This window comes from Bubalus kerabau, chromosome 6, assembly GCF_029407905.1.
Source record: "Bubalus kerabau isolate K-KA32 ecotype Philippines breed swamp buffalo chromosome 6, PCC_UOA_SB_1v2, whole genome shotgun sequence".
NCBI lineage: Eukaryota > Metazoa > Chordata > Mammalia > Artiodactyla > Bovidae > Bubalus > Bubalus kerabau.
The window spans coordinates 19,842,922-19,987,100 of NC_073629.1; the positions used below are offsets into that span (position 1 = coordinate 19,842,922).

General features: G+C 43.4%; 4 protein-coding genes across 9 annotated transcripts; 1 reads left to right on the forward strand and 3 right to left on the reverse strand.

The window, feature by feature from the left end:
• Positions 1-4,315: 4,315 nt before the first annotated feature.
• Positions 4,316-11,657, reverse strand: RIIAD1 (regulatory subunit of type II PKA R-subunit domain containing 1). Of its 2 annotated transcripts, XM_055584285.1 has the most exons (5): positions 11,540-11,657; positions 10,964-11,040; positions 6,221-6,267; positions 5,004-5,130; positions 4,316-4,434 (listed from the first exon to the last, which is right to left on the reverse strand). In XM_055584285.1, the coding sequence occupies exons 1-4, from the start codon at positions 11,621-11,623 to the stop codon at positions 5,060-5,062; spliced, it is 279 nt and encodes a 92-aa protein (XP_055440260.1). In that variant the 5' UTR covers positions 11,624-11,657; the 3' UTR covers positions 4,316-4,434; positions 5,004-5,059. The 2 variants fall into 2 exon arrangements, 1 of the variants encoding a protein (XP_055440260.1); XR_008715580.1 differs by lacking the exons at positions 6,221-6,267; positions 10,964-11,040; positions 11,540-11,657 and adding an exon at positions 5,493-5,763 and having other exon boundaries at positions 4,365-4,434.
• Positions 11,658-18,886: 7,229 nt separating this feature from the next.
• Positions 18,887-32,470, forward strand: CELF3 (CUGBP Elav-like family member 3). 4 transcript variants are annotated; one of them, XM_055586843.1, is made up of 13 exons: positions 18,887-19,031; positions 20,240-20,322; positions 25,684-25,732; positions 26,069-26,197; positions 26,321-26,400; positions 27,485-27,628; positions 27,744-27,885; positions 28,227-28,376; positions 28,791-28,856; positions 29,135-29,263; positions 29,494-29,637; positions 30,567-30,704; positions 32,253-32,470. In XM_055586843.1, exons 1-12 carry the CDS (start codon positions 18,887-18,889, stop codon positions 30,692-30,694), a joined length of 1,389 nt encoding a protein of 462 aa, XP_055442818.1. In that variant the 3' UTR covers positions 30,695-30,704; positions 32,253-32,470. The 4 variants fall into 4 exon arrangements, with proteins under 4 accessions (XP_055442818.1, XP_055442820.1, XP_055442821.1 ...); XM_055586845.1 differs by lacking the exons at positions 18,887-19,031; positions 20,240-20,322 and adding exons at positions 23,392-23,454; positions 24,470-24,492; XM_055586846.1 differs by lacking the exons at positions 18,887-19,031; positions 20,240-20,322 and adding an exon at positions 23,408-23,454.
• Positions 32,471-38,579: 6,109 nt separating this feature from the next.
• Positions 38,580-119,428, reverse strand: SNX27 (sorting nexin 27). Of its 2 annotated transcripts, none has more exons than XM_055584287.1 (12): positions 118,938-119,428; positions 92,741-92,972; positions 70,085-70,277; positions 68,466-68,530; positions 66,545-66,649; positions 63,506-63,584; positions 59,538-59,701; positions 51,230-51,319; positions 44,734-44,883; positions 44,288-44,416; positions 43,873-43,932; positions 38,580-39,358 (listed from the first exon to the last, which is right to left on the reverse strand). In XM_055584287.1, exons 1-12 carry the CDS (start codon positions 119,246-119,248, stop codon positions 39,314-39,316), a joined length of 1,623 nt encoding a protein of 540 aa, XP_055440262.1. In that variant the 5' UTR covers positions 119,249-119,428; the 3' UTR covers positions 38,580-39,313. The 2 variants fall into 2 exon arrangements, with proteins under 2 accessions (XP_055440262.1, XP_055440261.1); XM_055584286.1 differs by having other exon boundaries at positions 38,580-42,485; positions 118,938-119,426.
• Positions 119,429-127,233: 7,805 nt separating this feature from the next.
• On the reverse strand, positions 127,234-127,909 carry LOC129656050 (40S ribosomal protein S27-like). The gene has a single exon (XM_055586847.1). The coding sequence runs from the start codon at positions 127,536-127,538 to the stop codon at positions 127,284-127,286; it is 255 nt and encodes an 84-aa protein (XP_055442822.1). The 5' UTR covers positions 127,539-127,909; the 3' UTR covers positions 127,234-127,283.
• Between the last annotated feature and the right edge of the window lie 16,270 nt (positions 127,910-144,179).

Below are 144,179 nucleotides of genomic sequence, written 5' to 3' on the forward strand. Positions count from 1 at the left end.
CGAGAGCCCAAGCTTTCCGGCCTAGCCCTGCCTTCCCACCCGGTAAAGAGAGCAAGCCCATGAGAGCTTCTGCTCCAATTATGAGGATGAGAAAACCGACACGGAGTTCGCTCTGGGTCACATGATGGCAAAGTCAGGCCTGCCCATTAGTCCCCATTACTTCTGGATGTCAGGGCCCATCTGACGTTTCCAAGATGCTCCAAACAATTTTTAGCCTAAAACACCTGCAGCAATGGACGACGTCAGATCCCTGGATGCTCAGCATCTCCCGTTATAAAAGCCCATCCTTGACGCTGCCTCTCCACCTACTGCGCTTCCTCCATTCTCCTGGCCATGTTCCTAGAAGGTCGTGTCCATAGGGAGCATGCATCCACTTCCACATCCTCAGCTCACAATCGCTACTACGTCCACTGCAGTCAAACTCCTGTCAACCCCACTGAAGCTAACCATCGGTATTACCCATGACCCAGTTACACATCGGTGGAAAACTTTTGGTCTTAATTCATCTCCTGGGGAGTTCCCTGGTGGTCTAACGGTTAGGATTCAGTACTTTCTCTGCCATGGCCCGGGTTCAATCCCTAGCGAGGGAACTGTGATCCCACAAGCCACGCAGCACAGCCAAAAAGAAATCCATCTCGCCATTTCCTTTGCCCCTTATACAGCCCTTCTGCATAAGTAAATGATCCTCTCACCCCTCTCCTTGTCCACACAAGAAACCTGGAAGTCAGTCTAGAATCTACCACACCCCACCCTTATAACTCCACCCCATTCAAATCACAAGCCCAGGCAATTCCTCCCCCTAAAGACAACTAGGATTCATTTCTCTTCATGCCACTGCCTCAATCAAGCCCTCATGGTACATAGTCAAGCTTCTAACCACCATCCACCCATCCAAGCAAGTGCCGTGGGTGCTGGCCCTGGAGTGACCAGCACGACAGACAAGGCCTGCTCCCCTGGGGCTCACGTTCCTCAGCCACAAACAGTAGCAAGAAAACGAGCTGACAAGATAGTATCAGACAGTGGTAGGTCCTGAAAAGAAAACAAACAGTGATGTGATACTTTCTTAATTAAAGACTTTTGCTATCAGAGCTGACATATAATTTTATTCCTTTTTATTTTTATTTTTTTAAATTTTTTTTAAATTTTGTTTTATTTTTAAACTTTACATAATTGTATTAGTTTTGCCAAATATCAAAATGAATCCGCAACAGGTATACATGCTCTAATAGCAAAAGAAACTTAGAATAAAATAAAAATGGTACATTAAAAAAATAATAAAAATAAAATAAAATTAAAAAAAAAAAAAAGACTTTTAAATGTCTGGGGGAGGCTACTTTAGTTGGATCCCCAGGAAAAGACTCTCTGAGGAAGTGACAAGAAGCTACTAAGGGCAGTGTTCACTAGCTAAACCCTGTTTCCCAGCCACCCTTCAAAAGGGAGACACGTACACAGTTCTGTCCAAGATGGCAATAAAAGGTGCGGGGCGGGAGCGGTGAAGGGGGTCCTGAGGAAGCTTCTGCTTTTCTGAAAAGACAGGCAAGTACCACCGGCAAGTCCCTTCCAGGTCCTCCTGCCTTTCCTGTGACCGTGGGGGGAGCCGCAGTGGGGCGGCCCCTGGACCAGCTCTGGCAGCTGCCCTCCGTGAGCAAAGCATGGCCTGCCTGTTTAGCAGACTCTTCCCTCCAGCACAAAGCACCCCAGCTTGCATCACTAGCTCTATGAGGTTCTGGGGAAGGGAAATCCAGGCAGAGGTCAAAGGCCTTACAGTGGGAACAACCTTGGTGTGTTCGAGGAGGAGAGGAACGATTGGTGTGGTGGGAGCCCAGTGCGGCGGGAGGAAGAGAGCAGAGTGGGAGACGTGTTAGAAGGTGGAGGGACTTGTGAAGCTTTGTAGTCCTGGGAAACGCAGCTGGATTTTAAGTGCATGGAAGACCACCAAAGGGTTTTAGGCAGGAAAGTAACACATTTAAGTTTCTTAAAAGATCATTCTAGCTGCAAAGTGTGGAGAATGAGTCAGGGAGGAAGGGGCCAGAAGACACTGCTTGGGGACTGAGCCAAAGCTGCTCCCCTGCCCTCCTCTTTTGCCCTCTTCTGCATTGGAAGCGAGGAAGAAAGGGGTGATGAGCATCAGCAGGCCACCAGCACCCTGCTGAGCAGAACAGAAGCACCGAGATACCCTGACTGCCCCAGGCCTCTTCCCTCACGTCTGCCTGGCAAACCCCTTCTTACCCATCACAGGCCAGCTTCCCTGAGGCTTCCCTCACTCCACAGGCAGACCGGGTGTTCTTTCTTCTGCCACCTCGGGCATGACGCCCCTACTACCATCATAGGTATACAACGGGATTGGTCACTCAACTATACAAGCATTCATGCTCTCCACAAACACACACTGAGCACTTGCTGTATTCAGACACAGTGACGGGAAGTCAGAAACTCGACAGTGACCAAGATCGCCTTTTAGGTGTGGTCCCTCTGCCCTGGTGGAGTTTTCGATCTAAAAGGTGAGGTAGGTAGACAGCTGAGGTTTAGGGAGTAAAGCGGCCAGTCTCCCAGACCCTGAGCTGTTTACAGGGAGGGCAATCGCTGCCCTACCCCCAGGACCTGGCACAGGTCTCACACTACGACCTGTGTTAAGTGCATTCTTCACTCTGCTGCTGCTGCTGTGTCGCTTCAGTCGTGTCCGACTCTGTGCGACCCCATAGACGGCAGCCCACCAGGCTTCCCTGTCCCTGGGATTCTCCAGGCAAGAACACTGGAGTGGGTTGCCATTTCCTTCTCCAATGCATGAAAGTGGAAAGTGAAAGTGAAGCCGCTCAGTCGTGTCCGACTCTAGCGACCCCATGGATTGCAGCCTACCAGGCTCCTCCGTCCATGGGATTTTCTAGGCAAAAGTACTGGAGTGGGGTGCCATTGCCTTCTCCGATTCTTCACTCAGAAAGGCTTTCAAATGTATTTTCAGTGGAATGCATTTCTTCTTCTTACCAGGAAACTCCCCAAGCATGGGCCGTTGTACTGCCACAGTATTAAATCATGCCTTCGAGCACCCTGAACAACACTCTGCTCTCTCTTCACATTGCTGCAGGTCTCTTCTCCCACAGAAGGCTCCAAGAATGTCTGATGGAACACTTCACATCAGGGGTCTTTCGTGGATGTGTGTTTGGCTGATGGCTTCGTTTGAATTTTCTAAACAGGGACAGCTCATTATCAGATCCGTGGCTGCTGAACTGCGATTCTGAAAGCACTTAAAATAACTCCTCAGGTTCCTATCACATAGCTTATTATCTGCAGTTTTAATAGCTCTGTGTTAAGTCAGTCAGTCGTGTCCAACTCTTTGTGACCCCATGGTCTGTATGTAGCCCAGGCTCCTCCACGGAATTCTCCACATAAGAATACTGGAGTGAGTAGCCATTCCCTTCTCCAGAGGATCTTCCCAACCAGGGATCAAATCCAGGTCTGTCGCCTTGCAGGCAGATTCTTTACCGTCTAAGCCACCAGGGAAGACCAACAGTTCTCTAACTGCCCCATTTGGTTGCCTTTTCCACTACTTCAGTAGCTGGGGACAGGACAGCAGAGACAAGGCAAATAAGAAATACAACCCCCTGCTTCAGTCTGTATTATTAGTATTTGGTGTTTCTGTAACCATTGTGAGGCTGACAAGTGACACCCAAGTGAGAGGTCCTTCCCACAGCGGAGCTAGTATGTTGTGGAGCCAGAGACGTAGACACATACGTGCAAAACTTTCCTGCCTCCTAGGCCTAGAAAGGACTCCACAGGACCAGCAGGCCCACTCTCCTGCCTCTAACGCTGAAAACGAAATGGCTGGGCAGCTTGTTCCTAAAAGTCCCCAAAACCAAAGTCCACCGCCTCTGAGTCCCTCACTCTTATGCATGAGCCTGAGTGGGTTTTCTATGTCTAATCTCATTCACCCTTGCTGTTCTTCCAACCCAATTCCTCTGATTATTGCTTCTATGGAAATGAAAGTTAATCATCACCTGTACTCTAGGTACAGTAACCCCGGAGGTGAGATAAAAAACAAAAGCCACCTCGGAAGCGTGGACTCTGCTTGTTTGAGTACCACCACGGCCAGCTGTGGTCCTCTCCAGATACTCGCCACTGCTCTTCTGTCCAGTCTTGGCCCTGGGAGGGAGAGTCTGGAGGGGCAGGGAGCATACGTGGGCAGCCAGCCCACTGGCTGAGCTGAGAGGCCTTTGCCATGGACACAGAGACAGGCCCTGCTACCTCCCGGGTCAGAGGAGGGGTAGAGCAGCCTCCCATGAAGGATGTCTTCCTCCTCCTGATTGAAATAAAGCAGAGAGCACAGGAAGGTCTGCTTTTAATGAGTATCTTTAAAAGCCTTTGCAACAGCAGGCGCAGCCCAGGGCAGCCTGGAAACCCACACTGAGGGCAACAAAGCTCTCTGGCTTTCAGATGACCCTGTAAAAAAAAAGAAATGGTGCTGCTAAATCAGGAGTGTGGCTTCTTCCCACCTCACATTTAAAAATCCCAACCTTCCACATCATTTCAGGAAGCCTGCCTGGAAAATGTGTGCTGGCCCTCACAGGGTAGCCTGGTTTGACGATGGGGGTGGGGGCATGCCCAATCCAAATGGGCCTCCACCCCTTCCAGAAACAGCGGGGAAGCCCTTCCACTCCCACCACCAAGGACACAAGGAAAAGGCCACTACAGGAGCTCGCAGGAAGCCTGTGGCAACAGATCCCGCCCCCGCTTCCCTGCTTCTCTCTTTCCTCCAGAACTACTCCAATTTCCACTCTCAACCACGTCACTAGATTAAGAAGACGGATGTCTCTGCCACAGATATGCCAGACAAACCCTGGGCCTCTCTTCACAGCCCCTAATTCCCCAAGGTAGTGTCAGGAAAACTCAACACTTGCAGAAACTTCTCTGCAGACTGTTTGGTTTCTTTCACACCCCAGGCCGAGCAGCCAGTGCTTATTTTCACAGGAGTGAAGAAGCCTCTGTCTGTAAGTGAGGTTAACACCCACCAGAGGCTGGATTCTTTCTGGTCTCTCTCAACAGCTGAGCATCGTGATTTTGCTAATTAAGCCGCTTTCTTCTCCTTAATTAGCTGCATGTGAATCTTGTTGGGAAGTCTTGGATCCGTGAAATAGTCTGGGATGAGAATCAAAAAGAAGAAATCACCTAAACCCAAGGGGAAGTAGACGAGGGGAGAGACAGCTCACTCTGCTAAAAAGTTAGGGACAGCTCTGTCTTGGCAGGACTGTTCCTGCGGTCCAGTTTTACGATGTAATATGAGATGTCACAGCAAATTCCAGGGTCACCATCTGCACTGCCCCGACCCCCAGCACTTCTGAGCCTCCAGCTCCAGCGTTCCCGGGAAAGGGGACACGGGGTGGCCCTGGTCCCCACCACACCACCCTGCCACTGGCTTATCAGCTTGCTGACGCACAGGAAGCCGTCAGAGGGTTCTCTGGCTTTCTGCTCCAGGCCCATCTTGGGGCCCAAATAAATACCAAGTGTTATTCTTGTCTCCACTCGGCCTGCAGGCTCCTGTCTGAGACATCACGCCCTCTCTGAGAATATCCTCTCCAAGGAGGGCCAGGCTCTCGCAGGATGACGACAAAGGAGGATTTTTATACACCCGGCATGATGTGAATCAGAGGCAGCATCTGCTGTGGCAGCAAAGACGCACTTAGATTCAGTCAGGAACCTTGTGAGGCTGTAACGGACTCCCAGGGCTAAAAGGACCTGAGAAATCAGCCGGCCTAGCCCCTTCCCTTTAAATACCATTGACCTCAAGCCCTCTCAGGGCAGCGGAGCCCATTAGAATCACCTGGGGAGCCTTTAAAACAGTGGATGCCAGGCCCTGCCCCAGACTAATTAAATAAAACCCTGGGGTGGGCCTGGGCATCGGTATTTTTTAAAAGCTCCCCAGGTGACTTTAATGCACAGCCTGGGCTGAGAATCCTGCTTTAAGATTCCCGGGAAAAGAGCTGCCTGTCTGTCCCTTTGGGAATCTCAACATTCTTAACCATCTTTACCACGAGGAAGTTCTGCCTCATTTCTTATCTGTCCTCATTCTGAGGAAATGATATGGAGGAAAGAGCGTTTTGAAGAAAGCTCCCCTGGGAGACATCAGGTGAAGTGGTAGCCCAGGTTCTGCCTTGTCCAAGTCGCAGTTCACAGGAACACTCCTGGTGCGCATTGATCACTCATCCCAAAGGGATGCTGCCTTACTCACCTGCGGCAAATTCTGGAATGTTGTCTGGTCTTTTCAAAAACATTTCTCTGGAAAACAACAAGGGGTACGGGGTGGAGGTAAAGCAGGTCCTGAGCTGTCTGTCGGCCGATGACCTGAGACACACCTGTCGTAGTGGGCAGAGAGCCAGAGGCCTCCTGCCAAGGACCCTTTCCGGTGTGATTCTCCTTTAAGTCAGGATCCGGGGCCAGAAGCAAGGAGCCTAGGGAATGATCACCTCATGAGACAGCGAGTGCTGTAGCCAAGTGAAGCTTGTCATTCACTCGACAATCATTTCACAAAACCAAGGCCAGGCCAGGGTTGAAGAGCTCGCTGCCCCGTCCCTGAGGGTCTCACGTGTGGGGGACAGGTGTGGCACCCACAACCTTCTGAGGAAGAGCAACCAGAAATTGCCACGGGTGGGGCGAGAGAGCACAGGAAACAAAGCTGAGCAGATAGACATGAGGCAGCTGTTGGCCCGGCAGGCCCGTGGACGCTGTGACGACACCCGCAGGGCCGGCCCACTGGGCAGCTGAGACTGCCTCACATCCCACGGAGTTTTATGGCTCATAAAGCAGGTCCACAAACATTACCTCACTCTCCAACCCCGTGAAACAGCAATGACTGTGCCCCGTTTTACACAGGAAGAAACCGAGCTTTCAAAAGGTTGACCATTTGCCCAAGTTCATGAAGTGAGTAAATAAAGGAGAGGAGCCCCAGGTCGTGTGGCTCCAAGGCCAGGGTTCTGCAACATAGCCTCGTGGCTACAGCTGCCCTGCCTGACCAGGAGGCCCCTGCCTTGCAAGTTTCGACAATTTTGCTTCCCTTCTTTTCCTTCAATTCAACTTGAGAACTGCTGAGCACAAATTAGGTGTAAGTCACTATATAAGATATGAGGGATTGATTTTAAAAAGATAAATACAGCCCCACCTCAAAAAAAGGACAGTCAAGCACAAGGAAACGGGTAAGTTCCCAAAATGCCAAGTAACCTCCAGGTAGTGCTACAGGAGGGTTCGGAATAGTGTGCTGAGAGATCAGAGGAGAGAGGGCAGCCTCTTCAAACAAGACCCCCCAAGTCATCACACAGCATCTGGCATTTGAGGACCCTTGAGGTACACATGGGACAAAGGCTGAGGGACAAGAGCCTTCCAGAACAAGGAAGCAGCAGGAGCAAAGGTCTGGAAAGTCAAGGGAACAGCTCACATTCTATTGAGAGTGCACTCCTCTAGGGTAGGAACTGGGTCATCACCACTTTTGTTTCCCCAGTGCCTAGAAGAGCACTCAGTGAAACAACCAGAGGGGTCCAGTCTGGCTAGAGTGGGGGCACGTGTAGGAAATAGAGGAAAGTGAAGGAAGGCCTGATATGGAGGGCCTTAAAGGCCAGGGAGAGACATTCCTACTCAGTTCAAGAGATGATGTTGTTAGTCACTCAGTCGTGTCCAACTCTTTATGACCCCGTGGACCATAGCCTGCCAGGCTCCTCTGCCCATGAGGATTCTCCAGGCAAGAATACTGGAGTGGGTTGCCATTTCCTTCTCCAGGGGATTTTCCTGACCCAGGGATTGAACCTGGGTCTCCTATTTTGCAGGCGGATTCTTTACCATCTGAGCCACCAGGGAAGCCCAAAAGAGGTGATAGGAATGGATAAATAAAGTGTGGTAAAGTGCCACCGTGGAATACTGCATAGCAAGGAGAATGGAGGGGCTACAAGATATTGCTGAGCAAAAGAACCAGGCACAAAAGAGCACATACTGTGGAATTCCATTTATATAAAGGACACAGAGGACTTCCCTCATATCTCAGTTGGTAAAGAATCCGCCTGCAATGCAGGAGACCCCAGTTCGATTCCTGGGTCAGGAAGATCCCCTGGAGAAGGGATAGGCTCCCCATTCCAGCACTCTTTTGCTTCCCTTGTGGCTCAGCTGGTAAGGAATCCACCTGCAATGTGGGAGACCTGGGTTCAATCCCTGGGTTGGAAAGACTCCCTAGAGAAGGGAAAGGCTACCCACTCCAGTATTCTGGCCTGGAGAATCCCTATATAGTCCATGGGGTCGCAAAGAGTCAGACACGACTGAGCGACTTTCATTTCACTTTCAAAGGACACAGAAAGGCAATATGAATCTGAGCAATTAGAAGTCAGGACACACACACACACAAAGAAGTCAGGATGCTGACTAACTTTTTGGAAGAAGTGACTGGAAGGGGCCACAAAGGGTCTGAGGTGCTGGTCAGATTCTAGTTCTTAATCTGGACACTAGCACCATGTGTATTCTCAGCTTGTGAAAGTTCATGCCACTTTTTTGGTATTTTATATTTCAATAGAATTTTTTAAGGCGATATTGTGGATCCACTGCAGATTTTTCCAGCCAAGGAATGCTATGATTGGCGCTACGGTTTGGGAAGATTCGTCCGCCCAGCGGTTTACAGAAGCACCTAGTAAAGCCTTCCTACAATGTCACGCTTTGTTTCCTATCTCCAGCCTAAAACCTGAGCTCTCTGGGTGCCTAAAAATAGGTTAGATCCCTACTCCTTCCATTTTTCAGCTTCCAAATTCAAGGTATGAAGAGTTCCGTACGCTGTATATGTAAGTACAGACCAGAAAGCTGTGGCTGAATGGCCATAAATCATCAGGATCTGGAAGAGCCAAGTGGAGAGCCAGTTTCCCAACAAAAACGCTGTGGGGCTTCTCATGGCTTACAGTGAGTCTACAGCAGAGACCTGAGGCCAGGTGAGGACAGGCATGCCGCCTGGGACTCTGTCCCCCCTTCTCCCTTCCTCTTTTCTCATAGGAGGGACCATCAGAAGCATCCAGGGCCGATGACAGGCTGATTCTGGTTCATTCTGGCACCATCCAAAGGAAATAACAATCACACACACACACATATGCCCTGAAAACAAACCCTCAAACACTTCTGCCTTCCTCCCACCTCCATCCCAGAAAGAGAAAGGCCTAAAGGGGGCCAGGAGGATTTCATGAGAGGAGCTTGAGGGACAGCAAAAGGAGAGGCCTCGTGGCCCACCTGGCCCAAGAAGGGGATGATAAGGAAGGAGAGGGAAAATTGCCTGGGGCTGTCCTTGCAGACGCCAGGCTACTCCTAGAAACTGTTCCTGGGCAGAGAAGCAGGGCCATTCCTGCCATGTGATTAAAATAGTGCCCTCTTCATTCACCACCCCCACTGCTTTTAATCCTTTTGTCTGTGAACATTGCAAATAGTGAGATATTTCAGGTTTTACCATCTATTCCCAATCTCCTTGCTGGAATCTTTCCTAACTTGCATTGTGAGCTCCCCAGATCAGGACAGATGTCTTCCTTTATCTCCCTTTAGAAGAAAAGGTACAGAAAGTGATGGCCCGATCTCCAGGGCTGACACTGCCAGAGGACCCCTAATCGATCTTTTGGCCAAGCCTTACCCCTAGCCCAAATAAAACCAAACTTCTCAGACAGGTTTCCATTTGCCCTTTCCCCTTCCCCTATCTGCCCTCTGAGACTCTACTGCCATTTGGAAAATGGCTAAAATATGAAGAACAATGAAGCATGAAGAAAAACACCCCTCTAGGCCTACTTTTAAAAAGACAGGGACTTCCCCGGTGGTCCAATGGTTACCACACTTCTGCAAAAGGGGGCTCAAGTTTGAGTTCGATCCCTAGTCAGGGAACTTAAGATCCTGCATGCACTCCGGTACGAGCAAAAAAATAAAAATCTTTAAAAGACAAAGGAGAGCACAACTTCTGGCTCCCAGCTCCTGTGTGCTTACAGTGAAATGCAGTGGAAAAACCAGGGGTTTGGATCCTGGTTCAGCACCTGGGTAAAGTACATCATGTGTAAAATGGAACTGATAATAAACTATTTTTGTAGAGCTGCTGGGAGAATCAGCACAAATGTACCAATTTGCCATACACTGTGTGGGCCCTGGGGACAAAACCATGGCTCCACTAGCTTAGAGCTTTGGTCCAGGGAGAGAGACAAAAGATGGACAATGCAATTACACTACAGTGTGATAACTGCTAATGGAGGAAACCAACACAGTGCCTGGATATGGAAGCCATTATTATTTAAATCTTGTCTATTTGTCACAATGCAGCCAAACAGTATTTCTGAGATAGCTCTATTGTTTCCATCTATTGATGCGCCATGATTTTTTCCCTCCTCAGTTCCTTGCTTTTCATCCCATTAGGAAAATTTTCCATTCAAGCAAATGCCATGCTGAAAAGCAGTGTGGGGGAAGGGAAAAGGTCTCCAAGATATGGTGGAAAATGGTTTTCTTTTCCCCAGGACTTATAGGGGAGTGGCTTCCAACCCTTGGAGTCTTTCTACTATGTTCTCTGGTATATCTGAAAGGCCAGACAGCTATAATTCTTTTTTTTTTAAGTTCTAATGATCTTGTTAAATACCACTGTGGAGAATAGTGTTCTACACCCAGTAGCTGTCTGCTGAGTTTCTCAATGCCAAATTCCTTGTTCCAAGTGTCAGAAGGTATATATTTATCTTCACAGCTAAAATGAATGCATATTAATATTTCTGAGATAACTGAAGGAAACCTCTAGAAATAACAAGAAAATCCTGGGTGTCACAGGCCCCAGCATTAGAAAACATTCCATCTTAGGATATTTTCTAATCTTCAGACCCTAAAGGAAGCAACAAGCTGTGTTTAAACAAAGAGGACGTGACTCACACTCATCTATCCCCAACGAGATTTGGTAAAAATTTACACTATTTACTCAAGGCCAGTCTGGAAAACCACCTACCTGAAGAAACCACTTATGAGCAACTCCACTTCTTTGTGGGTCCTAAGGTACTTTTCATTAGTAATCCGAGTTTGAATCTGGGGGTCAAGAACCAAAGGTCACCCTCCATGAAGAGAAAGATTTCAGGGTTCCAGGCGGAGGTGCAGAGGGCTTGGGGAAACAAGGGGCTCCCTTAACCCGGGTCTCTTCCCAGGATGTTTGAACAGTTAAACCATCTCTCTTCTTACAGATTATTAACATCTCCAATGCTGTCTCAGGCTCAGGCTTAGGCGCCTTAACTAAAGTCGGGTCTCTACCGTTGGGAAGTTCTTGTTTGTATCTAAGTTAAAGTATCCGGCTGTCAATTCGGTCCATTTTTCTGGTACATTCCTATTTTAGTTCTTTTTGCACTTTCAAGCGCCTGCGGGGATCTGTTCAAGGACCCAGAAGCCAGGGGTCCGCCGGAGGTGTCCCCATCCCCCAGCCTGCCGCCCCTTTATCTGGGCACAGGCTCCCGAGTCCCTTCTCTCTGGGGCCCGGCCCTCACCCGGGGAGGAGCTGCACTCCGATGGAGGCGGGAGTTGGGACCGCACCCACCTTGAAGCCGCGCAGCTTCTCCAGCTGCTCTGGGCTCAGTGTTTCGGGGTACAGCCCCTTAATCGTGCCCGTCAGGTTCGCCATCTTGTCGCGGTCGTCAAGGCGACGGGCGGCACAGCAGGTGAGGACCCGCCCCCAGCCTGGCCCCGCCCTCAAGCCCGGCCCTCTCCAGCAGGGGGCGGGGCTGAGAGAACCAATAACGGGGCCATTCTGAAGTCAGGGAGTGAGCTCCGGAGGGATTCTAAAGGACCCCCTTCCGCAGATTTGGAGACTGGATTTCCAGCTTGACTCTATGTGAAAATGAGTCCTTCTTCTTGACCCCACCCAACCTCAAATAGTTTTTTCTTTAACTTGAGAGCAAAACTGGAAAGACAACTGTGGAAAATTCTTAGAAATGGGAATACCAGACCACCTTACCTGCTTCCTGTGAAACTTGTATGCCGGTCAAGAAGCAACAGTTAGAACTGGACATGGAACAACGGATGGGTTCCAAACTGGGAAAGGAGTACCTCAAGGCTGTATATTGTCACCCTGCTTATATGCAGAGTACATCATGAGAAATGCTGGACTGGATGAAGCACAAGCTGGAATCAAGATATCAGGGAGAAATGTCAATAACCTCAGATATGCAGATGACACCACCCTTATGGCAGAAAGCAAAAAAGAACTAAAGACTCTTGATGAAGGTGAAAGAGAAGAGTGAAAAAGCTGGCTTAAAACTCAACATTCAAAAAACTAAGATCATGGCATCCGGTCCCAACACTTCATGGCAAATAGAGGGGGAAACAATGGAAACAGTGACAGGCTTTATTTCCTTGAGTTCCAAAATCACTGCAGATAGTGACTGCAGCCATGAAATTAAAAGACGCTTGCTCCTTGGAAGAAAAGCTATGACAAACCTTAAAAAGCAGAGATGTTACTTTGCTGACAAAGGTCCATCTAGTCAAAGCTATGGTTTTTCCAGTAGACATGTATGGATGTGAGAGTTGGACCATAAAGAAGGCTGAGCACCAAAGAATCGATGCTTTTGAACTGTGGTGTTGGAGAAGACTCTTGAGAGTCCCTTGGACTGCAAGGAGATCAAACCAGTCAATCGTAAAAGAAATTGGTCCTGAATATTCATTGGGAGGACTGAAGCTGAAGCTGAAGCTCTGATACTCTGGCCACCTAATTGGAAGAACTGACTCATTGGGAAAGACCCTAAGATTGAAATAGAGGAAGACAAGGGCATGACAGAGGATGAGATGGTTGGATGGCATCACCAACTCAATGGACATGAGTTTGAGCAGGCTCTGGGAGATGGTGAAGGTCAGGGAAGCCTGGCGTGCTGCCATCTATGGGGTCGCAAAGAGTTGGACACAAGTGAGTGAACAAAAAAAGAGTGAAACTGGAAAAGGGATTCCTTTAGGCAGAATCTCCCAGAATTTGGTTCCTGACCCTCTCACTTAAAGCCTTAGTAGTAGTAAAGGAGAATCTAGGCTTCTTCCCTTTCCACTGGCCCAGAAGCCAAACCCCTCCATCTGTCCTGTAGACACTTGACACTGAAATCTCGGGTTCTTAACAAAACATGAAAGCACCCTATAGCAAGAAATGAACCGAGTTCTACAAAGGAAGGAACATTCTCAGACTGAAAATGCTGGACAGGACCTGGAGACATCCTGCCAGAAGTTTCCCATCTTGGACTGACTTTCTTGTGTAGATTAACTGCTCCTTATAAATTCTAAATCATGTCTCCCACTCCCAATGATACACAGGAAGGGAAAGGCAGTTGGTCTTCAAGATGTGTTCTTCTACTAGCTAATTAAGAAGAGAAAGTGAGACAAAAAGTCAGAAAGCTGAAAATAGCACCAAGAAAGGGCAGGAGGCTGTCTGACAATACACACAAGTGCTGAGTTTCTACACCCGCAGAGATCATGCCCAGCAGACTGCCTGAGAGGCAGGGAAGAGCGTGCAAAAGGAGGCAGTCTTTTCAGATTTATGAACAACTGCATCACGTGGCACATACACCCAAGGAGCAAGGAAACAGCTTAACAAACTCAATATCAGGCCATGGCCTGGGAGGGGTCTCTCTGCCATCTGCTTCTCAGAAAAGACTGAGAGGGAATTCCCTGGTGGACCAGTGGTCAGGACTTGGTGCTTTTACTGCTGGGGCCAGGTTCAATCCCCGGTCAGGGAAGTAAGATATCACAAGCTGCAGTGTGGACAAAAAAAAAAAAAAAAAAGACTGAGGAAAAGAAGTGAAAATGTTGGCAGTTCTCAAGCCAGGAGAAAACCTCCAGAGGTAGATTAAATAGTAGCCTAAAAGCTTCTTCCCAGAAACCCCATCTGGGTTAGTAATCATTTGGGTTGTTTTTTAGGAGCGTGAATTATAGTGAGAGGTAGATAAGCTGCCATCTGTCGGAAGTGATTCTTTTAGGCCGAAGCAGAGGTTAATCAGAGGTGATGCTTCTCCCAGCCAAGATCTGTCTCTGCCCACCCCTCCACTCCCCAGAGAAGTTAGTAGTAAAACCTCTAGATTTGTACCGTCTGCTGTGGTCATCGCCAGACACCTGTGGCTGAAATTTGCTGCATCAGATGAGCTGTAAGTGCAAAGTACCTGGATTTTGAAGACTTTATTTTTTTAATCTTTTGTTTATTTATTCTTGGCTGCACTGAATTTTTATTGCTGTGCGTGGGCTTTCTTTAGTTGCTGAGGGTGGGGGCTACTCTCTATTTGCTTGTTCAGGCTTCTCATTGCAGTGGTTTCTCTTGTTGCAAAGTATGGGCTCTAGACTGCAAGGGCTTCCATAGTTGTGGCTTGAGGACTCAGTTGCCCTGCAGCGTGTGGAGTCTTCCTGGACCAGGAATTGAACCCGTGTCCCCTGTACTGGCAGGCAGACTCTCAACCACTGGACCACCAGGGAAGTCCGACTTTGTATTTTAAAAATGTACAATATCTCATTATTAATCCTTATGTTGATTACATGTTGAATATTTTGGATATGTCATATAAACTCATTGAATAATATTTTGAATATATCAGTTAAATAAAATATATTATGAAAAGATTTTTCATTTTTACTTTCTTTAATGTGGCTACTAGAAATTTTTAAATTATTTATATATATATATAGCTTGCATTATAGTAAATAGTGCTGGTCTGGACTGGAAAATCTACACACACACACACACACACACACACACACGGCATATACATGCAGAATTCCCTCCATGCCCCCCACCCTCGTGCATAAAATGATTAATGTCCTGCTTCTTCTAGGCTATGATCTTCTTGTGCTTTGAGAATCAATCAAGCCTTTCTTGACTGACCACATCCCATGACCTAAACCCCAAATACACATATGTGGAAATGAGAGAAGCTACTTTCATTTTTTCAAACAGCTTCCCAGGTGGCACAGTGGTACAGAATCCACCTGACAGTGCAGGAGACGCCTAAGACTTGGGTTCGATCCCTGGGTCAGGAGGATCTCCTGGAGCAGGAAATGGCAACCCACTCCAGTATTCTTGCCTGGAGAATTCCATGGACAGAGAAGCCATGGCGTCACAAGGAGTCAGATACGACTGAGCATGCACGCGAGTGAAGGGCCAGTTCTCACTATTGTAGATTGCGTTGGCCTGTCTTACCTCTCCACTCGAGGGAAGGAAGGTTATAGCATCAATTCTCTCTGTACATTCTTATAGATTCTGCTGCAGAAGTCTTTACTCTTGTTTTCAATTAGTGAGGCCAGCAAGTGTTTGGTGACCAGTCACTCTGCCCACACATGCCATCACTACATTTTGTCCTTTCTGAAAAGCATCCCAATTATTTAGCACTTCTCAGTTCCTAAGAATCTAAAACCAGGAACGTGCTCTCCCTTTATAAAGTCAATAATCTTTTAATGCAGGACATCTTAATGTTGAGCGCAAAAGCGCAAGAAAGAGGGTGAGCTTGTGGTGGTAGAAAGAGAAAGTACCTGGGAGGAACGAGGAGCTGGAAGCCTCATTTCCTCCAGGAGAGCAATTCCCCAGTATGGGCCTCTGGGTCATTTCCCCCCACACACCCCCCACCCCAGCATTTACCTCATAGGGATACCTCTCCCATGGCTGTAGAGAAAACAGAGATGTGCCCAAAGTCACCCAGCAGCAAGGGCCTAAAGAGAGCTCCCACCTCTTTCCCCCTAAACCCTGCCTCTCCTCTCAGACTGAAACCTTCCATCTGGGGACCACAAACTAAACGAAGGATTGAAGACATTTTGCTGCCTTGCAGCTGTCTCCTCAATTGCTGACTGGGAGGAGGAGTGAGGGGAGTTCATTATAATTTGCTTTTGTGAATGTTTAATATTTCAATTAATATGATTAGCCCCAAGCCTGAATGAGCAGCAGGGCGGCAGGTCTGCTGACAAGACACAGAGTAATGAGATCAACAGGGCCATGGGGTCTTCCTAGGCTCTGTCCTCAGAGGGCGAGATCTGTTTAGCATCTCCATAAATACCAAGATCAGATTAGGAGGCAAGGGAAGGAGCAGAGGGGGTGGGGAGGTGAGTGGAAAGTTACTTTTCAGATGTGTTTGCACTCTTGACTCCCTGGCACTGCCATCTCGTATTCTGGCCACTCTGGTCAGAATGGTGGTCAGGTGGTCCTCTACCATCTGCCACCACCCACCCATTTTAGAGGGCCCTACAGGGAGGACCTGGACATTCATACAGTGAAGTATAATCATGTCTGCACACACACACACACACACACACACTTTCTCTCTCTCTCAAACATACATACCTGGCAGAATGTGACTTCAGGCCACAGGAGGGAAGGGTGGAAGGGGGTTAATGAAGGATTGAGCAGTAGAAGAAAGGATATGTCTCACCCAGGGCTCAGATGAAGACACAAGAGGAAGAAAAGCCAGACTCAACCACTCCCTGCATTCCCACTAGGAGATGTGATAGGGGAGTTAAACCTGTGGATTTGGAACCAGACTGTCCAGCCTCCGCTCTCAGCTAGCTATATCTCTTTCTAATGCATGACCTTATGGAATTCATTTAATCTCTCTGTGCCTTGATTTCCTCATCTTTACTGGGAGATAATGATAAAGCCTACATCATAAGGTGGTGCTGAGGGTTAAACAAGTTAGTCAATATAAAGCACCTGAACAATGCCTAGGACATGAACCAACACCATAAGAGCCCTCTAAGCAGTGTTATTATTATTTCCCTTTACAGAATAAGAAGCTGGCCTGCCCAGAGAGCCTAGGAAAAGGGGTGCTTTTCCTAGGTGGGACAGATTTCAGATGTGGAGACATCAGCGTCATTCTGGAGTGACGAAAGGGTGACAGGAGGCAGGGTGTCCCACAAAAGCTGTGAGCCCTGGTAGGTGAGCACCAGATGGTGGGCAAGGGCTGCCCCGTCTAGGAGGTTTGAGGTCAGCAAATACTCTCTGCATTGAGGGGGAGCTGTGAGCAAGCCCAGTGCGTGGAGGGGTCAAGCTCCTTTGACATCATCGGGTAAACTGATTATCTACAGTAGGGCTGTCTAGGGGAGTACTGGCCCCCAAGTGTGCTTCTGTGCGACCTGACTCGGTCTCAGAGTCCCACTCAGGGAACCTACCTGGAGCAGGGGAAGGAGAAGGAAGGAGCGTTTGGGTCTCCTCTGCACTAAAGGGGAGCGTACGGTTGTGATTCTGCCCACTGAAGCAATCAGGAATCTACTCTCATCAGAGGTTCTTTGCTTTGACTATTTCTTCAAGAAATATTTGTTAAGCTCCTACTATGTGTGAATAAGACATTGTGCTAGACACTGTGAACAGTAAAATGCTGAATTAAATGGTGTCCTGGTCTTCAAGGAGCTTCCCAGTGAGAAGGCGGTCACCACCCGTGACGCTGTCACCACCGGCTGTCACCACCACCGCTGCCACGCTGCCCACGCACGTATTACACACAAACCCCCCAGAGGGCAAGGAGGGGGCGTCAGCAAATGCCAGCAAGATCGAGTTTTCCTTGCTTTCTCTTCTGGAAAACATACAATTCCCTCTCTGTACTCTTCTCACCCTGCTCTCTCTTCCACAACCCCGTTTCTATATTTCTCTCTGGGTCCCTTCTGCCCTTTCCCCCAGGCTCCGTGACCTGCTTCCCTCCCCAGCTACACCCTTCTCCTCACCCGCCCCTAACCTGCCCAACTGTCTCTATGCCCTCTTCTTTCCTCTGATTTCTTTCCTTGGCTCCCCACTCTCAGTCTCCCCAGACGCCGGCTCCCCTCTCTTCCTCCCCCTTGCTCCCCTCTCCTGGGTCTTCTCTTCCAGCACCGGGGACAGCTCCAGCCCCCGGAACAATGGACCCCACCTTAGGGCTCCTCTGTAAATTCTCCATCTTAGTACCTTGCCCAACTCGTGATTGGGGAGTAAGATGGGGGAAGGGTGATTATCAACAGGACCAGCTGCTCTTCTGGGGGTGGGAAGGGAGTCAGGGAGGAAGGAGATAGAAAGAGGGCGTGGCTCTTGTCTGGATTGTGCGTCCCTCTCCAGGGTAGAGAATTTGTATTCCACCCCTGAGACTGACATCACTGATGTCAGGGGAAAGGAGGTGGGAGTGGGGAGGGGGGTGTGGAGGGGGTAGGTTTTTGTTGAGGAGAGCGCGGCCGGAGAGCAGAGCTCCGGGACCCAGGTGACCGGGAAAGCAGGCAGCCCCAGCGGCGGGAGCAGCCAGCAGCAGCCCAGGCCCGGGGACCGGGGTGGGGGTGGGAGGGGGGCTGAGGGGAGGACCTGAAGGGGGGGCGGCAGGGCCAAAGGGACCCCCGGAGCCCTGCCGCCATCAGAGACCAAGCATCTGGCATCAGGGATCTTCGGACCCAGCAGAAGGACCAGCCACAGGGGAGGTGTCCTCCAGGAAAGCCAAGGAGAACTCCACCTGCCCCACATCAGGAGTGCCCCCCTCCCAGCGCTGCTGGCTACCATACCAGGACCCTCAGCCCTCAGCTCCCATCCCGTCACGCTCCTCAGACCCCCCTGCCCTCCACCTCCAGCTCTCATCTCAACCCCCAGTTCCCAGTGCTTCTGCTACCACCCTGACCCTCCAGGTCTTGGCCACACTGCCCCCCATCCTGGGATCTCTGCCAGCTCTCTGGGAGGGAGATCATTTGTTTGGGCTATGCCCCCTGGTGGCATGACAGTGTCTGCCTAGACCCCTGACCCCTAGCCTTCAACTCCCTGGGCCTCCTTTGTGTGAAGAGCTGCCCCTCTGCTAGCACTGTGGTTGGGGCCACAGGGAAAGCCAGCCCCGGCTGGGCCCCAGCCCCGGCCACTTGCCTCCTTGCTGGGCAGCTCCCCCTGGCCTTCGGGCCTCTCCCTGCTCCCCTCGGCCCCTTCTCCTGGGCCGCCCCGATGAAGGAACCGGATGCCATCAAGCTGTTTGTGGGGCAGATCCCGAGGCACCTGGAGGAAAAGGACCTGAAACCCATCTTCGAACAGTTTGGTCGGATCTTCGAGCTGACTGTCATCAAGGACAAGTACACCGGGCTGCACAAGGGTGAGGGGTCAGGCCAGGCTGGAGAGGCTTCAGGGAGTGGGCTGGGAGGCTGGGAGGAGGGGACAGGCCAGGCTGGAGGGATGGAGTGGCTGGAAAAGGCTGATCTGGAAGGAAAAGAGTTCCTGGGATGGGTAGTGTGGATGGAAGAGCTAGAAGAGAACTCAGCTTGGGTGACCAGGGGACTCCAGGTGGAGGACTCAGGAGAGCCTCTTTGGGGGAAGAGCTGTCGAGGGGCTGCAGAGGTGTGGCTCCCCGAGCTGAGGCGGATGATGTGGACGTGTACGCAAGGAAGGATGGAGGAACGAGAGAGCTGGTTTGAGGGACAGAAGGTGGGCAGGGGTGTGTGTGTGAGGGAGGTGTCGCGCACAAGAGGAGAGTCTTAGTAGCCTCAGATACTACTGGGACAGGGGTATGGACCCGGGGTCACGTGCTTAACCTGGAGAGAGTGGATGGATGTTCATGGACTGGGCAGGGCAGCTCCAGAAACTAGAGAGGGGCCTGGAGTGACTATAGAATGACAGGGGCTGGTGAAGATGTGGGAAGTGTAGGGACTGGGAAGTTAAGGGAGCTGGGGGTGAAGAGAGGCCTCAGGGCTGTGCAGCTAAGCAGGGTCAGGCCCAGGGTCAGTCAGGTCCGGGGTCAGGCTTTGGAGAGCCCCTGGTGGTGGGGCTCAAAGGGGCCACACTGCCTTCCTGTCCACCAGCCCAGGGACTCCTGTGCCCCGCTCTTCCCTTCCTTCTCTAGTCTGCTCTCCACGCTCGGAGTTGGAAAGAAAGGAAGAAATAGGGAAAATGGGAGAGGGGAGGGGTGATGACCAAGATGGAGGGAGGTGGAGGCGAAGGAGGAAGGGGAAATAAGACCAGCTAAGGAAGAGAGGAAACCACAGACACGTACTTGTCTGGAGATCACATGCCCCTTCTCCTCCCCCCACACAAAGCCCCAGCTTCCGACAGCCCAGGCTTCTCTCTCTTCCATCACCCCACTGTGGAAGACTCCCGGTCTAGGGGTCTCTGCCCCGTGCTCCTCAGCCCAGAGACTCCTGGGGAGAACATGCACCCCCTCTCAGGCACCTCCCCTCCCCAGCAGGCAGAAGGTAGCAAGAAGTGAGCAGCTCCCTGGTCCTCAGGCTCACAGGGAAGGAGAGCCTTTTAGGGAGGGGAGATGGGGACTCACCCCCACCCGGCCTCTCTGCCCCTGCCCCTCCTCAGGATGTGCCTTCCTGACATACTGTGCCCGCGATTCAGCCCTGAAGGCCCAGAGCGCCCTGCACGAACAGAAGACGCTTCCAGGGGTGAGTCCCACTCCAGGGCCAGAGGGCTGAGAAGGGCCGTAGAAGGGGCACCACCTTCCCAAGACACTGAACATATCTTCCACCTCCTCTGGTCACTAGGAGGTCACTTCCTCCTGGTGGCTCTCCTCCTCCTTGCTGAAGATGCATGCATTTCTTCCCACGGATATGGAAGGAAAACAGCGATGAGTGGAGTAGATACAACATTTGCCAGCAGCAGAGGCGGCCCGTTCCCCACCCGCCCACCCGCCCCTGGGGCCACATGTAGAGGGAGGACTCAGCTGGCTGGGTGGTGTGGGGAGAAGACTGTGGGCACCAAGTGCAGGGCAGAGGGGGGCAGGAGGCGCTCAGGCACTCTTTCTGGCTCTGGGGAGGAAATCTGACTGTGAGATGGGAGAAGCGTGCTTGCACCCTGAGATGAGCAGCTGGTGCCCGCTGGATAGGCATCTCTGAGCTACTTCTGAGGTCGAACACGCTCACCTCGTAGCTCCCAGGAGAAATCACAGGAACAGTGTCACAGGGCATCGGGGTGGATCAGGGCCTGGTGGGCCTGGGCTGGGAGTAAGCCCTGAGGAGGGGGGCAAGGGGCAACAGACAAGGGCAGGCAGCCATCAGCATGGAGGGTCCGGCCTGACCCCACCGAGCATGCCTAGGGAGGCAGGGTGGCCTCCAATGTGGCCTCCCTCCTGCAAGGTCAGAGCTCTTTGTCTTCCTCTCAGCCATCCTTGCAGCTTGTCCCAGGCCTAGGTCGGGGGAGGGTGAAGACAAGAATAAAGACTCTCAGACTGCCCCCCCTCAGTTATGCATCCTGGGGGGAAAGGATGTGCCATTTCGTTTCCGTATCTCTCGGCTTCTGTGGCCTCCCCTGGAAAGTACCTCTTGACAGCTAACTCCATCCTTCCCTCCAGCCAATATTTGCTGAACAGTCTGAGTGCTGGAGACACACCTGTCACATCCCCTTGTGTGGGAAATGGAGATGCAGCCTGTTTTTCCAGCTCTTCCAGGGAGGGAAATAGACAAAACAGATGGAAAGAGGGTGGGGGGAATCCAGGAAAACAGGACTGTCTCCATCACTCCCAACTTCACACCCTCCGTGGCTAAGTGACCCTCTGTGGCCCTCGACCCTCAGTGCCCCTAGGGCAGCAGACGCACTGCCAGGTCCCCGCCTGCACCCACCATCTTCCCGGCCACGGCCCATGAAGTGAAGGATCTGGGCATGTGTGAGCAGGCTCGGGTTCTAAGAAGCACGTGTGTGTGTGTGTGCACGCTCATTTGTGTGTATCTGTGTGTGTGTGTGTGTGTGTGTGTACTCATGTGTGTATTTGTGTCTGTGCTCGTGTGTGTGTATGTCTGTGTGTGTGCTCATGTGTATCTGCGTGTGCTCGTGTGTGTCTGTGTGTGTGTACTCATGTGTGTATGTGTCTGTGTGTGTGCTTGTGTGTATCTGCGTGTGCTCGTGTGTGTCTGTGTGTGTGCACTCATGTGTGTATGTGTTTGTGTGCGTGTGCTCGTGTGTATCTGCGTGTGCTCGTGTATGTCTGTGTGTGTGTGCTTGTGTGTGTGTGTGTCTGTGTTTGGGCACAAGCATCTCCAGGAAGCCTGGTTTCCATCGCATGACCTCATGACCCTCCTTTTTCTCTTCCTTCTGTGGAGGCCCCACACAGATCAACAGTTTTCATTTCCATTGCTGTTTCTCTTTCTCTGTTGTCGCCCATCTCAGAATTCCTGTGAAAAGAGGAGTGGGGAGGGCCAAGGGAGGAGGTAGAAAGCAGGGTTGGGGGTCATGGGTGAGAGAGATGGCAGGGATGGGCAGGAGCCCCGGGGCCATCTATGCCAGCAGGGGGCTTCCTCCCTGGCCCTGTCCCCCTCCAGCCGCCTGTGTGGCTCGGGCATGGCTCCATCCTGGGTATGGAAAGGTGCTGCCTCCTCTTCCTGAGGAAGTAAGGCCTGGGCTCAGAGGTGAGTGAGGAGGGCACCCCGGTTAATAATTGTCCAGCCCTGGCCGGAGCTCCCAGGTGACGCTGAGTTCTCACTCTGGCCCCTGCCCCAGATGATAGAATCCAGACGCACCTCACAGAGCTTTCAATAGGAAATGAGGGATTCTGTCCTCCAAGGGGGCCCATGTAGGGGGGCCCGTGTTGGGGTTTGGGGGAGCAGACCAGGGCAGCCTAGGGGAGCCAAGCTCGGCCTGACCCTGTGTGCCCCAGGTCTTTTCTCAGCCACCTGCCTTTCTGGCAGTGTTTTCCTTCAGATGAGTGTGTAAGTGTGTGTGTGTGAGTGTATGTGTGTGTCCAGTCTCCAGCTCTGGTGCAATTGTGTTGGGAAGTTCCCCCTACTGTCTAATCTCCATGCTTCCTTCTGCAGGTTCTTTCTTTAATGGGGGCGTTTACTCTCTCTCCTTTCCCCCATCTTTATCACCCCAGAATCTGGAAGGTACCGCCATATTTGGGTGATGTGTAATGCTGCAGAGAGAAAGAATGGGAGCTGGACCTATGGCCATGGAACCCCATTCCCTTCTCTCCTTCCTAAGAATTCCTGGGAAAGGCTCTGTCACAGGACCCTGAATTCTCTCTGAGCATTCTCCCTGTGGCCTCCTGGAGGTGGTGGCATGAAGGACTCCTTCTATCTGGCCTACCTTTCCTGCTCTACTTGGGCCAAAATCCCTTGGCAGGGACATGAATCCCCCCTTCACCTTGCCGTTGGGCAGGAGGATTATGGCTCCACGGAAGGGGCCTCTATGTGATCTGGGACACTGGGCTTGAGTCTGGAGCTGGGAGTGGCAGTGCACCAGGCCTCTGCCTTCAGAAAAATTAGATTTGTGGGCATGGGGAACTCTTCTTGGAAGTGGGGTCTTTGCTCTTGGTGAGAAGAACTTACTTACAAGTGACCATGTTGGTGGGGGCCTTATAGATACTTGGTTGGAGTATAAGTAGCCCTTTCTTCTTTGGGAGGCCCTGGGGAGGGCTTATCACCTGGCGGGTAGTAGCTAGGGAAGAGAGGCACCCGGCACCTGGTTGCCAGGTAAACAGGGCCCAGCTGGACTCAGGGGAGGGGGCAGGTGTGCCCGAGCTGAGCTAACAAAGACTGAGCTTCCCACAGGAAGTGCCAGGCCAAGAAGGAGAGGCTGGGAATGGGGTACTGGGGGCTACCAAGGGAGAAGGCTGTCTGCAGGGGGTGGGGAGAGCCTTCCGTCACTGTGGTCTATGCTGTGGTCTGTGCACTCGTGTGTTTTCGTGCAAATCTATATCAGCTGTGGATATTTATTGATATGCTATTTTTGTGCCTGGGAGCCTTGCAGGGCAGGAGCACCATTCTCTCTCTCTGGATCCCAGGTTCCCCATCCCCAACCAGAACAGCAAATCCCCAGGGGCCTGTTGGGAAGGGTTAGTGCCAAGCCTAAGAATTCCCCAAAGCTGTGACTCAGGTCCTACTAATCCTGTAGTAGGGTTGAGAGGTTGGCTGCTGAGATCCCCATGAGGGGACTTCCTGGTCGCTTAGACCAGAGAACAGGAGAGGAGGAGAGTGAAAGAACGAGAGGCCTGAGTGGCTGACCACTACCCCTCGCTGCATGCACACACATACACACACACACACACAAACACGCCCTTGAGGAGATTGAGCCTCCGATGGGATAATCCCAGATTGCTGAAGGATAAAGCTGGGGCAGATTGGCCAGAGGATTTGTGTGTCTGTTACCACCCACCCCTGCCAGCTGCTCTCAGATCCAGAGACTAGGGGGAGGGGTGGACAGGGAGAACGCATTGGTTGAGGTGGGGCCTAGATTGGATCTGGAGCTGAGAATACCTCATCTGCAGAGTCCAGCTGGACAGACTGGCATGATTGCCACCTGGGAACAAGGTGCATGTGAGAAGTGGGCAGGGACAACCACCATTCCTGCACTTCTCTGGGTGATGCGCTGACACATGAAGTCTCAAGGGCTGAGGGCAACCTGACTCTAGACGGCCAGATCCAGCCCATTTCACAGATGAGGAAGCTGAGGCCTAGAGGAGAGAAATGTCCAAGGTCACCCAGCTAGTGAGTGGCAGGGCCAGCCCTCGAAGTCTATCTAGTGCCTTTCCTGAGGGTTACTTTGGTCCCACCCTTGGAATGTGGATGAATGGTTACTTCTGTTTATTTTTTTGGCCACTAGAACAAGGGCAGCTCCACCAGCAGGTGAGTGGGGTGACCAGGTGTGGCCCCAACAGTCAAAGTCTTCAACAGCAAAATATATTCAGACCTGAAATACTGAGTCCTCTCCTGCCTCTCCAGTTCCTAAGATGCTCCCCACCCTGGTGAAGGAAATCAACCTGCAGGAGTCATTCCCAAGTCCTTTCACCAGACAGGAACACAGAGAAGGGAACTGTGGGCATTTCCACCGGAAGCTGAACAAAGGGAGATGCTGCAGGGGTAGGGAGAGGGTAGAGTTCAGGAGGACTTCTGGGTACCCGGAGAATCTCAAAGGAGCACGGGACAGCATTTCCCCCCCTAGAGCTGTCTTGATAGTGAGACACCAAGGATTTGATCTGGAAGAGGAAGACAGGAGCTTGGACAATATGGCTCCTGTAGAGCCTACTCAGCGCCTCCCTCCAGAATCAGGAAGCTCTCCTGGGCCCCTCCCCCACCTTTCTGCCCCCACCAAATCCTCCACCCCCAACATACCCTGTTCCCACCCACCTCCCCACTCCTCCGGGTGTGTGGAGCAGCAGAAGTGATGACGTCACCACGGTCGCCAGGGCGACGGGGACGGATAAATCAGGCTGAGTGGGCGGTTGCCATGGCGCGCATTCTCCCGTTGCCACGGAGACTGGGCATCTGCTCCCTTTGTGCTGCCCGAGTGCCTTCCCCCTGGGGTCAAGGGGTGTAGGGGGGCAGAAAAAGAGGCAGCCACACCTCCAGGGGTCAGACGGAAGTCGGAGCATCTGTGGGGTCTCCTTCAGTCCAGAGTCTTCCTGGGGGCTTGCTTGATGGGGTGGCCTCTGCTGCTCCTACTTTGTAGAACTGAGGCAGCCTTGCTGAATAGCCCTTGGTTGGGCTCTATCTCAGGACCCGGGTCCTGTGGGCAGCCCAAATCTCCCCCTAAGGAGAGCAGCACCTGTCCTTGGCCGGATCACCTGGGGCCCTACCTGAGCTTGGAGTCCTGCCCCAGGAGCACCCTCCTCTTCTTCCTCTCCTTCCTCTACCTCTAATCCCCTCGGGTCCTAATCCCAAACAAGACTGAACCCCATCCCTTCCTTCCCACCAACAGTTTAGAGGGCTGGGCCTGGGGCTTACTCCCTCTAGCCTCTCTGCAGGTCCTGGCCTGGGGAGGGCACCTGGGGTGGTCAGAAGTGGTCCCCAGCAGTTCCTTTCTCTTCTTTCCTTTAGATGAACAGGCCAATCCAGGTCAAGCCAGCCGACAGCGAGAGCCGAGGAGGTAGGTTCTGTACATTTGGAAAGGTGGGCATGAGTCAGGGTGGCCAGAGGGGATGTGATCCAGCCCACTGCTGAGATGGCAAAACTGAGGCCCACAGGGAGTGTAAGTCAGCCCTTCAGAACCGGGGTGTCCTCTCTGTGTAACTGTAGCCTATCCCCCAACCATCCCCATTTCACACTCTAGAGCCATTGGTCCCCAGGGTGAGGGGAGTCCCAGGGAAGAGCGGAGGTGAAGGGGAGAAGGGGAGGGGTCTCTGCCTGTCCCAGGCTGGAGCAGGGCAGGGAAAGTGCCCCCAAGGCCCTGCATCTGCCCCTCCTCCTATGCCCTCCCCGCCAGAAGACCGGAAGCTCTTTGTGGGGATGCTAGGGAAGCAGCAGACAGATGAGGACGTCCGGAAGATGTTCGAGCCTTTCGGGACCATAGACGAGTGCACTGTGCTGCGGGGCCCAGACGGCACCAGCAAAGGTAGCCCACCGACAGCCCTCCCCCACCGGGCCCTCCCCCACTGGTTCCATGGGCAATGGGGACTATGGGGGCACCCTCCAGGGTGGGCACTCACCCCTTCCTCTTCCCTCTTGAACTCTTCAGGCTGCGCCTTCGTGAAGTTCCAGACCCACGCGGAGGCTCAGGCGGCCATCAACACCCTTCACAGCAGCCGGACCCTGCCGGTGAGTCCCACCGCTGCCCCAGCCCTCAGGCCTCTTCCAGCCTCACTGGGCCCAAACCAGACCCTGGCTCAGAGTGGGCAGTCCGTTCTGGATAGGATCTTTGGATTTATTAAAAAAGAATTTTCTAGTAGAAGAATCAAACTTCTTAGGGACAGCTTCCCCTTGGAAAGACCATCTCTCTGCCCCTTGTCCCCATGCCCATCCCCCATCTTCAGTCCAAAAGCCCTTGCCCTCCTCTCCAGGCTCCTCCAGCCCTCAGCCCTCTTCACTTTTCACCTCTTCTCCTTCCTCCCCGCCACATCCCCTGCCCCCACTGGCTGGGCATCAGGACACTTGCTTAGTGGCCCCACGTGCCCTCTGCACCTTCATCCTGCTGCCCTACCCACTCCCCTCACATTGGCAGTGGATTAGCTAGCTGACTGCTCTCACAGAGGGCTCCCCAGCAGAGCAAACCCCTCAAAAGAAACTAGCTAGCTCCCAAGGAAGCTTGGAGTTTGGTTTCCCCAAACTCCATCAGGTTATCTAACAGAGGCTGGGCAAGCAGGCACTTAGCAGGGACCTGGGTGAGAGGATACAGCATCAGATAGAGAAATGCGTTCCAGAGCCCAGGATTCTACAAGGATCCTTGCAAATGTTCCAGGCTAGTTTTTATTTACTAATAGCTTAGGCTGGTGTTCAATGTCGAGCTGTGTCCCCTGAGCACACCATGAGGACTGGGACACGGGGGAGCAGCTACAAGGCAAGATGAGCTGGAGATTAAACATTTGCTATAGCTGATCCACCCTGGGGATGATTTCCGGCTCAGGATCTGCATGGAGAGGCCAGGAGTGCCCTTTGCATTCTGGGAGCATCTTCCGCTTTCCAGAACATGGCTTCATATTCCTCGACTTTTCCTGGTCTCTTGCACGACCTGTCACGGGGGGAGGGCAGGATGAAAGCCTCCCCATTTGACATCGGCGCTATGATGGCTGCCTTCCCAACGAGGCCAAGCCAGGAGTGGAGGAACTGAGGCCAGGTCCTAAAGGCTCTGGGGAGGAGACACGCTGACTCCATCCCTCTGACCACGTGTGGGGCTGGTGCTCAGGGTGCCTCATCCAGCCTGGTGGTGAAGTTTGCCGACACGGAGAAGGAGCGCGGTCTCCGCCGAATGCAGCAGGTGGCCACCCAGCTGGGCATGTTCAGCCCCATCGCTCTCCAGTTCGGCGCCTACAGCGCCTACACCCAGGCCGTGAGCATCTCCCTCCAGGGTCCTGCCCCCACCTCCCAGTGCCAAGGCCCAGGGTGGAGAGGGGAGCCGGACCAGGGTGCAGGGGCCCCACTCTCCTCTCTTCCTCTGTTCCCAGCTGATGCAGCAGCAGGCGGCCCTGGTAGCGGCTCACAGTGCCTACCTCAGCCCCATGGCCACCATGGCTGCCGTGCAGATGCAGCACATGGCCGCCATCAATGCCAACGGCCTCATCGCCACCCCCATCACCCCCTCCTCAGGTAAGGTCCAGGCAGGGCACGGCAGGGGGCGTGAAGGGGGCAGGTTGGGGGATCTTCCACATGGTGCAGGTGGGGAGGAGGACACAGGGACCCCCATCACCCCCTCCTCAGGTAAGGTCCAGGCAGGGCTGGGCTGGGCTGGGGTGCAGGAGGCAGCTCATGGGAGCTTCCACATGGTGGAGGTGGGGAGGGGGGCTCAGGGAAGCGTGGGGTTTGGGAGGGGTCAGGGGTCAGACAGTAGCCTGCCTCCTCCCCTCCGCCTCCAGACTTGCTGACCATTTCTCTGCATCTCCGTGTGTATCTGCTTCTCTGCCCTGTCTGTGCTGCTTTCTCCTCCCCAGGAACCAGCACGCCTCCTGCCATCGCTGCCACACCCGTCTCTGCCATCCCTGCTGCCCTGGGTGTCAACGGCTACAGCCCAGTGCCCACCCAGCCCACCGGGCAGCCTGCCCCTGACGCTCTATATCCCAACGGGGTTCACCCCTACCCAGGTGGGGTTTTCTGGCCTCCTGCCCACCGCTCTCCCCAGCAACCATCCCCCCACCACTCTCACTGTGGGCAGTCAGGACCCCCCTTTCCTCTCCAGACTCCGAGGTGACAAGGCGCTTTCTCCTGCTCTGTCACCCAGGGCAGGGATGTTCCTTCCCCGTCTCGGCCAGGGAAGCTGAGGCATACAGAGGCGAGGCAACTTGTCCAGGGTGGCACGGCCAGCCACGACTCAAGTCTTGCTGATGCCAGGCTCTCCCCTCTGCCCGCGACTCGGTGCCTGTCCACCCTCTCAGTTCACCCCCATGCCCTCCCATGAGGTTGTCCTCCCCGCCTGCCTGGCCTTGGCTCCCAGAAGCACAGGTGGGGCTCCCCGCTGCCTCTGAGCCCCCTCTCATGGTCAGCGCTGCTCTCCCCAGCCCAGAGCCCCGCGGCCCCTGTGGACCCGCTGCAGCAGGCCTACGCGGGGATGCAGCACTATACAGGTGAGGAGCCCCGGGCTCAGCCAGGGTGGAAGGGTTGGCGAGAGGAAAAGAGGCCTGGGCTTCCTGCTTTCTGCCAGTCACCCCCTCAGACTTACCTCAGGCCATACCTTCAAGGACACACCTTTATGGGCATGGTCTGAGGCAGCCCTCCTCTGACACCTCTCATCCCTGTCAGCTCCATTGGCCAGCCTATGGGCAGAGGGACAGGGTTGGTTAGGAGGGCCAGGGGCAGGGGCATCTCAGAACCCCATCAACTCTGTCCTCCACAAACCCCCCAGCAGCTTACCCAGCAGCCTACAGCCTGGTGGCACCTGCGTTCCCACAGCCTCCTGCTCTGGTGGCCCAGCAGCCCCCGCCACCCCCACAGCAGCAGCAGCAGCAGCAACAGCAGCAGCAGCAACGGGAAGGTGTGGTGTGGCCTCGGGTGGGGGGGTCCCAGCTAAGAGCTTTCAAGGGTGGGGTGCCCTTGTTGTGGGCTCCAAGGCCACCTCTGGCCCCGTGCACGGGGATGAGAGTGGGTAGGGGACAGACGCGGTGGCTGGCTCCCTGGCCTGCATGTTGGGGGCTGCCTTCCCCGGCCCCTTGCAGTCTGTCTCCCCATCACTGAGCACCTCCTTCTGTCTCTGCTGCCACCCAGGCCCTGACGGCTGCAACATCTTCATCTACCACCTGCCCCAGGAGTTCACGGACTCAGAGATCCTCCAGATGTTTGTCCCCTTTGGCCATGTCATCTCAGCCAAAGTCTTTGTTGACAGAGCCACCAATCAGAGCAAGTGTTTTGGTAAGAATACAATGATCCAAAAGAGAAAATAGGGCACATTTTGCCCAGACACCAGATGAGGACAAGGTCTGATGCACTTGAAGGCACTTTGGGTTGCAGTGGGTCTTCCCAGATGGCGCTAGTAGTAAAGAATGTGCCTGCCAATGCAGGAGACTGTGAGAGACATGGGTTCGATCCCTGGATGGGAAGATCCCCTGGAGGAGGGCATGGAAACCCACTCCAGTATTCTTGACTGAAGAATCCCATGAACAGAGGAGCCTGCCAGGCTACTGTCCGTAGGGTCGCACAGAGTGGGACACGACTGAGCGACTTAGCATGCACACATGCACATCTGGTTGCAACGGGCCCAGTATTTGAAATCCAGATCATCCAGGAGTCTGAAAGAACCGTTTTTTCCACTCCTGATATCCCATACCAGCTGCTGCCCAGGCCTATCCCTTCCTCCAGAAACCGCATCTTTCCTCCTTTAAAAGTTGGTCAAATCCATGCTCTGAGTGGACTGGAAGAGGCTCAGGAGCTAGGGTAGTTCAGTTTTCAAAAGGAAGGCTTAGGGAGCAGGGTTTAGTGGTCTTAGTTCTTTGAAAGGCTGCTTCGGGGGAGAGAGGGGACATACTTGTCCTCTGGGCTTCAGATGTCATTTAGGGTCTGGAGTGGAAGTTTCAAAAGGCAGGCTCTGAGCTATCCAGGCCAAGGAGGGGGCTTCCTCTCAAAGAATGCAGGAAGAAAGGTCCTGGGGTATGCAAGAGGGTGGACTGGACTCATCCACTCAACTACTACTTACTGAAAGCCTCCGGTGTGCTGGGCAGTTTCTGGGCATTTGGGAGACATGGAAAAAGCAGGGTGATTACAGGAAAGCAAAGGGTAGGCCTTGGCCTAAGCTCAGGGGAGTGAGGGGGGCTGGGCCAGGCCTTATGACCCTCTCATCTTAGGCTTTGTGAGTTTCGACAATCCAGCCAGCGCCCAGGCTGCCATCCAGGCCATGAATGGTTTCCAGATTGGCATGAAGCGCCTCAAAGTCCAGTTAAAGCGGCCTAAGGATGCCAATCGGCCCTACTGAGGACACCCAGGTGGGTCCCGCTCCCGTCCTGTCAGCTCTCTAGCCCCTCACTGCAGCCAGGGCCCCCCCTCCTTTTCCTAGCCCCCTCAGGGATGCTCACCCCTGGCTCTGGGCACTCAGCAACCTGGAGCAGCTTCCTCAGCTGTTTTCAATCACCCAGGTCTTTCTCTTTCACTTTCTCTTTCACACACACACACACCGTGACCCCAGAGAGAGCCAAGTCTGTATCTACCTGTGTCCACTCCCTAGAACTTCCCCAGTACCTGGTCTCGTTTGTCTGGTCAGTGTCCATGTGTCTATGTGTCTCTCTTTCTGGTTTTCCTTTGGGATGGAGTAGAATTAGGGGAGTAGGGTTTGGGGACTAGGGGGACTGGTTTAGGGTACTGGAGGGTCCTAAAATCACTGGCTCCTAGAATATCTGTTGTCCTGAGGAGTGGGGACATCAGGTCGTGGTGCCCTGGACCCCAAGTGGTAGCAGTAGACCCATGGCACAGGGGAGAGTGACAGAACAGACTGGGGGGAGTCTGAGTGTCAGGCCTCTGGGAAGTACCTTTGGTTCAGGTGAGGTGGCTGGAATGCTGGACTGCCTGTGAATTTTACATAACAGGCCCCCTCCTCCCCATTGCCCGCCACCACCCACAACCTCATGGCCACAGAGCTGTGAGCTTTGATTACTTTTGTGTTGTTTAATCTCTTTTGGACCAAACCCCTGAAAAAAACACAACCCAAGAACAATACCCACATTTTCTGTTTTTCCCCCTTTCCCCCCAATCCTGGCTGCTTAACTCCCCCCCAACCCTGGGGGTCCCCCAGCCCAGGGCCCGTGTCCATTGTCGGCCGAAGCCCCCATCCCCGGACCCCTGCTCCGGGCCCCTGTAAGTTGCATGGAACGAGCGTGTTGTCTTTGGAGCCGATTGTTTGTTATTTGGGGAGGGGGCCGCGGAGGGAAGCGCCCCCCAGCCCAGGGTCAGGGCCGGGGGCAGCTCGCGGGACGTGCTTGGTCAACAGTGGTTGGTGACTGTGGTCTGTGTTCCGTGCATTCTCTCTGGCTTTCTTTGTTCCTTTTCCAAAAGGAATGAGAGCACCCCCTAGGGGCTGGGGCGGGTCTCGCCCACGAGACTGCAGCCCCGGCTCCGCCCCGGCCTGCTCTGCCGCCCTTTTGCGGACGCCCCCTTGCTCTTCTCCAGGTGTCTGTCCCTGTACCTCACCCTCCTTCCTCTGAGTCCCCTCTGCCTGCCTGTGTGTCACCTTGTGTCTTTGCCTCTCCTCCTCTGGCCCCTGTCTCCACACCCTCCAGCCTTTCTTCTCAAGGGCTGTTTGAGTATTTCCTTCCTAACATCCTTTGGTTACCTGTATCATCCGCCCCACCCTCCCGTCTCCTCTCCTCCACCCTGGCCCCTTGTCGAATGGCTGGGGGTCCAGACGGTTCAGTTTGGACCGAGGCCTTCCTGATGACCTGCCTTCCTCAGCGCCCCCGGCTCCCTCTGACCCCAGGGCCTGTGACCTGCATCCGCTGCCGTCTTCCTCCAGGCCTCACCTGTGTTTCCTTCCTTCACAGGTCTGGAGACACCAGAGGAAGGGGCGCCTCACCCCTCTCCCCACAGCTGGCCCCGGCCCTCTCTGCACATCCGCCCTGGGCCTTGTCTGGGCTCTGGGGCAAACGCTGCTTCGTGGGCCTGGGGGCACAGGACACCGGCCCACTCCCATCACCCCGCCTCCCCCAGAGGGCCTTTTCCTGCCAGGTGCCCTTTTGGCCTTTTGTGAGGGAGCACGGACCAGGCTCGAAGGCTCGGGGCTATCTGCCTTCTGCTGAGGCTCCTGTGATGGGCCTCCTGTGCCCAGCTTTCGCGCCTCTCTCCTCCACCACTGGGCCTCGTCTACCTGTGTGGCCCAGGAGGGCAGCGGGGGCCTCCGACACGCTCCCCACCCACCTCACCCCAGCCTCTTCCCCACATTAGGGGTTTCTCAGAAGCTGGTTTTCACACTCCCTGCCACCCTCAGCTTGAGGTAGGATAACCCTTAACCCTGGGCTCCCAGCCCTAAAACACTGCCTCCCCTGAGGGCCCCCCTAAGGAGGGTGTGGGGGAGCCCTGAGGGCTGCCTCTCCGCCAGTCAGCCACAGAGACCCTCCTCCTTTCATGAGGAAAAGACCTCCCCCAAACCCCTAAAAATGTTTACAGTCTCTGCTGGTCCCCTCCGTGTAAATACCACTACCACCCGTGCGTTATCCAGCCCGGCCCAGCCCGGACGCTGCCATCTCTCTTTCTGGGAGTTTAGACAATATTTCCCTTGGATTTTTTCTCTCTCTTGATTTCTCCCTTTGCTTTGGGGGGTAACTGGGTATTTGGGAGGAGGGGTGCGGGGCGGGCTAAAAGGGTTTATTACCTGATCATTTTCTTTAGAAAGAGGTTTTAGGGAAAAGAAATGGGGTGGGGGTGGGGGTGGTAAGGGGAGAGTGGGGAGTCAGTTTCAGACACTTCTCTATGCTTAACTTATTTATTTATTGCATTTTACTTTTAAAGAGTTGGTCTTTTCTGTCTAAATAAAGAAAAAAGTTTAAAAGCTTCAAATAAGTGTCTTGGAAGGATGGAGGTAGGGGATCTGGTGCCCACAGCGGGTGGGGGGAGAAGGAGGTATGGAGGGTAAGGTTGGGGAGAGAAAACTCTATGAGGAAGGCCCAGACTTCCTCATAGGAAGTCCTTTGAGCACAGTCTAGGCCTTGATCATGCCTTCATGATCCTGTTCCTCTGCCCTTCTTTTGGGCTTAGTTCTGGAATGCTCTACAGAGCAGGCGCAGAAGGGAGAAAGCAGGTCAGCAGGCCTCTTTCCCATAGCCAGCCCTGTCCATCTGAAGGCTGAGGACACGCGGCCTCACACTTCAGACCTCCACTTGTCCCTCGTTCACATGGGGGAGCTATGGGATACTGGGAGCGGAGTGTCCACCGCCGTTTGTAATGCAAATCTCTGTACCTGCCTGATTCTCTTCTAGGCCCTTAATGTGCATTTCCTCATTTCAACAACCCTCTGTTCTTGCTGTTCAGTTCCTCAGCCATGTCCAACTCTTTGCTGCCCCATGGACTGCAGCATGCCAGGCTTTCCTGTCCTTCACTATCTCCTGGAGTTTGCTCAGCTCAAACTCAGGTCCACTGAGTTGATGACATGAGGCAGGATATAATTTTACAGACAGGGAAATGGAGGATGTGGAGGTGAGCTCACTTACCCAGCGTCACAGAGTGACGAAGGGATGGTGCAGGAATGGAACCCAGGCCCCAAAGCCCATGGCGCACTTGTCTCACAGTTTCACCTACCTGTCGGTGACCTGAGGCAAAGATCCCAAGAAGTATCTAGCAGGCCGGAGCAGTGACTCCTATCAAGCAGAAAGCGGATGCATTAGCCCTAGTCTCTCGGGTTTCTAGATTCCATTCTGTAAACTGCTTTCCTGCTGGGGTTCACACAGGTGTTGTCTTTAACTTCACAACATATGGGCCATTTGCTTCTAGGCAGCTACCTGCAACCTCACCCTCATGACATTCTACTTATAAACTTGCTCACTTTCCAGCCTAGAGCTGGCCTCAGGCCAGAGCTATTCCATGACAGGACAAGGATGAGTGAATCCCCACAACTCACCCCCAATCTACGCCCCATACTTCTGCCTTTTCTTAAAACTGCCCCAAACTAAGAAGAGAAAGAGAAGTAACATGCGTGGCACTGGAGGGACTATCTGTGGACATTGTTTCAAGAAAAAAACACGTCTCTTGGCTTGGTAAGACATCAGGGATGGGACTTGCTCAGGATTCTGAGCCAAGTCCTCAGCATATGAAATCTCCAACAGAGACATGGGTGTGTGTGTCTGTGTGTGTGTGTGTGTGTGTGTGGTCAGAGATGGGATGAGGTGTGCACGAGGAGGAAGGTCACCAGAGTTGGAATTAACATTGTGAATTTTCCCCTGAGCTGCTCACTGTGGCTTTGCAACAGTTTCTGGGTCAGGACAGAAAGATGGAAGGTTGGGTTTAAACCAAAAGGCACCTCCAGAGTGATTTACTGACAGCTGGGATCTCCTGAGATGTGGGGATTGGGGAGACCAGGAAGGCTTCCCCTTTCTGGCATCTTTCCCTTCACACAAACAGGGAAGGCAGCATTCATTGCTTGTCACTGCTTGCTGCTGTCCCGCATCCCTCAAGGCTGCAGCCAGTTTTTCTCCAGAGAAGCACTAGGCAAGTCAGGTTGAATGATGGGGATGAAGAAGACACAGCATTCTTCTGAGGAATCAGAACATCTGGGCAAAGATTCTCCAGGCCCTTTGATGGCAAAACAAAGGAGGCTACCTGAGACAGAAAAGGGGGCTCCTAACTTGCCTGGCAAATCCCATGGACGGAGAAGCCTGGTGGGCTGCAGTCCATGGGGACGCTAGGAGTCGGACATGACTGAGCGACTTCACTTTCACTTTTCACTTTTCTGCACTGGAGAAGGCAATGGCACCCCACTCCAGTCCTCTTGCCTGGAGAATCTCAGGGACAGTGGAGACTGGTGGGCTGCCATCTGTGGGGTCGCACAGAGTCGGACACGACTGAAGCGACTTAGCAGCAGCAGCAGCAGCAACTTGTATGAACACAGATTTTTCAGACATCATACTGCTTCAAACATAGCAAGAAAGGTATAAAGGAGAGGTAGTTCTGTTAGCTGATGAAGTTCACTAACCTTTCTTCTGAGCAGAAGAGGCCTCAGTAATAAAATGCAGAATAGGAAATGACGACAGCAGGATCACTTACCTTCAAGCCAAACAAGAGGAAACCACATTAGTTTCTTCTAAAATAATCAAGTTACTGTTCAAATGTTTATGGCAGCATGAAGAGAAGAGAGAAGGAAAATAAGGCAGAAGAGTGGAGTGGACAGGTAAATAGCAGGGATTGGAGGAAGCCTTCTAGTTTTAGAGATAAAAAGACATTTAGGAAAATATCCTCAGTTGCGAGGGGGCTGTGGTGATGAGAATGTGCTAAGTCCCACCATTCCTTCACTGCATTCCCATCCCATCTGTGTTTTCAGATCTTTAAAATACATGAATGTAATACAAGCTGTCTCACTTCTTTAGGGTTGAACTCTTCAGTAGCTTGAGGCCCTCTCTGATTTTCAGGCTCTCCATTGTCTTTTCATCCTCCTGCTAAAATTTCAAGGGCTTTCACAGCCTTGGCTGCTTGAGTTTGTGACTGAAGCAATTCCCACTCTTGGCCAAGCAAACCTCATTCCCTTTTCCAAATTTGAGAACTTGAGCAGCCCTGGCTCAAGCTCCCAGGTCTTAGGTTCTCCCCTCTCTGGCTCCTCTTTCAGTCTATCTTCCTGAGTAGTTGGCTTCCTCTTGCTCCTCATAAATGGGGTTGCATCTTCTCTTTACTCAAAGAAGATGACGGCCGGATACGTGTTTCTAACCTGCTGTTTCTCCTGAACTCCGTTTTGGTGGTGCCTCTCCTCCCTCCGTCCTCCTCACCAGTAGAGGCTCACTGTGAACTGGCCCGGCCCAAACTGCAGTCACACCGTTGCTCTCAGGTCTCAGATCCAACCCAACTGCAAAGCCCTACTGGCTCGCGCTCACTCACGTCTGTTTCTCCATCTCACCGCCATCCACGCTGTCCAGGTTCTCCTCACCCACTGGAGATCTAGTTTCCTCCCCACCCATCTCCACATCCCCCCTCCTGTTCTCCAGAGAAGTCATCCATCTTCTACAAATTCATTCACAGGTATCTACTCTGTCTTGCTCATCTGCCATGTCCCCACCATCCGAATCAGTGCCCAGAACATTAGGAGGTGCTCGGCAAATAAGAAATAGCTGCTGGACACCTGTATCCACATTTCTCACACAGGCTTAAACTGCAACAGGTCCAAAGCTATTTTCTTTCCCAAAGTTTCACATCTTAAATATATCCATTTGCCACTGAGCCATGAAACCTTGAGAATCTTCTACTACTCTCCAGTAAACTCAATGTTTAATGCTAAATCATAAATGATTTTACTTCCATAATTTTTTCATATTCATTTCCCTCATTTCAAGTTAGTACTGCATCCACTTACTAATCAAGACAGTGTCCTACTAACTGACCCCTGTGTATGTATTCTGCAACATCAAAGTTTCTCAAGTGCAGCTGATGAAAGATGAAACTTCTCTTTTTTATTTTTTGGCCATGTGCAGTTTCTGGGGTCTCAGTTCTCCAATCAGGGTCTGAACCTGGGTTCTCAGCAATGAGAGCGTGGAGTCCTAACCAGGGGGTCACTGGGGAAATTCTCTTTAAAAAAATGTAGAGACTTTACCTGGCATTCAAGGCTCTTCAGAGGCTTATCTTCCATTTTATTCCTATACACACCTTAGATTCTAATCAAATAGAACTGTTTGTTGTTGTCTAGACAAGTATTCTGATACCTCCAACCCATGTATTTTCATTCCCAATTACTAGTGTTGGCACGTAACAGCTCAGTGAGGTTCGCTGAATGCCTTCTTGTTGAAATCCTGCTCCTTCTAAACAGTTCACTTTAAACACCATTTTCTTCATCAAGATTTAACTGCTTTCATCCAAAGATCTTTCTCTCATCTTTTCTAGTCCTTTTGCCACTTAACCCTTCCACCGCTGGGGATCACGGCCATTCCTCCAAGAGCCTGAAAGTCAGTCGAGTTTCTTACTTTGCTTTTCTATCTATTGCAGTTATCTAACACAGCACTCTGCACAAAGTAGATAATCAATGTTTGACTTTACCTTCTGTTATTCTAACTCTGGAGTTCCACTTTCTACCCCTCTGTGGATTCTTTCCTCATTAAATAAAAAATTGTTTTTCCCAATTAACACAGTAGTATCTATTGTTGTTCAGTTGCCCAGTTGTGTCCGACTCTTTGCGACCCCATGGGCTGCAGCACGCCAGGCCTCCCTGTCCCTTAGCATTTTCAGAAGTTTGCCTAAGTTCATGTCCATTGCATTGGTGATGCCAGCCAGCCATCTTATCCTCTGACGCCCTCTTCTCCTTCTGCCCTCAATCTTTCCCAGTATCAAGGACTTTAATATTTACCAAATTTCAATTATTTAGTACTGGCAGCTGAGTGAGAGACCCACGCAATGTCTCTCCCCGAACTGCCAAACAAAATGTCAAACTACTCCTTGCTCTCATGGTCTCTAATCAAGAAGCAAAAGCATGTGGCTCAGGATTATAGAAATAAAATAGGAAGGTCTATAAAAATAATTTAAAACATCCAACCAAACAAAAACGCTGAACTTTTCAGAACAGATTCAGCCCAGAAACTAACACACAGAGTAGAATAAGGATTCTAAAGTACAGGTGCTCAGTCCACAGCAGCTGAGACTCTTCTGCAAGAGCAAAAACATGCAAGACCATGTGTGCAGAGGAAGGACTCCAATCACCTGAGTACACAGTACGGAGCTGGGACTTGTTAAAGGTGACATGTACCTTTCGGTTCAGATTCCAGAGGGAAGTTTCCTGTTACTTGAAAAGTGAAAAAGAAAATACATGTTGATGGGCCAGGGGGACAGTTCTAAAACCTGTCCCAAGGGCTCTGCCAGACTCTATCTACATCAGGCTGAGGGAGAGACGTCCTGCGAGTCAATGTGGAGCTTCAGTGAACTGGCACAACCAATCCTGAGAGCTGGAGAAGGAACTTGCTGGAAACTCAACTGTGGGCCAGGGGCCTCCCAGCTTCTCCTTTCTCCTTCTCCTTCTTCCACCTCTCCCCAACTCCTGCTCTCAAACATCCGCCTCACTAGTTGTGCAGGAGAGCCAGTTACATGTTTCTCCCCATCTTCAGATGGATCATTCAAACTCAAATCTCAAACATCCTTCTTCACCTCTTCCCACACAACCCAAAGGATTTGTAGTCAAGGAAACCAAAGAATAGTTTCATCAATAAATCAATTTATTTAAAAGAATATGTTACAATTAATTACACTAAGTGACATTACCAAACAATTTTAGAGTGGTTAGCTCTAGAACAAGGAATGAAAGAAACACTGTTAGCCATTATGTGTCTGTGTATTTTCTCTTCACATTTCCTAAATCACAAATAAAAAATACAAGATACTGCAGTGAAAATACAATTAGAGTTTCTCTCAAATAAATTAAAAGTGTGCATGGTTTGGGGAAAACTGAAGCCCAGCTCACTGGCTTACAAAGGGGGCGTGATATAAAACTGGTGTCCAAGTTTAGCAGTTAGCCAGTGCCTCCACCCACATCACTCCCCTCTTAGATTCTGTTCCTCCCCAGAACCCTAAGCTTCCCACACATCCTAGATTACTGCTGAGGAGTGAGCTGACGTCACTGCGTATGAGTGAGCCTTGGCATGACGTGCTCAGGTTTAGAGGAAGAGGAAGGCAGGAGGTGAAACCGGAAGGTGGGGGACTAACGACGCACACCCACCACCTCTCCTCTGAGTATTCAACCACATCACCCTCCCAAAGGGAAGCTAATGTGACACAGTGAATCTGGAAGGAACCTAGCAGGTGTGCTGGGGCCCAACAGACCAAATGGTTTCTACTGCTGAATCAATCCAGAGAACACCAAGGACAGAAGGGAGGGCACCGCTGTCCCTCTAGGTTTGGAGACCTCGGGTCACCCAGGATGCCATCCCCTTTAAGAAAACTGCCTTCCACAGCCAGGTCCCCGAGTTGGCAAATTCTGAAATGAGAGACAGAGGTATCACCTCCCATCAGAGCCCTATACTGCTGCTCCAAGCACTGGATTTAGAGGTACAAGAGAGAGTGACCCAAAGCTACTGGCCTGGGCAAAGGATGAAACCAGATGGGCCAGGTATGGGGATGCCGAACATTTACCTAATCCTCCCTGAGAGCTGTCCAGGCCTAGGAGCTGCCCTGAGCACACACCTGTGCTGAGCTTAGACCTAGAGCAAGGGGAGGGGAGAAAAATGGAGAGTAAAATTAAACTATAAAGAGCAGAAAACCCAAAGCACGGGCCAAGGGAAACTTTCTACAGAGATATGTTTCTCAGGGCCTGCATTTTCTCCTGACCCATAACAACTCTGAGCTTTTATCAAAGAGGATGGGAACTCTCTGTGGGGGTGAAAGAGGAGACCAGGGTGATCCTGCTGGCTTTGCTGCGGGCAAAGCAGGGTGCAGGGGGACCTCTCCATTTCCTGGAGACAAATTGCAAAAAAAAAAAGACTGAGGAGAAGCCTCCCTGAGCAGAACCCAGGACTAAGAAAGACAGTAGGGATTTGAGAAAGGAAGTGCAGAGTAAGAGCGAAAGGGTATCACACAAACACTGCTTCATGCAAAGAAGAGCTTGACCCTAGGAGCTGCACAGCCCCAGAGACCTCTGCCTCCATCACAGGACACCTGCTGTGAACAGAAGAGACGAGAAAGCCTTCCTCTGGGCCTTCCCTCCTTCCCCTTCTCCCTAAGCTGGGGCTTTGTTAATGGAACAGCCTCAAGTAGGGGCTGGCCCTCAACATATTCTCCCAACAGGCTAACCATCCAGTGGGCTCCACCCAATCTCCAAGTGCCAAGTGAGTGCCAGGTCAGGGCAGGAGGGAGGGAACAGCGTCTACACACGCTAAGAGCACCCCCGCTGCTCTCACATCTGGAGGGCAGCCTTTGGGCTTCCCATGGACTCCAGGATTTGTTCATTCCTCTCCCACTCTGACAGAATAGGAGCAAACTGCTATTTTTAAAGTGTGAACAGAGCTGGGGCCAAAAACCTCTTCAGCTCCTTGGAGTGGGCAATCAACATACCTTCTTCTCATGGTCCTCTGGCTCATTATTAAATTCACTTATGCCAGAAGAAGTTAATTCTGTGCCAAAGCCTCCAAGGCAGGGCTCACTCTCTGCGACTTTAAACACAGCCTCCTTACAGTTTCCACTCTGCGATCCTGCCTGGTTTGGAGAAGGCGAGGAAAGACAGGATGTCCTACATGATACCACACCCCCCAGGGCAAGTGCCTGCCAGGGTAACAGTGAGAGAAAAAGTCAAGTGCCTCACAACCATCTGCAGAAACAAGTTACAGAAACAGAAACTTCAACCACCCCAACACTGCTCAGTGACTACAGCCAAATATGGCTGCCTCCCAGTTAGACAAAGCAAAAGATGCCACTCTGTGAGGGCTTTTGTGCAGAAGGCAGAGAAGGAAAAAAGTAAAAGAGGCTCAAAGATGTGTTTCAGACACAGCAGAGCCTGATTATAAGCTCTCAACGCCATCTCTTTGGAGCCTGGGGGTTGAGAATGTTGCTCCTGCTGCTCTCATGCCATGAGGGCAGCCTTTCAGAGAGCGACATTCTCAACCCCCAGTCAGCCCTGGCCCCAGACCCAGGAATGCAGTTCTTAGGTCTCAAAAGGTCTAACTGCAAGGTCAGATGAGGAGCTCTTTTAAGGAACAAAAATATTTTCCTTCAATCTCCTTTTAATTAAAAGTTGAGATCCAACCCAAATCAACCATATTCCTACTGTTCCTTTCTGGGTCCTCAGCTGGCTTAGACGGGTTATGGTTTTGCTTGGCTCAAATCACTGACCCATTCCAAGTTTCCCCAAGGCCTTGGGGATATGGTCAGATCCTTCCCCAACATGGTTGTTTAAGGAAGTCACAGAGAACCTAATAGTTACGGTGTTACTGGTAGGAACGGAGTAGAAAGAAGCTTACGTACACAGCGCCTTTCTTCTTTCCTCCCCTACCTAAGTCCAATCTTTGTGCCTAAAGATGTCAGCTTTGACTCTGGTTCCGAGTACGATCCCTGCTTTATAAACAGCAGAGAAATGGGCAATCATTACCATGAAGTGTTTCAGCGGTCTGGGCATCAACCTCCTGAGCTCCCCTTCCCCTTCATCCTAGGCCTGCTGGAAAAGCACACAGGGGGCCCTTGGGAAGCAGGAAGACGTGGAATGTGGCTAAACGCCATGAGTGGAAGAGAGAGAAATGGACCAGGAACGTTGTCTTGGAATCAAGAGAGACCACACCAAGTCTTCAGACTCTTCCTGCAGATCTGCAGCCCCACTGCCCTTGAAAAACACACTTCTTTCTCCTCCCCAGCAGCCTTTTGAAGATAAAGAAACTATGCTCCTTGCTCCTCAGACTCTATGGCAACCCATGGTCCAAAATCTTCATTCAATACAAAAAAGGGGGGAAAACCCAAGCAGGTTGTAAACTTTTCGAGTCCTTCATGAGGAGAGGTATTTTTCCCTGTAAAATTTTTTTTTTCCTTTTTAAAGTTTGTTTCAAAATAAAGAGAGCAAGAGAGAAATCATGAGTTCTAGTGAAAGGTGTGTAAAAACACAAGCTAAAAAAGGTACTGCCATCAATATGAAATTTAAAAAGAAATATATATATGTATATACGTGCAGCTAATTTGCGTATATATAATTTTTACATACATACATATATATGTCTGAACAGTGCAAATGGATGGAGTTCATAGTTCCAGTTCTAAAAATATAGTACAAGGAGAGTCTGTTGGTATGAGGCCCAGAGGAAAGGACAAAGATCCCTTTGGCGAATTGGTTGGGCTTATTTCTTTTCCTGTCTTAACTCAGCTGACTCCTGGTGCTGACCCATCTATTGTTCTCTACCAGCTCAATTACAGAGATATGAAACTCAGAGGGATTATTAATGACATTTAGTTTAGGGCTTTTGAATATAATGACTTTTTTCCTTTTTCTCTTCTTTTGTGTTAATGGTTACTCTGTCTGACATGGGAGACGAAAGGGATAAGAGGATGAGGGTGAAGAGAAGGAACAGGGTAATGAGAGGCTAGGTGGCCACATCCCTCTGCTGTGACCTCGCCATCTGGAAAATGTTCTGAAAGGAAAAAAAGACAAGAGTTATTGGGAAGCCTTGGGTGTCTTCATCTCCTTCCATCCAGAGACAACCCCTCACACAGAAAATGTACGATGGGATGACTCGACATAATGGGCCTCATCACTGGACACAACTTTCCATCAAGAATCACAGCCTTTTAGAGCTGGAAGGAACCCAGGATATTACTTATCCAGCTCAGTCTTTCAATCTCACAGATAAGAAAAGATGAGAAAACTGAGATCCAGGGAGGCCGATTTGAACAGAATCACAGAGAGAAAAATGGCCAGGAGAGAATCCAGATCTGATCCCCAGAGCCCTGTGTTCTTCCTACAAAACCAAGAATATAAATGTTCGTATTTCTTACTTTATTTTCTGAACCTCAAAAACATCTTCTTGGAGAGTAAGCAGCTAATTATTCAGAATCTTTTAAATTCTGTTCCATCACTAGCATGTACAGACAGCAGGAAAGCAGCAGCAGAAACCACACACACACACACACACACACTCTTGGCTATCCTACACGCTCTTTAACATCTCATCTAGTCAGGACTAAAGCTAAGTACAACTGCCCTTCTGGACCAGGAACAACACGGAGGGCGACTGATAAAAAAATAGGTAGAGGAGGGTCCATGAAGTCACAGAGATGAACAGCCTGTGGCCAATAGCCACCCTCTTCACAAGGAAAACAGGGATTTTTTTTGCACAGTCTGGTTTAGCATCCAAGGCTAATGACCTCTCTGGAAAAGTATCCTGGTTAATGTGGGATGACTGGTCTCTAGAAAAGTGTCCTGGCTCATGTGGGATGACAAGTCTGTAACTAATATTCCTAGAAAGTGTCCTGGCTCATGTGGGATGACCGGTCTCTAACTAATACTCCTACAAGAGAATCCTGGCTCATGTGGGATGACTGGTCTCTAACTAATACTCCTAGAAGAGTGTCCTGGCTCACGTGGGATGACAAGGCTGTAACTAATATTCCTAGAAAGTGTCCTGCCTCATATGGGATAACAGGTCTCTAACTAATACTCCTAGAAGAGCATCCTGGCTCATATGGGATGACCGGTCTCTAACTAATCCTCCTGGAGGAGTGTCCTGGCTCGTGTGGGATGACTGGTCCCTAACTAATATTCCTAGAAGAGTATCCTGGCTCACGTGGAATGACTGATCTTTAACTAATACTCCTAGAAGAGTGCCCTGGCTCACGTGGGATGACCAGTCTCTAACTAATTCTCCTAGAAGAGCATCCTGGCTCATGTGGGATAACCAGTCTCTAACTAATATTCCTAGAAAGATGGAAGTGAGGGTCCCAGGTATTTGGATAAAGGAGTGTACATTTTAAACAAACAAACAAAGATGAAAAGGTCAATTCAAGATTGTTCAGAATTACCTCTTTTCTCCACTTGAGCTCGCAGAACACCCTCTCGAAGCATTCATGCATGTAATTAAACTGAAAAAAGACAAAGCAACATTCACTGCCTTCTCCAGACCAGGCATCACAAAACCATTCCTTTGAACTCCTACCCAGAGTCACCTTCCAAACTTGCTCAGCCTGAGAAAAACCTTAAGAGACTCCATAAAACCCAGGCCTGGCTCATCTGCTATTCTCTGGCTCCTTCTAGTGGTAACTGTGAGTCAAGAGGAAAGTGACACTGCTAATCTAAAGGAAAGACAGAAGAACCTGGGGGTTCAAACAGGTTCAGATCTCCACTGTTATCCCTACAGCTCCATTTATGCATTTAGCTTTCGGAGAACTTTAAACCCAATCTACTTTCCCCAAGCATGTTTCCCCAACCATCACTCACATATGGTGTGAAGATTTTAACCCATCGAGGCTTCTTCTCTCCTCGTGCATATTCAAAACAGAAGGCCATTCCTTCTTCATCCGTATCCCATCGCTGCATCTCATCCCATTCAAATGCTATTACCTGGTTCTGAACAATCGAGAGCATAAGTTTGAGAATGCTGGGGAGCTTAGGTAAGATGGGTTCTGAACCAGGCAGCAGAAAAGAAATGTAGAGGTGTCTATAGCATTTCATGGAAAAGACTGACAGAAGAATAAAAGTCAATGTAAACAGCCAGTGAAGGCGAGGAGCAGTGTGCACCCAGAGCCCAGGTATCCCAGTCAAAACAGTTTTGATTCCACTCTCCCCCACCCCAAGAAGGAACCAAACGTGGCGAGTGAGCACCAAGCACTCCCGGCGTTCCCGGCCCTGCCGCGGCCTCCTGGGCGTGCTCAGTGGGCTCTCACCTCCAGCTGTCCTTCTTCAGTGCAGGCGTGCAATTTAAAGTGCGCGATGCTGATGGCTGTGATGACATGCCCCTTCCTCCTGGAGTCGCAGGCACAGTGGGGGAAGATAATTTCATTGTAGCCCTCACAAGTCCTTAGCATGTTGAGGTACTAGGGAAAAAAAGGGAAAGAGAAACAGTGCTACTCTGGAACTATACCATCCTCAAGAGCTGCTGAGAAGGTACAAAAGAACCAAGAAAATCCTCGCAACCTATAGACCGTGTCTCTGGGCTCACATCCATTGTTAAGCTGGGACAGGACTCCTGGATGATCCTTCAGCCTCCTTCTAACTTTCACTTTCATACTTCAACCCTTGTCTCTTTCTCTACTTAAAAAAGGTAAATAAATGAAGCCAGAAGAGAGACTGCAACCAAGACTCCGAGGAGGGAACTCATAATGCCATTTAGTCCAGCCCTCTATTTTCACTGTACCTAAGGGACGAAATCAAATCTATCTGAGAACTAATGTTTCTCATGCCCTCTCCAATCCAAAGTTAGAGTGATCTCAGTGATGAGGAGTAAACCACCCAAATCTCATATTCATAAAAGGTTTAAGCTGAGGGAAACTTAAAACTTAGTCACTTTATAGAAACCCAGAATAATATGAGACTTGCTTAATGTTACACGTAATAATAAGTTGTACAACCAGGATTACAAATCAGGTTTAATTTCTAGGCCTCTGATCCTTTTTCTCTATTACCAACTAGTCCCCTTCAGCCCCGCTGTCCCCTGGGTCTCCAGCATATATGTCTCCTTAAAAAGCATCTGGACCCGAATCAAGTGACCTATGTGACCCTCACAGGTACAAGGCTCCCCAGAGAGGTCTCTGAACTCTTTTGACTCTTTTCCTCCACAGTTAAGGCTAGCCTCTCTCTTCCTTAACACTACTTTGAATTGAGGGGACAGAGTAAAAGAGAAGGAGCGGGAAAGAAAGTAGGAGAGAAACAGAGAAAAGATGATAAGAACAAAAGACGACGCATTGACTCTGACCTGGTTTCCTCATAGACTGCCTGGGAAACAAGCAAATGGTCTTGCATCTGTGTGACACCACCATCTGCATGTCACACAGGAACAACAGGCACAGTGGAAACGTGTGCAGAGAGAGAGTTAGAAAGAAGACAAAGGTGGAGCCCCTAGCTGATTTCAACTAGATGCGTGAGGAAGTTAGAATACACTGGAGAGCTGCCTTCTGCCTCACCAAGAGGAGAGACACAGGCACAAAAAGACCCTATGCTACCTATGCTCTGGTGCCAAGGGGCGGCGCCCAGCGCTGCTTTCTACTGCTGCCAGGGACTGTCTGGGGAGGCCTAAGGGCTGGGGTTGGGAAGGAGTCACACCACAGGTTCCCTTCCCTACTTTGTAGTTACTTCTGCTCAGGTAAAATAACCACCACTTTAAAGGTGAAAACTTACAAAAGGGGAGCAAGAACACAGGGTCAGTGTCAATTCAGAAGGGCCAAAATACTTGTTTGCATCATTTTTCTTCTGTCTCCTTCCTTCCATTACCCGACTGATCACCCTTTATCATCATCCTTTGAGTCAGTGATAAACTGCCTAGCCCTTCTACTGGCACTATGATCAAAAGAAATCTCTGGCTACTTCATTCTGGTAAATATGACAGGCAGTGGATGATACAGGAAAGAACTCTTCTGGGGCTATGACAAGACAGGAGACAGTGCACCGAAGAGTGATCCAGCTTCTGGGCCCACATGCCCTGGGCTTCAGTCCTGGCCCCATCACTTCCTAAATGCGTAATCTTGGGCAAGTTATTTGAACAAGCAAATTACTAAACCTAGGAGCCTTAGTTTCCTCTTCCAGAAAAACAGAAATAATAATATTAAATAGCATCTATACCATACAGCTATTTGTACCCTCTGAAAGTACTTAGTACATAAGCATAGTACTGAGTACATAATTAGGTATCCAATATATGACAGCTACAAAAAATTATTTTAAAGACTCCATTAAGGTACAGTGTCACTGGGGAAACTTAAGATTCTCCCAAAATTATCAGGTCAGGTAGTATTTCTCAGCTTTAAGAGGGCAATCTTTATATTCCAGGATTTGCAGAAAGTGCAGAGAAGAAATATTTAAAATTTTACATGTAAAAAAATTTCCAAAAGGGAAATTAACCTTTGTTTTCAAACATATTTACTTAAGGGTATAACTATGTATCTGTTTGTATTTCAAACAAAAATTACCCTGTCCATTCTCCTTTCATATTAAATTTTTAATAAATATGTATCCTAAATTAGCTTCTCTGATTTGCATACCACTTGGATGATGGCCCCACATTAGGCAAGAGAAGAGGACAGGTATGGCCTGGGACATTTTATAAACATTCACTGTTCAGCAAGATAGGTAAATACCAAAACAGGACAGTTATTAAGGCAGAGACAAAGTACTTAACAGAGCAAACACTTTCGGTGGGGGGATGGAAATCCATTCTGGAGAACTCTCTGTTCTCCCAAACTTCCTGCGGAGGGTCAAACCAGATCTAACATTGAAATCGAGGCCTGAGAGGAACCACGGGAACCAACTCTCCCAGATTTCAAGGGCAGCAATTCTCAAGCACCTTAAGTTTCAGACTCATTAGGGTGCTTCTGTAAAAATCTTTACAAAGATTTCCAGATCTTTCCCCTAGAGATTCTGGCTTAGTATATGTGAGGTGGTCCAGAAATATGCACTTGAAGCAGGCTTCACAAGTGATTCCTGTGTAACTGACCTGGGGACTACACTTTGAGAAACACTGACCTCCACATATACCACCTTGTGTGAAATCATTAAAAATTACGTTGACAAACACAAACCCAGAAACCTCTATTTGTCAGTTCAATAATCGCAAGACATGTTACACACATTCACTGTTTGACAGAGAGTAAAAGAAGACAGAGAGAGAAAAAAAAAAAAACAAGTCTTGTATACATTATATTTTCAACCATCCAAATTTGAGATTCAATCTAACTTTGTAAATAAGAAACAAAAACATTTTGATCATACTGGGTATTACAAACTATGGCAAAGGTATGAGCCATCCTCTGTATGTGGGGAGCAAAGGAACTTACACAAAGCTTATTTATCTGTTAAGAACTTTGTGATGTTTCATCAAGACTCTACTTGATAGCAAGCAATCCTAACATCCCCAATTTACAAAAAAGAAACTGAAAGTGAGAAGTTGGTGAATGGCTGAAAGTCTCACAGTTATCTGGCAAAATATCGTAGTGATCAGGCCTAATCTTAGGCCTATCAACATGCTAAGCTATTATACATAATGGTATCAAAGACCCACGGGCTCTGAGGGATCCATCTTGAGGTGCAAGTTTCAGTGTATTGACCATGACCACTGTCTAGGCTAATGTCTCTGAACACTAGCACTTGAATAAAATCCAAACTTTTTTCGGGGAGGGGGAGGAGAAGGCAATGGCAACCTACTCCAGTACTCTTGCCTGGAAAATCCAATGGACGGAGGAGCCTGCTAGGCTGCAGTCCATGGGGTCGCGAAGAGTCGGACACGACTGAGCCACCTCACTTTCACTTTTCACTTTCATGCACTGGAGAAGGAAATGGCAACCCACTCCCGTGTTCTTTCCTGGAGAATCCCAGGGACAGGGGAGCCTGGTGGGCTGCCATCTATGGGGCCGCACAGAGTCAGACACGACTGAAGCAACTTGGCAGCAGCAGCAACAGGAGGTCTTTAAAGTCAGGTTGCGATATTACGTGGCCAGTACAAAACTGTACACTGGCACCAGGCTTTCAGGAGAGCAGACCCCATGAACGCTTAAGCATGCTTTACATGCATACTCAAGACGACCCAAGGGAACATCGACGCACGAATTGCACTTGAGTTCTTTACCTTGTATGACAAGATACAGACTTGAGTCTAAGAAATAACTTCAAAATAGATTACTATGTTTGTTAAACTCAGACTTGCTATATTTTGCCACAGAACAAACAAACCTATTTATTTCTCTAGCACCTTGCATTGTGCCTGGCACACACTTGATGCTCAACAAATATTTTTTGTAAATGTATAAATGGAAGATAGTGCATTTAGAGTGCTTATCTACAAAGAAACAGTATGTATTCCACATTCAGAAGCTTTTATGAAATTACTTTGATTCTGTTGGTTTTGACAAAGCCAAAGAACTACTGTAGAGGTTAACTGCCCTTTTCACCAAAAGATGCAGACGTTTTGGTCAGAATTATGCATTAATATATAGAAGACAATACCATTAAAGAAGAGGTGGAAGCTGAGTTTTAAAATCTTGTCTCCCACACAGCAAAATTTCCTTAACCAAAATTCTGCCAAGACTTAATTCCATTTAAAAGATTTGGGGAATGTCTATTTCAGCCTGTTGGTATGCAGAACACTGGTAGATGGTTCCCTCTTTGTCATGTGAGTGATAAAATAAATATCCCACCTAGATATAAGACTAGGAGCTAAATAAGTTCAGTGGCTAACTTGTTTGTATTCTTATTCCAAACATTCCCTCCTAAAAACTGCTCAGAAAGTACAAAAGAAACTCAAGTGGCCTATTAGAATTATTACCAGTGCAATTACTGCCTTCTGTAAAAACTGTGCTCAACTGCTCAGTTTTATCTGACTCTTTGCAACTCCATGGACTGGAGCCCACCAGGCTCCTCTAACCATGGAATTTTCCAGGCAAGAATACTGGAGTGAACTGTGATTTCCTACTCCATTGTGTAAAAACTATATGAAAACTATTAGGAAAAACTATAATTGGAAAATTTTCAACTATATGAACTGGCCAGGAAAGAAGTTTTAAAATGATATGAGTAGAGTCTTTATAAACGTTCTTTACACATTTTATTTTTGACAAGTTTATCTCTCCATTTATGGCAGATATAAATTCAAAACTATTTTTGAAATATTCTAAGAATATCATAGTGGCCCTCTCCAACAGAACTTACTGTGGTGATGAAAATGTTCCGTATCTGAGCTGTCCAATACAGTAGCTACTAGCAACTCACTCAATACCTGAAATGTGCTAATGCATCTGAGGAATTGAATTTTAAAATTTAAGTTAAATAAATTTAAAATTAAATTTAAGTAGCCACATGAGGCTAGTAGCTATGGAATCAAACAGCACAGCTCTAGGATATCACACTAACCAACAGCACTACTGAGCATAAATGTTTGAGCAACTGCAGAGATGGGAGTTGTGAAAACAAATGACTTGGCCACTGCTAAACCACAACTAAAATAATTTCCAATGTTAAACACCTAAATATTCTCACAGAATTTTATTTTTTATCATATTAAATGTTTTGCACATCCTTTAGGCCTTTTTATTATAAAAAAGAATATTGTTTAGTAATCACTAATAATAAAGTTATATACCCATATATAAAACAATAAGCTCCTTGTGTGCTAAACAGAGGAACACAATAGACTTTATATCAAGCTCTATATCCCCCTCCTTTTTTGTTTCTTTGGCTGCACCATGTGGCACTCAGAATCTCAGTTCCCCGACCTGGGACTGAATCCATGCCGCTGCCTTGGGAGTACAGAGTCTTAACTATTGGACTACTGGGTAAGTACCCCACTCCTTTTTAAATCGGTTAAGTCACTGACCAGGTTGCAACATCTTTCAAAAATGATTAGAACAACATTTAAAAGACAAGAAGGGGAATTTTCAAAAAGCACATGAAAAGATGCTCAACATTTTTAATTAGATATGCAAATCAAAACTATAATGAGGTATCACCTCATACCAGTCAGAATGGCTATCATCAAAAAGTCTACAAATAACAAATGCTGGAAAGGGTGTGGGGAAAAGGTAACCTCCAACACTGTTGGTGGGAATGTAAGCCAATGCAGCCACTATGGAAAATAGTATGGCGATGCCTCATAACACTAAAAATAAAATTCCCATACGATCCAGCAATCCCATTCCTGGGCATATATCCAGACAAAACTATAATTCAAAAAGAGATTATCATACTAAGTGAAGTAAGTCAGAAGGAGAAAGACAAATACAATATGATATCATTTATATGTGGAATCTAAAAAAAGGCTACAAATGGATTTATCATAACTACTTACATGTGGAATCTAAAAAATAATACAAATGAATATATACAGAAAACAGAGACTCACAGACTTCAAAAACAAACTTATAATTTTTAAAGGGGAAAGGTGGGGGTGGGGAGGACAAATTAGGAGTTTGGGATTAATATATAGAAACTACTATATATATAATAGATAATCAACAAAGACCTACTGTATAGCACGGAGAACTGTACTCAATATTCTGTAATAAACCTATATGGGAAAACAATCTGAAAAAGAATGGATATATGTACAACTGAATCACTTTGCTCTATACCTGAAACTAACACAACATTATAAACCACCTGTTCTCCAATATAAAATTAAATTAAATTTAAAAAGGGATAAGGGGCATTTTATAAAGAGATTATGGAACATAAACCTACCATGACCATTTTCCTTTGTTCATACAGCTTCTGTAATTGGTAGGATTTTTCCTCTGCTTTGATGTAACCTTTTTTCACATCATCAACAGCCTGTCATCAAAACAAAGGCAAGGAAGAAAGAAATGTAAAAATTATCATCAAGTACATTCTTGATAAAAATAAAGGGATACAGATTCATTTTCACAGTAATTCCTATCCATCCGGACCATCATCATCATTGCCTGTGAACTGTGCAACTCTTATTCTAGGTCTGTCCTGTTAAGAGATTTAAATTCAGGTTAATTTATACATGTGAAATAATTACAGAACACTGAAAGATAGTACACAATACTGTATTAAAGATAACAATGAAGTAGCAAAAATGTGTGACATAAATAGTAAGTGATGCATGCAGCCAGAACAGGAAAGCTTATTGCTAACTGTAGTTATCAAGGAAGTCTTGGTTAGACCCCACAGGATAGGCTGAATAGGAGAAACTTCAGGCTAAAGTCAGGAAAACAGAAATGGGTTTGAATTTAAATATATTCAGGAGACAGACCTGCCTGATCAGAATAAAGGATACATGTTAGTGGACAATGAAAAATAATTCTGGATGCATAGATTTATAGAACATGAAGGATCCCAAAGAGGAGGCATAGGAATTTAGACTTAAGGACAGTAGAGAGCTAAAATAAAGAATAAAAAGTTGCTGTTTCAGAAAGACTGATCTCTACATGACTGCCAAATGACTTAAGCTAAGAAGAGAATGAAACAAGGAAGATGAATGATACTGTGGTACTTTAAGCATGAAGTGAAACAAGACCTTAGTCCAGCGGGGTAGCAACTGGAAGAGAGAAGTGATAAATCTGAGACCATAAACAGAAAAGCTTCCAGCAAGGATCTGACATAGAAATGAAGGTATCCAGATATAATATACTAAACTATTCCTGTTAAACATACATCCCCTTCCCAACCTTACTCCACCTCTCCTCCACTCTAAGAAAAACTTTAAAAATCCAATGGAAGGGAAAACTGATCTTTGGGAGGGAAAAAAAGAAAAAGAACAAACAGAACCATTTGTCCAGAGGGTTCAGGATCTACCCTCAGTGAGTTACTCCAAAGACAACCCTATGCAGACACCAGACAGGGAACCACCTGAATCTTCATCAGAAAACTGCCAATTTCCTTCAGGTAGAAATCATTCCCCATAGTCTTTTACAGGAAAACATTTGCCAATTAGAATGAATTCAGGATTGAAGTCAAGAGACAAGTTCAAATTCTAGCTGTCACCTACCCATTACATTTGAGTAAGTCACTTAAACCCTCTCAGTCTGCAAAACAAGAATAAAATCCATCTTGAAGGTAGAGAACAAAACAAGATAAAAGATGTTAATAGCTTTGTGAAATATATATACATAGTTTTTATTACTATCATTGATATTGGCATCATTTGCCTGTTCTAAGAACCACACAAGGATATATCCTCCATGCGATTGCCACTGGAAAGAGTATCCCAGTGTCTCCCTAGTCCTAGCCATACAAGCAAGGGTTCACTTAGGCAGACAGATTATATTCACAGAGGGGGTGCTCAATGAGAACTGCCACCAATGCCCTGCAGAACCTGAACACTATCACCAAAAGACTTGGTGTCCAGCTAGATCAAATTTAAATCAGTTAGACTGGAAAAGTTGGGAGAGAAGTAAAGAGGGAAAACAAACAAATATTGGTTTATCAATTCAGTATCTCTAATACCTAGAACTGTCCGACTAGTAATAGCACTTAAGTACTTATGACCACTTCCCCTGGGCAGAGGTGGGCCAGAGTGAACATCTACTCCCGCAACTCTAAGTGAACTATTTTCATGTGGGGCAGTAAAAATGTTCTCTCCTCACTGATTTCTAATCAAGATTATATTGCTTGACTAGCTGAGTGAAAAACATAAATATCAGGACACTAGATTCCTTTTTCCCTTAATTGAAAAAAATTTATGAAATACAAGAGATACATAGTTTTTAAAAATACGTATTACTAAGAGGCACCTAACCAAAACAAGTTTGATCACAGAGCCTCATTCCAGATATTGTTAAGCACTGTAAGCAGTTTTTTGTGATATTCCTTTCATAATTCTAAATGTCATGCTTATGCTAATTCCCTAACTTGTCAATTTTAGACAATGTTGAGTTGCTGCATTTAAAGTAATAACTTTTGGGCTTCCCTAGTGGCCCAGTGGTAAAGAATCCTCTTGCCAATGTAGAAGACATGGGTTCAACCCTTGATCCCAGAAGATCTCACATGCCTCGGAGCAACTAAGCCCGTGTGCCACAACTACTGAGCCTGTGCTCTAGAGCCCGGGAGCCGCAACTACTGAATCCACATGCCACAGCTACTGAAGCCTGCGCGCCCTAGAGGCCATGCTCCCCAAAAAAAGAAGTCACGCGCTGCAACCAGAGAGTAGCCTCCTGCTCACCTAACTAGAGAAAGTGCTTGCACAGCAACGAAGACCCAGCATAGCCATAAATAAATAAATTATTTAAAAAAATAAATAAAAAGAGTTTTAAAAAAAAGCTTTAGGGACTACCCTGGTGGTCCAGTGGTTGAGCATCCATGTTTCCACTGCAGAGGGCATGGGTTCAATCCCTGGTTGGGAAACTACGATCCCGCATACCATAATGTGCAGCCAAAAATCGTAATGTTTTAGCTTTCATATACCACTCCTGCACTCTCTCTTCTTCCTCCAACATCTCAATAAAAACTAAATCAGTAATCAGTATTGAATACTGTACTCAATACATTATTATAAGCATGTAAACATTATTCACAACTAAATCATGTGCTGTTACCAGGGCTTCTTTTCTTATACATTTTGTTCTCCTTTTAGGTTAACTGCCTTATGTTTGTAACTTTCCACGTGCTTCTTACCAATTCTTCTACAATAACCAAATACCAAAGTCCTGCTGACTCATTCAAACATTCGTTTTCTGAAAAGTGTTGACCATTCTCATCTATTGTGTCCCACCTATTCTCTTCACAGGTTTACGCCTCTTAAAATCCATTATGATTGTTCTAGTAAGCTTTCAAAAAGTAGTTTAAATGTATGTTTAATCTGGTAGGTTTAGCCAGAAATTAAATATATCCTACTATGGATTTTGACTTTATCAATTTTTTAAGGAAAAGGCACATTACTATCATTATTATCTAGTATTTCATCAATTCTAAGATGCGTAGTTTTCTCACATTTTATTATTCCTATAATTGGGATCTGTCTTATAATCAATGATATATTTTGTTTAATTGGTAGCTTTTTTCTCTTAGCAGTATATAAAATACTAGTGCATCTTACAACTGGCATCTTAGAATTGATGAGATGCATGAGACGGTCCCATCATCAAAATATGATACAAAAAAATCAACTAAAATTAAGTGAGGGAAAAATTTCAGTATTATTTTCCAAAAGGCACAATTGTTTACCTAGTCAATCATAAAATCATTTGAGCTGCTGTGTACTGCTGGGAATGTAAAACAGTACAGCTGCTATGGAAAATAGTGCGGCGGTTCCTCAAAAAATTAAAAACAGAATTTCCATATGATCCAGCCATTGATCATGATTCTGGGGATATTAAAAGCAGAATTTTGAAGAGACATTTACATAACCCTGTTCATAACAGCATTATTCATAATAGCCAAGAGGTAAAAGCAACCCAAATGTCCATCCACAGATGAATAAACAAAATGTGATATACACATACAATGGCATATAATTATTCAGCTTTAATAACATGAATAAGGCTTAAGGACATTATGCTAAATAAAATAAGCAAGTCCCAAAAGACAAATAATATATTATTGCACTTACATGAGATATCTAAAGTAGTCAAGTTGACAGAAAGTAGAATGAGAGTTGCCATAAGTAGGGGAGAGGAAAATGAGTTGTTTAATGGGTAGAATTTTAGTTTTGCAAGAGGAAAAAGTTCTGGAGATCTATCGCATAATGAAGTGAATTTAACACTACTGAACTGCACATTTTTAAACGGTTGAGTATAAAAAAAAAAAAAAAAAACTTACCAAATTATAAATTTTAAATATATACAGACTATTGTGTCAACTATACTTCAATAAAGCTGTTTAAAAAACTGAAGAAACAGGAGTTCAAAAAGTTTTGGGGTATGAGACACTGATACAAAAATAAAAGCTCTTCTATCTATCCACCTAAATGTTTTGGTCTGTTGTTGTTGTTTAGTTGCTAAGTTGTGTCCAACTCTTTGCAACCCCACGGACTACACAGCCACCAGGTTTCTCTGTCCATGGGATTGCCTAGCCAAGAATACTGGAGTGGGGCTTACCATTTCCTTCTCCAGGGGATTTTCCCGACCCAGGGATCAAACCTCTGTCTATATTGGCAGGTGGATTCTTTACCACTGAGCCACCAGGGAAGCCAGCCCTACTTTTGCTTTACAGTTTTATAATTCAAAAAGTAATTTCACAACCTCTGCTTTGTTTAAAGTTTGATACTGATTAAAAAAAAAAAGTGAAGTACTACTATTACCCTTTAACAGATCAGAAAACAGATCTTAACAAAGCTATGTTAAGTATTTACCCAATGGAGAGCTTGTACTTGAACCAGATAGTCTGACTTCTAGAAAATAACTTTTCTACTCCAACAACACAAAGAAAAAATATTCCATTCATAACTGTAATAAAAAAATAGAATACTTGGGAATTAATTTAAAGGGGCATATGTGATCTGATGGCTCAGATGGTAAAGAATCTGACTGAAAGGCAGAAGACTTGGGTTACACATACACGCGCGTGCATGCACACATGCACACACACACACACACACACACACACACACACACACACACACAGTGGAATATTACTGACCCATAAAAAAGAATGAAATAGTGACATTTTCAGCAACATAAACATACCTAGAGATTATGATACTAAGCAAAGTTAGTCAGAAAAAGACAAATACCATATGACATCACTTGTATGTAGAATCTAAAATATGACACAAATAAATGTATCTGTGAAACAGAAAACACACTTACAGACACAGAGAACAGATTTGCAGTCACCACAGGGGAGGAAGGATTCTGAGTTTGAGATTAGCAGATGCAAACGATCATATATAGGATGAACAGATAACAAAGTCATATTATATAGCAATGGGATCTATATTCAATATCCTGTGATAAACCATAATGGAAAAGAATACAGAAAAGAACATGTGTATACACATGCGTAACTGAATCACTTTGTTGTACAGTAGAAATTAACACAATTATAAATCAACACTTCAATAAAATGAATTTTTTTAAAAATATGCTCAATATCGCTCATCATTCAGTTCAGTTCAGTCACTTAGTCATGTCCGACTCTTTGCAAACCCATGAATCACAGCACGCCAGGCCTCCCTGTCCATCACCAACTCCCGGAGTTCACTCAGACTCACGTCCATCAAGTCGGTGATGCCATCCAGGCATCTCATCCTCTGTCGCCCCCTTCTCCTCCTGCCCCCAATCCCTCCCAGCATCAGGGTCTTTTCCAATGAGTCAACTCTTCGCATGAGGTGGCCAAAGTACTGGAGTTTCAGCTTTAGCATCATTCCTTCCAAAGAAATCCCAGGGCCGATCTCCTTCAGAATGGACTGGTTGGATCTCCCACTTCACAATGGTCAGAATAACCATCATTAAAAAGTCTACAAATAAGAAATGTTGGAGACGGTGTGGAGAAAAACGAACCCTCCTACACTGTTGGTAGGAATGTAAATTGGTGCAGCTACTGAGGAAAGTAGCTACACCAATTTTTGGGGGCTCCAAAATCACTGCAGATGGTGACTGCAGCCATGAAATTAAAAGACGCTTACTCCTTGGAAGGAAAGTTATGACCAACCTAGACAGCTTATTAAAAAGCAGAGATATTACTTTGCCAACAAAGGTCCATCTAGTCAAGGCTATGGTTTTTCCAGTGGTCATGGATGGATGTGAGAGTTGGACTATAAAGAAAGCTGAGCACCGAAGAATTGATGCTTTTGAACTGTGGTGTTGGAGAAGACTCTTGAGAGTCCCTTGGACTGCAAGGAGATCCACCCAGTCCATCCTAAAGGAGATCAGTCCTGGGTGTTCACTGGAAGGACTGATGCTGAAGCTGAAACTACAATACTCAATACTTTGACCACCTCATGCAAAGAACAGACTCATTGGAAAAGACTCTGATGCTGGGAGAGATTGAAGGCAGGAGGAGAAGGGGACAACAGAGGATGAAACGGTTGGATGACACTACCAACTCAATGGGCATGAGATTGAGTGAACTCCGGGAGTTGCTGATGGACAGGGAGGCTTGGCATGCTGCAATTCATGGGGTCACAAAGAGTCAGACACGGCTGAGCAAATGAACTGAACTGAACTGTGGAAACCAGTATGGAGGTTCCTCATAAAACTGAAAGTAGAGCCAAGTTACCATATGATCCAAAAATTCCACTCCTGGGCATATATATGGAGAAAACTAATTCAAAAAGATACAAGAACCCCAATGTTCACTGCATTACTATTTATAACAGCCAAGTCATGGAAGCAACCTAGATGTCCATGGATAGATGAATGGATTAAGAACATGTGTGTGTGTGTGTGTGTGTGTGTGTGTGAGTCTGTGAGAGATAGAGTATTATTCAGCCATAAAATATAATGAAATAATGCCACTTGTAGCAACATGGCTGGACCTAGAGATTATCATATTAAGTGAAGTCAGACAGAGAAAAACAAATACCATATGATATCATTTATATGTGGAATCTAAAATATGATACAAATGAACTTCTTTAAAAAACAGAAACAGGGGACTTTCCTGGTAGTCCAGTGGTTAAGACTCTATGCTCCCAATAGAGGGGGCATGTGTTCGATCCCTGGTCGGGGAACTAAGATCCCACATGCTCACCAAAGGGGAAAGTGCAGGGGATAAATTAGTTTAAGATTAACAGATACATACTACTATATACAAAATAGGTAATTAACAAGGACCTACCATTTAGCACAGGGAACTGTATTCAATATCTTGCAATAAACCATAAGAGAAAAGACTATGAAAAAATTATATATGCAAAGCTGAATCACTCTGCTGTACACCAGAAACTAACACAACATTGTAAGTCAACTATACTTCAATAAATTTTTTTTAAAAAGATGGAATAAGTAACAACAGAAAAACAAAGGTAAAAAGAGGTGAAAGTGGTTGCCTATGAGAGGAAAGAAGTGGGAATAACTAATATTTTTCATAATAACCTGTGTAGAACTATTTGATGCTTTAAGCTCTATGGATGTATAGTTTTGATGAAAAAAATTTTTAATTTATTATTTTTAATTGAAGGATAATTGCTTTATTGTGTTGGTCTCTGCCATACATCAGCATGAATCAACCGTAGGTAATACATATGTCTCCTCCCGCTTGAACCTCCCTCCCATCTCCCACCCCATTCCACCCCTCTAGGTTGTCACAGAGCCCCAGTTTGAGTTCTTGAGTCATACAGCAAATTCCCACTGGCTATCTATTTTACATATGGTAGTGTATATGTTTCCATGCCACTCTCTTCAGTCATCCCACCCTTCTTTTCTCCTTCTGCCTCCCATGCCCATAAGTCTGTTCTCTATGTCTGCATCTCCACTGCTGCCCTGCAATTAGGTTCATCAGTACCATCTTTCTAGATTCCATATGCTGCTGCATATATACACATTAATATATGATACTTTTCTTTCTGATTTACTTCACTCTGTATAATAGGCTCTAGATTCATCTACCTCATTAGCACTGACTCAAATACATTCCTTTCCATGGCTGAGTAATATTCTGTTGTATATATGTAGCACAGCTTCTTTATCCATTCATCTGTCGATGGACATCTAGGCTGCTGCCATGTCCTAGCTATTGCAAATAGCACTGCAATGAACATTGGGGTACACATGCCTTTTTCAATTATGGTTTTTCTCGGGGTAGTGGGATTGTTGGGTCATATGGTAGTTTTATTTCTAGTTTTTAAAGGAATCTCCATACTGTCTGATGAAGATCTTTTTGAAAAAGTACACAGCCCCATAATCTTCATTTGCTATTGCTTTAAAAAATAATAATAAATACATTTTGAATTCCAGGATATCCCTTTCTTAAACTTATCTTTTGTGGAATTTTATGAATTTCACAAAAAAGAACATTTTACAAATTTAACTAAAATCCAGGAGGCAAAACAGCTTACTCAAGGATTCACACAGGATTGGCAAATGACCACTATATACAAACAGAAAGAGAAATTAGGCTTCTCCAGGGAGATCAATTTACCTACCTGATGAAAGAAGTACGTAACAGCAAGGTCATTGTCATTTAAGAGGATTTCTTCTTCTGTCGTAAAAAGCCACTTTCGAATGGTCAAGCAGGTACCTGGCACAGCTGATGTGTAATTCTGGACGTAGAGTTTATGGGGAAATTCATTAGGTGCCAGCTTACGCACTAGAGAGAAGACAAAACAAAGCAAGCCAGAGTGAGAAGACATAAAAGGCACTTCCTTAGTATGAACTGTGTAAAGCAGACAAGAATGGAGTTGATCATTAACCAGGATATCAGCTTAGACCGTCAAGGAGCTCTGCCTTGGGACCACAAAATATCAATTTGTCTAGCCAAATCTATGCCTTCTAATATGACTGGCCAATTGAACCTCAAGCTAACTGAAATCTATCACCTGAATGACACGCCCTTCAGTTAACATGCTGACTCTGCGGACAGCACCTACTCCAACGTCAGTTAAAATATCTGATCCATTATTGGGCAAGTTATGGCAATGACCACTGAACCTCTTTAAAGCAAGTCTCCCCTTTTATCCAGCTATAGTGCATTTTATTTACTTATGGTGCTTTTATTCTTAAGAGCTGAAAGGCTCTCCCTATCCCTCCAACAAATATAGGACATTCATCAAAGTGACAAGTGTCTTCTGGGTAGCATTATTTCCTCTTCCTAACAATGCTCAAGCAAGATAAAACACTACCACTTTTAATTTCTATAGTGTTTCTCTTGAAAAAGGCTGAGTTCTTTCTCTTGATGTTTACTATCTTTGAAGGAAGTGAAGTCGCTCAGTCGTGTCCCACTCTTTGTGACCTGTGGACTGTAGCCCACCAGGCTCCTCCGTCCATGGGATTCTCCAAGCAAGAATACTGGAGTGGGTTGCCATTTCCTTCTCCAGGGGAATTTCCTGACCCAGGGATCGAACCCAGGTCTCCCGCATTGCAGGCAGATGCTTTATTTTAAGCTCTGAGCCACCAGGGAAGCCAGTGTTACTGTCTTTATAACACTGCAAAAGACAGATTTTGTATTTTTCATTCTATTTGCTAACTAAAGCTTATACAGCAGAAGTGACAAATAGATTCAGGGGATTAGATCTGATAGTGTCTGAAGAACTATGGACAGAGGCTCGTGACATTGTACAGGAGGCAGTGATCAAGACAATCCTCAAAAAAAAAGAAATGCAAAAAGGCAAAATGGTTGCCTGAGGAGGCCTTACAAACAGCTATGAAAAGAAGAGAAGCGAAAGGAAAATGGAGAAAAGGAAAGATATGCCCATTTGAATGCAGAGTTCCAAAGAATAGCAAGGAGAGATAAGAAAGCCTTCCTCAGTGATTAATGCAAAGAAATAGAGGAAAACAATAGAATGGGGAAGACTAGAGAAATTAGAGCTACCAAGGCAACATTTTATGCAAAGATGGGCACAATAAAGGACAGAAATGGTATGGACCTAACAGAAGCAGAAGATATTAAGAAGAGGTGGCAACAATACACAGAACTGTACAAAAAAGATCTTCACGACCCAGATAATCACGATGGTGTGATCACTCACCTAGAGCCAGACATCCTGGAATGTGAAGTCAAGTGGACCTTAGGAAGTATCACTACAAACAAAGCTTAGTGGAGGTGATGGAATTCCAATGGAGCTATTTCAAACCCTAAAAGATGATGCTATGAAAGTGCTGCACTCAATATGCCAGCAAATCTGGAAAACTCAGCAGTGGCCACAGGACTGGAAAAGGTCCGTTTTCATTCCAATCCCAAAGAAAGGCAATGCCAAAGAATGCTCAAATTACTGCACAATTGCACTCATCTCACATGCTAGCAAAGTAATGCTCAAAATTCTCCAAGCCAGGCTTCAACACTACATGAACCGTGAACTTCCAGATATTCAAGCTGGATTTAGAAAAGGCAGAGGAACCAGAGATCAAATTGCCAGCAGCCACTGGATCATCAAAAAAGTGAGAGAGTTCCAGGAAAACATCTACTTTTGCTTTATTGACTATGCCAAAGCCTTTGACTATGTGGATCACAACAAAATGTGGAAAATTCTGAAAGAGATGGGAATTCCAGACCACCTGACCTGCCTCCTGAGAAATCTGTATGCAGGTCAAGAAGCAACAGTTAGAACTGGACATGGAACAATAGACTGGTTCCAAATCAGGAAAGAAGTATGTCAAGGCTGTCTATTGCCACCCTGCTTATTTAACTTAAATGCAGAGTACATCATGAGAAACGCTGGACTGGATGAAACACAAGCTGGAATGAAGATTTTGCCATGAAAAATATCAATAACCTCAGATATGCAGATGACACCACCCTTATGGCAGAAAGCAAAGAAGAGCTAAAGAGCCTCTTGATGAAAGTGAAGAGTGAAAAAGTTGGCTTAAAACTCAACATTCAGAAAACTAAGATCATGGCATCTGGTCCCATCACTTCATGGCAAACAGATGGGGAAACAATGGAAACAGTGACAGACTTTATTTTGTTGGGCTCCAAAATCACTGCAGATGGTGACTGCAGCCATGAAATAAAAAGACGCATATCCTTGGAAGAAAAGTTATGACCAACCTAGATAGCATATTCAAAAGCAGAAATGTTACTTTGCCAACAAAGGTCCATCTAGTCAAAGCTATGGTTTTTCCAGTAGTCATGGATGGATGTGAGAGTTGGACCATAAAGAAAGTTGAGCACCAAAGAATTGATGCTTTTGAACTGTGGTGTTGGAGAAGACTCTTGAGAGTCCCTTGGACTGCAAGGAGATTCAACCAGTCCATCCTAAAGGAAATCAGTCCTGAATGTTCATTGGAAGGACTGATGCTGAAGCTGAAACTCCAATACTTTGGCCACCTAATGCAAAGAACTGACTCATTGGAAAAGACCCTGATGCTGTGAAAGATTAAAGGCAGGAGGTGAAGGAGATGACAGAGGATGAGACGGTTGGATGGTATCACGGACTCAATGGGCATGAGTTTGAGTAAACTCCGGGAGTTGGTGATGGACAGGGAGACCTGGCGTGCTGCAGTTCACGGGGTTGCAAAGAGTCGGACATGACTGAGTGACTGAACTGAACTGAAAAGCTTAGAAAAGAAGGATAAGATTAGAATCCAAGTGTCCTGGTTCCTTAACAATTCTTTGCAACATTTATGTCTGCCTATTAGACTACAGAGAGTTGGGAAGACAATAAATAATTGCCAGATAGCTGCTTTAGGGGGAATCAAAGTTGTTCTACCTTGACCTGGGACGACAGGGCAATTCAAATCTCCCAAACTCTCTCCCTTTCCAGAATGGGGAAATTCTGATCTATTGATATTATCTGTTGTTTCTGGCCTTACCCCTATATATGCATGATGTGGAAAAACCCATAAACCATTGGAAATCTGTCATTTAAAGACAGCCTTCTGACTTCCTCCCCTTTGTGGTCTCAATGAAACTGTCCCTAGCTTTTATAAAATAATATGTAAGAGAAAATCTCTGTCACCATGCAATAAAACCTCCTAGAGGACCTGTTTACACAGAAACTTAAATACATGCATTAAAGTAAAGCCTTTTAATCAGTGTATCTCTTTCTAACTCCTGAAAAGAAAAAGCTATTCTTAAAAATCTACAAAAAGCATAAAGAACACTAAAACAAGTTGTAGTTAAATAAAATCTCCTCTTTTTAAGGTGGTTTCACTAGACTATATTAATTTTGAATCTCTGATTTTTAAAAATCTCATGAAAATATCAGCTTCAGTGCTGGGTGCAAGGAATCAACACTGACAGAAGAGGAAAAAGGCTATCAGATACCTAGACTTGGGCTTAATGGGATTTGTCCTGTCTGCTTGTTAGAAACAGGTCCAATTAGTGGGACTGCCCCGTGTCTTCAATATCTTCTTCTCTAGGCCAACAGTTTCAATCTGACAGCTTCTGGGATATTTGGTACATTAGTATTAGAATAAAATATTCCCAAACTTAATATTAGTCACTGGCACTTACCAAAGGAATGATTGATCACTTCAAATAAGGCAAAGTAATTCACTGTCGTACTGTCCATGCCAACCTTTGCTGCAATTGCCTAAAGTGTAAACGAAATAGATTAGTTTCAGGGAAACTAAGCACAGCTTCACGGGGCTGGGAAAAGATAGGTGTATGCATGAGAAGCAGGGAGAAGAGAAGGGCCTCACTATCTTGGTTTCATATAAACTAAATCCATGGTCCATAGCTACTCTTCTTTGTACGTATGTATACATACGTGCATATACATGCATCAAATAAAAGGGTAAAAATACCTACAGTATTTGACCCAAATAGCTATGACCTCTAAATACAAATTTTAAAGCTATTAATAGTCTCTCCTTAAATATCAGCTTTGCTCTCTGAAATATAACTTCATCTCATAAGGGTCTTTTTTAACAGCACTTAACTGAAGCGGCTTAGCAGCAGCAGCAGCAGCAAAGCATGTGCTTCACAAGGACAGATTTTAAGAGGGAAATAAATTCTTATAAATATCTAGTCTTACACATTCAGCTTACATTTTAATACAGGCCGTTACCATACAAGATCTATATCCTTGGTTCTTGAGCTTAAAACACTGGTTATCAATTTTTTTTCATACTTCACAAATTATTCTTGTTTACTTTTCAGATAATCCATGTCTCATGCTTGGGACCTCCATTTCCTAAGAATTACTGTCATTCTTGTCCACATGAAAAAAGCAAATTGTTGGAACAACAAAGACACTTTGAACAAGTATCAGTCCTTCTCTCTAGAAACTAAGGTCCTAACGTGACAAATAAAAAGAAATTGCAAGATCTATATACAGATAAAAGAAAACCGAAATTACATACAAACAACAACAAAACACAAAGCAAAAAACACAACTAGTAGTATCAAAGTTCCTTTTCAAGGTCAATCCCAAAATGTATAAATAAGGTGTTAATTAAACAAGAAAAAGCTGTTGAGTATTAGTGTCTCAGTAAACCAAACATAAGTATATCCTTCTTCCCAGATCTGCTCACGAAACAGACCTAGGGTCATCCCTAAAGTGAGGTAGAAACTGGAGACTCTAAGTGTTCTAAGCTACAATTCTATACTGCACCAGACAGGAACTGATATCGTCTCAGGGTCTGGAAAATGGCTTATAGCTAGAAGTCTCAGTAATTGGGTAAGGAGAGAACTGAAAAAAAAAATTACACCTTTGTAGAGAAATACTGAAAACAAAACATCAGTAAGCTATATAAAATTAATGTTTTCCTTGTAATCAATCTACCATTTTATAACTTCTGAAATACCTCAGATCCCGTACATACCCTTTGCCATGGTATAAAGTAAATGTTTGGGGGATAATTTATTTGCTACAAAGTAGAAATAAGCACTAATATCCAGGAACCTGCTAGTCTCTCTGAAAACCTTTATCAAATCAAGATTAACGACCAAAGAAAAGGCCTAAAAGAAACAATTATACCCAGCACCTGGATCATGATCTTTAAATACCATTCCTCACTGAAAGGAAACAGGACTCCTTGGGGAAATGGCTGATTCTAGATCTAGTATAGGAAATATACAAAGATGAGCCCAGAGCATCTTGTTGTACCAAAAAGCAAGGATGCTATCATAAACAAATGAGTTGCACCAAAAAAACCCACAGGAGCAGACATGAAGGAGCTTCCAATGACCAAAGACAGAACAATGTGAGCACCAAAAAGAATACTGCTTTTGATTAAATCATACTGAGTATCTAAACACCCACATGATACTAAAAAAAAAAAAATCTCACTGGATATCACTGGAATCAATAAGGGCACCATTTCTTTATACCACAAATTGGCAATAAAAGGGAAGAATTACATATTTATCCCCTCTTCCCTACAAACTGTATTTCAGGATACCAATAGCCTTAGTTGATAAGGGAACATTCTTATAGAAGAATTCTAGTTAATAAACGTGAAGACATGAGAGAATTGGAAAATCAGCATTTTGCAACCCTTAATAAAATCACTGGTTACAAGAGCAATTATCAGTGAAAAACTCAATGAATAAAAAAATCAGTGGAATAAACAATGGAGATATCAAGTTATTACCAACTAAAGCTATTAATTAATCACTAAAAGTGGATAACCAGATATTGCATTCCTCTTTTTGAGAAGTAATATGAAGTATATAGTACAGATTATGAAGTATTCTTAACAGAAAAGCAGAACCTAATCGAGCCTCTAGAGAAAAATTCATTTATAGAAAATATAAGGAAACAGAAAGACATATTAAATGACATATATAGACAGAAGAAACAAATGGGTACATTCAGAATGTGGAACATTCCACAGGACACAGACCCAATTTCTGCAATAAAGCAAATAATCTGGGGGGAAAAGTTGGGGAAGGGGAGGAAAGGGAGCCGGCCCTATATTAAAATAAACATAAAAACCAAGTATCACATGAGAACCTTGTTTAGATCCACATTTTAACAAACCAACTGTAAAGAATCATTTTTAGACAACTGGGAAACTTGACTATGGATTTGTTATTAGTTAATACTATGCAAGTAGTTAATTTTTTAGGTTTGATAATGGTTTGGTGATTATATAAGAAGAATGTCCGTATTTTTTAGAGATGCATACAGAAATGCATACAGGTCCAATAACATGGAATTTGTCTTAAAATATTTAAACAAAGGAAAAGGAAAACTGTATATGCAACACAAATGTGGCAAAATCTTGAGGATTATTGGATATGAGTGATGAGAACATGGAACTTCATGGTACTAGTCTATTTTCATGTATATTATAAAGTTTTTACAATTAAAAAGAGGGGGTACTAATCACAACCAATACAACCTAAGACATTTTTTGCCTTTCTTTTAAGAAAGACAAAGTACATTCAAATTAATAATAATTAACATCAACAGTAGCAGCTAATATTTAATAAATTTATTACATGCCAGATACTCCAAGCACTTTATATGTATTAACTCATTTAATCTATCTTTCTCCATTTTAAACCAACCAATGTAAGTCTACTTGTTCAAGTTTAATTTACCTGATATACTTGGTCTGTAGTACTATTCTTTTTAACCCTGACTGTAACTGTCGTTCCATCTGGTAATGCTACTCTCAGCTCTACATCGGACACACCATTGTAATTCTGGGGAAAAGACAGAAAAAGAATTAATTAAAAAAAAATTATGACCCAGTATATCTTCACTCTCCTTGCAACATGCTAGCTAAACAACAACCTAAACTTGTGACAGAAAGAAAACGAGTTTCAATGAAAAGGGGAAAAAAGACATCTTATAAATCAATACATTTACATTTTATAAGTCAGTCATAAAGCTGACTTTCGGCTGCAGCAAAAGTTAACCTTTAAGAGGAACAGGAAGGAAAGAAATACGTTAAACTCAATGTGTTCATATCCAAAGCAGAAAACTTGTGTGAAGCAGTCTAGGTCAAACACAGATGAGATTTTTGGCTTACTTTCAAACATTTAGAACTCACAAATGAGAAAAGAAAACAACTGAAAGCAGTAGTTTCAACAAATATTCTCTGGTTTTAAATGGTCAGGCATGGGCTTCCCTGGTAACAGCTCAATGGTAAAGAATCCACCAGAAATGCAGGAGACACAGGTCTGATCCTGGGTTGGGAAGATTCCCTGAAGGAGGAAATGGCAACCCACTCCAGTATTCTTGCCTGGGAAATCCCATGGACAGTGGAGCCTGGTGGGCTACCGTCCATGGGGTCACAAAGAGTTGGACACAACTTAGCAACTGAACAACAATATCAGACTGGCTCAAGTGAAATTCTAAGTTCCTTTCCAGACTCTGAAACAATCACCACACCTTTGAAAGGAAAAATTGATGAAACTCAGGAATCTGCATTAGTCTGGAACATGTACAATTTTCTTCAAGCAAAGAGTAAACAATTCTTATCCTCCTTAATTCAAAAGAAGTCCTTTTCTCTTACTGCTTTTGATAAATTTACACGTTCCTCTAATAAACTGTGACCTTGTAATTTTTACTACAGAGAAACAACTATTTAGGAACAAATAGTTCCTAAATACCACTTTTAAAAAAGTAAAATTGCCTAAAATCATCCTAAGCATTACTTTGTTATAAGCCCTTGTCTGTAAGAACTTTTAATCCAGCTGGGAAAATAAAATATATACTTATAAAATAATCAATGAATAACATACTAGTACCATAGCATTACACAGTCATTTGTCTATTCAGTTAGTATTTATTAAGCACCTACAATATGTTTAACATTGTGCTAAGGCACTGAGAATATCAAGATGATCAAGATTTAGCTCTTGTTCTGAAGATCTCATGTACAGCATGGTGATCATAGTTAACAATACTATTTCGTATATTTGAAATTTGCTAAGGGGCAGATCAGAAGGGAAGAAAGGAAGGAAGGGAAGATGGAAGGATGGAAGGAAGAAAACGAGAAAGAAGGGAGGAAATAGTAATGAGGTGATAAATATGTCAACTTGACTATGGTGATCATTTCACAATTTATACAGATATCAAAACATTAAATCATATACCTAAATATACACAATTCCTATCTGACAATTATATGTCAAAAAGCTGAAAAGAAAATAATTAAGATTTAGCTCTTACATACATGTAGCTCATACTCTATAAAGTAAAATTATAAAGTGATAACCTGACTATATGTATAAAAAATTAGAGAATGAGATAGCAACAAGGTGATAATTAAGTGGTACTGACTGCAGAAGTTCTTGGTGGAATAGAAAATTAATGACTTGAGCATCAGGAAGGAGTCAAAGAGAAGGTGGACCTAGCACTAGGACATGAAGGATAAGCAGAATGCGTAAAAAAAGGAAGTTGAAAAATCAGTCATTTGGAGAATTTATGGCAATTCAATCCAGAATCAATAACTTCAATTTTCCCCACAAGGAGCCAAGAGGGAAATAGTCACTGTAGTGGGTATTCACCTACCTCATCTGATTCTGATAGAAATTCCTGCATGATGTCACTTTCGCCAATGACTCGTATTGAGCACACTATAGAAAACAAAGACAGAATCTGGCATGAGGCCCTAAAATCAAGAATATATAGTCAAGAACATATCAAGATTTAAATGTAAATCATCAGTAGCAGGCAATGCTGAAGTAGTTTGCCATCCATGACACATGGTACTTTAAGGCACAACAAACATTTATATATGAAGTAGAACTGAGGAATAATAGAATGTACAAAGAAACAGCTTGCTAAAAACATTAAACTAGACAAATGAAGTCATTCATAAAAGAGAAATAAAAGTTCAGTAAATCCAACTTTGCTGGCTTGTGTTAATAAGCCAGAGAATAGAGCAAGAGTACGGACAATTAGGAATGTATCAAACACACAATTAAAATACAAAGAAAAATATCTATTTGACATAGGAGAAGGTCAGTAAGAGAATCATTAACATTTAAAGCCACTTTGGGAAAAAAGGGGTAATCAAGTATTAATCTGAGTACCTCTTCTCATCTCAAAAAGTTTAACTTCAAAACAACTACAACTTAAAAAGAGAGAGAGAGAAAGGGAAAAGGAAGGAAAGGAAAACAGGCAGGAGGTAGGTAATCATCTAAGTCAATTTCTTAACATTCTCATGGGGATAATAAATTACACTCCTGATTTTACTTCATTTTATTAAAAAAAAACCTGTACTCTTTTTCATTTCCCAAGGGCTGTGTTTAGAGGCCGTTCCACGTTAGAGAAGTTAAAAATAGATGAAGTTTAACTACCTTCTATGGAGGAAATGGTTTTTCTTCAGGGAAAGCTCTCTACCAAAGTTTTAAAAAATTCAACTAGGTCAATTAGTTCTTCTACAAGGACACAGAATTACTAAATACCACATAAGACCATTATTCTATTAAAGGAGTATTTTAAAAAAAAAACTATTGCATGCCCAGCAAATTATATAACTCTATATCCAAGCAAGGTCTCTTCTCTGCACCACAAACTGAACCATCATATTTAGGAGATCTTTGTCATTTCTCCCTGCCTTTCTAGATAAATGAATGTCTCAGCTTCCACATACAAAGATTCCTAATGTCTTGTTTGCAAGCCCTGAGATATTAATAACAAGTTAGTTTTAATATTTCTACCTATAACCTGCTAAGAACAAGGGGACTTTAGCTCGCTCACAACTCAGCAAACCTGTCCAAAAGGAATAAGGAATTTTCAAGTAGGCTATGTCAGTAAACTAAGAATCACTTTCATTAAAATGTCTTAAATACCTAGCTTCCAAATAAATTTGGCATGTTGAGTGTGTATGTGTTTGCTGGCAAATAATATAACCCTATAAATAAAGGTCCTTAATGCATAACAAAATAATTATGCATTTTTCTATTGTTGTTAAGTGTTCAGTGAATCAATAATATAGGCTATTAACTGCTGTACTGAACAGTTCAGTGTTGGGCTTTAATGCTCAGATCAATCAACATCTATAGTCAGAAATGTGACTTTCACTATTGAGTTTCCGGAAACTTAGCTATGCAGCTTAGGAGCCACAACATACTATCTTGACCAGATGTTTACTCAAGATAATAGAGTTTAATAGGCTGGCTTACCTTTTTCTAGATATTCTTCCAACCCCCGACGTCGGGCATCTAATTGCTGTTCTGATAAAGAGAATGGCCACTTCCCTGGAAGTCGGGGAAATGTAAAGTTGGCAAACTCTCTCTTCAGGTTCTGGTGTAAGATGGCAAACTCCCGGTACCGCTTAGAACACAGCTGCCTCCCTGCCATGTAAACATTGTAGACCTGGTGAGGGGGAAGGACAAAAAAAAAAGCCTACTTACTACATATTAAATCACAGAATCACCTAGAGTCAGGCTCAGATTAACACTGGTTAGGTCAGAGAAGGCAATGGCACCCCACTCCAGTACTCTCGCCTGGAAAATCCCATGGACGAAGGAGCCTGGTAGGCCGCAGTCCATGGGGTCACGAAGAGTCAGACACAACTGAGCGACTTCACTTTCACTTTTCACTTTCATGCGTTGGAGAAGGAAATGGCAACCCACTCCAGTGTTCTTGCCTGGAGAATCCCAGGGACGAGGGAGCCTGGTGGGCTGCCTGGGGTTGCAGAGTCGGACACAACTGAAGTGACTTAGCAGCAGCAGCAGAAGGTATATTTCTCTATATACTTAACAGAGAATTTATGTTCAAGGTCACCATAAAACAAGATTTACTTTTAATAAACATGCCAGAAATTGTATGTAAAAAAGATAGATACTGCCTTCAAGGGGTCCATGATCTTATTTTTGCTATGACAATTAAACTCCAGCACACTGTTTTAAATATCTTTGGAGCCAATTATCAGTTTTTATTTTCAGAAAATTAAAAAGCATTCAAAGCCAATGTGAATGAACAAGCAAGCAAATTTGGAGAGAGATGTAAAAAAGTTAGAACTGATCATAAAGCAAAGTGACTGACATTTGTGTGTGAACCACATTTCCAAAGAAAAGGTCTAAAAAATGATGCAAGCAATACTGGTATTTTTGCTACCAAAAAGATCATTTTTGCCACCAAAAAGATCGTTTTTGCCAAAGCTCCTTTTTAAAATCAGATGTCCCTAGTTTTGGTCTTCTCCTTTCCAACATTAAAACAGAGTTAACAAAAAGCTGAAGAATAAATGTACTCTAAGGACCTCCTCATAATAATAAACAGTTAATAATCCTCATAAAATAGTAGACAGATTTTTGTCTATTGTTCACAGATGCGTGCCAAGCTTCTAGAATAGGGCCTGGCACACAGTAGGCACTCAGTAAATATTTGATGGAGAAATGAATGTATATATGTGCAATTCTTATATATGTGTCCTCATAAAGGAAAGTGGTGGGATACATGATCCAAAAACATCAAGTAAGTAACTTTGTAGTCTCAGAACACATCAAATTACACAGAGATGGGAAAATTAGCCCCAAATCACACTTATTGGATTAGCAAAAATCACTCAAAAATTTAAACGTGCACAAAACAGGTCATCTACTCGTGTAACCAAGACTTAATCACTGAACATAGAACAGACTGGTGGTTGCCAAGAGGGAAGGGGTTTTGGGGGAGGGGTGGGAGTAGCAGCCTGGGGTTACCAGACCTAAGCTTTTATATACAGAATGGATGAACAACAAGGTCCTACTGTGCAGCATAGAGAACTATATTCAATATCCTATGATAAACCATAATGGAAAAGAACATAAAAAAGACAAGTGTGTATATATATATATATGTATGAATGTATACAAAAAAGAATATATATATTCTTATAAAAGAATATATATACATAATTGAATCACTTTATTGTACAGATGTAGCTAACACAATTATTCTAAATCAACTATACTTCAATTTAATACATAAACAAAGACTTAGTCACTGAGAATGTATACACCAAAGCATTTCCTTCAGTCTCAAGAAGAATCTTTTCCATGCTTCTATGATTTAAGAAGTATAAATTAAATGTAACAATAATTTAGTCATTCAAAACTCCTCTCTCACAACTCTCCTATGATCCTCCCATAAGCAAAGCCTCTAACTACTATCAGTGTCCAGGGAATGAATACAATCCTGATCAACGAGTTTTCTTCTTATAATTATCATGCAAATTTGTAACTGATTGTAATGAATCACACGTAATACCAAGTATTCCCATCACTGCCTTCTAAAGACTATGACTACATTTCCCCAGTGATGATCTCTTGAGTGATCTCAAGTCTAACAAAACATTTCTAAGGGTAGAAAGAACCCTAAAACTTAAGAGGCCTTTGTGACAATTTCAACCCTAAAATTTCAGTTTCTCATAAGGTGAGAACAGTAACATCAAATAGCCCCTCACCACCCACCTCTTCCCACTTAAATGTGAAGTCAAAGGTAACAGAACTATAAATAGGATGCCTGACAGTTCAGTAATACATTCACGCAGGTAGGAATGGCTTCCACAAGAGCTAAACCATTTTTAAATTAGCTGTGATTAGCAAATGAAAAACATGCAAAAAGATATTACAACAGTGATGCTTTGTTCTTCATTTGTCCTTAAAATTAACCTATGATCCATTAGTATTCATTTTGCTGATTTGGACACACTCATTTGCAAAGAAAATGACTGATTCCCCGCTGAATCAACTCGTGAAGGTCCATGGTCCATAAGAAATGACCATGGTCTCATTACAAATGACAATGGTCCGTCAAAATACATATTTGTCAGACATGAAGGAGATTATCATAAAATAGGGACTAAAGATATAGGCAGGCAGGTAGTACTTCTAGGACCTTTCCATCTTAATGTAACCCCAGACTGGCTGGCTCATATGGAATTAGACAGCTTGTCTAGCTTGCGAGAACATGTTGAATTTAACGATCACTGGTCACTGTCTTCTCCAACTGACCATATCCTACAAAACTTCAAAAGTTGGAATGTTCAGATTGCAAAGCCAGCTTCCAAGGATAACAAGTTATTGCCCTCTTGAGATATTCTTTGCTGAGTTCAACCCCAATGAGGGAAAAGGAATGAATTATGAGTGGGGAAAGTGTAAAACTTATCTGATCAGTGATCTGATTTTGTCTCTCTGGATTCTGCAAATAAAAGTTTCAAAATTCAGCTTTGTTTCTAAATTTCTCTATATGTAAATGTTGAAAATCCATGCCATACCATTTTGCTTTATCCTCATGACTTAATTCTATGGAATGAATGCCAGAAGGTGGTAACTGATAAATTCTCACAAAAGCACAAACTACTGTAGGGAAAGCAATTCTAGTAATATCTGGGCTCTATATTCAATATCAAAAAACACAACTCCAGATAACAGAGATCTTTATTTTGTTGGTTCCTTAATCCCCACTTACAGATTTCTTAAGGCTTTTAAATGGTAACATCTCATTCTGTGTAGGATCTGAATATTAAAATGTTCTTTCTCAAGCCTCTAGTAGTAACCCACAGGAATTGTGCTACTGAACACACAGAAGAGAATCTCCTTAAACAATGCAAAAGTGATTAGACACAATACTGTAAAGCAATTATCCTCCAATAAGAAGAAAAAAAGAATGACACCACCACCCAAGTTCTGCCTCCAAATGTCAAACAGACATTCATCTGGTTCATGCTATTGATCTGGATAAATCCTCAATGTACATTAGGACCAACAAATTGTTTCCAATGCCACCTAGCCATTTAATCTTGCTTTTAGCTGAAAATTTGTCTTCCAAAGGACACCTTATTGGCTATTCACAAGCTGCTTACAATAGCAAAAGGAGATTCAGCATTCTTATCTGATTTCGGAGTAAAATGCATGAGATCTAAGGGATTCTTTCCCAATGCTGAAGTATTTAGATTTCTTCTTGGAAAGAAAAAAATCAAAAGACAACAAGATGCTCCTAAAGAACTTAGGCTACATGTGTGTGTTTTCCCTAATGTAGATCGTAAATGGCATCTATTTTCTTTATTTGGACCTCAGGTGTATAGAATTGGGTTAACAACAATCCTTGGTTCATAACAATCTCATTTTGATGAACTCTGTTTGGATATTTAATTCAGATATTTTTATCTTTTAAAATTTATTTTAATTAATTGATTTTGTTTTTTTTTTTTGGCCACTACACACTGCATGTGGGATCTTAGTTCACCAACCAGGGACTGAACTCATACCCCCTGCAGTGGAAGCACAGAGTGTCTTAATCATTGGACCACCAGGGAAATCCCAATTCAGTTATGTTTAATGTGAGAGTTGGACTGTGAAGAAAGCTGAGTGCTGAAGAACTGATGCTTTTGAACTGTGGTGTTGGAGAAGACTCTTGAGAGTCCCTTGGACTGCAAGGAGATCCAATCAGTCCATCCTAAAGGAGATCAGTCCTGGGTGTTCATTGGAAGGACTGATGCTGAAGCTGAAACTCCAATACTCTGGCCACCTCATGCCAAGAGTTGACTCACTGGAAAAGACCCTGATGCTGGGAGGGATTGGGGGCAGGAGAAGCGGACGACAGAGGATGAGATTGTTGGATGGCATCACTGACTCAATGGACATGACTTTGAGTGAACTCTGGGAGCTGGTGATGGACAGGGAGGCCTGGCGTGCTGTGATTCATGGGGTCGCAAAGAGTTGGACACGACTGAGCGACTGAACTGAACTGAACACTGTAAAAATAAACTAAAAACTAAGGCCTTGACAAAAACATCTCTAACCACATAGTCTCTGCCTCCTTCACCCCATCTCCCTGTTTCTCTCTCAAAATTATTAGGCTCAACCATGTTTCATTACTCCCGTTTTTCTTTTCATAGTTTATTCCTACATTTACCTGTAATCTTTACATTTTTATTTTTTATGTTAATTTCTTGGCTGCCCTGGGTTTTTGTTGCTGTGTGCAGCCTTTCTCTAGCTGTGGGAAGGTGGGGCTACTCTCTAGTTGTGGTGTGTGGGTTTCTCACTGCAGCAGCTTCTCTTGTTGCACAGCACAGGCTCTAGAGCACATGGGCTTCAGCAGTTGTGACACGTGGGCTCAGCAGTTGTGGTACATGGGTTTAACTGCCTCAAGGTACATGGACTCTTCCCAGACTAGGGATCAAACCTGTGTCCTCTGCATTGGCAGGCAGATTCTTAACCACTGGACCATCAAGGAAGTCCTTATTTTAATTTTTGAAGGATATTTCAGTTTTAAAAAAAGTCTATCATGCAGAATAAGACTTTTTGGCACTTATTTTTTCACATAGTCTCATCCACAATGCTATATATCTTTGTGGTTTATTCTATTGTACATAACACTTTGTTGTTTAACGTTTTTTTAAAAATCTGTTCTGTTGACATACATTTAGGTTGTTTCTGGGTTTTAATATTCTTGGTTTTAGCCATTATGAACAATGCTACTGTGAACATTTGTGCATGTGCTGCCTGTAGTACATACAGTAATATAAGAGAGTCTCCTGGATATACTCTATGTGAGGAACTTCAGAATTATACGGTATGTGAACATTCAACCTAAGGAGACAATGCCAACTTATAAGCTAAAGCAGTTACATAAACTTATACTCCTTACACTCCTTTTCAGTAATAATATAAAAAGATCCTAACTTTTGCAAATGGAATGGGTATGAAAAGATTTCTTGCTCTGGTCCTAATTTACAGTTCCAAGATTATTAATGATGCTGATCATCGTCTCTCCATATATATTTATTGGCCAGCTGCCCAGGGATCAAGGCTCACCCACCAATGGGTCAACATCAACTGTGGAAAACCCCAGACCCCTCAGCCAGCTGAGTCAGGAACTGGCCCCACTCACCAGCAGTCTGACATCTGACCCAGAACCCTCCCAGGACACGGCCCCACCCACCAGTGGCTGACAGCTTTTGCACTAGGCAAGGCTTGGCAACCAACCCAATCAGGAGCCAGCCATGTCTACCAATGTGCCTCACAGTAGTCAGCCTGCCACAACAGAAGGGCTCATGCAGCCCATATAGATGGCAGCCCTAAAGCATAAAGGTCTGGAGACCAGAAGCAGGTATGCTGCTGGCCCACAGGCATTTCCTACTTAAGGCCACTTCTCCATGATAAGGAAACATACCGACCTACCAAATACATAGAAATAAAAACACAGAATTAGGCAAAATGAGGCTACAGTGGAATATGTTCCAAACAAAGGAACAAGACAAAACCCCAGAAGAAGAACTAAGTGAAATGGAGATAAGCAATTTATGCAACAAAGATTTCAAGGTAATGATCATAAAAATGTTCAAAGAACTTTGGAGAAGACTACATGAACACAGTAAGAAGTCAGAATTTTTCTAACAGAGAGTTAGAAAATATAAAGTAGACCCAAACGGATGAAAAATACAGTAACTAAAATAAAAAATACACTAGAAGGATTCAATAACAGATTAGATGATACAGAGGAATGAATCAGAAAACTAGAAGACAGAGTAAAGAAAATAACTCAAACTGAACAGAAAAAAGGAAAAATAATTTTTAAAAATGAGACCTTTAGGACAACATCAAGCATATAACATTCATTTAACAGGGGTCCCAGAAGGAGAAAAGAAATAAAAGGTGCTGAGAGCTTATTTGAAGATGTAGTAACTAAAAACTTTCCTAACTTAGGAAAGAAAGCAGACATCCAGATCTGGGAAGCACAGTGAGTCCCAAACAGACCAACCCAAAGAGGACCACACCAAGACACGCTGTCATTAAAACAGCAAAAATTAAAGATTAAGAAAGAATATTAAAAGCAACAAAAGAAAAGCAACTAGTTATGCACAAGGGAACTAACTCCCATAAGGCTATCAGTCAACTTTTCAGCAGAAACCGCAGACCAGTAGGGAGTGACACAATATACTGTAATGATGAAAGGAAAAAACCCACAACCAAGAATACTCTACCTGGAAAGGATATTATTCAGATTTGAAGGAGAAAATCAAAAAAGCTTTACAGACAAGCAAAAGCTAAAAGAGTTTAGCCCTATGAAACCAACTTTACCAGAAATGCTAAAGGGACTTCTCTATGCAAAAAAGGCCACAACTAGAAATAAGAAATTAGGAAAGGAAAAATCTACTGTCAAAGACAAACATACAGGAAAGGTAGTTAGTTGATCAGTCAATTATAAAGCTAGAAGGGAGGTTAAAAGACAAAAGTATCAAAATCATCAATATCACAATAAGCAGTTAAGAGATATACACATCAAAAAAGGATGTAAAATATGATGTTAAAAACAATAAACATGGTGAGGAGTAAAAACACAGGATTGTTAAAATGCATTCAAAATTAAGGGATCAGAAACTTAAAACAATCATATAGAGTGACAGACTGCTATATAAAAACTTCATGGAAATCACAAAACAAACATCTACACAAGATATACACACAAAGAAGAGAAAGGAATCCAAACATAACGCTAAAGACATGGTAAAAAGCAAAAGACAAAGAAAAGAACAAAAAAAGGGTCATAAAAACAACCCCAAAACAATTAATAAAATGGCAGTAAGTACAAATCTATCCAATTACTTTAAATATAAATCGACTAGGTACTCCAATCAAAAGACACAGAGCTGCTGAATGGATATACAAACAAGAACCATATATATGCTGCCTAAGAGAAACTCACTTCAGATCTAAAGACACACAGGCAGAAAAGTAGGGAATGGAAAAAGGTATGCCATATGAATGAAATGTAAAGAAAGCCAGGGTAACAATACTTATATCAAACCAAATACACTTTAAAACAAGGTCTGTAATAAGAGATAAAGAAGAAAATTACATAACAATCAATGAATCAATCCAGTAAGATATAACAATTGTAAATAGGTATGTACCCAACATGCTGTTGCTGCTGTGTTAGTCGCTCAGTCATGTCTGACTCTTTGACACCTCATGGACTATAGCCCGCCAGGCTCCTCTGTCCCTGGAATTCTCCAAGCAAGAATACTGGAGTGGGTTGCCATTCCCTTCTCCAGGGAATCTGCACAACCCAGGGATCAAACCCAGGTCTTCTGCATTGCAGGCAGATTCTTTACCATCTGAGCCACCAGGGAAGCCCATGCACCCAACATAGGAGCACCTAAATACATAAAGCAAATATTAATAAATATAAAGGGGGACAAATTGACAGTAACACAATGATAGTACAGGACTTTAACACCACACCTACATCAATGGAGAGATAATCCAAACAGAAATCAATAATGAGGGATAGTCCCAGCATTCCAGTGGTTAAGACTCTGCACTGCCAATGCAGGGGTTGGGGGTTCAATCCCTGGGGGGGAACCTAAGACCCACATGCCAAGTGCTATGGCCAAAAAAAAAGAAAATCAATAATTAACACTAGCCTTAAATGACACATCAGACCAGATGGACTTAACCAGATGGACAACTATATCTATATCTATATCTATATCTATAGAGAGAGAGTTGATCACATCAGATCAGTCACTCAGTCGTGTCCGACTCTTGCAACCCCATAAATCGCAGCACGCCAGGCCTCCCTGTCCATCACCAACTCCCGGAGTTCACTCAGACTCATGTCCATCAAGTCAGTGATGCCATCCAGCCATGTCATCCTCTGTCGTCCCCTTCTCCTCTTGCCCCCAATCCCTCCCAGCATCAGAGTCTTTTCCAATGAGTCAACTCTTCTCATGAGGTGGCCAAAGTACTGGAGTTTCAGCTTTAGCATCAGTCCTTCCAAAGAAATCCCAGGGCTGATCTCCTTCAGAATGGACTGGTTGGATCTCCTTGCAGTCCAAGGGACTCTCAAGAGTCTTCTCCAACACCACAGTTCAAAAGCATCAATTCTTCGGTGCTCAGCCTTCTTCACAGTCCAACTCTCACATCCATACATGACCACAGGAAAAACCATAGCCTTGACTAGACGAACCTTTGTTGGCAAAGTAATGTCTCTGCTTTTGAATATACTATCTATAGTTGTTATGCTATATATAGTTGTTGTTGTTGCTATTCAGTCACTCAGTTGTGTCCGACTCTTTGCAACCCCATGGACTGTAGCACGCCAGCCTTCCCTGTCCTTCACCATCTCCTGGAGTTTACTCAAACTCATATCCATTAAGTTGGTGATGTCATCCAACCATCTCATCCTCTGTTACTCCCTTCTCCTCTTGCCTTGAGTCTTTCCCAGCATCAGGGTCTTTTCCAGTGAGTCAGCTCTTCCCATCAGGTGGCCAAAGGACTGGAGCTTCAGCTTCAGCATCAGTCCTTCCAATGAATATTCAGAACTGATTTCCTTTAGGATTGACTGGTTTGATCTTCTTGAAGTCCAGGGGATTCTCAAGAGTCCTTTCCAGCACCACCAGTTTGAAACCATCAGTTCTTCAGCACTCAGCTTATTTTACTGTCCAGTTCTCACATCCATACATGACTACTGGAAAAACCATAGCTTTGACTAGATGGACCTTTGTAGGCAAAGTAATGTCTCTGCTTTTTAACATGCTGCCTAGGTTTATCATTCCTTTTCTTCCAAGGAACAAGTGTCCTTTAATTTCATCACTGCAGTCACCATCCACAGAGATTCTGGAGCTCAAGAAAATGAAGTCTGTCACTGTTTCCACTGTTTCCCCATTGATTTGCCATGAAGTGATGGGACCAGATGCCATGACCTTCATTTTTTGAATGTTGAGTTTTAAGACAACTTTTCACTCTCCTCTTTCACTTTCATCAAGAGGCTCTTTAGTTCTTTGCTTTCGGCCATAGGGGTGGTGTCATCTGCATACCTGATATTTCTTCCCACAATCTTGATTCCAACTTGTGCTTCATCCAGCCTGGCATTTCACATGATGTACTCTGCATATAAGTTGAATAAGCAGGGTGACAAAATACAGCCCTGTCATATTCCATTCCCAATTTTGAACCAGTCCGTTGTTCCATGTGCAGTTGTAACTGTTGCTTCTTGACCTGCATACAGGTTTCTGAGAAGGCAGGTCAGGTGGTCTGGTATTCCCATCTCTTTAAGAATTTTCCAGTTTGTTGTGATTCACACAGTTAAAGGCTTTAGCATAGTTAATGAAGCAGAAGTAGTCGCTTTTCTGGGATTCTCTAGCTTTTTCTATGATTCAACAGATGTCATAATTTGATCTCTGGTTCCTCTCCCTTTTCCAAATCCAGCTTGTACACCTGGAATTTCTAGGTTCACATACTGTTGAAGCCTAGGTTGAAGGATTCTGAGCAGTACTTTGCTAGCATGTATAACATCCCACCCAAAAGAAGCAAATTATTCATTCTTTTCAAGTGCACATAGAACAGTCTCCAGAACAGATCACATACTAGACTACAAAACAAGTCTCATGAAATTTAAGATTGAAACCATATCAAACATCTTTTCTGCCCACAATACTATGAAACTAGAAATGAATTACAAGAAAAAAACTGCAAAACCCACAAACACATGGAGGCTGAACAATATGCTACTCAACAAAAACAATAGGTGAAGAAATCGAAGAGGAAATTTATAAATACATGGAGACAAATGAAAACACAATGATCCAAAACCTATGCAAACAACAAAAGCAGTTCTAAGAGATGTTAATAACAATATAAGTCTACTTCAGGAAACAAGAAAAATCTCAAATAAGCTAAACTTACACATAAAGTAACTAGAAAAAAACACAAGCAAAACCTTAAGTTAGTAGAAGGAAAGAGACCATAAAGATCAGAGCAGAAATAAATGAAACAGAGACTAAATAACAACAGAATAATAGAAAAGACTGATGAAACTAAGAGCTGGTTCCTTGGCATGATATTTTTAATGTACTGAAAGAAAAAAATCATCATCCCTGAATTTTATGCCTTTCAAACATAAGGGTGAAATAAAGACTTCTTCAGATCAACAAAAGCTAAGAGAAATCACTGCCAGCAGATCTACACTACAAGAATATTAATGGAATTTCTTCAGGCATAAGGAATATGATACCAGATGGAAACTGAAACTACAATTACACAAAGGAATGAAAAACACAAGAAATGGAAATATGTGCTTAAATATAAAGAAACTCTTCTCAGTTTCAACCTCTTTAATTACTTAAAGCAAAGACAACAACAAAATCTCATAAAATTTATCATACATATACAAGAAAAATATATAACAACAGCACAAAGGATAAAAGGTAGAAATGAAATATACCATTAGTAAATTCTTACACTGAGAAGCAATAATGTATTAAAGATACTATTTATAAAGATGCATACTGTAAACCTAGAACAACCACTAACAAAATGAAACAAATTATATAGAGATAACATGGTATCATTAAAAATATTCTATTAATTGAAAAGAGCAAGAAAGGAGGAATAAAGAGCAGATGAGATACAGATAACAAAGAATAAGATGGCACACTTAATTTTAACTGTATCAATAATTATACTAAGGTAGCAGACTACGCACTGTAAATAAAAGACCAAGACTGCCAGACTGCATAAAAAAGCAAGACACAATTATATGCTATCTACAATAAACTCATTTCAAATATAATTATACAGATAGGTTAAAAAGGATGGAAAAGATATCCAATGAAAACAATAATCAAAAGAAGGCTGAAGTGACTATTAGTGGCTATATGTTAACATTAGAGAAAGACTTCAGAACAAAGAACATTACAAGAGAGAATGTTTAAGGGATCAATTCATCAAAACAACATAATAGCTTCATTACACATAAAAAATGGGTAGAACTGAAGATTATGCTTCAGGTAAACTCACTATAGACCAACCCTTACAGTGAACAACCACAAACTCTGGAAAAAAATACAAAAACCAATTACTTGAGGATTCTGAATAGTACCCTAAAATTGTAGACAGGCGTCAAAACATGAAGCAACTGACAAAAAGCTGGGGAGTTTCCTACTTTTGGGAGTTTTGCTTTCATAGTGGACATCAGTCACAAAGTAGCATAACTTAAGCAACTAAAACTCCAACAGACCTCTTTCTGGCTGGAGGAAAGAGAGACAGGTTCTGGGCAATCACAGATGCCACCAAAATGAGTGGAGAATCCCAAAGGAGAGAGAATCAGAGAAAAAGATGCCTTAACTCTGTGAACAAACATCACATACACCTCAGGCTGATTCCTCCCTAAATGATATACACACCAGACAGACTCAAAAGCAGCACAGCAAAAATTTAAAGAACTGTAATGAGACTTGTACAACTCACAGAAGCTGACACAGCTTACTCAATTAACTGCCAGAAAAAATAAACACATCAACATTCCTCAGAAGAATATCACAGAATCCAGAGCCTACACAATTGTAACATTCATAATACCCAGGACACAGTCCAAAATTACTCACTATACAAAGAACTCAGAAGATATAAGCCATTCTCAAGGAAAACAAACACACTAAACAGAGGACAAACTCAAAATGACATAAATATTAAAATGTTCAGACATATACTCAATGAATACAAAAATAAGAACACACATATATGTTCAACTGATTTTCAACAATAATGTCAAGACGTTTCAATGGGGAAAGAATGGTCTTTTCAACACAACTGCTGAAACAAGATGTCCACATGGCGGGGGTGGGGGGGGATAACCTTGACCCCTAGATCATACATATAAAACAGTTAACTCAAAATGGACCACAGACCTAAACATAAGAATAAAACTGGGATTTCTCTGGCAGTCCAGTGGTTAAAACTCCACACTTCTAATACAAGGGGTGTGGGTTTGATCCCTGGTCAGGGAACTAAGATCCTGCATGTCAAGCATGGAGCAGCCAAAAAAACACAACAAACAAGAAAACCAGGATCCAGCCACTTTGGAAAACAATTTGGCATTTCCTCAAATAGTTCATCATAAAAGTTGTCATATAATCCAGCGATTCTACGTACTCCTGAGTATTTCTTTCCAAGAAAAATGAAAACAGGTATCCACACAAAAACTTGTATACACATGCTCAATCCAGCATTATACATAAGCAGCAAAAAGTAGAAAAAAACCAAATGTCCATCAACTGAACAACAGGTAAGTTAAATGTGGTATATTCATAAAATGGAATGCCATTTGGTTGATACATGCTACAACATGGATAAACCTTGAAAACACATATGGCTCCATTTATATGAAACATCCAGAATGGGCAAATCTACTGAAATGGAAAGTAGATGCCTATGACTAGAGGGGATAGGAGGTTTGAAGAATGAAGGCTAAAGGGTACAAAGTTTCTTTTTGAGAGGATGAAAATGTTCTAAAATTGTGGTGATAGTTGCACAATGCTGAGCATACCAAGAACGACTGAACTGTATACTTTAAATGGGTGAATTTATGATATGTGACTCAAACCTCAAAAGAAAGTTATTGCAAAAACAGAAAGGTAAAACTATAAAACTTTCTTAAGAAAACATAAAAGATTTGCATCCTTGGGGCAGACAGATTTCTTAGAACACAAAAAAGTAACATCCATAACAGAAAGAAATTGACAAACTAGACTTCATCAAACTTTATAGGGCTTTTTTTTTTTTTTTCCAAAGGCAGCTAAAAATAAAATAAAAAGGCAAGCCACAGACTGGGAAAAATATTTTACAAGGCATCTATCTGATAGAAGACATATACAAAACACATAAAGAACTCTTACACAAAATAACAAGACAAACAGCCCAATTTTTTAAATGAGCAAGAGTAGAACAGCTACCTCAACAATGAAGATATAAGAAAAGCCAGTGAGCACATGAAAATGCACTCACCATGAGTCATTAGGCAAATGCAAATTAAAATCAGAGGGAGCTACCATTATACTCAGAATGACCAGAATTTAAAAACTGAAAATACCAAGTGTTCAAGAGGTTATGGAGCAACTGGAACACTCCACTACAGATGAGAATACAAAAATAGTACAGCCTCTTTGTAAAACAGTTAATAAGGTTACTTACACTTAGCATTTGATCCTGCAATTGCATTTCTAGCTATGTATATACTCAAGGGAAATGAAAACATAACTCTACATAAAAACCTGTACGTTAATGTTATTTCACGGCAGCTTCAGCAATAATAGCCCAAACTGGAAACAACACAAATGGGCAACAACAAGTGGATGGATAAATAAATTGTAATAAATCCATCCAATGGAATCCTATCAGTAAAGGCAATAATCTATTGGTCTATGCAACCACACGCATCAATCTTAGAAGAACTACACTAAGTGAACAAACCTAGACATGGAAGATTATAGACCGTATGGTTTCACTTATTTTCAGTTCAGTTCAGTTCGGTTGCTCAGTTGTGTCCGACTCTTTGCGACCCCAGGAACCGCAGCATGCCAGGCCTCCCTGTCCCTCACCAACTCCCGGAGTTCACCCAAACCCATGTCCATTGTGTCAGTGATGCCATCCAATCATCTCATCCTCTGCCATCCCCTTCTCCTCCTGCCCTCAACCTTTCCCAGCATCAGGGTCTTTTCAAATGAGTCAGCTCTCTGCATCAGGTGGCCAAAGGACTAGAATTTCAGCTTCAACACCAGTCCCTCCAATGAACACCCAGGACTGATCTCCTTTACGATGGACTTGTTGGATCTCCTTGCAGTTCACGGGACTCTCAAGAGTCTTCTCCAACACCACAGTTCAAAAGCATCAATTCTTCTGCACTCAGCTTTATTTATAGCCCAACTCTCACATCCATACATGACTAATGGAAAAACCATAGCCTTGAATAGATGGACCTTTGTTGGCAAAGTAATGTCTCTGCTTTTTAATATGCTGTCTAGTCAGTCATAACTTTCCTGCCAAGGAGCAAGCGTCTTTTAATTTCATGGCTGCAATCACCATCCACAGTGATTCTGGAGCCCAGAAAAATAAAGTCAGCCACTATTTCCACTGTTTCTCCATCTATTTGCCATGAAGTGATGAGACCGGATGCCATGATCTTAGTTTTCTGAATGTTGAGCTTTAAGCGAACTTTTTCACTCTCTTCTTTCACTTTCATCAAAAGGCTCTTTAATTCTTCACTTTCTGCCATAAGAGTGGTGTCATCTGCATATCTGAGGTTGTTGATATTTCTCCCTGCAATCTTGATTCCAGTTTGTGCTTCCTCCAGCCCAGTGTTTCTCATGATGTACTCTGCATATCACAGTAATCCAAGTCTATGCCCCAAAGAGTAATGCTGAAGAAGCTGAAGTTGAACGGTTCTATGAAGACCTACAAGACCTGCTAGAACTAACACCCAAAAAAGATGTCCTTTTCATTATAGGGGACTGGAATGCAAAAGTAGGAAGTCAAGAAATACCTGGAGTAACAGGCAAATCTGGGCTTGGAGTACAGAATGAAGCAGGGCAAAGGCTAATAGAGTTCTGCCAAGAGAATGTACTGGTCATAGCAAACACTCTCTTCCAACAACACAGGAGAAGACTCTACACATGGACATCCCCAGATGGTCAACACTGAAATCAGATTGATTATATCCTTTGCAGCCAAAGATGGAGAAGCTCTATACAGTCAGCAAGAACAAGACCAGGAGTGGACTGTGGCTCAGATCATGAACTCCTTATTGCCAAATTCAGACTTAAATTGAAGAAAGTGGGGAAAACCACTAGACCATTCAGGTATGACCTAAATCAAATCCCTTACAACTCTACAGTGGAAGTGAGAAATAGATTTAAGGGACTAGATCTGATAGACAAGAGTGCCTGATGAACTATGGACAGAGGTCCGTGACATCGTACATGAGACAGGGAGCAAGATCATCCCCATGAAAAAGAAATGCAAAACAGCAAAATGGCTCTCTGAGGAGGCCTTAAATAGCTGTGAAAAGAAGAGAAGCGAAAAGCAAAGGAGAAAAGGAAAGATATAAGCATCTGAATGCAGAGTTCCAACGAATAGCAAGGAGAGATAAGAAAGCCTTCCTCAGCGATCAATGCAAAGAAACAGAGGAAAACAATAGAATGGGAAAGACTAGAGATCTCGTCAAGAAAATTAGAGATACCCAGGGAACATTTCATGCAAAGATGGGCTCGATAAAGGACAGAAATGGTATGGACCTAACAGAAGCAGAAGATATTAAGAAGAGGTGGCAAGAATACACAGATGAACAGTACAAAAAAGATCTTCACAACCCAGATCATCAGGAAGGTGTGATCACTCACACTCACCTAGAGCCGGACATCCTGGAATGTGAAGTCAGGTGGGCCTTAGGAAGCATCACTACGAACAAAGCTAGTGGAGACGATGGAATTCTAGTTGAGCTATTTCAAATCCTGAAAGATGATGCTGTGAAAGTGCTGCACTCAATATGCCAGCAAATTTGGAAAACTCAGCAGTGGCCACAGGACTGGAAAAGGTCCGTTTTCATTCCAATCCCAAAGAAAGGCAATGCCAAAGAATGCTCAAACTACCACACAATTGCACTCGTCTCACACACTAGTAAAGTAATGTTCAAAATTCTCCAAGCTAGGCTTCACCAATATGTGAACCATGAACTTCCAGATATTCAAGCTGGTTTTAGAAAAGGCAGAGGAACCAGAGATCAAATTGCCAACATCCGCTGGATCACAGAAAAAGCAAGAGAGTTCCAGAAAAACATCTATTTCTACTTTATTGACTATGCCAATGCCTTTGACTGTGTGGATCACAATAAACTGTGGAAAATTCTGAAAGAGATGGGAATACCAGACCACCTGACCTGCCTCTTGAGAAACCTGTATACAGGTCAGGAAGCAACAATTAGAACTGGACATGGGAAAAAAAAAAACTGGACATGGAACAACAGACTGGTTCAAAATAGGAAAAGGAGTACGTCAAGGCTGTATATTGTCACCCTGCTTATTCATTTAGTTTACATTCAAGAAAAGACAAAATACAGTGACAGAAAGGTGATCAGTGGTTGATAAAAGCAGTGGGAAGGAGTGAAGATGACTGCAAAGGGGTGTGAGGCAACTTTCTGGGACAACGAAAATGTTCTATATTGACTGTGGTGATTATAAAAATATGTACATTAATTAAAACTCACGAAACTGGACATTTAACAGTGATTAATGTTAATCCAAGAATATTATGCTTAATGAAGTTGATTTTTAAAAAAGGACAATTAGTAGTTTCATTCCTTTTCTAAGTCTACAGAGGTTCTCAAAGTCTTAGGCAATTCCCCAAAGGTGCCAACATCCTATGTGATCCATTTTTAGAACCTGACCTTGATTTCTACTTCTTACGTGTCTTATGATTAAAAGTACCTCTACGAAGGATCGTTAAGAGACTACTACGAGCAACTATGTGCCCATAAAATGGACAACCTAGAAGAAATGGACAAATTCTTAGACTAGTACAATCTCCCAAGACTGAACAGGGAAGAAATAGAAAATATGAACAGACCAATTACCAGTATCGAAATTAAATTAGGAATTTAAAAACTCCCAACAAACAAAAGTCCAAGACCAGATGGCTTAGAAGGTGAATTCTACCAAACATTTAGAGAGGAGTTAACAGCTATCCTTCTGAAACCATTCTGAAAAATTGCAGGGGAAGGAACACATCTGAACTCACTCTATGAGGCCACTATCACCCTGATACTAAAACCAAAAAAAGATATCACACACACACACACACACACACACACAAAATTACAGGCAGATATAAAAATCCTCAACAAAATACTAGCAAACCGACTCCAACGATACAGTAAAAGGATCATAAGCCATGACCAAGTGGGATTCATTCCAGGGATGCAAGGATTTTTCAATATTCACAAATAAATCAATGTGATATACCACATTAACAAACTAAAGAATAAAAACAACAGAAAAAGCTTCTGATAAAATTCAACATCCGTTTATGATAAAAACTCTTCAGAAAGTGGGCACAGACAGAACATACTTCTACATAATAAAACCATATATCACAAATCCACAGCTAACATCATACTCAACAGTGAAAGGCTGAAAGAAAGTATTTCCTATAAGATCAGGAATAAGACAAGGATACCCACCCTTGTCACTTTTATTCAACAGTTTTAGAAGCCCTAGCCAAAAGCAATCAGAGACAAAAAGAAATAAAAGGAATCCAAACTGGAGAAGAAGTATTCAGTTCGCTCGCTCAGTCATTTTCAACTCTTTGCGACCCCACAGACTGCAGCACACCAGACTTCCCTGTCCATCACCAACTCCCGGAGCTTACTCAAACTCATTTCCATTGAGTCAGTGATGTCATCCAACCATCTCATCCTCTGTTGCCCCCTTCTCCTCCCGCCTTCAATCTTTCCCAGCATCAGGGTCTTTTCCAATGAGTCAGTCCTTCACATCAGGTGGCCAAAGGATTGGAGTTTCAACATCAGTCCTTCCAATGAATATACAGGACTAATTTCCTTTTCGATTGACTGGTTTGATCTCCTTGCAGACCAAGAGAATCTCAAGAGTCTACTCCAACACCACAGTTCAAAAGCATCAATTCTTCAGCACTCAGCTTTCTTTATAGTCCAAATCTCACATCCATACATGACTGCTGAAAAAACCATAGCTTTGACTAGACAGACCTTTGTTGGTTAAGTAATATCTCTGATTTTTAATATGCTGTCTAGGTTGGTCATAGCTTTTCTTCCAAGGAGCAAGCATCTTTTAATTTCATGGCTGCAGTCACCATCTGCAGTGATTTCGCAGCCCAACAAAATAAAGTCTGTCATTGTTTCCATTGTTTCCCCATCTATTTGCCATGAAGTGATGGGACCAGTTGCCATGATCTTAGTTTTCTGAATGGTGAGTTTTAAGACAACTTTTTCACTCTCCTCTTTCATTTTTATCAAGAGCCTCTTTAGTCCTTTGCTTTCTGCCATAAGGGTGGTGTCATCTGCATATCTGAGGTTATTGATATTTCTCCCGGGAATCTTGACTCCAGCTTGTGCTTCATCCAGCCCAGCATTTCGCATGAGGTACTCTGCATATAAGTTAAATAAGCAGAGTGACAATATACAGGTTTGACATATTCCTTTCCTGATTTGGAACCAGTCTATTGTTCTATGTCCAGTTCTAACTGTTGCTTCTTGACCTGCATACAGATTTCTCAGGAGGCAGGTAAGGAGGTCTGGTATTCCCATCTCTTGAAGAATTTTCCAGTTTGTTGTGATCCACAAAGTGAAAGGCTTTGGGGTAGTCAATAAAGCAGAAGTAGACGTTTTTCTGGAACTCTCTTGTTTTGTCGATGATCCAATGGATGCTGGCAATTTGATCTCTGGTTCCTCTGCCTTTTCTAAATCCAGCTTGAACACCTGGAAGTTCACGGTTCACGTACTGTTGAAGCCTGGCTTGGAGAATTTTGAGCATTACTCTGCTAGCATATTAGGAAGTATTAGGTTGGTGCAAACATAATTGAGGTTTCAAACTGTGAATTTTAAAGCATTATAACTAGGCTCAAACACATCTTTACTAATCAAAATAGAAACCATTACAATCAACACATTTTTGCCAATGAGAAATGTTTGTTTATTCCTGTAATGTAAAAATCCATGCCTCCCAGTTCAACAAACTCTTGAAAGCCGTTTTCTGCCTCCTGCTGGTTGTGGAAGCATTTTCTGCATAAAAGTTGTTGAGATGCTTGAAGTAGCAGCATTCGGTTGTCGAGAGGTCAAGTGAACATGGTGGATGAGGCAAAACTTCCTAGCCCAATTCATTCAATTTCTGAAGTGTTGGTTGTGCAATGGGCAGTCAGGCATTGTCATGGAGGACAACTGGGCCCTTTCTTTTGACCAACACCAGCTGTTGGCATTGCAGTTTTCAGTGCATCTCATTGATCTGTTGAGCAGACTTTACAGATGTAATGGTTTCACTGGGATTCAGAAAGTTGGAGTGGATCAGATGGGCAGCAGACCACCAAACAGTGACCATGACCTTTTTTTTGGTGCAAGTCTGGCTTTGGGAAGTACTTTGGAGCATCTTCGAAATCCAACTACAGAGCTGGTTGTCACCTACAGTCATATAAAATCCATTTTTCATCTCAAGTCACAAGTCGATTGAGAAATGGTTCACTGTTGTTGCATAGAATAAGAGAAGATGATACTTCAAAATGATTGTTTTGATTTTCAGTCAGCTCATGAGGTACCCATTTATTGAACTTCTTCACCTTTTCAATTTGCTTCAAATGCTGGCTAACTATAGAATGGCCAATGCTGAGTTCTTCAGCAACTTCTCCTGTAGTTGGAAGAGGATCAGCTCTGATGTCACTTTCAGTTGGTCACTGTCAACTTCCCACGGCCAGCCAATACGCTCCTCATCTTCAAGGCTCTCGCCCCCTGTGAACACTTGTTGAAGCAACACTGCACTGAAAGTTTATTAGCAGTTTCTGGGCCAAATGTGTCGTTGATGTTACAAGTCGTCTCTGCTGCTTTATGACCCATTTTGAACTCAAATAAGAAAATCGCTTGAATTTGCTTTTTGTCTAACATCATTTCCATAGTCTGAAATAAATATAAAATACACAGCTAATAATAAGTCATCAGAAAAAAAATACAGCAAGAAATGCACATTAAAAAAAAAAAAAAAAAAGAAATGCACATTAACATGATGGACAACATGACCACATTTCTTTAAGAATGTATTCCAATATCAAGCAGTAAAGTTCAACAATGAGTAACTGCAATTACTGTTTCATCAACTTAATAGAACTGTCACAGTTTGCAGATGACATGATGCTATACACAGAAAATCCTAAAGATTCTATCAGAAAACTACTAGGGCTCATCAATGAATTAGGTAAAGTTGCTGGATACAAAATTAACACAGAAATCTGTTGCATTTCTATACACTAACAATGAAATAATAAATGCTGGAGAGGGTGTGGAGAAAAAGAAACCTTCCTATACCATTCATTAGTGGGAATGTAAATTGGTGCAGCCACTATGGAAAACAGTATGGAGGTTTCTTAAAAAATTAAAAATAGAGTTATTACAGGACTCAGAAACCCCACACCTGGGCATATATTTGGAGAAAACTCTAATTTGAAAAGATACACGCATATCAATGTTCACAGCAGCACTATTCACAACAGCCAAGACACAGAAGCAACCTAAATATACACTAACAAATGGATAAAAAAGACATAGAACATTTATAGAATGGAATATTATTCAGCCATAAAAAGAATGAAATAATGCTATTAGGGCTTCCCAGGCAGCACTAGTGGTAAAAACCCTGCCTGTCAATGCAGGAGACGCATAAGAGAAGGAGGTTCAATCCCTGAGTCAGGAAGATCCCCTGGAGGAGGGCATGGCAACCCACTCCAGTGTCCTTGCCTGGGAAATCCCATGGACAGAGGCGCCTGGCAGGCTATAGTCCATAGAATCACAAAGAGTCAGACACGACTGAACCAATTTAGCACGCAGTACACATGGATGGACCTACAGATTATCATACTAAACAAAGTAAGTCAGACAGAAAAAAAAAATATATGATACCACTTATATGTGGAAATTTGAAAAAATGATACAAATGTATTTATTTACAAAAGAGAAACAGGCTCACAGACACAGAAAACAGTTACCAAAGGGGATAGTGGGATGGCAGGGGGTGGGGGTGGGGCAGAGATAAATCAGGAGTTTGGGATTAACATATATACACTGCTGCATATAAAATAAACAAGGGCCTACTATACAGCACAGGGAACCAGATTCAGTTATCTTTTAATAACCTATAATGGAAAAGAATCTGACAAATAATAGACAGAGGGTTGGTCAAAAAGTGCATTTGAGTTTTTCCATAAAATGTCGCAGAAAAACCAGAATGAACTTTTGGCCAACCTGATATATATGTATATGTATAATTGAATCACACCTGAAATTAACACAACACTGTAAATTAACTATACTTCAATTTAAAAAACGGTTAAAGACAAAAGGTATATCACCTCTGTAAAATAAAACTCTAAATTTTGTGTGTATGGCTCTGAGAATACATACACCAGACTGACATAAAATTCTAGTAGCTCATTCCTATACAGGGGACAAATCTGTTTCAGAGACTGCAACTTTAAAGAGCTTTAAATACATGTAGTCTGTTTGCCAATATCTAACAGAACATAATGTATTTTTCACAAAGATTAGCGAATTTCTCATTGTACCATTACTCCCAGACTAATCAAAGGTAAATAAAGAATACTGCAACCAAGGGAAAAATTAAGTAGATTGGGCGATCACTGCAATTAGGTTTTGAAGAACAAAGGCATTTAAGAAAGGGACTAGCACATATCATCCAAATTCAAGATGGGCTTTCCTGCATATCTACAACAGCAAGAAATTGGAAATGTATAAAGTAGCCCATGTGAATTGCATTCAGAATATAATGAGGACCTTGGAGAAAACCTGAATTAACCATTCACACAGATATCTCCAAAGAAAATGAAAAAGAACAAGACATGAAAGGGGTATAGGGCACTCATAGGTTCTAACATGGACAAACTATATTACCCAAATGCTTTAGAAGATACCACACTTTAAAATTAATCTTGCTCTATAGCTCTACAGAGTCAACAGTGAGACACTAGGAGATATGACAACCAATAAAAGAACAAACAAACGTACACATGATTACAATAGGCCCGAATGGAAACTTAAAACTGTCTAGAAATACTTAAGCAGAAATAGGACTCTTCTTCATTACTGCAGTTCACCCCTGCAATAAACCAGGGTCAGTGTCTTTTATTTATGTGTAAACCCACATTCCTTGTAGGCAGACTGACCTAGGTTGCAGTCATGTATCCCAGTGCGCTAATATATATCATACATTATAAGATTGGGAGAAACAAAAGCTAAGTGTTTGAGGATCGAGTTGGGCTGACACTCACCACAAATTTCTCACCATTCTGCTCCACATGTTTGTATGTGGGGACCGATATGGGCACTGCTTGCTTTTCTGTGTAATCATAAAATGATTGTCCCAACGAGTCGTCACTGGGATCTAGATTATCTGCCTCATGAGGAGGTACCGATAACACTGTCAAGATCAATTCCTTCTCGCCTGCTCGGATCAGGTCCACCACCTGCTTGTGTGTCGCCCCCTCAACATTCACGCCGTTCCTAAGGGGAAAAAGGGAAAAAGACAATCCCATAAACCAGAAGGGTCCAAACACCTTAGAGCTCCACCCTCCTGCCCCCACTCCAGTGTCATGAAGTATGAACTAGAAAAGAAGAAGGATCAGTTTGGTTCCAGAAAAGCTGTTTATGTTTTTACAAATCATAATGTGAAAAAGTGTGTGTGAACTTAAGGCAGGGGGGAAAAATGGTAACATCTGAGAAGACCTACTCTTCCTCTATACTTGAACTCCAGCCTTAGGAAAACACACAGGAAGGAAGGTGAAGCTGAAGAGGAAACAAAGCTTTTAAAGCCAAAGCGTCCAATTTCCTCATCCTAACTAAGCATGTATACAATACAATAAAGTGACTTTTAACAATCCTGTCATTTGAACTGTTCTGTGTCCTTTATAAACCTCCTGGAACTGGGAATTTCATTAAAAGAAAAATTTTACAAAATGCGCTTCCTTAATTTGTAAAGACTCAAAAAGTGTGACTGACTTAAGATAGTTATCTGGCATTTGTATCTGATTTCTCCCCATATATTCAAGTCAGACAACTTCATTTTTCCTTATATCAAGTTTCATTACCTTGGGAATTAAATGATCATATCCTCATACACACTAGTTTCTTCTATCACTCAGTTTTAAGAAAAGCAAGGAGATAACATCTCTAAAATTTTATTATCTAACCCAACATCCTTTGTTCTCTCCCAATCACTTCAATTAGTCTCTTTTAGGAGTCTATCTACTTTTTTTCTGTTCTGTGCTGTCTCAGCCCTGTGTAATCAGTTCAAACTAAAAAATGTACAGTTAAGGTTACATAGTAAATCAACCTACGCATTCTCCTTCCTGTTCCACTGTGTATATAAAGGCTAAAACTAGGAAAAGTACAAGGTTTGGAAGAACAATAATTTTGTCAAGAAAGATGCTGAGTCTCACAAAACTCACTCAGCAAACTGAGCTACGTTCCCAGAATGCTGACCCAGCCTGCTATCTCAGCAAAAACCACTAGGCAGCTAGCTGACCTGGAGGCTCCCTCCATGGCTATCCCCAGAGGGTGAGGGAATACACACCTGGCCTTTAGTCAATGGGACAAGAGCTTATTTACCCTTTAAACGTCTTCAGTCCTGTTCCAAACCATTAGGGTTTTTCCTTCTTGAAAATGATGCTAAGCTTAGTAACAAGCCTTCCACCAACTTTTCAATCACTAGAATTCTCTGTCAGCATATGGTATCTGAAATATCCATTTATATAAACAGAACAGGCAGGAGATCATCCAGCCAAGCCTCCTTCCTTATTTCAGGTCTAACAATCTAGCCAGTAAATTCAGCACTCTTGACGTTTCACAACCTAAAATCTAACTTACACACATACACACACACACACATATAAATAGAGCAATTTTACAACTGGCTAGCTATAGAAGAAAATCAGCCCCCGATGGAAATTTCAGCTTTTAAAGTTCAGATCAGGTCAGACCAGTGACCAGAAGAAGCAGTCAGTTCTTTAACCACAAAGCAGGATGATAAAATAGAAAATGGGCTTTGGAATGAGACCTACATGGGCTTAAATCCTGGCCCTGCCAGAACTGATCTTAATCAAGTCATTTAATCTTTCTTACCATTGCTTTCCACATCTATAAAATGGAGACAATAAGTCCCTAACAGATCACTGTAAAGATTAACATTACATGTAATGTAACATGTAACTTGCTAAGATCAATGCCTGAACACTCACATTAGAAGGTATATTAAGGAAAGAAGTACTATGTAGCTATGTGTTATGAACAGATTTTGGTTAAAGAAGAAATGGACAACTAAATTTGGGGACTGGTAAAGGATTTCATCTAAATCTTTGATCTAATTAGCAGTTCTCGGAAAATGTTTTGATGGTAGAAGAAATAAAATTGAAAAAGTAAAAGTTAAAAAATCAACATAGAAAATTTGATCTAGCCCTAGGAATCAGCTTAACTTACAAATATCCTTAAGTTTAAAAAAAAAAGTGAAAAACTAACACTTCAGAGACTGAAGAAAACACCTTATATACTAAAAATGTGATTTTTATGTGAATACAATCAACTTTATGAGATGAGCTCTTGTGAAAAAAGTTAAGAAGCAATGCTCCACTCTTATTTTTCAGCTCCCTAATTCTTACCCTTCAAAGGATTCCTAATCTGGGGTACTCTGTTGATAGGCTTGTGGTGGCGGCGGAGGAAAATCAGTGAACCCCTACAGAAATTGTATGCAAAATTGTATTTGGCTACATATATGCATTTTTTTTTTTCAGGGAAGAGGGCTAACAGCTTTCATCCGCTTCAAAAAGGAGTATGTAATCTCAGAAAGGTTAAGAACTACTGCTTTCAATACACACCTCCACTCATTCAGTTTTCAAGTTAGAATACACTGCTCCTATGGGCCCCTCACAGAAATAAACCCTGAAAATCGGCAGAGAAACAGGTGAGGCTTACTCTTAAGAGCAGCCATCAAGCAAAGAAATTTGCTTGGGTTTCACTTCTTTAACAGTAAGACCACACTTCAAATTGGCTATCATCCCAAATCCCTCTTTAAAAAAAAAAAACAGCAAAGAATTACCAGTGTCATATTCTAAACACACTTGGTAATACTTATCTGGTTCAATTACAGAAGGAATACTATACATTCGACAATTTAATACAAGCTGGAAACTTCTTCAGAGAATGAAATGGGTCAGTAAAAACCCCAGGATGTCGGATTTCAAAAAGAGTCCTCCATCCTCAAGAATTAAGAGGCCTTCATACTCATAAAAATATTTATGATACCCCCTTTCTACAGGAATGCTACTATATCAGGCTCATATTAGGTGTGGCCCAGTCTAATCAATTCTGAAGACATAAATGAATGTAAAATATAAATTCTGCAATAAAGGGAACTTGCAGCACTATAGACTTCTGGTTCAAAGTGTGGGTTTTGGAGTTAAGAGAGACTTCAGTTTAAATACCAATTGTTCCATTTAACAGATGAGACATTAGGTAAATAATTCAATCTCAATCTTATTTAACTTCAATTTCTTAACCCAAATGGGTCTAATAATATCCTCAGCTAACAGAGTTGCTCTAAGACCTCAAATGAGATAAAGCTCTAGAATACAGTAGTCACTCAACAAATGGTAGTTACTCATGTGATATTAATTATATCAGCTGGACAAGCAGGTTGGTAGTATTTGGGGCTCCTGATGATACAAACCCTTTCTACGAACAATTTCCCTTGCTTTTGTCTATGTAACATAATCTAGTTGCCATTCATTTGAAAATAAATGACTGAACTCTCAGCCAGTGATAATAATAGGAATCACAAGATAATCAACTTCAAAAGCGAACTACCACATTAGAGAACCATTAAATCCTACACCACACAAAAGTAACTAACCATCCAGTAGGTTCTACCCATCAATGCTTCTTCCACAAAGAAAGGCTTAAACACATCATCAAAATTTTTCAACAGATACATGATTAAACAAATACAGCGAAATGTTAATTACAGAATCCAGATGGTAGGTAAAACAGGTATTCACGTGCAATTCTTCACGTTTTCCGTATTTTTGAAATTTTTCGTAATACATTGTGGAGGGGAAAAAGGCTTCTTTCCAAGCCTCCAAAAAATCCACAACTAAGGCCCATTTTTTTTCCCTTTAGGCAATTAGATGATATCCAATTCATTTGTGCCTTCAACATTTTAAAGATACACTTTGATAATTTTAATAAAATGCCCCTCAATTTTTACATAAGACCAAAATTTGGCCCTATCAAGAGGCCTTTAACTAGCTAGTAAGAGTGACTTCAAGCCTTCCCTGGTGGTTCAGATAGTAAAGAATCTGCCTGCAATGCAGGAGACCTGGGTTCAATCCCTGGGTCTGCAAGATCCACCAGAGAAGGGAACAGCAACCCACCGCAGTATTCTTGCCTACAGAATTCCATGGACAGAGGAGCCTGGTGGACTACAGCCCATGGGGTCACAAAGTCAGACATGAATGAGCAACTAATACTTTCACTTCTCAAAGTTAGCCAGCTGGGGAAACTGCAAAACTAATATAAATACTCCCAAAAAGCAAGAAAAAAAATGCTCTAAATAGTCAGGATTTGTATACAGTTTATGAAGGAACCTATATATCATGAAAGTAGGTATGGATGGAGATATGACAGAGTCAATCACTACATGTGGCACAGGAAGGAGCCCTTCCGTGTGGCAAGCACAATATCACCTTGACCCCCTGTGACATGCAGGAAAGCAGTTACAGTGTAGTTAGTCTGAAGCCTGTAAAAAACAGACAATAAATTCCTATAACTGCAAGCAGTAGGACACACTCCAATTCTAGAGGTTAAAGCATAATGGCTACATGTTCACAGAACAGTTAAATTAAAAAAGAAGTTTTGCCAAGGATATGGAATAATCAGAAATCTCCTACATTGCTGATGGGAGCATAAAGCCAAAACAATCTGGCAGTTTCTTTAATACTTATTTTTATTTATTTTGCGGCTCCGGGTCTTAGGTGTAGTACCTGGGATCTTTATTTGCAGCATGCAAACTTAGCTGTGCCATGTGGAATCTGGTTCCCCCACCAGGGACTGAACCCAGGCCCCCAGCACTGGGAGCTTGGAGTCTTAGCCACTGGACCACGAGGGGAGTCTCTGGCAGTTTCTCATCATGTTAAACATACATTTACTATATGACCTAGTATTTCCACTCATAGGTATCTACCCAAAAGAAATGAAAACATGTCCATACAGACAGTTAGAGTCAAATGTTCACTGAAGCTTTATTGATCATGGTCCAAAACTGAAAACAACCAAATGTCAAGAGGTAAACAGAAAACCTGTGGCATATTCATGAAATGGAGTATTATTCAGCAATGAAAAGGACCAAACTACTGATGTCCACAATATGGATGAAACCCAAAAACACACTGAGCAAAGAAGACAGAAAAGAATCTGTTTGATTTGATTCCATTTATTTGAAGCTCCAAAATAGACAAAACTATCCTAAAGTGATAATAATCAGATGGTAGGGAATAACACACACAAGGAAGCTTTCTAAAGTAACAGATGTGCTCTGTATCTTGACTGGTGTGGTAAATCTATACTTTTCTCAAATTTAAAATTGTCAAAATGTGTGCATGTAAACTAAGTGCGTATATAAGTTAAACCTCAATAAAGCTGACTTTAAAATTATACAATATCCTCATTTATAAATGTGAAATAGTAGTCATCAGAGTGAAAGAGCCTCTATTCAACTTTTAGGTTACTCCAAATTTTTTTTTTTTTTTTGCTGTTATTGAATAATGTTATGAAGATCCTAGTAGATGAATCCATACACATATCTGCAATACAAAATTGTTTAATGGATAAAACATACTTTTTCCTTCACCTCCCACATCTTTGTGGAAAATAAACTAAGCCTTCAATACTTTCATGTCTTACAAGACTAGTTCACAGAAATAATAAAGACAAAATTAAACCAGAACTAGTTTTATCCCTACTACTGATCTGGCATTGTCTTAACCTCCTATAAACAACAGAACACGCATGTTATTTTGAGCGCAGTGTAGCTAAGAACCTCAGCAATGGATGATTATAAAGTTAAGCCAGAGAGCAACAGCATCTCTCTCAAGTTTATTAAAACCATAATGTGAGAAACAAACTTCAAACTCACTCAACACTTAATTAATACTACTACATTCTAAACATAATCGATCTTTTTAGGAGTCCTAGAATCCCCTTGTTAAATTTTTAAGCATTCAAAACTATAAAGCATTTTCTTCCCACAGAGTATTTGAAAAAGAATTTGTTTAACCAAATAGCTAACATTAGAAAAACTTTTAATGACACTGGAGTACATCAAGCAAATGGACTTACAACTCTTGAAAAATATTCAGGAAGACTATATGCAAACTGGGAAAAGTCTGTACAGTATGCAATATGCAAAAAACAAAGACTGTATTTTGGAGGTTTTTCCATTTAAAATATAAAAATATCCATTGTGATTATGAGCACATAAGATATTTTTGTGCCAAAAATAGGCACGATATGTAAAATATGAAAATAACTGAGTTAGGGTAATTATGGAACTATGGGTAATTTTTTAAACTTAACAAAGTTTTTCCATCTTTTCAATTATACAAAGCTTTTTAAACAAACTATCTTCTCTGTAATATATCTTTTTGGAAACTGGGTGAACACCTTACAAGTTGGAGAAAAACACTCCCCTGACACTTTAAAAGAAAGACATTTCCTTTGACTTTTCACTGGTTGTGACTGCCCAGTTGGGTAGTTATCCTAGACACTAGACTATAAAAAGAAACCACTCTACTGAAATGTAAAGACATGTCCTTTTAAATTCTGCAGTTAAATTGGCTGGTTTAGGTTGACTTCTTTTCATCCACCTGTGCTTCTTTGCTACCTTACTTAGGCAAACAATCAAGTCAGAGAATATTTTTATTGACTAATTGTCTCAAGAATGATACTGTACTCTGCCCTTACACTCTGGAGATAAGGGACTCAGGCATGCATAAGCAATGAAAATAGCCAAAGGAACTCAAGCTTGAACTTGTCCACACCACTGTATAATTCCAGATTACTAAATATCAAGAACTTTTTGGAATTCTGTTGCAGAAATAACATTTTAGAACACCTAATTTACTGATAGGAAAAGAGAAATACAACTAGAGAAAGTAAATGATCAAAGGTTTCTAAAATGTTTGCACTTTTTTTTAATAAACAGTAAATCTGGTTAACGATTTTAAAGGTGCAAAACTATTATCTCAATTACGATTAATGTTAACATACGGAAAATGAGACGATGACTATATAAATAGGTAAAATCCTCTTGGAAAGCAATTTCACTGGTAATACGCATCTAAAGTCATAAAAATGTTCATGTTCTTTCAACCCCAAGTGGCCTGAGGATTTAGCCTAAGGAAATCGCCAAAATATGAGTTCCATGAAGACAAGAACTTTATAGTGGCATGTAGACCATTCTCAACTATTTGTGGGAAGAAACGAAACAATTCTGAACACGGAAAAAGCAAAGTGCAAGTATGCTCATCATTATTTAGGTTGTTTCCAATTTCTGTTCTTATAAAAAGTCAACAATAGGGGAAAATGAATGGTCAAGAAAATTATGGTAAAACAATTTGACTATAAAGCAATCATTTAAAATTTTAAATATGAACAAGATAATCTAGACATATGTTTGAGTCAATGCTAAGAAATGGATAACAAAAATGCAACTTCTAAAAGATAACATGGGAGAAAATCTAAGTGATGGGTATGACAATGAGATTTTAAACAACAAAAATGTGATCCATGAAAAAAAACTGCTAAGATGAATTTTATTAAAATTAAAAATGTCTACTCTGCAAGATACTATTAAGAGAATGAAAAACAAGCCACAGACTAGGAGAAAATATTTGGAAAATATATCTGATAAAAGACTTGTATTCAAAATATAAAAGAACCTTAAAACTTAAAACTCAACAGTAAAAAAGCTAAAAACAGACAAAATGTCTGAACAGACACTTCTGAAAAAACATATACAGATGGCAAATAAGCATATAAAAGTTACTCAACATCATTCATCATGAGAGAACTGCAAATAACATTAAACACCTATTTGAATGGGTTTTTAAAAAATGATAATATCAAATGATGGTTAAGATGTGAAGCAACAGCAACTCATTCAATGGTATAGCCACTTTGGAAGACAGTTTGACAGTTTCTTTAAAAGCTAAACATAGTCTCACCAATAATATCCAACAATCACACTCTTAGGTATTTACTCAACAGAGTTTACAACTTATAGTCACACAAAAACCAGCACATAAATGTTTATGGCAGTTTTATTCATAATTGCCAAAACCTGAAAGCAATCAAGATGTCTTTTATAAGTGAATGGATAGACAAAAATGGTACATCTAGACAATGGAATATTATTCAGCTATAAAAAGAAATAAGCTCTCAAGCCATGAAAAGACATGAGGGAATTTTAAATGCATATTGCCAAGGGAAAGAAGCCAATCTGAAATGGCATTGTATGATTCCAATTAATTACATGACATTTCAGAAAAGGCAAATATCAGTAGGCTGCTAGGGCTTTGGATGGAGTGGAGGGATGAATAAGTGAAGCAGGGGGGATTTTTACTGCAGTGAAACTGCTCTGTATGAGACTGTAACACTGCATACATGACAGGATGCACTTGTCAAAACCTACAGAACTTTAAAACACAAAGTGTAAACCTTAAACCTTCAACAGAAAATCGGATTAAAGATTTACTGACCATGGCCCCGCCCATCAGAACAAGACCCAGTTTCCCCCTCAGTCTCTCCATCAGGAAGCTTCCATAAGCCTCTTATCCTTCTCCATCAGAGGGCAGACAGATAGCCACAGTCACAGAAAACTAACCAATCTGATCACATGGACCACAGCCTTGTCTAACTCAATGAAACTATGAGCTGTGCCATGTAAGGCCACCCAAGACGGACAGGTCATGCTGAAGAGTTCTGACAAAATGTGGCCCACTGGAGAAGGGAATGGCAAACCACTTCAGTATTCTTGCCTTGTGAACCCCATGAACAGTATGAAAAGGCAAAAAGATAGGACATTGAAAGATGAACTCCCCAGGTCGGTAGGTGCCCAACATGCTACTGGAGATCAGTGGAGAAATAACTCCAGAAAGAATGAAGAGATGGAGCCAAAGCAAAAACAACACCCAGTTGTGGATGTGACTGGTGATAGAAGTAGTCTAATGCTGTAAAGAACAATACTGCATAGGAAGCTGGAATGTTAGGTCCATGAATCAAGGTAAATTAGTAGTAGTCAAACAGGAGACAGCAAGAGTGAACATCAACATTTTAGGAATCAGTGAACTAAAATGGACTGGAATGGGTGAATTTAACTCAGATGACCATTATATCTACTACTACTACTACCATATCTACTACTAGGCAAGAATCCTTAGAAGAAATGGAGTAGCCATCATGGTCAACAAGAGTCCAAAATGCAGTACTTGGATGCAATCTCAAAAACGACAGAATAATCTCTGTTCGTTTCCAAGGCAAACCATTCAACATCACAGTAATCCAAGTCTGTGCCCCAACCAGTAATGCTGAAGAAGCTGAAGCTGAACGGTTCTATGAACTAACATCCAAAAAAGATGTCCTTTTCATTATAAGGGACTGGAATGCAAAAGTAGGAAGTCAAGAAATACCTGGAGCAACAGGCAAATCTGGCCTTGGAGTACAGAATGAAACAGGGCAAAGGCTAATAGAGTTTTGCCAAGAGAACACACTGGTCATAGCAAACACCTTCTTCCAACAACACAACAGAAGCCTCTACACATAGACATCACCAAATGGTCAACACCGAAATCAGACTGATTATATTCTTTGCAGCCAAAGATGGAGAAGCTCTATACAGTCAGCAAAAACAAGACCAGGAGCTGACTGTGGCTCGGTTCATGAACTGCTTATTGCCAAATTCAGATTTAAATTGAAGGAAGTGGGGAAAACCACCAGACTAATCAGGTATGATCTAAATAAAATCTCTTACGATTATACAGTGGAAGTGACAAAAAGATTCAAGGGATTAGATCTGACAGACAAAGTGCCTGAAGAACTATGGATGGAGGTTCATGACACTTTACAGGAGACAGGGATCAAGACCATCCCCAAGAAAACGAAATGCAAAAAGGCAAAATGGTTGTCTGAAGAGGCCTTACAAATAGCTGTGAAAAGAAGAGAAGCAAAAGCCAAAGGAGAAAAGGAAAGATACACCCATTTGAATGCAGAATTCCAAACAATACCAAGCAGAGACAAGAAAGCCTTCCTCAGTGATCAGTGCAAAGAAATAGAGGAAAACAAGAGAATGGGAAAGACGAGATCTCTTCAAGAAAATCAGAGGTACCAAAGGAACTTTTCATGCAAAGATGGGCACAATAAAGGACAGAAATGGTATGGACCTAACAGAAGTAGAAGATACTAAGAAGAGGTGGCAAGAATACACAGAAGAACTATACAAAAAAGATCTTCACGATGCAGATAACCACGATGGTGTGATCACTCACCTAGAGCCAGACATCCTGGAATGTGAAGTCAAATGGGTCTTAGGAAACATCACTACAAACAAAGCTAGTGGAGGTGATGGAATTCCAACTGAGCTATTTCAAATCCTAAATGATGATGCTGTGAAAGTGCTGCACTGAATATGTCAGCAAATTTGGAAAACTCAGCAGTGGCCACAGGACTGGAAAAGGTCAGTTTTCATTCCAATCCCAAAGAAAGGCAATGCCAAAGAATGCTCAAACTACCGCACAATTGCACTCATCTCACATGCTAGCAAAGTAATGCTCAAAATTCTCCAAGCCAGGCTTCAACAGTACGTGAATCGTGAACTTCCAGATGTTCAAGCTGGATTTAGAAGAGGCAAAGGAACCAGAGATCAAATTGCCAACATCCACTGGATCGTTGAAAAACCAGAGAGTTCCAGAAAAACATCTATTTCTGCTTTATTGAGTATGCCAAAGCCTTTGACTGTGTGGATCACAACAAACTGTGGAAAATTCTTCAAGAGATGAGAATTCCAGGCCATATGACCTGCCTCTTGAGAAATATGTATGCGTGTCAAGAAGCAACAGTTAGAACTGGAACAACGGACTAGTTCCAAATCGGGAAAGGAGTACATCAAAGCTGTATATTGTCACCCTGCTTATTTAACTTATATGCAGAATACATCATGAGATGAAGCACAAGCTGAAATCAAGACTGCCGGGAGAAATATCAATAACTCAGATATGCAGATGACACCACCCTTATGGCAGAAAGCAAAGAAGAACTAAAGAGCCTCTTGATGAAAGTGAAAGAGAGTGAAAAGCTGGCTTAAAACTCAACATTCAGAAAACTAAGATCATGGCATCCAGTCACATCACTTCATGGCAAATAGATTCACTTCATGGCAAACAGATGGGGAAACTGTGGAAAACAGTGACAGACTATTTTGTCAGGCTCCAAAATCACTACAGATGGTGACTGCAGCCATGAAATTAAAAGACGCTTGCTCCTTGGAGGAAAAACTATGACCAACCTAGATAGCATATTAAAAAGTAGAGACATTACTTTGCCAACAAAGGTCCATCTAGTCAAAGCTATGGTTTTTCCAATAGTCATGTATGGATGTGAGAGTTGGACTATAAAGAAAGCTGAGCGCTGAAGAATTGATGCTTTTCAACTGTGGTGTTGGAGAAGACTCTTGGGAGCAAGATTCAACCAGTTCATCCTAAAGGAAATCAGTTCTGAATATTCATTGGTAGGACTGATGCTAAAGCTGAAACTCCAATCCTTTGGCCGCCAATGCATAGAACTGACTCGTTGGAAAAGACCCTGATGCTGGCAAAGACTGAAGGCAAGAGGAGATGAGAACGATAGAGGATGAGATGGTTGGATGGCATCACCAATTCAATGGACATGAGTTTGAGTAAACTCCAGGAATTGGAGATGGACAGGGAGGCCTGGCATGCTGCAGTCCATGGGGTCGCAAAGAGTCGGACACAACTGAGTGACTGAACTGAAACCTTAAGATTTGCAAATTTTTCTTAAGTCAGTAAGTCCAGAGAATTCCAGTTGTGACAAGAGAGTCTAACTATATTTCAAATCTATTTCAAAAAGTCTCACTGAACAGGGTTGGCACAGGGAGAGGGAGTAGGCAGGGAGATACAGACCTAAGTATCTGGAAATGAACTCAAGGCCAAAGGGACTGCACGAAAGTACTATATTCTAGTCAATAAAGTTGTTTCCCACGGGGTACTGGTTAACAATTCTGGTATTGCTACATATGTATACTGGAACTGAACAATTAAGTAAATAAAGGCTGGATGCAGGGAGTCAAGTTCCTCAATGTCGGAGTGAAAATGAACAGATCAGCAAGGGGAAGGGGACAAAACATCCATATAGTAATGAAGAAAAGCCAGAGACATCAGAAAGAACTCATGTTTAAGTTTCTACAGATACAGATGGTTACATATAGAAATGTTTATAGATATGTAGACATAAAAGTGAAATCGCTCAGTCGTGTCCGACTCTTTGTGACCCCATGGACTGTATGTAGCCTACCAGGCTTCTCCGTCCATAGGATTTTCTGGGCAAAGGTACTGGAGTGGGTTGCCATTTCCTTCTACAGAGGGTCTTCCTGAAGGGATCGAACCCAGGTCTACCTGCACTGCAGGCAGACACTTTACCCTCCAAGCCACTAGAGAAGCTCATAGATAGATATGTAGAGGTGAGTGAAAAAGTTGGCTTAAAACTCAACAAGTGAAAAAGTTGGCTTAAAACTCAACATTCAAAAAACTAAGATCATGGCATCCAGTCACATCACTTCATGGCAAATAGATGGAGAAACAACAGAAACAGTGACACACTATTTTGGGGGCTCCAATATCACTGCAGATGGGGACCGCAGCCATGAAATTAAAAGATGCTTTGTTCCTTGGAAGGAAAACTACAACAAACCTAGAGAGCATATTAAAAAGAGACATTACTTTGCTGACAAAGGTCCATCTAGTCAAAGCTATGGTTTTTCCAATAGTCATGTATGGATGTGAGAGTTGGACTACAAAGAAAGCTGAGCACCAAAGAATGGATGTTTTTCAACTGTGGTGTTGGAGAAGACTCTTGAGATTCCCTTGGACTGCAAGGAGATCAAATCAGTCAATCCTAAAGGAAATCAGTCCTGAATCCTCATTGCAAGGACTGATGCTAAAGCTGAAACTCCAATACTCTGGCCACCTGATGCAAAGAACTGACTCATTGGCAAAGACCCTGATGCTGGGAAAGACTGAAGGCAAGAGGAGAAGGGGGCGACAGAGGATGAGATGGTTGGATGGCATCACTGACTTGATGGACATGAGTTTGAGCAAGCTCTGGGAGTTGGTAATGGACAGGGAAGCCTGGCGTGCTGCAGTCCATGGGGTTGCAAAGAGTTGGACATGACTTAGTAACTGAACTCAACTCATGAATATACACAGGGGTTTATAAACACACATATTTCTTTGCTCTATCAGCTGAGAGGGTCTAAAAGAAGGTACACCCTTGTACCAAGAACCATACCTAATGCCCAGACCTTGGTTTCTAGTCATATGCTTCAATAAAAAGAACCAGTGCCTCTGGGAGAAATGACTGATTCTAGGACTGGAGCAGGAAATACCCAAGATGAGCCTAGAGCATTCTGTAGTACCAGAAAGTAAGAAAGTGCTCAAAAACAAAACAAAAAAACACACACTGATGAGAGGGTGGCAGAAGAGCACACAAGCCAAATGAAAAAGCTAGCAGTGGCCAATTCTGGAGCAACAAAATACAGTGGCGGTATTGGATTTTATAACCTAAGTGAAAAGCCAAAACGTTAGTCACTCAGTTGTGTCCAACTCTTTGCAACTGCATGGACTTGTTTAGGCAAGAATACTGAAGCGGGTAGTCATTCCCTACCCAACCCAGGAATCAAACCCAGGTCTCCAGGATTGCAGGTAGATTCTTACTGAGTGAGCCACAAGGGAAGCCCCTTATATAACACAAAGTATAAAATAAATAATTCATTAGCCCATACTGATACAAATAAATGACAGAATAAATACACAAAGAAGAGACATTCTACTCCTGTGTAGAATTCCAAATACATTATATAGTTACTACATACTAAAGGGGAAGAGCCCAAGTATGGGCTGCATATATAGTGACTCCTATCCAAAGTCTACAGTATGAAAAGGGGGGAGAGGAGAATATAGTAGGGAAACCTGGCAAATACTATTTTAGCCAGATGATCAAGGTCAATATAAACAGTCACAAATGATGATGATAAAATACACCCTTGATATGAACTGATGAAAATGGCACTTTACTTCTGTGACTGTCTTCCCAAAATTCCAATCTAATCATGAAAAAAACTCAGACAAATTCTAATAGTCAGGTGTACTATACTTGACCAGTACTCCTCAAAAATGTCAAGGTCATCAAAATCAAAGGAAAGACTAAGAAACCATCACAGCTAAGATGAGCCTAAGGAGACACGACAACTAAATGCAATGTGGTGTCCTGGATGGGATTCGGAAACAGAAAGACAACAGGTGAAAACTAAGGAAATCAGAATAAACTATGCGCTTCAGTTAGTAATAATGTATCAACATTATTTTAATAAATGTTAAAACAATTAACAAATAATCATACCAATATAAGATGTTCATAAGCAGAAACTGTTTGGGAGGAGTGGGGGATATACATACATGGAAACTATACTATCTTGGAAGCCCAAACTGTGGTAGAACTAGACAAAGGAATATTATCCAGCACTAGAAAGAAATGAGTTATCAAGCCATGAAAAGACATGAAGGACACTTAAATGTATATTACTGAGTAAAAGACGACAGTCTGAAAAGGATACATAGTATATGATTCCAACTATATGATAACCTGGGAAAGGCAAAACTATGGAGACAGTAAAAAGATTAGTTGCCAGTGCTTAGGGGGAGAAAGGAATGAATAAGCAGAGCACAGGGGATTTTTAGGGCAGTAAAAGTACTCTGTATGCAATAATGGCAGACACGTCCTTACAAATTTGTCCAAACCCATAGAGTACGCAACACCAAGAGTGAACCCTAAAATAAATCATGGACTCTGAGTGACAATGATGTATCAATGTAGGCTCATCAATTCTAACCATCTCTGGTGGAGGATGTTTACAATGGTGGAGGTTATGCATTCTATGGAGACCCCTAATTCACAAACTCTTGGTGCCTTTTTTAAGTATCAAAAGCAAAATGCAATATTTACACCAATATTTTAAAGCGCATCCAAAATTTTAGTGCTGGGCAAAAGAGTACTGCATTACTGTTAATAATAACAATAGAGTATGCCCTGTCGGGACTGAGAAACTTAAGAGTGTGTCAATGTGCATCTGGTCTTCCCAAAGAGGGAAAAAAGAATAAATAACTTGTCAAATAAGCTGCTCATCATCACTGGGACTTTTTAACCTTGGCTGGGTGTTCTATGCACAAAGAATGCTGTCTGAGGCAGTAAAAGCACAAATAAACCTCATCTGACTTTCAATCATAATACCTCCAGCCACAGTTAACAAGGGTTGATTACTTGGGAAGGAGTAATAGTCCTCAAACCTTCTAGTTTCAAGGCAATCAGGATACAAACATAATCCACACAGACAGACTTATTTCTAAATAAATTAATCTTATTTGTCATTCAATAAAAAAAGTATAATAAGGCTTAAGGTTTTCAGACATTTTTAAAATCAATATAAAATTATAATCAAGCTATTCAGAAGAAAAGTTCATTTGTTATCTGATAATTACCTACAAGGCCAATGGAACAACTTGACACCAAGAATAATAAACTTGTTCATTTCCCTCCTAATAGAATACAAAACTCTAGTCTTAGAATTTTTAAACAGCCTTCTATATTTAAAATTACCAAGGCTATAGATTTGCATTCCAGGTGGCCAGGACACAACTAGTTTACATGTTCCTTCCTAGCATAATTAATGGGTCCCTTTCATTCTCAAGTGTCTTGGTTTGTACCATCCACTACATAGTCTTCCCAGTTTTAGTACATTTTGCGCCTGGAAGGCTCCTGTAAATAGGCACATGGTCTCTGGGCACCTGCATTACTAGTTTAGATAACTAAGGGTAGAAAAGTACTTACTGGGACTTGGAGGAATTGCTCTAAACTTGTTCATTCCATTGTGGGGAGGCAGGATGGGAGAGGTTAGCAAGGAGGAATGAGACTTGAGGTCAACTGGGCTTAAGAAATGACCTGAGGCTGCCAGATTCCCCATCAAACCTAAAATTCCTTAGGGCAAAGACTACTTGTCATTCAGCTTCCTCTCCCCAGTGTCCAATATTGTATTTGTCATGTAGTAAGTACTCATTAAAATTTTTCCCTGGGGGTCTTCCCTGGTGGTTCCGTGGCAAAAAATCTGCTTGCCAATGGAGGTGACACAGGTACGATCCCTAGTCCGGGAAGATCCACATGTCGCAGAGCAACTAAGCCCAAGTGCCACAACTACTGACCCTCTGTGCTCTGGAGTCAGGGAACCGCAACTACTGAGAGCACGCGCTGCGGCTACTGAAGCCCACACACTCTAGAGCCCATGCTCCGCAGCAGAGGAGCTACCACAGTGAGAAGCCTGTGCCCCGCAACAAGACTCAGCACAGCCAAAAATAAGCAAGCAAATAAAAATTTAAAAAAATTTCCCCTGAATGAATGAAAGGTGATTATCAAGGCTAGCATATAAACTCATACTAGTTTTTCTTCAGGCACTTTCATAATTTCATTCCTTATTTTTAATTTTTATACTGGTTTCACTGTTTAGTGAAAGTGTGAAAGTGTTAGTCACTCAGTTGTGTCCAACCCTTTGTGACCCCGTGGACTGTTGCCTACCAGGCTTCTCTGTCCATCGAATTCTTCAGGCAAGGAAACTGGAGTGGGTTGCCATTCCCTTCTCCAGGAGATCTTCCCAAACCAGGGACCTAACTTGAGTCTCCTGCACTGCAGGAGATTCTTTACCGACTGAGCCACCAGGAAGATCCTGTTCACTTTAGAGGGAAGTACTAAAAATATTATGCAAGCTCTACATTTTTCAAGTTTTAGTATTAGTTACAGTTTTGTTTCCTATTATGGGAAGCAATAAAAATAATGCTTAAGAATAAAATATGACATTCAATTATGTAAGCAATTCAAAGTGAGGCTATGTTTTCCTTTACTGAAATATACTGAAAATAAAAGTTTTTATTAATTAAAAAAAATAAACCTTAATTCCAAGGATAGCAAAATGAGGTAAGAAGAAGGAATAAGAAACAGACATGCTGACATTTAAAAAGTAGCCTTTATTTTATGTTAATTCTGGGAATAAAATCTATTATAATTATACTGTTTCATCTCATAAAAAATAAATGCACACATAGTAAGAAAAAATTAAACACAATGGGTTTCCTCACATAATAGAGGCTAAATATTACCAGTAAAGTCTTAAAGAAATTTCTGATGCTAAAGCTGTAAAGATATACATTTATTTTGTCTGGATAATATTATTTTGCTTACTTACTTTTCAACTTCTATCTTTAAAAACTTGATCAGCATACAACAACTCTAGGAAAGTGAAACTGTTAGTTGCTCTCTCATATCCAACTCTATGCGACCCCATGGACTATTGCTCTCAGAGGGTCCTCTGTCCCTGGGGTTTTCCAGGCAAGAATACTGGCATGGATAGCCATTCCCTTCTTTAGGGGATCTTTCCAACCCAGGGATGGAACCCAGGTCTCCCACATAGAAGGCAGATTCTTTACCGTCTAAGCCACCAGCTGGATGTGAAAATGGGTTACTTCTTCGCAGTGTGGGATAATGAATGCTACAGGGAAGGAAGTTGCTAAGAGCCATAATAGTTTCCCTAACTTAACTCATTCTCTTCCTATGTACCCTATTTCTGAGGACACCTCAATCAGTTATTCACCAGCAAAACAAACATAATCAGTCCTAAATCATTTCTCAACACCAACTCAGGCTCTTGAGATCTGCTATAATTTGAACCATAGCCTTTACAGCCAATTTAAATGCAACTCCCAAATGTTTTTAGTTTGGTATATGGTGAAAGTTAAAGAATAAGATATACTTGCTTTATCAACAACCTTTGAGTTTGCAACTCAGGTAAATTACCAAAGAAGGCATCTTAATATTCTAAAGTTCTGTTTCATTACTATTTCTGAATTGCCACATAAAGCAATTAAAAGCATGATTCCTCATGTGATCAGATAAGTCCATTCTGGGGTGACAGACGGCACCCTGAATCCCAACATCCATTTCCTAAATATTCAACGAGTCTTCAGAGGTACTGTATTTGAGTGCGAGTAGAAGTGTAAGTCTATCACTACTATTGAAAAAGCAGCTGAAAATACCTTCATCTTTGGAAGAAGCCCTTAGAAATTAATAAAAAGAGAGATACTTTTTAAGTGATATGACCCACTAGCAATTAAATGCATCCTTTAATCCAAATTAAATTTGTGCCATTTCTTTTGAAAGCTGAGGAACACAGACTACAGTATAGTTTTTGTAAGCTATAATCTATTTCAACATATTAAGTGAGAAAAAAGTTACAGTAAGACTTTTTCCAAATTAGTTAACATAAAAGATAATTTTGTAGGCCAGGGAAATCTAAAATAATCTATCAGCACACAATTCATAAAGGGAAACTTCAGTGTCACATTTCCTTAGATTCAAAACACCAGGTAAAACAAAATTCATTGTCATTTCTAAGAAAAGAGATGTAAGCTACATACCTTGAGAAAACAGATCCAAAAAGTTTTTAACCCTACCAGAATCAAAATAATCATAACAGGTAAAAAGAATTAAGTAACCTTCATGGTACATTCAATAGAAAAACTATATACTTTATAAATTACAAATTTTATCATGATTAAACTGATCAGCAAAAGAAGTCAAAGAAGTTTTCAGAACTTTCACAGAGCTCATCACAATTTTCCAAGATCTCCAACCATTAAACTAATCAATGTCCCAATTTTCAGAACATACTAAATAAATATAACCAAAACTAGACAGACACACAGATATAAAAGCGCTGCGGGGGAAGTGGAGGAGTAGAGGGAGAGAGAAAACTTCCTGGTTAATTCACTGAATAGCTCCCCCTAAGAGTAATCGAGCTCTTGAACGCAGCTGGGAGAAAATCCACACAAGCAGCTGACTTCTCTGCCGACTGCTCTGTACTTTTCCAAACAGAAGTAAACTAGTTACTTGTGCCTGAAGTCCACGAATACATAAACCTGTCATTCTAGTCTTGCTCTACGGCCTGAGACAAGAATCTGCAGTATCAGAGAGCTTAAGGAAAAACAAATCATTTTTAAGAGATGTTTTCATAATAACGGAAGTTCACTGAAGGAAGTACACACAAGAGTCCTCAAATACAATACCTTACTCTGCAACTTTAATACCCTGCAAACAGGTGTATTTCCTCAACTATATGAGAGCTTTATTAGTTAGCAGAGAAAATAAGTAATAAACAAAAGAAGCTACACACATACTACTTAGCATTTGACTAACGTTATATCACATAAATTAATTCTTAAGTACCCCTCACATTACTGACAGCATAAATTCACTGTACAGTCTCCACCAATTCTTAAAACTTATTTGAAGAATCGTAAGAATTTTTTCATTCTAAAGGTAGACTGCACGTATAAGTCTTAGTACTGTATGTATTAAGTTCCTTCAGTCCCAACTCCCAAACATGCTGTATACACCAAAATAAAAGATTTAAAGGAGGCATCTTCAAATCAGAGGAGTGCAGCTAAAACAAAACATCTGTACGTCAGAGCACAAGTGGGCCTGTAGGACACAGGATCAACTGTAAACACAGTAGCAAGTACAGTCACGTAAAACATAGAGAAAGAGAAACGGTCACTTGGAAGCTGAACTGGACTGGGAGGTAAACTACACATACAAATTAAAGCCAACTAGCGCCTCATCTGCTACTCTCACCTCTGGGTATTAAAACTTAGTTGTCTTTAGTTCCCTTCTTTATATAATAGTACAAGACAGCCCAAGAGAGTAGATGCTCTGAAATTCTTCTAACAGTGATTCTCCTCTCTGGTCTTGTAAATGTTATTCAACCTCTTCAGATAAATAATTAAATAAAAACTAAATGCACAGGGAGTCCTGGTTATTAATGCACATACAACCATATTCTGACCTCAAAAAGAGTATAAAATCCAAACTTTTTAGCACTGCAATGAAAACTCTGTTTGATCTAACTTCAAGCAGTTAGATCTAACCCACCTGCAGTGCAGGTTTCTCAAGGGCAGGGATGCTGGGACTCTGTGACTCTTATGAGCCTAACAGTGTTTTACACATAGCTTGTGCTTAACTGTGGTATCAGGCTGAATATGAGGTGATGTTAGTGGGCCAATATCAGCAAAGTGACACTCTAAATCATTGTTTTTCAAACAGGGGATTACAACCTAATGAGTCAGGAAATTAATGCAGTGGGTCACCATCAGCATTCAAACAAAAAAATAAAATACTGAACAGACTAAAAAATACCAAGGTGCAAGATACTAGTAAATTCAGTTTCGGGAAACTTGTTTCAGGTGGGTTGTTGGGTTGTTGTTTTTAATTGGACTGAAATACAAAATGTTATCTCTTACTATGAGTTCCAATTAATATTTTTAAACTGCCTAGATAGTGTTTTTTCCAAATGTAGGCCTGGAGTAGTTTTTCCCCTAAATGTGGACCCATACATAGGCTCTTACTAGACTGCCCAAGGGAAGCACAGAAACTATCTATACAGCTGACAGTCAAAGAACAGAATGACCCTAACTGGCTCTAACCTAAACCACTACAATATCCTTTGTGTCATCATCTAACAAATGAACTCACCACAGATCATGCTCCCTAAGCGCCCTGCCGTGATCATAAATCGTAAATGTTTGCTTGTCAACTGAGCCTCTTTGCTTATCTACGGATCATAAGAATTATTCCCAATGGGACTTATCTAAAAAAACAATTATCCTTGAGAGCATGGTAACAAACTGTCTCCTGAAACAAACTGTAAAGTAGTGGCTGCAAAGAGAACTGTCCTCCACAGTAACTTACATGACCCAGACAAATCTTCATGTTCCTAACAAAAGATCTTTTTCCTGGTCACAGCAATGTTGCGGATGTCATTTCTGAGGGGAAAACAATGCTATTTTCAAATTTAATTGTATTATTTTGCTGCCCTACTACCTATGGAATTAAAAGTATTTCTCGGGGTTACAGTTAGAATTGTCATGTTCTCTTCACTGATAAAGATAGCAAAAAATGACTATTTTGTCCCTGTCTTCCACCCAATTTAACAGTAAGAGAAACAGGGTAAATAAAGTTATAAAATAGTTCCGCTTCAAAACTATAGAACTAAAGTTCAGTTGTTACCCAGCTTCACAGGAATGTAACTGGATTTTAAGAATTTTCAGTGACTTCAGTCAAGAATAGTTGACCTCCGTGTCTCACAATGCTATTATGAAGATCAAATCAAACATAAAAACACTGTGCAAACTGTGCTGTGTGCTTAGCTGCTCAGTTGTGTCTGACTCTTTGCCACCCTAGGGACCATGGCCCACCAGGCTCCTCTGTCCATAGGATTCTCCAGGCAAGAATACTGGAGTGGGCTGCCATGCCCTCCTCCAGGGGATCTTCCCAACCCAGGCTCTCCCACTGCAGGCAGATTCTTTACCATCTGAGCCACCAGGAAAGCCACTATACAAACTGCAAAGTGATATGATTATTATTACTATTAACTTGTTCTACCTCTTAACTCTCATCTTTATTACAACAGCTCAGCAAGATTCAATGGCATCATCAACTGAATGGACATGAGTTCAAGCAAACTCCCAGAGATAGTGAAGGACAGGGAAGCCTGGCGTGCTGCAGTCCATAGGGTCACAAAGAGTTGGACATGGCTAAGCAACTGAACAACAAGCAACATTCAATAAATAAAGTACAGATGACTAGATATAATAGTCCATTATCTACTGAACTGATTGTCCTAAGGGCTGGGATTTCACTTTGTTTGTTCCTGACTAATGACTCTTTACATAACCATGACAATAAAATGAACTGAGAATTCAAGGCCTGTAGATTCACTCCAGGTACAGGTTCGGTATGTAGACTGCATTAACCACACCTCGCAAGGGAGTAAAAAATAAAGACTTCAGGCCACCATGCAAGACCTACTGACTCATAATCTTTAAAGGGTCAGCCTGAGAATCCATACTTTTGACAAGCACACCCAGTGATTCTTATACTCACTAAAGCTTGAGAATCACTGCCATAAAAACTTCCTTTGATCAATAACCACGATTTCAAACACCATTTTCAAAATCTACCTTGAAAATCTAAGCTAAATAGAATTCAGCTACAACTGAGAAAGCAGATCTTAAGAAGGTACTTTTTAACTCATAAAAATACTTGTGACCCCAACCTCTTTTTAGTCAATTTTCAAATAAAATGAAGCAAAAAGAGAGAGAGAATGCCTATGACATGTTTATAAGTTTTAAAAATAAATTACAAATAAATATATATATATACACACAAACATCTTCAATTTTTCTTATGGTTTGACACAGGAAAGTTATATTATCTTGCCGTTATCAAGAAGTAAGGCATACACCCTCTGCCTAGCATAAACATATCACAATACTGAATGCTTACAAGCCAACCTTAGGGTTCATGCTTATTGAAGACCATATTATACAAATACCAAAGAGACAAAACAAACTAGCCAACAGACAAACCTAATCTCTCAAAAATAGACAGTACTATATCTATATCCAGTGCATACTTAGACCCTCCTAAAGGCATCTCTTAAGAAATCAATCAAGAGCCCATGAAACTACCTTAAGAAAAATCAACCTGAAGTCAAATATTTCATACGCTATATAATTAGTGCAAAGACATATTTATTTTGGTTCTACTTGCTGAAAGTATCCTTTCTCACTAGCCTCCAGGTATATACACATCACAGGGAAGACACTCAACATACATTACACTGTGAAAAATTACAAGGTGGAGACTAACAGTGTCATTTGAGAAAACTTTCCATCTGCAGTAAAAGTCACAGAGGCTTGTTCCTACTCTAGTATCTAGCCTTGCAACATGACTCTTTCCCAAACCAGTTAAGAATCTAGTCAGTTTTGAAGGGAGAAGGACAAACCAAACCATACTGAATTCAGTTTAATGACTTTTCCAGGATTCAATGAGGACAAGGCCATAGTAAGGAGTCTTTAAAGAAATGCACAGAAATAATGCTCTTTTTTGTCCAAGCCTGTATTCTTTTAAATCTCAAAGTTATTCTATTCTTTCAAACCTCTGTCAGTTGTCAAAATTACTGCAACATATGGAAATTGTAATAATTTATGTATTGAAAGAAAGCAGAAAAGTCTGAAAGGGCAATTATCAAGGCCCAAACATCCACCTTTGACTCAATACAAACTACATCTATACAATAATAACCTACCTAGACCTACCCTGACCCTACCTGGCACTTCATCAACATCCAAAACTTTCCTGGGACGATAGAGAGCTTAATTAGGGAACCTGGGTGAGAGACAGAGAAAAATATTGCCTAAAGAATGCTTTAGGAAAATCAGCATCAATCTAACCAAGATCAAAACAAGTTCCAGATACAGATATCCCTCAAGAACCATGTCTCTGATTTCCTCCTCTCACTTGAAAACTAAGGAGGAAATATAGACTTTAGTAGAAGCAAGGAAAGAGAAAGAAGCTGTGTAGTTGAGGACCCGAACAACTTACCAACTACCTTGGCTCTGTGGTGCAACTATCACTGTTTTCACTATCAGCAGAGGTGCCTCAAAGAACTTGGAAATCAAAATACAGTTGGAAGGTGAGAAACCAATGTCGGAAGATATCTGATCATCACAACCTTCCAAGAAAGGTTCTCTAAGCAAAGAGTGCTCTTTTTGCTCTGCCCATGAAAATAAAGTTCTCCACTCACCACTAATGATGGGCTAAAATGTAATGTCTTTTCTCTAGAAGGAGAAATGGGCCTAGACTGGAACCTGTGCCTGAGGCAAGTCTTCTATAGGGAATCACCTGAGGTCTCCTTTACAATACCTAGTTTATATCTGAACTCTGCAGCAAAAACCACAGAAAAGGCAAGCCACCAACTACACTAGTTAGTATATATAAAATGGTCATGTTAGCTGTTGTCTTCTACAGAATTCTTTGTTTCAGTTTAGTTTCTTTACCTCCAGTAAAGAGTAAATGATTTAGAACTCTATGATAAATTTATAATTTTAAATAAACACTTCAGTTTTAAATTTAAAAATAAACAGCTGGATCCAAAATTAACTTTGAAAAGGAAAGGGAAATGACAATTCCAAGAGCTTCTACCAGAAGGAAATGTCAGTCACAGACTTTGAGTTATCTAGGAAAAAAACAAAGAATTAGGTGCCCAGGTATAAAACAAAAGGTTGAGAATAAAACCTCAAAAGATTAAGAATATTTTGCCAGAGAGAACCAGAAAGACTGTAGGACATTAACAGAAAAATAACTCATCCAATTACAAAAAGGACAGAGGAAAGGTATAATAGCTTCAAACACTTACTTTGGTGAGCTACTCTTTCTTGAAGTGTAAGAGGAAACAATGAAGGGATACCACAGAGTAAGAATGTCAAGGCTAAGGGTAAGAGGCATGAGCTGAGTAAGAAAGGACAGACCCTCTACAGGTCCTTCAAAACATTATTCCCTTGAAGCTTTGATCAAACCTACTGTTCTACTAGAGGAGAGGCTGAAGGTTAGGGAAATTATAGTTAAAATAACATTTATAAAAATAAGAAAGAGGGAATTCCCTCGCGGTCCAGTGGTTAGGACTCTGAGCTTTCACTGCTGGGGTGGGGCGTGGGGGCGGGGGGGGGGGGGCGGGGGGAGGTGGTTAGATCCCTGGTAGGGGGACGGAGATCCTGCAAAGAGCAAAGCAAGGTCCAAAAAAAAAAGAAAAGAGGAAGATTCATGAGGGCAAATCTAAACTCTGAAAGGAAGAACAGAAGTATGGGGAAAAAGGAATATACAAGACAGAGTCAGCAAGATTGAAGACTGCTGAGGAGAATGGAGAGACAGCGTATACACCATCTACCAGTGTATCCGCAGGCACTATAAAAATTTTAACACAAAGTATAAAAACACAAATGTAACAGCTGGATTAAAGGAGTGGAGAAGGTCTGCAAAGAAAATGCAAAACAGGGCAGCATCCCGCCAGAGTTTTAAGGGATGCAGTGAGGAAGTAAGGATGAAGGAATACGAAGGGGGAGGGGTTGCAGCGAGGAAAGAGGAAGGGCTGCAACAGCAGAAGGAGCCTAAAAAGAGAAGAAAGGGAAAGCAACCCAGAGGAGAGAAAGACTAAGATAAAAATAAAGCATGAGATAACAAGGGAATACAGCAGAGAATGAAAACGGCATGCCCTGTAAAAGTGCGGAGGTCAAAGACCCAAAAAGGGCCGTAGTTTGGGGGAAGTACCAGCTAGGGAGAGTTCTACCATAAAGCTCTGACTCAAAAGAAGTATGAGTACCGTGCAGGAGTAAAGACGAGGGCCAAAACAGGTGTGCTCTCAGAGAGGTGTGACAGAACACTAGACTCAAAATCCTGATGTGATGTAGGGACTACTGTGAAGAGAAACCATCGTGTCAAAGACGACGCCGCCGCCACCAGCACCAGCAAAAAAACCCAAGGGTCAGAGAAGAAGGTATTCTTGGAGTATGAACACAAAAAAAGAGGGGACACACGGTAGGATACAAAAATACAGCGAGTGCTTAACCATAAGGAGAGGGTAACTAAGGGAAGAAAAGGAAGTGCGGCGTGGAGGGATATGTTTTCGGAGAAAAGTAAGAGCAGACCAAAGGTCCTGCCTCTTTGGTCTAGAGGACAGAAGGGACGGTCCACGGGGGCTGAAAGGAGTGGTGGAGAGCAAGAAACTATGATGTTCAAGATGAGAACTTGGGGGAGGAGGGTGGTGGGACACACAGAGGCTGGGTCAGAAAAAGAGACGCTGTCAGTCAGAAGCAGAAAGAGGTTCAACTAGAGGAAAGCGGAGAAGGCGGCAGCATGCTGAGGGGGAAGGCAAGCGGGGCAGAACCGAAGCCAAAGCAATGGGGGCAGGGGTAACAGCAGGAGGGACGCTGGGAGATTACAGGGAGGGAGGTGGGGGTCCCAGAAACCCAGGGTGTGGGGAGGTAAAAGGGTCAACCTCCGTGGAGGGGCGGGGGACCAGAGGGCAGGTTCTGGGTTTGCAGGGAGGTGCGGCCTGAGGGTGACAGGGTTAGAGGAGAAATGCAGGGACAGACGGAGGGGAGGGGGCGGGGTGAGACAGCGGGCAGCCCCAATACTCACACCTCCAGAATGCGGTCCCCCTTGCGCACCCCGGCCCGGTCGGCTGCCCCCCCGGGCAGCACGGCGCTCACATGCTGCAGCGGCGCGTACAGCTCTCCGTTGATGCTCCGCAGTTGCCCGCCCTCGCTCACTTGGCCCCTCACGTTGAAGCCGTAGCCGGACTCGGACTTGACGATGCGCACGACCCGCGGGCCGCCGCCTCCCCCGCCGCCGTTCCCAGCGCAGTGGAGCCCAGACCCCCCGCCGCCGCCGCCACCTCCGTTCCTGTGAGGGGCTGCGGGGTGAATCCCTTCCCCGTCCTCGTCCGCCATCTTGCGAGCTAGCAAGCCGTACTCCCACCGCCCTACACCTCCACTCCCTCCGCGCGTGCTCGCCCTTCTCAGCCGCCGCGCGACCCCCGGCGCGCGCGCCCGCTCCACCGACCGCGGGACCCTAGTTGGCCACGGAGCTACCGGCGCGGGTTAAGGGGAGACAGGGGGCGGGGGAAAAAGAGGACGGTTAGACGCCGTGAAGCCTCCTGGGAGATGTAGTTTCTGGTTGGTGGGGGAGGGGAGAGGGCTGGGCCCGGGCCGGAGCTGAGGTTATTCGACGCAATTCGGGGCGCAAAGCCTGCTGGGGGTTGTAGTTCGTCTTTTATGTTCGTTTTATCCTGTTGGACCAGGAGTCCCTAATACGGCCTAGAATGTAGGTGACAGATTAATCTTTTGGTGCGGGGCAAATTTAATTTTCTTTTCATTTCATAACTTATAAAAATAATTCTATTAGGACAGATTTGACATTTGTGATTCAACACAGTCTTAAATTATAACTCGTTTGCTCAATATTTTGTGTCTACATACATCATTATTATTACTTTCTTTTTTTCCCTAAGTCCTGCCTGCCAGCATACAGAATCTTAGTTCCCCCACCAGGGATGGAACCCGTGCCTCTTGCAGTGGAAGTGCACGAGTCTTAACCACTGCACTGCCAGGGAAGTCCCTACATACATTATTGTATTTCAGGACTCCAACTATCTTGTGAGACAACTGGGTCATGAATGAGGAAACTGAACTAAAGTCATCCAGCTATTAAGTAACAGGAACTAAAGCCCAGTTATTTTTGTGCAACGTTCTTTTCTTATATTGCAACTACGTAAGAACTGTTGTGTCTGACTCTGTGGGGCCCCATGGACTATAGCACTCCAGACTCCTCTGTCCTTGGAATTTTCCAGGCAAGAATACTGCAGCAGGTTGTCATATCCTTTTCCAGAGGATCTTCTCAACCCAGAGTGCCCCATCTATGTAAAAAGCTTATGTAGAGGAAACTATGCTGCTAAGTCGCTTCAGTCATGTCCGACTCTGTGCGACCCCATAGACGGCAGCCCACCAGGCTCCCCCATCCCTGGGATTCTCCAGGCAAGAACACTGGAGTGGGTTGCCATTTCCTTCTCCAATGCATGGAAGTGAAAAGTGAAAGTGAAGTCACTCAGTCGTCTCAGACTCTTAGCGACCCCATGGACTGCAGCCCACCAGGCTCCTCCGTCCATGGGATTTTCCAGGCAAGAGTACTGGAGTGGGGTGCCATCACCTTCTCTGAGAGGAAACTATAGTCTCAGTAATTTAGACCTGGATGTTAGAGTGGCCAAGTAATAATTTCAATTGAGTAGTGATTTTGTTTTTTGGTTTTTTTTTTTTAGTTTTAAAATGTTCTTTTTTTTTTTTTCTTACTGAAATATAGTGATTTACAATATTATGTAAGTTTCAGGGATACAACATAGTGATTCACAAGTTTTAAAGATTATACTCCATTTATAGTTATTATAAAATATTGGCTATATTCCCAGTGCTGCTCAATATATCCTTGTAACTTACTTATTTTATACCCAGTAGTTTGTACTTCTTAATTCCCAACCCCTATCACGCTCCTCCTACCTTCCCTCTCCACACTGGTAACACTAGTTTGTTTTCTGTATCTGAGAGTTTATTTGTTTCTTTCTTTCTTTCTTTTGAGAATCTGTTCCTTTTTTGTTAAATTCATTACTGTGTTTTATGTCTTAGATTTCATATATAAATGATAACATAGTATTGAGCAATGATTTTGAAGTTACCTTTATTTCAAATTCATTTTGTTTCCCCCAACATCACAGTAGTGTTCTTTGCAAATAGCAGTAATTGATGTTTTTTGGCTTAGAAACACAAACACAAGCTTACAAATATTGTGCAGAATGCCTGGCAAGCCAAGTAAGAAGAACAAGAACAAAAATATGAAAAATAGCTTGCTTAAGCACTTACTGCTCAAGTCTGGCAAGCTAATAAGTCTGTTAGTTTCATGAATGCTGAAAAAAGATCCAAGATTCCTGGGTCAGAGACAAAGGAATTTTATTCATGACAGGAGCAACAACTTCAGCCCCTTTGTATTAATTCCTCTTGCCCCACCAAGTGCCACGAGGATAATATGAAGGCTCAGATGAATGCTGTGCACTTGGTGGATTTAAACTCCACAGTTGAGGAACACTGATCTTGGGGAACCTACACCATTCTGTAGGGAGTAGTAAACAAATGTATTCTTTATCCTGGAGGGAGAGCTTATTTCGTTCCTCACGTCTGCTCACTGTAAACATAACCCTGAGAAATGACCCTGGTAAAAAATGGTCAGGGCCTTGCATTCTTGTCATATGCAGGAAGGTGGATGTGGGTATGTGCATGCTCAGTTGTATCTGACTTATTGCAACCTTATGGACTGTAGCCTGCCAAGCTCCTCTGACCATGGAAATTTTCAGGCAAGAATACTGGAACAGGTTGCCATTTCCTACTCCAGGGGATCTTCCCAACCCAGGGATCAAACCCATGTCTCTTGCAGATTCTTTACTAATGTGCCACCTGCGACGCCCCAGGCAGGTGGGTAAAAAGCATAAAAAACCCATGAAGGATTGTCTCTCTCCACATTACTATGTGCCAGACACTAAGCACTCAACACTAAACACTTTATAATTTCATTTAGTCCTCACAACTCTTTAATGTCCTGTATTTCATAGATTAAGTAAACAGGCATAGAGAGCTCACACAGCTAATAAGCTGTGAATCTAGGAAAAACAACAGGGATACATAGTTAGAAGAGAATAAAAGTTAATTTACAGAGGTTTGATGACTTGTAAAAGCAACAAGCAACCCCTCCAAAGAATTTATGGACTATATAAGCACAGCCGGGGGGAAAGCAGTAGAATAGGGAATTCCCTGATGACTCTGCTTTCACTGCTGAGAGTACTGGTTCAGTCCCTGGTCAGGGAACTAAGATCCCACAAGCCAAGATGCAGCCAAAAAAACAACCCCAGTAGAATAGATATCTTATTAAAATGTGGGATGAGAACTCAAAGTTACTGTATTATAACATAAAATTAATATGCCATATTTTATAACCAAGCTAACAAAGAGGGGTCTTGATTAGTTAAATAAATATGGAAATGAATAGAAGTTGGAATGAGAATTTTGCTCCAAAATAATAATGGCATTTAGATGGAACATGAATCATTTGGTTTGAACAGAGCACTGGATGGGAAGAAATTTATCCAACAAAGCAAGGCATCAGAGAAAGGAAAAGAGAACTTGCACTAAAAGAGCTGGGCTTTTTTTTTCTTTGTTTGTGTATTTGTCAAAGATATACTGAATGCCTATCTACTTTATACTCTGTAATAGTGGCTAGGGATCCAAACATGGTATCTACAAACTCCATGAAGGCAATATGACATGATCAAGCCTACAAATGTGCATGCTCCTTGATCTGTCAGTTCCACTTATAGAAGTTCATTCCACTGTCACACTTGCACATGTGTGAAATGGCATTTTTGTGAAGTTAGTCACTGCAGTATTGTTTGTCTTCACAAAAGCTAGGAAATAATGTTCATTGGTTAAGATACAGCCACAATGGAAGACTGAAAAACTGTAAGTAAAGAATGAGGAAGTTCTTTACCATAGAGGAATGACCTCATGGACAGGCTGACAGCCTGACAGGCTACAGGCTGCTATACACAATTAAATGAAAACGTGCAGTCTGTAGAGTGTGATACCACTTCTGCATAAAAGGGAACCATCAGTTCAGTTCAGTTCGGTCACTCAGTGTTGTCCGACTCTTTGCGACCCCATGAATCGCAGCACGCCAGGCCTCCCTGTCCATCACCAACTCCCGGAGTTCACCCAGACTCACATCCATCCAGTCAGTGATGCCATCCAGCCATCTCATCCTCTGTCATCCCCTTCTCCTCCTGCCCCCAATCCCTCCCAGCATCAGAGTCTTTTCCAATGAGTCAACTCTTCGCATCACATGGCCAAAGTACTGGAGTTTCAGCTTTAGCATCAGTCCTTCCAAAGAAATCCCAGGGCTGATCTCCTTCAGAATGGACTGGTTGGATCTCCTTGCAGTTCAAGGGACTCTCAAGAGTCTTCTCCAACACCACAGTTCAAAAGCATCGATTCTTCAGTGCTCAGCCTTCTTCACAGTCCAACTCTCACATCCATACATGACCACAGGAAAAACCATAGCCTTGACTAGATGGACCTTTGTTGGCAAAGGAACGTCTCTGCTTTTGAATATGCTGTCTAGGTTGGTCATAGCTTTCCTTCCAAGGAGTAAGCGTCTTTTAATTTCATGGCTGCAGTCACCATCTGCAGTGATTTTGGAGCCCAAAAAAATAAAATTTGACACTGTTTCCACTGTTTCCCCATCTATTTGTCATGAAGTGATGGGACCGGATGCCATGATCTTCGTTTTCTGAATGTTGAGCTTTAGGCCAACTTTTTCACTCTCCACTTTCACTTTCATCAAGAGGCTTTTGAGTTCCTCTTCACTTTCTGCCATAAGGGTGGTGTCATCTGCATATCTGAGGTTATTGATATTTCTCCCAGCAATCTTGATTCCAGCTTGTGTTTCTTCCAGTCCAGCGTTTCTCATGATGTACTCTGCATAGAAGTTAAATAAGCAGGGTGACAATATACAGCCTTGACATACTCCTTTTCCTATTTGGAACCAGTCTGTTCCATGTCCAGTTCTAACTGTTGCTTCCTGACCTGCATACAGATTTCTCAAGAGGCAGATCAGGTGGTCTGGTATTCCCATCTCTTTCAGAATTTTCCACAGAATTTATTGTGATCCACACAGTCAAAGGCTTTGGCATAGTCAATAAAGCATACATAGATGTTTTTCTGGAATTCTCTTGCCTTTTCAATGATCCAGTGGATGTTGGCAATTTGATCTCTGGTTCCTCTGCCTTTTCTAAAACCAGCTTGAACATCAGAAAGTTCACAGTTCACATATTGCTGAAGCCTGGCTCCGAGAATTTTGAGCATTACTTTACTAGCATGTGAGATTATAGATATGTTTATATCTCTAGAAGTATTCACAAGAAGGTCTTCCCAGGTGGCACAGTAGTAAAGAATCCGCCTGCCAATTCAGGAGATGCAGGAAACTCGGGTTCAATCCCTGGATTGGGAATATCCCCTGGAGTAGGAAATGGCAAACCACTCCAGTATTCTTGCCTGGAAAATTCCATGGACAGAGGAGCCTGACAGGCTACAGTCCATGGGGTTGCAAAGAGTCAGACAAGACTGAGCCCACACACACACGTTCACAAGAAACCAATAACATTGATTGCCTCTGGGAAAGGGGACCGGACAACTGCGGGGAGCAGGGAGGACAAGAGTGGGAGACATGTCACTATATGCCATTTTGTAAGTTCTTTTAGATAGATGAATGTGTTGCCTGTTCACAAAATAAATACAGAAAATACTTCGAAGGATCAGACTGGAAGAAAAGGTGATCAGAGCATCAAAATCGGAAAATAAAATAAGACACCATTACCACTCTCAAGAATCTAGCAAGAGAGACAGCAAAAGAAAAAGTGATTACAGTACAAGCCTTGGCACTCCTGAGCAATGCGGGCTATGACAGAGGCTGCGCCAGCTGCTAAGAGTGCACAGCGGAGAGGGCTTCCGCATGGAACGGCCGGCTGATCGCAGCTAAGAGTGCACAGCGGAGAGGGCTTCCACATGGAACGGCCGGCTGATCGCAGCTAAGAGTGCACAGCTGAGAGGGCTTCCGCATGGAACGGCCGGCTGATCGCAGCTAAGAGTGCACAGCTGAGAGGGCTTCCGCATGGAACGGCCGGCTGATCGCAGCTAAGAGTGCACAGCGGAGAGGGCTTCCACATGGAACGGCCGGCTGATCGCAGCTAGGAGTGCACAGCGGAGAGGGCTTCCACATGGAACGGCCGGCTGATCGCAGAGGAGTTAGCAAGGCAGGGAAGGGTAGAGGTGGAAGGGCATTCTGCCAAGGCAGAGAGAGTTTTTTTCAGCTTTTTATTTTGTACGGTGTGTAACTGATTAATGATATTGTGACAGTTTTAGGTCAACATCAAAGGGACTCAGCCATACATACACATGGATCCATTCTTCCCCAAACTTTCCTCCCATCCAGGCCACCACACAACACTGAGCAGAGTTCCATGTGCTGTCCTTGACAGCTATCCATTTTATATTTTATTTTTTATTATTTTTTTTCACTTCCAAAGGCATAAGTCTGAAGTTTTATTGAGGACAAAATTATGTTCCCTAGAAATGACAGCTGAATAAAAAAGGACAAGTGGCTCCTGGATTTAAGAGGTCATTGTTCCAGACTAGAGGGATTAAAAGTTGAAGGATGTCACCTGGAGTTAAAGTACATAGGAGAGATGACAGCATTTTACAGCGGCAGAGAATTTAAACATTCCTTTGCAAGCTGAAAAGAAAGGCTCAAGAATTGTAGTTTGTTACATTAGAGTGGTAAAAAGCCAAAAATGTAGAGGCACCAAGTACAGTTCACCCCTTTTTCTCTGGTAAAAAACAAAAAGAATTTCCCAAAGGGCTAGGTTTTGAGTGTTTCAGCTAGACATCTCAGGATCACACAATTTTTAAATGCAACATCTGTCCTGGATATATCAAAAAACTATCTTCTTTTATTCTGCCAATGCGTAGATCAATGTGACGGTTCAGGTGTTCTCCAGAAGTTCGCAGGTTCTTACCAGATTCTCCTCTTTACCCTCTCTGTGGTGTTGGCATCAACAGCTTTCCTCTTTCTAGGTAAGAAGTCCTTATATTCAGCACTGTGGACTTTAAACTTGGAAACTGCCTTCATTTTATTTCACAAACTAAATGAGGATGAAAATTAACCATTTATCACATCTAATTTGGGACATGCAATTGAAACTGACGTAGCCTTCCTACCCTTAGTCACCTGGTGGACCAAAGATCCTGCCCACAAGCAATGAACTGCATGTGGCAAACAAATACCACTCAGAAGTGGAAATCACTGCTAAACTTTAGATTATAGCTAATTTTGCTCAAATGCATAGTGAGAGATGATTCAGGCAACACAGCACATACCATTATCTACACGTGCATTTCCCATCTTTCAGACAAAAGTTGGAATACCTATAAAAATCACTGAATAAAAATTTCCTGTTAAGTATATAGTGTTATTTAATTTGAAGCATTACTTTTTTATAGCAATACTTAAGAACGGACTTGACCCTTAAAGCCTTACTCCAGTGAAAATAGATCTCCTTCTTGACATCTCTCTTATTCTTTTTCCAGCATACAATGCCTTCCTAAACAAGATACAGACAGTTTCGGTTGTTTACGTACCAACTCTAGGTACACAGTCAGGTAAAGAATCATCATCTGTATCTCAAAAAGTTCAGGTATCACCCTCATTCACCTCTATTCATCCTTCTCTTTCCCTTCCTCCTTTACTTCTAGGTTCTTACACATCCACACGTTCTCCCCCTCCTTTCATGAGTCCACAACCCCCACAAGCTCAGAATCAGCTGCAACACTGGCTGTGGAATATAAGACACTAACTTCTGCTTGGACAAGTCTTTAACTATAGGAGATTTCTAGCCCCAGATCAGGTGCCTAGCAGGAACCTCTACACTCACACACCTCCAAACAAGGCTTCTGAGAACTGTAAATAAAGCATTCTAAGCTGTTTTATATTAAAGTGGTGTGCTGGATTGCGTTTTAAGTATCAACTGTCAGTTCTTAATTCTAGGAAAACATAAAAGTGAAAGGAAATACCCCCATTTACATACTATTCCAGTTTTTAATCAAGCTCTGCAGATTTACTCCATGAACCTAGGGATAGCAATGTCCCAAATGGACTTTTTAAGTACTTGGCCACTTACTTGCCCCAAACTCTAGAGTGACTCTAGAGTCCCCTCTACTGGTTGCCCCTGAATACGTGAGGTAGGAGCTTCCTAGCAGTAAAACAAGACAAGAGACAGGATGTATCCAAAACGTGTTTATTGGGATGGTTTCCCATTCATCTTGATACAGGGTACTTTTAGCGCTGCTTCCGTCTGAAGGAGCATCCTTCTGTAAGCCTTGCTTTTCCTCCTGCAGGCTGGCAGAGGACAGTAGAGCAGCCAACACACAAAACTACTACTGTTTGTGCATGGCTAAAGACGGTGGTGATTTTATAGCATCCAAGGCATTTTACATCCATGAAATAGGAATTGGGGCTCTGCACCAGGCGCTTCTTCTTGTGTTTCTTCTCCTCTTCTGGAGAGGGATGAAGAAGACTCTTTGAGAGAGGCATGTTCTCATGAGGTTGTCACTGCTGGAAAGTTATCCATTTTAAATATGGCAGGACACACAGAGATTTGTAAGAACATGGGACAGTGTGAGAACTGCCAGCTAGAGCAGAGGCGACAGGGAGGAAGTGGGCACAGAGGAGACAGGGGAAGTGGGCAAGAGTCAGATCCGGGAGGGTTGCAGATACTGAAGAGGGTGCCCAGGAGTTTGGGTGTCATTCCAAAGTACCTGGGGGCCTCTGAATGCTTTTGAGCTGAGCAGCAGTATCATCAGATCTGTGCTTCAGAAGGTTCACTCTGTGCAGTGTGGAGATAGAATGAGATAGATCAGTTAAGAAGCGAATGCAGTGATTCAGGTAACAATTGATGAGACTCAACCTAGGGCAGTGGTGATGGAGGGGAGAAAAGCTAAAGAAAAAGGACTTGGTGACCATTTGGCTCTCAGGTGGGTGGGGGAAGAAAGAATGATGACTTGCCAGTGGGATTCTTTAAGAGCAGGCATGAAACGGAAGAGGAAAAAGTTTGGGCGGAAAGATAATGAATTCAGTTTGGGGTATGTTGGATTTGAGGGGCCTGCAGGAGACCCAAGAAGAATTTATCAGTTACTAGTTGGGTTCATGAGTCTGGCATTGGGGGAAAGGGTCTGGGCTGGAGCATAGATTGGGAGCCATCAGTCCTGGGTGGGGCTCCTGAGAGTCCCAAGGCAGAGTGGTAGTGAGTGAGAGAAGGGCCAAGGTCAGAGCCCAGAGAATCCTCTCCCTCGTCAAATTTAGGAGACTTTAAGAGGAAGATTGGGGGAAAGACTGAGAAAGAGGAGTCAGAGTTGGGGGACCCAGAGAGAGCAGGGACTTGAAAGTTGATGAAGCTACCTTTGGAAATAGGACAATTTGCAGAGCACCTAGCCAAGAGCGTGGTTAGTCCTCACAATAACCAGGTAAATAAAAGCGTTTTTGAGAAACTAGACTTGGATAACCAGCAGACCCCAATCACACTGCTCAGTTCAGTTCAGTTCAACTGCTCAGTCGTGTCTGACTCTTTGCAACCCCATGAACTGCAGCACGCCAGGCCTCCCTGTCCATCACCAACTGCCAGAGTTCACTCAAACTCACGTCCATCGAGTCGGTGATGCCATCCAGGCATCTCATCCTCTGCCGTCCCCTTTTCCTCCTGCCCCCAATCCCTCCCAGCATCAGAGTCTTTTCCAATGAGTCAACTCTTCACATGAGGTGGCCAAAGTACTGTAGTTTCAGCTTTAGTATCATTCCTTCCAAAGAACACCCAGGACCTATCTCCTTTAGAATGGACTGGTTGGATCTCCTTGCAGCTAGTTAATAGCAAAACTGAATCTGGAACCCAAATTTTCTGACACCAAGGCCAGGAGTCTCCATTATCCAGCTTCCTTTTTGGCTAAAAAAAAAAAAAAAAAAAAAGAGTTCTTCCTATCCTTTGTGATGTACAAAGTCAGCAGGTTTCCGTTAGCTTTCTGTGTACTGTGAGGAGAACCCCACCTCCACACCATCACTCATATAGTTCTTTGGTCCCTGAAGGCCTGCCTTTTCTCTTCCCCTCTTTGCTGGTCTAAGTCCTACTCATCCTTCAACCTGTAGCCTAAGTCCTTCCGTAAAACCTCCCCTGAGGATTCCAGTTTACTCTGACCCCTCTCTTTTTTAAATTCCTGCAGCAAATACACCTTTCCACGACCCCATCACCCCCTCAGTGAGTCACATACTTGTGTAATGGCCTCGCCTTGAGTGTGGGCGGGACCTGCGACTTGCTTCTAGGCGGTAGAACATGGTGCAGATAATGGTGTGTCACTCCCATGGTTACAGACACATTATATAACACTCCTTTCTTGCTGACTGGAGTGAGAGTCTCTCGCTGGCCCTGAAGAAGAACTCCGCCATGTTGTGAACGGCCTGTGGAGAAGGCTCGTGGGAGGGAACTGCAGGAGCCTCTAGGATCTGAGAGTTGCCCCCAGTGGACAGCAAGAAAATAGGACGCTCAGTCCTAAATCTGCAAGAAATTGTTACAACCACCTCATGAGCTTGGAGGAGGATCCTGGCTTCAACTCGGGGAACATAACCCAGCCAATGACTTGTTGCAGGCTTGTGAGACCCTAAAGAGAACTCAGCTAAGCTGAACCCAGACTCCTGGATCACAGAACTTGTGAGATTATGTGTGTTGCCTTAAACTGCTGACTTTGTGGTAACCTGTCACATGATGATAGGTAATAAATGTAACTCCTGTTGCATTTATGGCCAGTTCGCTGCTGCTGCTGCTGCTGCTAAGTCGCTTCAGTCGTGTCCGACTCTGTGGGACCCCATGGACTGCAGCCCACCAGGCTCCTCTGTCCATGGGATTTTCCAGGCGAGAGTACTGGAGTGGGGTGCCATTGCCTTCTCCAATGGTCAGTTTAGATTGTAACAATTTATTACCTAGTTTAGCTTTACCTTTCCAACCTGAACATAAGCTTCTTAAAAATGAGGAACTTGTCCCATGTGACTTGTCACACCCTCAGAGTGTATCATAGTGAGAGCCACTAGAGAAGAAGTTCAACAGGGTGGATAGCGTGTCAGTTAAGGAAAGGACTGTAAAGTGGCTAATAATATCTGCTGCCTAGCGGCATGGTGGGGAGCAAATGGGAATACGTGGGAAACACCTAACATAATACTTAGCACTGGGCTATTATTAAGAATGCTAATAAATACCACATCTAGCCCTGTTTCCTCATTTTGCTGATAAAGAACTAGCTCCCTCCACTATCACCCTTTGAAAAAGGAAATAGACGCAGCAAGGTAACAATGACTGTCAAAAGTCACTCAGTAAATCAATGGCTAGCACCCAATCCTAAGTAGAAAGATGACATGATTTATGTCCCATGAAATCATGGATTGAAGAAAACATAAAGAGGACCCTTTTCCCCTTTTTTAGGCCTCTGCCCTAATTCTGACTCTTCTTTCTTTTTCACTATCTTTCTGTACTTTTTTCCTGTGAAGACCGTGTGAAAAACCACCCTTTTTTTTTTTTTTTTTTAATGTAAACTGAGTAACTGATTTTCAGGAATGGATAATTCCAAGACTGGAGGCTTCCTGAGCTTCCTTGGTAGCTCGGCTGGTAAAGAATCCGCCGGCAATGTGGGAGACCTGGGTTTGATCCCTAGGTTGGAAAGATCGCCTGGAGGAGGTCATGGCAACCCACTCCAGTAGTCTTGCCTCTAGAATCCCCAGGGACAGAGAAGCCTGGTGGGCTACAGCCCATGGGGTCGCAGAGTTGGACACGACTAAGTGACTAAGCACAGCACAGAGGCTTCCCAGGTGGCCCTAGTGGTAAAGAACCCGCCTGCCAATGCAGGAGACATAAGAGACCCAGGTTTAATCCCTGGCTCGCTAAGATCCCCTGGAGAAGGAAATGGCAACCCACTCCAGAGTATTCTTGCCTGGAAGTCCCATGGACAGAGGAGCCTGGCAGACTACAGTCCATAGGATTGCAAAAGAGTCGGACACAACTGAAGTGACTTAGCACAGAGGGTTTATGGAGGCTTCCCAGGTGGCACTAGTGGTAAAGAGTAAGATCCCCTGGAGTAGGAAATCCAGTATTCTTGCCTGGAAAATTCCATGGGCAGAGGAGACTGGTGGGTTACAGTCCATAGGGTCTCAAAAGAGTCAGACACTTCTGAGCAACTGAGCACAGAGCATTTATGAGTCAAAATTCCTTTGGCTGCAAAAGAAAGAAACTCATTTCAAACTAGCTTAAGCAAAAAAGAGAATTTGTTGGCTCACATAGCTAAGGACACTGAGTATTTCTGTTAAATGTAGCTGTGTAACAAACCATCCCAAAGTTTAGTGATATAGCACCATCATTTTATTATTCTATGGACTGTATGGGTCAGGAATTTAGATAGGATATGTAGAGGTGACTTGTCCCTGCCCCTCAATGCCTGGAACCTCAGTTGGGAAGACTGAGGCTCAAGGTGACTTGATGCCTGGGTTCATCTGGATATGTCTCATTTCTGGTTGAGGCTGTCTGCTGGGACCTCATCTAGGGCTGTTGGCATGACCCCTGTGGTCTCTTCATGTAGCCCCTGGCTTCTTCAAGCATGGTGCCTGGGTTCCAAGGTCAGAAGTCCCCAGATAATAAAGCAATAGTGTATGGCATTTTTATGATTCAGTGTCAGAAGTCACATAGCACCACTTCCACCATACATTTTCAGATCAAGTGATCACAAAGGTCTGTCCAGGTACAAGAGGCAGGGATACAGACACCACCACTCCACAGAAGGAGTATCAGTGTTGCATTGTAATTAGAGTACGTGGGATGGGCTATATCATGGTGGCCATTTCTGAAGAAAATGATCTGCCACTCTGGGGTAGTTCACAGATTTAAAACAAATGCTATAGGAGCCTAAGCCTTAAGGTCTGACACAGAGAACTCAAGGTCGCTTCCCTCTTTTTCTTCTGCCTTTTGTTTCTGCTCAACTCTGTTTCTTTGTCTAGTAGCAAAAAAAAAAAAAAAACCCACCTTGTTTTTCTCAGCATCTGTATATAATTTTCTAGGGAAGGACTCTGGCCGTTCCCCGAGTCATGTGCCTACCACTTGGACTGACTGAAGCTGCCTGGAGAATGAAGAACTATGATTATCCAAACCTGGATCACATGCCCAGCTCACACGCCTAAAAGAAAGTTTGCTGGGTAGACTCTAAAGAATAGTCCAATCGGCCACAAGTTCACTGTAAGTGAGCATTGATGTCAGCTCAGTGTGTAATTCTGTTAGTTCTCTGTCAGCTTTCTGTGGTTGCAGTATTTCAAAGCCCTTTACCTAGTCATGTTCACATCACGCCCTTGTCTTCCACTTTGTCACACACCATCTTCCACTTTGTCACAAACCCAGGAAATGAGATTTCCTGGGTTTCTCATTGGAGAGAAAAGCTCCCTGGCTCTTACAGCTATACCGACTGACTTTTTTTTCTCATACCTCTCACCACACCTGACCATCATATTTCAAAGGACCATTCCCAGATAAAATTTTTCTCCATCCTTCCAGTTGCAACTTCCTACACAAATTTCACTCTGTTATTTGTGTCTCTCTCCATCTTCTCCCATATCTCCCCACCTCTTTCTTTTCTCAAAATCATACTCAATTTTTCAGGAGTACTTTTTCCTAGAAATCTTTTCCCAGAGCCAACAGTTCAGAAATAATACAATAGGATGGGCCCTCTCATAACAAAAAGACCAATGCTGCCTCAATAGCATCATCCAGTGGAAAAGCTTGTGAGACTTGGGTCATCTGCATTGGTTCTTATTTAGCTTTAATCCTTAACAAATTACTCAGTATGCTTTTGGCTGCGAGTACAGAAAATGCAAAAGTGGTTTAAATAAAAAGGAAATGTATGATCTCACATAAACAGCAAGACTAAAGGTGGGGAGTTCCAAAGTTGGTTAATTCAGAAGCTCATTCACATCATAAAGGACCCAGATTCTTTCCATCTTCCCCTCTGCCATCTTCAGTGTATTATCTGGGTGATGTGGCTAACTCTCCTCATGGTGGCAAGATGGCTGCTGAGCTCCAGGCACCACTTCACACATGGCCACCATATAAAGAAGCAGAAAATAGGAACTGTGTATTTGTCAAAGCAAAGAAATCCTTTTTAGAATCGTAAGGATTCGTTCTGTCATGTCTCATAGGCTCGAAGAGTATCACTTGCTAATCCCCATACCAATCTTTGACAAAGGGACTGAAATTACTGTGATTGACTCAAATGCATCTAGACTTACTCCTAGGGCTAAAAGTACCCTCTTCCCTGGGTACATACCTTGCCTGTGAATAGCAGAACAAAATTTGGGACTTGCCAAAATAAAGAAGGGTGAAAGGGAAGGGGGACAGGGCAGAACAGATTTGGATAAGTAGCCACTTGTTTCTTATGCACTGAACTTCTCTTAACTTAGTTTGTCCAGCTATAAACTAGACATGATAGTATCTACTTCATCTATATGTAGAGATACTTTTAGAAATAAGATTTTTCACAAGGACACTCTTAGGAAAAGAGTTTAATTAAAAAACAGGTTCTGCTGCTGCTGCTGCTAAGTCGCTTCAGTCGTGTCCGACTCTGTGCGACCCCATAGACGGCAGCCCACCAGGCTCCCCAGTCCCTGGGATTCTCCAGGCAAGAACACTGGAGTGGGTTGCCATTTCCTTCTCCAATGCAGGAAAGTGAAAAGTGAAAGTGAAGTCGCTCAGTCGTGTCCGACTTTTAGCGACCCCATGGACTGCAGCCTACCAGACTCCTCTGTCCATGGGATTTTCCAGGCAAGAGTAATGGAGTAGGGTGCCATTGCCTTCGATTATCCAATTCATGCAGACAGAAAGAAAGGTAGTTTCCTGGGGCTTAATGGGGGAGGAAATGTGGAGTTAGTGTTTAATGGATACAGAGTTTCAGTCAAGGAGGTTGAAAAAATTTTGGAGGCAGATGGCGGTTGCATAACAACATGAAAATGCTTAATGCCATGGAAAGGTGTACTTAACAAGGGTTAAAATGGTAAGTTCTATGCTGTGTATATTCCATCACAAAAAAAAATGTTATAAAACAGTGAGGCTATTTAAGATATGTTGTTGTTCAGCTGCTAAGTTGTATCTGACTCTTTGCAACCCCATGGACTGCAGCACTCCAAGCTCCTCAGTCTTCCACTATCTCCCAGAGTTTGCTCAAATTCATGTCCATTGAGTCAGTGATACTATCTAAGCATCTCACTCTCTGCCGCCCCCTTCTCCTTTTGCCTTCAATCTTTCCCAGCATCAGAGGTTTTTCCAGAGAGTTGGCTTTTCGCATCAAGTGGCCAAAGTATTGGAGATTTTGCATCAGTCCTTCCAATGAAGATTCAGGGTTGATTTCCTTTATACTTGACTGGTTTGATCTCCTTGCCGTCCAGTGACTCTCAAGAGTGTTCAGCACCACAATTCGAAAGCATCAATAGAGCAAAGATATTGCACTAAGCTTGAAAAATGTGCAATATAAATTCTTGGTACCTTAATGTTGAAACCTTAATGTTGAACTTTTGCCTAGTTTGAATTGTGGGTGGGAACCATTTCCCAGCCTCAGCTATCACTCCTGTCCAAATCGTGTGCCATTCTCTCCTCTTCAGTTCAGTTCAGTTCAGTTGCTCAGTCCTGTCCGACTCTGCGACCCCATGAATCACAGCATGCCAGGCCTCCCTGTCCATCACCAACTCCTGGAGTTCACCCAGACTCACGTCCATCGAGTCAGTGATGCCATTCAGCCATCTCATCCTCTGTCGTCCGTCCCCTTCTCCTCCTGCCCCCAATCCCTCCCAGCATCAGAGTCTTTTCCAATGAGTCAACTCTTCGCATGAGGTGGCCAAAGTAGTGGAGTTTCAGCTTTAGCATCATTCCTTCCAAGGAAATCCCAGGGCTGATCTCCTTCAGAATGGACTGGTTGGATCTCCTTGCAGTCCAAGGGACTCTCAAGAGTCTTCTCCAACACTACAGTTCAGAAGCATCAATTCTTCGGCACTCAGCCTTCTTCACAGTCCAACTTTCACATCCATACATGACCACTGGAAAAACCATAGCCTTGACTAGACGGACCTTTGTTTGGAAAGTAATGTCTCTGCTTTTGAATATGCTATCTAGGTTGGTCATAACTTTCCTTCCAAGGAGCAAGCATCTTTTAATTTCATGGCTGCAGTCACCATCTGCAGTGATTTTGGAGCCCAGAAAAATAAAGTCTGCCACTGTTTCCACTGTTTCCCCATCTATTTCCCATGAAGTGATGGGACCGGATGCCATGATCGTCGTTTTCTGAATGTTGAGCTTTAGGCCAACTTTTTCACTCTCCACTTTCACTTTCATCAAGAGGCTTTTGAGTTCCTCTTCACTTTCTGCCCTAAGGGTGGTGTCATCTGCATATCTGAGGTTATTGATATTTCTCCCAGCAATCTTGATTCCAGCTTGTGTTTCTTCCAGTCCAGCGTTTCTCATGATGTACTCTGCATATAAGTTAAATAAGCAGGGTGACAATATACAGCCTTGACATACTCCTTTTCCTATTTGGAACCAGTCTGTTCCATGTCCAGTTCTAACTGTTGCCTCCTGACCTGCATACAGGTTTCTCAAGAGGCAGGTCAGGTGGTCTAGTATTCCCCTCTCTTTGAGAATTTTCCACAGTTTATTGTGATCCACACAGTCAAAGGCTTTGGCATAGTCAATAAAGCAGAAATAGATGTTTTTCTGGAACTCTCTTACTTTTTCCATGAACCAGCGGATGTTGGCAATTTGATCTCTGGTTCCTCTGCCTTTTCTAAAACCAGCTTGAACATCAGGAAGTTCACGGTTCACGTATTGCTGAAGCCTGGCTTGGAGAATTTTGAGCATTACTTTACTAGCGTGTGAGATGAGTGTAATTGTGGGATAGTTTGCGCATTTTTTGGCCTTGCCTTTCTTTGGGATTGGAATGAAAACTGACCTTTTCCAGTCCTGTGGCCACTGCTGAGTTTTCCAAATTTGCTAGCATATTGAGTGCAGTTATTGTGACCAAGGCGCAGATCAAGAAATTCCATCTCCAAAAAATGCCCAGAATGCAATCAGCCACGATGCCCACTTACTTGACCCTTGAAGGTTACCTTCCCCTTCCTTCCTTTGTCTTCTAGTCCTTTTTCAATAGAACTGGCTCTCCCCATGTCCATGCCAAGACTCTTTGGGACAAGGAGGCAGAGAGGGAGACTTGGAGCCAGAGAGAAGCACAAGCAAAGAGCACCAGTGGGCATTGGCAGCTCTCACAAAATCTATTCACTGACAGCACATATGTACTAATGTTTACTGATCCCTCAGATGTTTGCAAATGAGGCAGAGCTGTGAGGAGCTGTGTAGAGAAGTGGCAGCTATGTATTCAATGCCAACACCCATTTATGGAGGACCAGGTAATTCCACGTGCAGCTACTAAAGCCTCTGCCCCGTGTCCAATGCCCAGAGCTGGGCAGTTCTATTACATAAACTTGAAAATGGAGATCATCTATTCATATTTGTTTGTTTTGTTTGTTTGTTTTTTGGCCATGTCATGCCGGATCTTATCACCAGGGATCAAACCCCTGCTACCTGCAATGGAAGTGTGGAGTCCTAACCACTGCACTGCCAGGAAAGTCCCATCATCTATTCATATTTATCTTACTCACTTTGGATGGTCTTTTCCAAAACATTTATATTATAAAGACCTTCAACATGGAGCACTCACCACTCCATTAAATTCATGTCTCAGAGCTTAATCACACTATCAGAAGGTGACTCCTTACATATAACTTTCTACTGTAATTAAAATGGATTCTGGGCAAATGGCTTCCATCAAATTTTGAGTGATGTGTGCCTTCCAATGCAATTGAATATTAGCAATCAGTTTTATGCATTTAGCTCCTGGTACTAGGCAAGCGCCCCAGGGCTCCCTCCAGGAATGATTTTCTTTTGTTCAGTGATCCTGGTTGGTCACCTTGCAAAACACCCTGCTGGTTACAGGAAAGAGAATCCATTTCTGTTCAGCCAGCATTGACTGAGGTTGCACAGTAAGCAATGGGCCAGGACTGAGGACACAGAGAGAATTTCTCAGCCCCTGCCCTTTAGGAAATCTCAAGTCTGTGGGGGGAAAGCAGACATGAAAACAAACAGTGACTGCACAGTGTGATAAGTTTTGAACCAGCTGCTCTGGGAGCACTGATGAAGGATGATTAACTGTCTGGGGATTCTCTGGGGAGTCAGGGAAGTTTTCACCAAACAGTGTCATTGACCGGGGTTTTGAAGGATGAGTAAAAGTTTGCTGAGCTTCCCTGATAGCTCAGTTGATAAAGAATCCACCTGCAATGCAGGAGACCCCGGGTAGATTCCTGGTTCAGGAAGATCCGCTGGAGAAGGGATAGGCTACCCACTCCAGTATTCTTGGGCTTCCCTTGTGGTGGCTCAGCTGGTAAAGAAACCACCTGCAATGCAGGAGACCTAGATTTAATCCCTGGGTTGGGAAGATTCCCTAGAGAAGGGAAAGCCTACCCACTCCAATATTCTGGCCTGGAGAATTCCACGGACTGTATAGACTGTGGCAAAGAGTCAGACCCCACTGAGCGACTTTCACTTAAGTTTGCTGGAAAGCTAAAGCAGGGAAAGGATTTCCAGGCAGAGGGCATTTGCAAAGGCAGAGAGGGGAGGAAGGACTTGGTGTGTTTTGGAAACAATTGGCAAGGTGGCAGATGCTCAGAAATGAGGCTGGACGAGTAAGGCAGTGGGCAATTTAATCCCAACCATGACCCCTCCTTGGCCCTGGGGGAGAGAGGCAAAAAACAGGGCTCTAGCTCTATTGCTGGTGAATAAGCAATGTTATCTTTCTATAGAAACCTCATATCCTTATATATCCTTTTCTGTGGGTGTTCTAGGTATTTTGCAAGGTTATATTCTACTAGAAACTGTCTTCGCAAGGAATCAAATTCTTTTATATATTTAAAAAGACCCTTGAGCAGGCCATGTGGAATTTTTGACTGCTGAGTTGATCTGAAATGTGATTATTCCTGAATGGAATTCTGAAGAGAACAAGACGGGCCAGTGCCCCACACTCCTTACCACCCTCACTGAACTCCCTCTCCATCCTTTCAGAGCCCTCAGGTGTCCAGGCTGGTGCTCTTCACTCAATAAACGCATGATAATTATGGTTATTTTCATCCTTTCCAGAAAAATTGATTGATTAAGTGTTAGTTTAGCTGAGCTTTCTGGAAACTTCCAGAGCCAATTCCTTCTTGAGTAAGAGCTTATTAAACATGAGCAGAATGAACAGACACTTCTAAAGGAACTCTAAGAAACGATGGTCTAACACACAAGCCTTACAGATGAGTTTTAACAATCATCTTTCTGCCTGCTAAAAATTTTGTTCAGTCCCTTGAGTTCAGTTCAGTTGCTCAGTCGTGTCCGACTCTTCTCGACCCCATGAATTGCAGCACGCCAGGCCTCCCTGTCCATCACCAACTCCCGGAGTTCACTCAGACTCACGTCCATTGAGTCAGTGATGCCGTCCAGCCATCTCATCCTCTGTCGTCCCTTTCTCCTCCTGCCCCCAATCCCTCCCAGCATCAGAGTCTTTTCCAATGAGTCAACTCTTCGCATGAGGTGGCCAAAGTATTGGAGTTTCAGCTTTAGCATCATTCCTTCCAATAAATCTCATGGCTGATCTCCTTCAGAATGGACTGGTTGGATCTCCTTGCAGTCCAAGGGACTCTCAAGAGTCTTCTCCAACACTACAGTTCAGAAGCATCAATTCTTCGGCACTCAGCCTTCTTCACAGTCCAACTTTCACATCCATACATGACCACTGGAAAAACCATAGCCTTGACTAGACGGACCTTTGTTTGGAAAGTAATGTCTCTGCTTTTGAATATGCTATCTAAGTTGGACATAACTTTCCTTCCAAGGAGTAAGCGTCTTTTAATTTCATGGCTGCAGTCACCATCTGCAGTGTTTTTGGAGCCCAAAAAAGTAAAGTCTGCCACTGTTTCCACTGTTTCCCCATCTATTTCCCATGAAGTGATGGGACCGGATGCCATGATCGTCGTTTTCTGAATGTTGAGCTTTAGGCCAACTTTTTCACTCTCCACTTTCACTTTCATCAAGAGGCTTTTGAGTTCCTCTTCACTTTCTGCCATAAGGGTGGTATCATCTGCATATCTGAGGTTATTGATATTTCTCCCAGCAATCTTGATTCCAGCTTGTGTTTCTTCCAGTCCAGCGTTTCTCATGATGTACTCTGCATATAAATTAAACAAGCAGGGTGATAATATACAGCCTTGACGTACTCCTTTTCCTATTTGGAACCAGTCTGCTGTTCCATGTCCAGTTCTAACTGTTGCTTCCTGACCTGCATACAGATTTCTCAAGAGGCAGGTCAGGTGGTCTGATATTCCCACCTCTTTCAGAATTTTCCACAGTTGATTGTGATCCACACAGTCAAAGGCTTTGGCATAGTCAATAAAGCAGAAATAGATATTTTTCTGGAACTCTCTTGCTTTTTCCATGATCCAGCGGATGTTGGCAATTTGATCTCTGGTTCCTCTGCCTTTTCTAAAACCAACTTGAACATCAGGAAGTTCAGTCCCTTAGTCGTGTCTAATTCTTTGCGACCCCATGGACTGCAGTACGCCAAGCTACCCTGTCCTTCACTATCTCCCAGAGTTTGCTCAAATTCATCTCCATTGACTCGGTAATTCTATCTAACCATCTAACCATCTCATCCTCTGCCGTCCTCTTCTCCTGCCCTCAATCTTTCCCAGCATCAGGATTTTTTCCAATGAATCTCATCAGGTGACAACATATTGGAGCTTCAGCTTCAGCATCAGTCCTTCCAATGAATATTCAGGGTTGATTTCCTTTAGGATTGCTGGTTTGATCTCCTTGCAGTCCAAAGGACTCTCAAGAGTCTTCTCTAGCACCACAGTTCAAAAGCATCAATTCTTTTCTCCAAACTCCCAGCTCTTTTCCAAGCACTGCCTCTGATGATGTGAACTGTAGGCAACTTAAACCAGGACAGAGATATGTTTTCAACTTTTCATAAAATATTTACTTTCCTAGAATCCAAATTCTTTTTAGGCCCAGTCTTTCATCTTTCATCTTTCTGGTGCTAGACTTAATTTGCAAAACTGCTCCCTTGTCTCACCACAACCTGGCTGGCTGCCCTTCACTAAATAAGTGAGTTTGGGATTTACAACGGGAAAGCTCCAGAGGCCAGGCAAGGTCTGTGGAGAGTGGTTGCTTTTCTTCCTGAGGCCCAGGGTAGGTACCTGCCTAGGTGCTCAAGGACCTGCTGCCCTCTTGTGGCTGCAGCCTGGGGTGTAGTAGCCAGCTCCTCTTGGCAAACAAAAAAAAAACCTCCTCTAGTTTTCAAGTTCACTGGCTGAACATTGTAGGGCCCTCTCCACCCCCACCTCTACAAAGGTCCATGTAATTTTAGAACTGGAAGAGGCCTGGGACCAACCCAATTTTTTGATGGTGGAGGTTGTTTTTTCTTAAGAGGAGGAGCCCAAGGATAAGAGAGATTTGGTCATTTAGTTAAGGACACACCCTGGTTAGAGAAGTCATCTGGAATGGAACACTCACCCTCATTAGAAGACAAGAAAGCTAAAAGAAGTTGCCAGCTGAAATTTAGAAAGACAGCGGCTGCTAAAGTTGCAGATGCAGTGATGAGTCAGCTGAGTCTGGAGGATCTGGTGGGCTTCTCTCCATCCGTCAGCGACCACTCCTCCCATTTTCGGCTTGCCAAGGAAAGCTGCTTTGTCATTTCACACAGGCCTTTTTCGAACACTACCTTATGCCAAGGACGCAGCACTCCAGTGCAGGAGATCAGGACTTTCGTCCAAGCTTCACTTTTTAATTACTCATACCTCACTCCCACTTTTGGGCCTCAGTTTTCTCCTCTGAAAAATGAGGGAGTTGGATTGGATGTTTTCTCTTTTTTTTAATTTATTTATTTATTTTCATTGGAGGATAATTACACTATTGTGATGCTTCTTGCCATACATCAGTATGAATACGTGTGTCCCCTCCGTCCCGAAGCCTCCTCCCACCTCCCTCCCGACCCCATCCCTCCAGGTTGCCACCAGCTTTGGGTATCCTGCTTCATACATCAAACTCGCACTGGTTATGTATTTTACATATGGTAATGTATATGTTTCAATAATATTCTCTCAAATCATCCCACCCTCTCCTCCTCCCACTGAGCCCAAAAATCTGTTCTTTACATCTGTGTTTCCTTTGTCTGTGTCTCCTGTGTCTCCCTGTATGTAAGATTGTTGGTACTATCTTTCTAGATTCCATATACATGTGTAATATATGGTATTTGTCTTTCTCTTTATGACTTACTTCACTGTGTATAATAGGCTATAGGTTCATCTACCTCATTGGAACTGACTCAAATGTATTCCTTTTTACAGCTGAGGAATATTCCATTCTGTATATGTACCACAACTTTGTTATCCATTCATCTGCTGATGCATATCTAGGCTGTTTCTATATCCTAGCTATTGTAAATAGTGCTTCAGTAAACACTGGGGTTATAGATGGGGAAACAGTGGAAACAGTGTCAGACTTTATTTTCTGGGGCTCCAAGATCACTGCAGATGGTGATTGCAGCCATGAAATTAAAAGACGCTTATTCCTTGGAAGGAAAGTTATGACCAACCTAGATAGCATATTAAAAAGCAGAGACCTTACTTTGCCAACAAAGGTCTGTCTAGTCAAGGCTATGGTTTTTCCAGTGGTCATGTATGGATGTGAGAGTTGGACAGTGAAGAAAGCTGAGAGCCGAAAAATTGATGCTTTTGAACTGTGGTGTTGGAGAAGACTCTTGAGAGTCCCTTGAACTGCAAGGAGATCCAACCAGTCCGTCCTGAAGGAGATCAGTCCTGGGTGTTCCTTGGAAGGACTGATGCTGAGGCTGAAACTCCAATACTTTGGCCACCTCATGCAAAGAGTTGACTCATTGGAAAAGACCCTGATGCTGGGAGGGATTGGGGGTAGGAGGAGAAGGGGACGACAGAGGATGAGATGGCTGGATGGCATCACCAACTCGATGCACATGAGTTTGGGTGAACTCCGAGAGCTGGTGATGGACAGGGAGGCCTGGTGTGCTGCGATTCATGGGGTCTCAAAGAGTCAGACACGACTGAGCGACTGAACTGAACTGAAACACTGGGGTACATATGTCTTTTTCAGTCTCGTTTCCTCGGGGTGTATGCCCAGTAGTGGGATTGCTGGTTCATATGGTGGTTTTATTCCTAGTGTTTTAAGGACTCTCCATACTGTTCTCCATAGTGGCTGCAGCAGTCTGCATTCCCACCTACAGTACAAGAGGGTTCCCTTTTCTACATACCCTCTCCAGCATTGTTTGTCGACCTTTTGGTGATGGCCATTCTGACTGGTGTAAGATGATACTTCCTCGTCGTTTTGATTTGCATTTCTCTAATAATGAGTGATGTTGAGCATCTTTCCATGTGTTTATTAGCCATCTGTATGTCTTCTTTGGAGAAATGTTTCTTCAGGTCTTCTGCCCACTTTTTGATTGGGTTGTTCATTTTTCTGGTATTGAGCAGCATGGGCTGCTTGTATATTTTGGAGATTAATTCTTTGTCAGTTGTTTTGTTTGCTATTATTTTCTCCCATTCTGAGAGCTGTCTTTTCACCTTGCCTACAATTTCCTTCATTGTGCAAAAGTTTTTGTTTAATTAGGTCCCATTTGTTTATTCTTGGATTGGATGTTTTCTAAAGTTTCCTTTAGTATTGATAGTTTATGATTGTCTGTTTGCCTCTTGGCATAGGAATATCTGGTGGCATTGTTAAACCTGGGAGAAACTTGAGGCCTGAGTCTGTATCTTTTCCTCTTCACATCCCCAAAGCCTAACCCAAACCACAGACATATTACATGCTTGAAAATATTTGTTAACAATAATTAGCATATTCTGGGACATCCCTGGTTGTCCAGTGGCTAAGACTCTGTGTCAAATGCAGAGGGCCCAGATTTGATCCCTGGTCAGGAAACTAGATCCCACATGACACTAGGAAGACCACCCCCATCCCACAGCTAAGACCCAGAACAACCAAATAGATAAATAAATATTTAAAATAGCAATAATAATAATAAGCATATTCAGTGTCTGCTGACACTGCCAGAAACATTGCATATGATATTTAGATATGGTTTTGTATTGACAGTCGCCACGCCTGTGAGGTTATAAAGTGCAGCATTAAGCACAGGGCCTCTGGGACCAGATTGCTGATGACCGACTACTGGTTCCATACTTGCTACCTGTGCATCTTTTCTCTGTGTCTCAATTGCCTCGATTGTAAAATGAGAATTAAACAGCAGTGCCCAGCACATAAGTTTTCAGTAAACGTTTTCATTAGGTAGACATGGTTGTCTTGATTTTATGGATGAGGAAATTAAAACTGGTGGTGCGAGCTCAGTCATGTCTGACTCTTTGTGACCCCATGGACTATAGCCCGCTAGGCTCTTCTGTCCATGGGATTTTCCAGGCAAGAATACTGCAGTGGGTTGTCATGCCTTCCTCCAGGGGATCTTCCCAACTCAGAGATCAAACCCATGTCTTTTATGTCTCCTGCTTGGCTGGGAGAGTGCCACCTGGGAAGCCCCCTTTACCACACTATCTGGGACCAATTAAGAGAGAAGATGAAAACAATTCAAAACAGAAAACAGAGGTAAGTGCCCTCTTCAGTACAGAAGAGAATACAGATTTCTTCTAATCAGTCAGGATTTACAGAGCATATACGTTGTGGCAGTACCAGGGCCAGGCACTGTGGGGATTAAATATTTCCTTGACCTTTCAAAGCTTGCAATCTAGTTGGTGAAACAAACATATGCAAAATTTGGATTATAATATTATAATGATTACATCCTAATAGAGGATGATATTGGTTATTTGTATTAATTGATTGCAGAAACAGAACACACAGCACAGGCCTGAGAATTCTGGGAAGGCTTCCTAGACGAGGAACTTAGGCTAAGTCTTGAACCATGCTTAAGGTTTTCTGATATCGTCTTTAATTCTTTTCTCTCCATCTCTGTAGATGTGGTTGGTCAGTCACCAAGGCCTATTGGTTCTTTC

Coding starts and splice junctions, on each gene's coding strand:
- RIIAD1 (XM_055584285.1), bottom strand. CDS start 11,623: ATGGCGAACCTGACGGGCACGATTAAGGGGCTGTACCCCGAAACACTG. Junction 11,041..11,539: donor AGAAGCTGCGCGGCTTCAAG/GTGGGTGCGGTC, acceptor CTTGACCCCCAG/ATTCAAACTCGGATTACTAA. Junction 6,268..10,963: donor CTCATAAGTGGTTTCTTCAG/GTAGGTGGTTTT, acceptor GTTGTTTTCCAG/AGAAATGTTTTTGAAAAGAC.
- CELF3 (XM_055586843.1), top strand. CDS start 18,887: ATGAAGGAACCGGATGCCATCAAGCTGTTTGTGGGGCAGATCCCGAGG. Junction 26,198..26,320: donor CCCAGACGGCACCAGCAAAG/GTAGCCCACCGA, acceptor TGAACTCTTCAG/GCTGCGCCTTCGTGAAGTTC. Junction 28,857..29,134: donor GGGGATGCAGCACTATACAG/GTGAGGAGCCCC, acceptor CAAACCCCCCAG/CAGCTTACCCAGCAGCCTAC.
- LOC129656050 (XM_055586847.1), bottom strand. CDS start 127,538: ATGCCTCTCTCAAAGAGTCTTCTTCATCCCTCTCCAGAAGAGGAGAAG.
- SNX27 (XM_055584286.1), bottom strand. CDS start 119,248: ATGGCGGACGAGGACGGGGAAGGGATTCACCCCGCAGCCCCTCACAGG. Junction 59,702..63,505: donor AGTGATCAATCATTCCTTTG/GTAAGTGCCAGT, acceptor TCTTCTCTCTAG/TGCGTAAGCTGGCACCTAAT. Junction 43,933..44,287: donor TTAAAATCTTCACACCATAT/GTGAGTGATGGT, acceptor GTCTTTTTTCAG/TTTAATTACATGCATGAATG.